General features: G+C 44.1%; 5 protein-coding genes across 8 annotated transcripts; 4 read left to right on the forward strand and 1 right to left on the reverse strand.

Moving 5' to 3' along the window:
• Positions 1 to 7,556: 7,556 nt before the first annotated feature.
• Positions 7,557 to 9,246, forward strand: LOC144707634 (postsynaptic protein-like protein). Its single transcript, XM_078580842.1, has 4 exons — positions 7,557 to 7,636; positions 7,804 to 7,921; positions 8,691 to 8,782; positions 8,937 to 9,246. Exons 1-4 carry the CDS (start codon positions 7,621 to 7,623, stop codon positions 8,999 to 9,001), a joined length of 291 nt encoding a protein of 96 aa, XP_078436968.1. The 5' UTR covers positions 7,557 to 7,620; the 3' UTR covers positions 9,002 to 9,246.
• Positions 9,247 to 10,749: 1,503 nt separating this feature from the next.
• MSH5 (MUTS-homolog 5) lies at positions 10,750 to 97,426 on the reverse strand. Its single transcript, XM_078581329.1, has 33 exons — positions 97,321 to 97,426; positions 94,200 to 94,231; positions 85,067 to 85,161; positions 84,883 to 84,963; positions 84,738 to 84,807; positions 70,577 to 70,640; positions 61,708 to 61,862; positions 61,509 to 61,610; positions 61,412 to 61,439; positions 61,318 to 61,349; positions 61,001 to 61,238; positions 55,541 to 55,597; positions 49,224 to 49,325; positions 49,085 to 49,129; positions 45,236 to 45,313; positions 33,008 to 33,058; positions 32,869 to 32,947; positions 27,105 to 27,178; positions 26,943 to 27,042; positions 26,666 to 26,762; positions 26,468 to 26,557; positions 26,299 to 26,363; positions 26,162 to 26,220; positions 19,074 to 19,150; positions 18,904 to 18,990; positions 18,759 to 18,820; positions 18,614 to 18,675; positions 12,911 to 12,964; positions 12,755 to 12,834; positions 12,594 to 12,625; positions 12,465 to 12,488; positions 11,579 to 11,694; positions 10,750 to 10,945 (listed from the first exon to the last, which is right to left on the reverse strand). Exons 1-33 carry the CDS (start codon positions 97,357 to 97,359, stop codon positions 10,865 to 10,867), a joined length of 2,508 nt encoding a protein of 835 aa, XP_078437455.1. The 5' UTR covers positions 97,360 to 97,426; the 3' UTR covers positions 10,750 to 10,864.
• Positions 97,427 to 108,951: 11,525 nt separating this feature from the next.
• LOC144708059 (zinc finger MYND domain protein) lies at positions 108,952 to 112,204 on the forward strand. Of its 4 annotated transcripts, none has more exons than XM_078581353.1 (3): positions 108,952 to 110,039; positions 110,103 to 111,951; positions 112,062 to 112,204. In XM_078581353.1, exon 2 carries the CDS (start codon positions 110,300 to 110,302, stop codon positions 111,944 to 111,946), a length of 1,647 nt encoding a protein of 548 aa, XP_078437479.1. In that variant the 5' UTR covers positions 108,952 to 110,039; positions 110,103 to 110,299; the 3' UTR covers positions 111,947 to 111,951; positions 112,062 to 112,204. The 4 variants fall into 4 exon arrangements, with proteins under 4 accessions (XP_078437479.1, XP_078437480.1, XP_078437478.1 ...); XM_078581354.1 differs by having other exon boundaries at positions 110,255 to 111,951; XM_078581352.1 differs by having other exon boundaries at positions 108,952 to 109,687; positions 109,784 to 111,951.
• On the forward strand, positions 112,093 to 113,226 carry LOC144707412 (HSP20-like chaperones superfamily protein). Its single transcript, XM_078580514.1, has 2 exons — positions 112,093 to 112,204; positions 112,940 to 113,226. Exons 1-2 carry the CDS (start codon positions 112,093 to 112,095, stop codon positions 113,224 to 113,226), a joined length of 399 nt encoding a protein of 132 aa, XP_078436640.1.
• Positions 113,227 to 128,661: 15,435 nt separating this feature from the next.
• On the forward strand, positions 128,662 to 130,752 carry LOC144707413 (uncharacterized). Its single transcript, XM_078580515.1, has 2 exons — positions 128,662 to 129,257; positions 130,704 to 130,752. The coding sequence occupies exons 1-2, from the start codon at positions 128,662 to 128,664 to the stop codon at positions 130,750 to 130,752; spliced, it is 645 nt and encodes a 214-aa protein (XP_078436641.1).
• Positions 130,753 to 139,766: the final 9,014 nt, after the last annotated feature.

A 139,766-nucleotide genomic window follows, 5' to 3' on the forward strand; every position in this document is an offset into this window, starting at 1 on the left:
AGTAATTCTTGAAATGCAATTCTTCCTCTTTTTGTCCTCTGGGTCATCCCTTTGATAGTTTTCAAATTTTTTTTCCGGAGTCCTCAATGTGATCAGCTGGCAATCCTTGATCAGATGACAGCTGCAAAAACTTCTCAAGATTCTTGTATAGAATTTTCACATGATTCAGTGGCCAGGAATCTTACAAGAGGAATTGTTAAAGGTGTCGAGTTACTACAACTTATTGAAAAAAGTGATTTCAGAATCTAATGATAATCTTACAAGAGGAAAATAGTTGACAGAAATTTTCAAAAGTCTTCCCCCAAAAGTTTCATTAAACGATTATGTTCATGCAAAAAGTGACAGTTTAGGCTTTTGATAACTGAATAAGAAAGGGTGACTTGGTCTCGGATATCACAGGGTTCCACATTGCACCCTATTAGTCCTAACTCCATCACTACTATAGAAATCATTGATGGTCGTAGTCCTTCTCTAATCATAATCTTTTGTTCTTTGTCCCTGGCATGCCTTCCATCTGTCCTCTGCTTATAATGTATAACTTATGAATTGATAATTCGAACAATTTCTCATTTCAAAATAGGGAAACTCATCGAACAATGATTCAATAGCAAAAGAAACTGTCTTTTTTACCACGAAAAGCAATCATTTGAATCCCAAACATGAACTTCCCATCCCTGGAAGAGTACATTATGATTGGGGTCGGCCTAGTTCAACCTTGCTCCACAGCATATAGATTGTTCCCCAGTAAAAAATGAAGATAACTCAGAAGGATTTGACCAATGTCTTCTATTTGTTCATCTAATTTAGTATGATAGATGATAAATCAGAAATTCAGTTTAAATGTTATTTAAACCTGTGATTTATGCAACAATATTTATATGATTTTCCTTAATACAAAGTAAGTATGGTTGAATGAATAGGAAACATGTAATGACAGAGTAAATTTTGGTTAAAGAAATGTTTCTAGAGTTTTGAGGTTTTTTGGATATTTTCTGCAAAGAAATTTCACTAAAATGAAGGAAAACCAGTTAAAAGTATGTTAAATACATGAAATAAATATTTTTTTGACTATAATAAATTCTATTAATTGTATGTATTTTAAGAAAAAAATTGGAATTTTTTAGAGCACAGAAGTAATTGAAATAAATTCAGAAGCCTTGGTTGGTGGCCCAATGGAAGAGTTTATTGGCAGTTGCACAGGGGGGGGGGGTGAATTTGGGGCGATGGAATGGGGCAGCTGTGCGTGGTAGACAAAAAATGCTGTACCATTTGCTACATTAGGACTTTTCTAGTGTGATTTGATCCATTGAAAAGCTTGCCATCTATGATATCGAGTGGAATTCTTTAATTAGAATATTTTTTTGAATTTACTTAAATATTTTTTAGTTTTACTATATTTTTATAAAGATATTCTGAGTTTTCTTGATTTTCAAATATTTGAATGGAAATTTACTATATCAAATTCATAAAGAAAATACTTTTAATAATATATAATTTATTTAAAAAATTTAAGTGCATTTTGAATTCTTTCTATCTCGATAAAATTTCATGCCACTTCGGCAGTTTTCCACATGGATCGAGGAGGAGATAGAAAATTAGATGATTAATTTATTTTAAAAATCCAATAGGAGTTTGGAGCTCAAAATTTGAGGGTACCTTCACTTTTCTCTCATTAATGAGTTCGACATCTCACTTCTAATAGACATCCCTATTCCTGTAAAAGGTACGGTTGGATTCTGCTCTAAATTATGATTAGCTGAGTGATTTGCTCAATCAAAATGTTGTTTGGGTCTGTTCTTGCCTTCCAAGAGAGATGGATTGGAGAAAGGTTCTGATCAAGATTTGTGAAGAGAAAGCACCACTCAGTTCACTGGGGACATGACAACAAGGTCAATGGGATATTCATCCTTTTTAGACTCAAGTCTTTATTCATTTTCTGAGGTTACCATATTGATATCCTTGACTTTCACCTTCATGCATGCTACCACCAAGTACACTGCTCATAATGGTGTATCCACACCAACTCTATGACAATCATCAGCACAACATCTCCATCGCATCTGCTCTGCTTCATTCATGCCACAAGTATCAGCTTTCATCTAGTGCTAACAAAGTGCAGGACAAGGTTTTTCATATAATTAACAAATATTTTTCCTAATTTTTATAAGTATTTATACATATTTTAAACAGATTGCTTTGATTAAAATTACATTTAATTTCCTTCAAATAAATATCAAATCCTAATAATAGAATTAAAGACAAAATTACTTTCTACTTTCTGCGTGTGGATTTTACCCTTGATATTTGTTCATGGGTAACTTACAAATTTTTTCGTATAAATCAGAAGCCTTAAATGGAAAAACTTAACCACAATTTCTGGTTCATCAGTTACAGGTTGTGATACATTTAATGTTGTGATTGTATGAACAAAAAAACACATTGATGAAAGATGAAGCAAAATGAGGGGCATAAACTAATCATTGTAATTAGTTTTTTTCAAATCAAATATTTTTATTATTATTTTAATCTCACTCAGAGATGTATTGTAGAGAGCGAGGTCATCTCCGCAGAGACTGACCTCTAGAGATAGAATCAATTAAAGAGTTACAGGAAGGGAAAAGAGGTATTAAAATAATATTACAACTGAAGGATTTTATTAGTAGAGAGAGTATAGGTAGATACATGTAGAAACATGTGACAAATGAAAGGGTATATAGATAGGTGGAATAGTCAGAGAGATGAAGATTTATCACACAAGGGAAAAAGTCAAAAATGAAGTGAAGAGAGAAAATTAAGTGTTTGTAGAAATGTCAAAATGAGGGAGAGAGTGTTCTATTTGGATTCTTATAATAACATAGGGTTATTTTGTAATTATGAGCTAAAAAATGGTAGAATAAGGTGATTCCTAGATCTGAGAGTTTAACTAATTTTTCAATATTTATTCAGTTAAAATATGTTGAAAAATGAGGAAAAATACATGGAAATTGAGATAAACAGTACATTTGATGAAATGACTGAAATTGAGAAAATATTTTATATGATTTTATTTTGAGTGAATTTTTTATGTTTCATTTATAGGTATTTATTTAAGTCTTGTATGAAATGTATTTGAGATGTCTTACTGGATTTTGCCACCAATAAGGGCTCGCCGTCGGTTTCAGACCTTTGTCACTGGCAACATTCTCCTTCAGGTTGATGTAAGATGAAGAAAAAAAACACGTTGATGTAAGATGAAGCAAAATGAGGGCATCAACTTTCCAGACATGAAATTACCTTTAAAAGTGTAAAATACAAGAATTTATATTTATATATGTCAACGTGGTTCTCAAATTCATGCTTTCAATAGCTGGTTTGGCTGTACATATGTGATTCTGGAAACCTATGCTATCCTAGATGTTGATAACCTAGGAAAAATGTTGAAGACATCGGTTTGAAAAGAATGAAGGTTACACTTAACTTTACTTTCATTTTACCAATGGAATGAGTAGATCTTTATCTTCGTAAGTCTAATTTCAAATCAATGGAAAGTAACTCTAATTTTAAGGAGAGAGAAACTTTTTGTTAAACCAATGGATCAGATTTATCCAACTTCAAGAATTATTCCTTCTTCCCTCTTTCCACCCATAGCATCAGATCTATAAGATGATGTGCTGATTACTATAAAAACAATCTTTCAACTCACTTTCTACGTTGGTAGGCTAATTGAAATAGAGGAAGGTTTGGGACATATCAAATGCTTCTTGGTGTGTTGGCTGATTGATTGAGGCTTTCTTCAATCAACAAATTTCCATGTTCCAGGTGGAATCTAAGAACTAGGGTAAGCTTTCTCCTTGTCTCGTCATCACTTGATGCTATATTCTATCATTCATATTTATAATTTTAGAAATTTTAAATACTAAATATCACCTTTTCGTTCACCACACACATCATCTCATTATCTCATATGTATACTTATTTTATGTGTTGATAGACATCACCTATGGTCATCACTAGCTAGATTTATTTCATGGTCACATGTTTTTATAAATTCATTGATAAAAATAAAATCAACAATGATCTAAACTTAAACCGTAAGTTTGTTTTTAAAAGTAACCAATGACAATAATGTTCCATGAGAGAGTCAATATACACCTTTACATCTTATGGAAGCACATATGATGCGATATAAAATCACCTTGAATCAGTTGGCACATTCCTTGATTTCATTTAAAAGTTTGTTAACTTTATTGCCATTGGATATTAAATCACCTCTAATAAATTGTTGAATAATTTATAGGTTGATACATAAATATAATTAGGTCGTCCATAAAGAGGGTAATGGGACACTAGAGTTGTGAACTAGACTTACACATGGACTGGAGGATAATAAAAAAATGTTCTTTTAGATGTCAAAAGACATACTTAAAGTTTAAGGGTTTTATGAAAAAATAATATTATGTATACATTGGAGAAAGCCTTGAATGAAATTCACCTTGGATATATTATTTAGTGCACATCCTTATTCTCCCTTTTCCCGTTGTCTCCACTCCACTCTTGATGTGATCAAAACTGTGTGATAAGGATGGTGGATCGATAACAGGGATCACCCAGATGAAGATTTGACATATTGGAGATTGAGTGGATATATGGGGATGAGGGAGATTCAACATCCTGGGGAAGTTCATAGTGGGAAGCTATTATAAAAATGATATAATACTGATGGGTGTATCTCTAAACTTTAAGAATTTCCAACTTGTACAATGAAAAACACTTTCATGAAAAGAATTTTCCATTTGTATAAGAAAGATAGATTGAGGGGGAAGCAAAATACAAGTTTCTGAGTTAAGAGAGAACAAAATGAATAGGAGAGGATGATGAAAGCTCTTTGATGAAAGGGCTGTTCCTAATGATCCAAATTTGAGGGCAGAATTTAAATTATTAATGTATAGGTGTAGGGCGTCACAATTTCATATACTTTTCATGAAAATGATAAATATAATAGATAAATACTAACTAAACATGTTATTATGAGGCTTGACTTTCCGTCCTTTGGGTGTTGACCATAATGGTCTGCATCACCAAAACTAATGTGGACGATGATACTGATACTGAAGCGCATGTGATTTTCCATTTTTTTTAAAGTTTCTCTTTATATTTTCTAAAAAATTATCCAGAATATTTTCTTAAGCCTCATAAATATTAATATTTATTTTCCTCAAAATTATCGATTTGTACCTGATTAGATCAGACAGAAATATTGAAATCCACCTTGATTTATGGGTTATATAACCCTTCAGCAGAGTGCTTTGGTTTCACTCATCTTCTCAAAAAACAACAAATTCTTGGATTTCATGTATTAGTTTAATTTTATTCATCAACATATTAAAAAATATTGAGGAGCATGGATTTCTGAAAAGAGTCAAATTCTTGTATCAATATTTTTTGAATGGATATGGGATGCAAAAGGCCCGTTTTTAAAAACAAACACATTCCTTGTTAAAGAATTATCATAGGTATCAAAAGTTGAATATTTATTTTAAGTTATATCCAATGAACCTTATTCTCACTTTTATCGCAGATTCTGATGATACCTCTATGTATTCTACTGCAAGTCACAAATGTAGTTTTGGTTTATTTATGTTATACATAAAATATACAATAAGACATAAATATATCTTAACTATTATATCAAATAAAAAAAATAAAAAAGAATTACTTTTGAATTTTAACTTTCATATTTTTTCAGGCATATTTCTGGCGCTAATAATATGTTAGATAAAATCTTCATGTGTTACTTAAATTCAAAGTTCACATGTAAGAACAAAATATGAATTTGAGTCAATTTAGTTTCAAAAGTTAGCTTCCAAACATGTTCATAGTAATGCCATGAATACAAATAATACCCTTAGAAGAAATTATATCTTCACAAAGTGGAAGTCCCATTCTTTATTGTGAATCTTTCACCTGAATGACACTGAAGATATACAATGTGATATTTCCATAAAAAAACATATCTCCCAATGAGTATATATTTTTTTTTCTAAGGAAAGTCTCAATTAATTTTTGGGTATTATAAGTCATCATAAATATGAAATTAAATTTAAGAATGTTTTAAAATCCTTAAATCATGAATTACATTGATAGTGATGGATGGAAACAGGAAAATAAGATGGTCAAATGAACTCACACCTTCACAAAGCTAAAGTTGCATTCAGTTGTTATTTTACCAGAATGACTCCAATGATTAAAAAGTTGAGATTTATTTCACTTCATAAAAACCATTCGACCTGAATTATCATTAAAAGTTTTTTGTGTAAATGTTTGTTGAATCATTGCTTTCAATGATATCTTTCAACATATAGGATGGCCTATACTAATTATATTGCTTTCTGATTTTTCACTCATAATAGTACAACTGAATCATTGCTGTTATGAATGAGGTAGAAAGAAGCTTGGGCTACGGTGGAAATTCAGGTGTTGACATACCAATATTCCAATATTTATGTAACATATATAGTCTGTTATATTTGTATTGCATTGATAATGGGACCATTAACTAGGAAATGGAAATATTCGAGTTTTCTTGAAAGTTATTTTATTAATAAAGTATTTAAATATCAACTAATCACAAAAAGTACAGGCTAAAGAAATTTTACTAAAAATTGAAGAGCACAAATGAAATCATGGTAGCGATTTTTGTTACACCAATGGTTGATATTTACCAGATCAAACTAGGGGTGGTCTATTACATAAAATATAGGATCTAGACAGCTTATTGTTGTGAAATATAATATTAAATGGAGAATGTAATATTTATTACCTCAATTTGTCAACTACTACAAATTCTGAAAAAAATTTAAATTTGACTCTTTACCATCAAGGCAAAGCCCCAGATGAGGGAATAAATTTATTTCGCATTGGTAATCTAAGGTAGAATTTAATTATCATAAATTTATTCTTCATGTGCATTTAGGGCGATCAAATCATAATATCTCTACTGTGGAAGACTATATATAATTATGGTCATTAATGGTCCTATCTCACAGAGCTCTCAATTTGAGAATTCGATTATTCTAACATTTGCACGAACATTGATTTTCATGAATGTACATACCGACATAGTAATATTTGTGCTTCATTGATGGGAAGGTATAATGAGATCAATTTAACTGGGCTAGAGGGCAGACCTTAGTTTAGTGATCATCCAATGAAATTACTATGTCTAATTATTCTTTTCCATGGAAAAAAATATAGTTCTAAAATGCTAAATGTAATATAAAAATGTCTGATGAGGCTACTTGGCACATAAGAGACGGACCGGTCTATTTAACTCACACCCAAAAATTAAAAATTCAAAATTTTAATCCAAAACTCTCACTTTCTGTCTCCGTTCTAGGATTCAAAATTACCTCTTGTTTCTATTATTATATATTGTATCAAGTACTAAAATGACATAATAACTTTGAAGAAGATAGTCAAATGATTATGCGAGTAATGTGGCAGATCAGCCCATTAATCAGACGACCCAATAAGTGCCAAATCCAGTGTTGGCTACAAATACTCCCGTTGGGCTCTCTCTCTCTCTCTCTCTCTCTCTCTCTCTCTCTCTCTCTCTCTCTCTCTCTCTCCTGCAAGGCTGCAATGGTCTGCGAAAAGTGTAAGTTCCATCGTTAACGTCAACCCTTTTGATCTTGGTTTCTAGTTTGAAATTCTGACTCGGATTTGCTGTTGTTCTTCCGTCCAATAGGTTTTCCTCTTTATTTTTGGCTTCAATCCCACTTGGGTTTTCTCTTGTTTATCGCCTTTAATTGGGTGGGTTTCCAGGCGAGAAGAAGCTGGGCAAGGTGATCGTTCCCGACAAATGGAAAGAAGGCGCCAGCAACACCACCGAGAGTGGCGGCCGAAAGATCAATGAGAATAAGCTCCTCTCCAAAAAAAACAGGTCCTTTTTCTCCCATTTTTTGCCATTCTCTCTCTCTCTCCTCCAACTGAAAACCCTAAATTTTATTTATTTCTCTTTTTCTCTCTGTCAATCATTCGTTGTTGAGAAAGATTGTGGAGGGATGAATCAACGTTTGAATTCTGGATAATTTTCTGGGAAAAGCCTGTTGTTTCAAAGATTTTTTTCCTAATTCTCTGTTGGATTGAGTTCATTATAACTAGAAACTTTTTATTTCTATAATGTGGAGGGATTAATCAACATTTGACTTCTGGATAAGTTTTCCGGAAGAAAACTGTTGTCTCAAAGACCTTTTTCCTAATTGTTAGTTGGTTTGAATTCATTATTATTAGAAAATTATGGTTTCTATAATATTTATAATTTTTTTACAAGTATTGTTTTTATGTACGTCTTTTTCTGTATTCTTAATTTATCTATTTATCTGCTCTAGTGGACTCTAGTTTCTCTGTATTCTTAATTCTTTCTTAATTTATCCCTTTCTCTTTCTGTCTAACTCACTAGGGAGAAAAGGTGCGTGGGTAATACTTGCTATGGCTCCATTTTTAGAGGGATAAACCAAAATTTTATTTTAATTAAGTTCCGTTTGAAGGAAGTTGTGATTTCTAGAAAAAAAACTTTCCTCTTACTTAGTTGATATAAAATTTTAAGTTTAGTATGACTATAATCTATTATTTTTGGGATATTTTCAGAAATGTAATTATTCAGGTGTTTCTTTGGTGGAATTTATTTATTAATTTATTATTCTGTTCAGATGGACCCCCTACGGCAGCACAAAATGCATAATTTGTAAGCAGCAAGTCCATCAGGATGGAAAATACTGCCATACTTGTGCCTACTCCAAAGGTATGATGTGGCCGTCTTTCCACCGTTGGATTCATCTCCTGCGGATTTCTGGCACTAGATATGATTAAAAACAAAATTTCCATTTAATTTTTTATTTTCAAATATGATATTCATGAAGTGAATTTCGGTGAATTAAATTTATGGCAAATTGCAGGAGTTTGTGCCATGTGCGGGAAGCAGGTATTGGACACCAAGTTGTACAAGCAGAGTAACGTGTGACAGTTGGGAAGCAATTTTAAGAAGAAAAAATGAGGAAAATCTCCACAAGATGTATACTTTTGTTTCTATTTTTGCATAGAAATCCTGCAAAAGATGCTGTTCCACTAACTGGAAATTCTAACTGGAGCACCACCACACACGTTTCTATTTGAAGGGGGGTATTATTGCAAATTATTTTCATAGGATTCCAATCCCTATGTAAATTAGGAACCCTCTAGTTTAATTGAATTAGATTTTGTTGTCTACTCCCAAGGCCCTCCTCTATCCTCTCTTTCTTCTTTCAACTTTGTCCTCTCTCTCTCTCTCTCTCCCTCTCTCTTTCTCTCTCCCTCTATCTTTCTCTCTCTCTCTCTCGCTCTCAGTCTTGCACTCTCTCTCTCGCTCTCGGTCTTGCACTCTCTGTCTTGCTCTCGCTTTTGGTCTTGCACTCTCTCTCTCTCTCTTTCTCTCTCTCTCTTTCTCTCGCTCCCGGTCTTGCACTCTCTCTCTCTCTGTCTTGCACTTTCTCTCACTCGCTCTTGCTCTCTCTCTCTCTCTCTCTCTCTCTCTCTCTCTCGTTCTTGGTCTTGCACTCTCTCTCGCTCTCGCTCTCGGTCTTGCACTCTTTCTCTCTCTCTTGCTCTCAGTCTTGCACTCTCTCTCTCTCTCTCTAGCTCTCACTCTTGCTCTCTCTCTCTCTCTTTCTTGCTCTCAGTCTTGCACTCTCTCTCTCTCTCTCTCTCTCTCTCTCTCTTCGCCCCTGCTGTGATCTCCGCAGCCCGAGGAGTATTTTCCAACAAAGTTTGGCGAGTAGCCGAGTAAGGTGCAAATGCAACAACTTGAGAGCCAGCATATGGCAGTGCTGTCAGTAAGAAGGGGGCCTCAGAGCAAGAGTGTGGCTCAGGGGGAGGACAAAAGAAAATGATAGAGAGAGAGAGAGGAGAGACTGAGAGAGAGGAGAGAGAGAGAGAGAGAGAGGAGAGGAGAGAGGAGAGAGAGAGAGAGAGAGGAGAGAGAGAGGAGAGGAGAGAGAGAGGGAGGAGAGAGAGAGGAGGGAGAGAGAGAGAGAGAGAGGAGAGAGAGAGAGGAGAGAGAGAGGAGGGGGAGAGAGGGGGAGAGAGGGGGAGAGAGAGAGAGGGAGGGAGAGAGAGGGAGAGAGAGAGAGAGGGGGGGAGAGGAGGGAGAGAGAGGGGGAGAGAGAGAGGGAGGGAGAGAGAGAGAGGGAGAGAGGGAGGGAGAGAGAGAGAGAGAGAGGGAGAGAGGGAGGGAGAGAGAGAGGGAGGGAGAGAGAGAGGGAGGGAGGGAGAGAGAGAGAGAGGGAGAGAGAGAGAGAGGGAGGGAGAGAGAGAGAGAGGGAGAGAGGGAGGGAGAGAGGGAGAGAGAGAGAGAGTGGTGGTTTCCAGCTTATTCTTCAAATATAAATAAAAGTTGAGGTAATATCTTACAGCTTCCCAGGAATTATAATGTGCATGATTTAAATATAATTTTAAAAAGCATCACAGTTCAAAATTGCTTCTGTCAAAGAAAACTAGAAAAGTTAAGGGACTCTTCCGTTTAAGGATCTATTTGAACCTTAACCATTTCTTATCACATTAAATTTGCATCTCACCGTCTATTCTCTCCTCGTGCTTTGTTTTCTGTTTCGTAGACATCCCTCTCAGATAATTTTTTCCCAAGGCAAGGGGGAAAAAAACATAGATCTGAGTCGCGCAGATCGACGGTTCACCGAATGTTTCAAATTAGCTAGACAGAGGATCTAAACATAGAAGATCTCTAAAACAAACGATATTTTCAAGTATATAAGAATCAAGAGACACTTGTTTTCTTTCTTATGTAAATGCAATTATAAAAACTCACCGGCACTCCAAGAAAGATGTAGAAGAATCAGTCAGGCAGAATATCTTCAAAGAATGACTGCAGATCCCCTTTCTCCGCATCGAAAGCCATCATCTTTGCCACACAATCCTGTCTCGCATTATGGAATAAAAAACCACCTTTGGTTATTAAGTTGCCTCGGTAAAGTTAGTGACATGACTTGACACGTTATATCCAGAGAGAGACAGAGAGGTGTGAGGCTTGACATGGGAGGGAGATTTAGAGGGAGGGGGGGAGATAGATATAAACAGAGAGGGGGAAGAGATAGAGATGGAGAGAGAGAGTGGGAGGGGAAAATGTAGAGAGAAAAATGGAGAGATATCGAAAGGTAGAGAGAGATAGATTAATAGATAGATGGTTCGATAGATAGACAGATAGATGGATGGACAGAGAGACAGATAAAAAGATAGAAATATAGATGGACGGACGGACGGACGGATGGATGGATAGATAGATAGATAGATAGATAGATAGATAGATACATAGTTACATAGATACATAGATAGATAGATAGATAGATAGATAGATACATAGATAGATAGATAGATACATAGATACAAAGATACATAGATAGATACAAAGATACATAGATAGATACATAGATACATAGATACATCCATAGATAGATAGATACATAGATACATAGATAGATAGACAGATACATAGATACACAGATAGATAGATAGATACATAAATAGATAGATAGATAGATTTTGATGTCACCTTGAAGCGGCAATCCATGTCTGATATGCTCTCACTGCCCAGCCGTTCAATAGTTTTGTTATGCTTGGTCGCCTCTAACACGTATGCTGCTCTTTGAACAAGGTCGTCTGGGACTCCTAATCACATATATAAATATATATATATATGTATGTAGAAAGAGTGAGGTCATGTATTTTTTTGAAGATTAAGCCTTGTTTTCCTCTGTTTGGTTGATGAAAAGTTAAGAGCTCAGAATCAAAATTTCCCTAGAAAGTCTTTTTGCACATCAAGCTTGCCATTCATGAATGATTTATTTATAAAGGAGGTACTCCGGAGGTGAAAATAGTGACATGCATAGAGTTACCGAAACTCAATGCATAAACAAAAAAGAAGCATACTTTAGAATACTGATAAAAAAGGAAAATAACAGGAAATTTCAATCGTTTGAGGTGTGGAATAAAAGTCGACAGAGTAATGAATATTATAAATTTGGTTTGGAAACTTAATGTTTTTATGGTGTGCCCGCATCATTTAATCTTTTTCGAGTATTTTTTGTTCAATTCTGATTAAAATTTGGGAACATCTGATTTAACTGCTCATTCTTGAGCGATTTATACCATTTGGTAGAAATTTAAAATATTCTAGTAAAAAACCACTTTATTCAGAGCGGCAGAGGAGCAGCTATAACCAAGAATATCAAAAAAGTAACAGCTTTAAATACAAGTAATTATTTCCTCTCTAAATAAATGCCAACCATGTAAGGTGTTGCATTAAGTTTTCCAGTAGAGATTAGAGTTAAGATCACCCCAAATTATTGCATTCATTGGGAATAAAATATTAAGGTCAACCAAATTTCCCAAATTTCTGAGAAAAAAAAATACTTAAATTGCAAAAGTTGAAGCCATACCAGCAAGTAGGGCGCAATGCAATCCTGAAATACGTAAATTAAATGTTAAGCATTCATGACTTGGTTTAGTAAAAGATCTCAGCAGATAATAAAACATTACTGTTTTTTTTAGAGATAATAGAACATTACCGTAGCTTGAAACAACATTCCCCGGAACAAGTCTGCAATCCCAAAAAGAAAAATATTGCATAAAATAATAATTAAACCCATTTTTTATCAAATTAAAAAAGACTTTTTTGAGGACTAGAAAATAAAAGATCTCTTCAAAAAAAAAAGAAAGTAAAAGATACCTGTACAGAAAGGTGATGTCCTCTGTATCTGAGTTCTCAGGCCTCAGAATACTCATCGTGTGGAAACTAATACTCTCAGACTGAACCATACACAAGCTTTTTTATATCAGGATAATTGAAACATAAATCATGTTTGTGACATCGTAAGTTTCAGACCTTGGACATGTAACCGTCCGTTAATATCTCTGATAAATGAGTGCACAGAAAAACCTGTAAGCAAAACAGCATAATTTTCGTCAATGGAGACAGGTGTCTCTTGGTGACTTTGATAGAAACCCTTGAAAAGATAGAAACTAAGGTTAGAACAACAACACATCATTTTTTTGATACACGAGCCTTGTTTTGAATACCAAGTCATGAAATACACGTATTGGGATAATAGGTAGGCCCATTAGTCCAAAAAGGAAATAATTGACGAATAAGAAGCCTAAGAAAAAAGAAATGATGGAAATAGGATATAGAAAGAAATAGGGAATGGGAGTAGTCAGGCTGACAAGCTGCCAAGCTGGTAAGTGTATGTTCTGCATTCCCAGCTTGGAATACAGCCGATGGAATACTTCTCATGTAACTCCTTTTGTTAGTAGATCCATCACCTGCTCAGTTTACTGTTTGTATTTCATTTGAATCACTTTGGGGTCCATCTTTTCTTGAATAAAATGATGGTCTATCTCGACCATCATTTTATGTTCAATTGGATTGTGCGCAATACCAATGGCTAATTTACTGTCACAGTACATTACTGCGGGGCCATCTTGTGATATGGCGATATCCTGTAGAATACCTCTGATCAATAGAACTTCACCGATTCCCTTGGCTACAGCTCTAATTCTGCTTCAGTACTGGATCGTGCCAATTCCCTTATGTCCATGCTCCATCTTCCTCCTAAGAGGAGGGCTGTCCTTGTGATCTCGTCTCTACCTCGTCACACCTTCAGGCGGCTCGTCCCCAGTCGATCACTGCCTCATCCGTTCGACCATTCCTCAGATCCTTCCCATTTCTCCTCTCTACCCTGAGAACCTCTCCTCCCTCTCGTCTATTTCCTTCCCTGACACATGCATACATTAAGGATCTTATCAAATCCCAAGGATTGATATCAAAGGTTTGGGAAAGTTTTTGACCCAAAATGGAAATATTCGTCTTCGTCATTGCCAATGACCATGATATCATCTACAGATACTAGAAGGGCAGCCACTTTTCCATTCACACCTATCTTTACAAACAGAGAATGATCTCCATTACTGGGTTTATATCCCATACTTCTCATAGCCAGCGAGAACTTCCCAAACCACTCTGTTGGCAACAGTTTTAATCCAGACAGTGCTTTCTTCAGCCTGAACTCTTGAGCTTTGCACCAAGATTGATAATATCCAGGGGGAAGAACCATATAGATTTCCTCACTTATATCTCCATGGAGAAATGCATTTTTTACATCACATTGGTATAGCTTCCAATTCAAGTTGGCTGCCACTGCAATCAGGAAATGGATCACGTTCAACTTTGTGATGGGAGCTAATATTTCACTAAAGTCAATGCCATATGTCTGAGTATATCCCTTTGCCACCAATCTCTCTTTATATCTTTCCAATGTACCATCGGCTCTGTGTTTGGTCCTATATACCCATTGCATCCTGCGGCTTCTTCCCAGGAGGTAAAGTCATAATGTGTTATTCTTGATCAGCACATTCATCTCCATATCCATAGCTTCCTTCCAATATGGATTCCACAAGGCCTCTTCCACTGTCTTTAGAGTAGGACTTGCACCAATTCCAGCAAGAAATGCTTGGTATCCTGGGGAGAGATGTGAATACTGTACAAAATGTGACATCAGATATAATGGAAACTGTGTACACCTTCTCTTCCCTTTTCTTAAGGCAATTGGCCAACCCTGATCAGCTTCGGGAAGGATTTGGTCGGCCAGTGCATTTCAGTTTGCAACAGGGGCCTGTCGTTATCATTCTCTGTACTCCCTACATAATTATTACTCGCATTTGGCTGCACAGTTATTGGGCTCCCTTCTTCAATCATGTGCACTTGGGCCCCAGGTGGGTCTATGACAACTTTCTCTTTATCATAAGTAATTGTTACTGGTGGTAATGCCACAGTTGGCAATTCAATTCTCCTTTCAACTTGTACTCTGGTTTCAACTGTATCATTGGATCTTTCATAGTATTTTTCCAACTCGTTAAACATAACATCGATGAAGATAAATATTTTCCTGGATGGTGGATGGTACCACCTATACCCCTTATGCGTCAACATATTACCGACAAAGACACACTTGACAAAAACTAAGCTTATGGAGGTGGACAAAAACTGTGCACCCAAAGATTCTTGGTTTCAGGCCTGTTCTCAATTTGACAAAAGGAAAAAAATGAGCCGTAAAATCTAATGGACTCGTGTAGCCTAAAATTTTGGATGGTAGACGATTGATCAGATGTACGGCTGTCAATACAGCTTTTCCCCAAAGAAATTGGGCACACCTTGATGAATAAACAAAGTTTTGGTTGTCTCAACAATATGTCCAATCTTCCTTTCTGCTACACTGTTCTGTTGGGGAATATAGACGCAAGAGGACTCACGAATACTGCCTTGAGTTAGAAAATATGTCATTAATATAGCATTGAAGTAATCTTTGGCATTATTGGATCTGAATTTTTTTACCAGTAAACCATACTGTGTCTTCACCAGAGTAACAAAGTACTTAATAATGTAAGCTACGTCAGACTTGTGTCTTAGAAGATAAACCCATGTGAGGAGAGTGCAATTATCAATAAGTATGAAGAACCATTGAGCACCATTTAACAACGGGATAGTACACAGTCCCCACACGGCACTATGCACAAGATCAAAGGGACTGATACTTCCTTCACTCTTGCTTTTAAATGAAGACCTTTTATGCTTAGCCAACTGACATGCATCACATATGAGCTTGGATAAATCCACATTAGGAGAAAAAATAAGAAACATTCTTCCCAAGAGTTCAAACGACGGATGTCCCAAACGTGAATGAAACACTTTAATTTGTTGTACTACTTGGAGATTGTCTTCTTCAAAAGTTTTCCTTCCATCTACCATTTCCACCATACCGGCACCATCGTTCATGTTCAGCAACCCATAATGCTCTTCAATTGCTCCAGTCCTTTGGTTTCAGCTTCTTGTTATATTCAAAATAGCCACAAGAATCAAGAGTGAAGAATCTTTAACTAATTTTTGAGGAGAGATCAGTTTTGCTTTATGCGTAGGAACATGCAAGACATTCTTCAATAATCACAGATTCCTTATTTTAACAGTCCTAATGCCTGGGTGTTAATACATGCCAGCAGCCAGGCCATGACACTAGATATTACCAGACAGATAGTGGGGAGTATCCTCATCAAATATGGCATCCTCGGTGGGACAACAACATTTTACAGTAGGATCATAGCAGTGGTATTCTTTCTGGATTGTTGTGTACCCTACAAAGAAACATTTCAATGCTCTGCGGAAAATTTACAGGAAGACGATATATGAACAGGTGCAGTATTCCTTAAAACCTTTAGTGGAAGAGTAGATCTCCAATGACGTATGGGCAAATGGGATTCCATCTCCTCTACTGGTCTTTTCCCTGCTAAAGTGCTGGTGGTTCGCTGGTTGATCAAATGAATACCAGTTAGGAATGTGTCTCCCCAGAGATAAGTTGGGACATTACTCTGGAAGAGTAGTGCTCGAGTAACTTCTAACAGGTGCCAATTCTTGCATTCGGCGACTCCGCTATGCTGGGGGGTATTGACGCAACATGTTTCATGGATTGTGCTTTGTATAGTAAAGAACAGCTCTAATTTGTTGTTGATGAAGTCTTTGGAGTTATCAGACCGTAAGTGTTTAATTAATATAAGTGGTTCATTGGGTGTGCCACCATTTAGTAAAATCCATGCTTCTCCACAGTGAGAAGCCCAATCCATAATCCCGTCACCTTGTTGATAATAATACAGCCATTTTCAGTGAAAAATAGATCGTGTATGAAAAATTGCGTTACCAACAAACAGAAATAATATTGGCAAATACATATGGAACAAGAAATACTGGCTCAAATTTGCTAATGCCAGGACTGCTGATAACCCCATAGCCGACCATAGGAATTAACTGGTCATTAGCTGTGAGAGCCTTCTTATCCACAGAGTACTTCGTATATTGAATGAAAAAACTTTTATTTGGTGCCATATGATCAGTTGCCCCCAAGTCTAGAATCCACACTTCTCCGATTTTCTGATGTATGCCTGCAGGAAAGGAGCCATATTTACAATGTGACTGCTTGTCTGAAGTTACACAAGTATATAGCTGTGAGTACCTGAGGTGTTGGCGGATAATATTGCCGAAGGAGATGATGAGGCATTGGGCCATAGTCGATGCATCTGCTCCAGTTCGTGCCTCAGTTTTTAATCCTATTCTGAAGATGCAAAGGTAGAGGAGCCAAGCATTGAAGGGGACTTACCAATAGATGGTTTGGGAAGTGGTGGGTTGCGCCAAGATGGTCCATTCCTATCTTGGCAAAAGAAGGCCTTCTGTTGTGTGGATTGGGGCTTACCATGTAGCTTCCTGAAAATATCTCTAGTATGATGAGGACGCCTGCAGTGTGAAAACCATAAGTTGGCTTTGGGATCAACGTTGACAGATGCATCAGGCAGGTTCTTGGGCTTAGGGTGTGGAAGTAGGGGTGGCCAATCAGAATACCCCATTGGCCAAGTAATGCGCTTGGAACTGAAGGCAGAGGTATTCATAATCGCATGGGGAGGTTTGATTATTGATTTCAGCCAGCTTTCTTGCTGAGTGTCATACTGACAGCTTGTTCGAACATAGGGACACTGTCTCGGTTGATACGGAGAGTCTTCAGAGCGTCAAATTGAGGGCTCAACCCAGATACAAACCTTTATATGCGGGCCTCCAGCATGAGCTCGTGTTCTGCTGAGTCATGATTTTGAACGGGGTGATAGCGGTCTAATTTTTTCCGCATTCAAACACAGTAATTTTTTCCATATAGCTTCTAACACAGACACATATTCAAACACAGTTAGCTCTCCCTGCACCAGGGTAAATGATTTAATAACTAGGATGGAGAAATGGGACTTTTTGTTTCACTCAGAGAGCATCTGGTGGACCCTTTGAAACTTCGATCAGAAATGTAGCAGGTACTAAAAATATACTCTCTTTTTACTTTGATTTCAAGCAAATAGATAGCGGGCACTAAAAAGATATCCTTTTTCCCCTGGGACAATTAGCAAACTCGTAGCGGACACTCCCTGCCAAGGTTCACGGCCGCAAGTTTCAGTTCCACAATTGGACGTGGTGTGTAATTGTTGACAGGATAATTTCGCCCAGAAGGAGATATAAGGAAAGAGCAGAAGAAAATGACCCACCAGGCTTTCATAATCAGCTAGATGGTGTACAAGTTCTAGACGCAGGTGCCAAATAAAAATGCTCAAATACACCTGTCTTGGCTCTGATACCATGTTGGAAATGTAGAGAATGTAGGGATAAATTGTAGACACAGCAGGTATTCTTCTCTCATGCAATACAAAAGTAACAGTCTTAGAGAACAGCAGAAACACTTCTCAGTCAGCAGATGATCAGAGATGCAGGGCAAGAGTGGTGTCGAGAGGAGGAAGAGAGAAGAGATGAAGAAAGAAAAAACATCACGGGATGGTGATTCTTCTTGACTCTCAACACTCTCCTTTCTCTCTATCTCAAATTTCTCATTCCAAGTTCTTCTATGATATACATCATACGACACAATAGTAAAATAAATGACACAAAAAATATAAATCATGAGATACAGTCTCAAAAAAGGATACAGTCATTGGAACGACATTTAAGATACACAACCTTTGGTGGATTGTCACATTGGGAAAACAGATTTATGATTCCCACAAGAAGACCAATGCCATCTACAAACGTAGAAGTGATTACTGTTAAGACATGTTTAGTAAAAGGAAACAAATTTTCAAAGCAGGCTGGGTTAGAGACCAACCTTCAGTCAGAGTACCTTTTCCGAATTCATCTAACAAGCATAAAGAATGAGGAGTGGCATGCCTAAGGCATTTAGATTTAAAAATTTTAAGCAAAAAAATAAGTATGATTTATATTCTTTTCAGAGTGAATGATATCTGAAGTACCTTGCCATTGTTCCAACTTGATGAAGATCTACCATGAAGGTTGATTGCTCAGCAGAGGCAAGTTTGCTTCCGGTTGCACAAAATATTCTATTCGTGACAATTTCGTCAGAAATGTGTTATGGTAAAATCTGTAAAAAAAATACAAGGAATCCTTTTAAAATCTATGCAACCTGTCAGTCAGCCCAACTCTTGCTTTATCAGCTGGAACAAAACTCCCAATATGTGAAAGAAAAACCACCAATGCTATCTTAAAAAGAAAGCAGTTGTGAGCTGAGAGGATAAAAATTACAAAGATATGAAAAGCTTAATTCATAGAAGCTATAAAGATATATGAAATTCAATAATTTCTTCTACAAAATGAAAACCAATTTTTTTTGATATTTTATTGGTATAGGTATCATACCAACATAATCCGAATTCATAAATTATTGTACAGAAGCTTTATGAATTCTTCTGTTCAGATGGACTTCAAGAGGTTTTGTCCTTGTTTTTGTTCCATATGGTTTTCTTTTCCTTCATGTCTCTTGAAACGCAATTTCTTTCTTCTTGTTGATTGAAATTTCTCATATTGTCCATCAACCTGCTTGATTTCCAAATTTATTGCACACACAAGTTGGGTTGTAGAAAAGAATAGAAAAGACGACAAGGCATGCTTCACAGGAAAAAAAATGATTACATCAAACATGTGGTGAGCATCATAATCTCCCAAATTCAAAAAGTTAATCAATGGTGGTCGACAATCTTTTATATTCTATTTTATGTACCAATGGGCCACATGTTATAAGTAGCTCATTTTTTTTAAGTGACATGGGCCCACCTGATAAGGAACTAATAAGAACACTTTTCTATTACTGCAACAAGAAGAGATCCACGTCTCTAGGACTTCGTCAATGCCTTGAGACGAGTTACCAGTCCAGAGCACAGCAGAACATGGAAGACATCAGTCTTAGGGAAGGGGGAAACAGAAGAATAGAACTTCGGGGTGAACGGAAGGATCCTCGGTCAAGGATGAGACCTGCTGCCTCTGCCGCAGGGAAGAACATCTGCATGTAGAGGAAGATGAGGGATGGCCAAGAAGAGAATGAGTGAGGTCACCAGGAAGAAGCAAGGGTTTACTCACATCTGAATTGCCTCCCGTTCTTTCCTTCTTCCGACCCTTAAGTTAGGGCTGCCGTTGGCTTGTAGGCTGCTGCTGTTTCATGGGCCGCTGGCGCTCGTAAATATGGCCCGATATCATATCACCACCCCTCTCACTCTGAAAGGCCTTTTAAGGCCCTATCCCATTCAATAGAGATTAAGCTGTTTTTTGGCCAAACCCCCATCCAACAGAGCTTCACAACAGGGAGCAACAGGAGAGGAAGAAGATGGCTGATGCACGTTTAACATAATATCAGAACTAACGTGATGAGGACATTGCTCCTTTTACTAGAGGCTTTGTTGTTGTGTGAAGATGCATTTTGAAATCTGGAATGGAATACCAGAACAAGATCGAGAAAGGGCCATGACAGTGATCCCTGATATCAAGATAAAGTTTAATGGGCGGAAGCTAGTGGAATTATCTTTGGTGGCTAGATACCTTGAAAACCACCTTGTGGAGGATCCTGTTACTCCTGGAGATTCAAGATATAAAGTATGGAAGTTAGAGGAGTCCCCTATCCATCAATTGTTTTTTGGGAACTATAGCCCTTGATATGCTGGACAATCATCTCTATGTGGAATCCATTAAGCAGATGTGGGAAGAGATTATCAAGAGTTGCTCCGAGCAGCAGATGGTTTGTAGAATTTATGAGCTTAATGCACAGGCTATTCATGGAAAGCAACCGTAAGCAACCATCATTGTTTATGCTAGCCAACTGACCGTTACTGACCAATTGAGAATCCCAAGTCCAGGGATAGAAAATACACTCTCATGCAGAGACTCTTTACCTTTATCATGGGTCATAATCCAGAATATGAAAGTGTCTGAAGTCAGATCCTTCATCGTGAGCAGATTCCAGACCTTGGTCTGAGAATTGCAAAATCCAACTTTGAGCTCCCCAAACCCACAACAACCGGTTTGGAGTCTGGTGAGGCTGTTGGAATGCTCTTCGAAAAATAGAAGAGATTGAAGCTAACTCCAGATGCACCAGGGGAAGATGGGACACCCTGAACATTCTCCACTATGAAAAGAGATCCCAAGACTATCCTTGGAGACCTGACTGGGATATCTCAGCATGGTGAAAACTCAAAACCAAAAATAGAAGCAGAAGGGCTACACAAGGGACACTCCCTTATGTGTTTATTGCAAGAAGCGGAATCACACTTAGGAGAATTTCTGGAAACTAGCCAACAAGAACCATCAGCAGCAACAGCAGCTGCCTTGTCAGTACAGGAAAGCATACATAGTGACCCTTGAGACTCAAAAAATGGCAGAGACTTCCTTGGGAAAAGATTGGGTGGGCAAATAAGAACAAGACACGTGAGAAAATGTTCATGCACCGAAGGCAGAGGTGAATCACCTTAACAGAGTTTTGGGTTCTACATCCTTAGATCAATGAGGTAAAACTTTGTCACTTCTGGGTGCGACTCCTTTTATAAACCCTAATGAAAGCACCAGGATTCTAGATATTGGACAACTGATCATATGACCCCCAGACTGGAATCGGTTTGCTTCATATCTACCAGTCAGTGAACCCCACAAGATACTCTTGGCTGGTGGCAGGGTTTTACTATTGGTGGAATTAGAGTATAAACCTCAATATTGGTGTACTATGAGGGTCCATATTGTGGAACTTCCTTTGACCAAACCCTAGGTCGAGGAAGAGGGAAAAGAGAGAAAGGAGAAGAGAATGAAAAACGAGATTCACTTTTTTTAGGGTTTTTTCCTGTGTACCCTTTATAACATGGGTCCATGGGAAGGCAACATACATTGGGCTTATGGGCCCACAGTGGGGCCCATTACATAGATAGACAAATACAAGAGAATTTAAACAAAAGGTCCTCCCATTGACACACATACCTGGTCTCAGGGCAAGACTGATTTCATTGCAGAAGATGACAGCAGATGAAGATTTTTTCTTAATAATAAAGGGTGTTTTCTCTGTGACTAGGTAACGAGGAAGAAGACTTCATCATGTTGAAGGGAAGACGGCTTGCTGCTCATTGAATGCTTCCCCATCACCTGTCTCACCTCCATTAATCTTCCTCAGGGCGTGGATGGGGTCCTGCTGCTGCATAGGCGCATGGCCTGTCCCTCTCTGAGTCAAAACTATATTTTCCATTTTTTTTTGTAGGACTTGACATTAGTACTCTTTTTTGTGATGCTTGCCAACTGGCAAAGCACTAAGGGTATATTTAAAAAGTCTAAATGATAGAAGTTTGACTCCATTTGATTGTGTTCATAGTGATGTGTGGGGCCATGCCCAATAACCAGTCTTTTAGGGCATAAATGGTTTGTAATCTTTGTGGGTGAATGTACCCTATTGACCTGGTTGTATTTGCTGAAGTCTAAGGCAGCAGTATCTTTTGTGGTTGTAAAATTTTGTGAGCTAATGAATAATCAATTCAGTGCAATGATCAAACGACTCCAATCAGATAATGCTATTCAACTTCACAGATACTACCTACTGTAATCAGAGAGGTATTGTTCATTAATCTTCATTTTTCAACGTCCATCAACAGAATAAGCTGACTGAAAGGAGAATTGGACATGTATTTGCAACAGCGAAGTCCCTACTCTTCCAAGCAAACATGCCCAAGTCATACTGGGAATTATCAACTGCAATCTATCTCACTAAGATAACTCCAGCAAAGGCAATTGGGTACAATGATTCCTATTGAATTGATGTCTTCCATCTATCCTCAAGTAACATTGAGGGCTGGATTGAGGTGAAGGGTATTTGGGTCTGTTGTGTATGCTCACATGGATGCAGGAACGCTTGATCCAAGGGCAATCAAGAGTGTGTTTATGGGTAGTCTAATACTCAAAAGTGTTACAAATGCTATCACCAAGGGTGCAGAAGATTTTTTGTCACAGCAGATGTGACATTCAATGAGAAGCAGACATTCTTTGCCAATAAGGAGGGGGACACAATTGTAGCTTCTGTAGTATTGCAGCAAGAATTCCAGTTCCTAACGTTGCCCACAGAGATTTGAAGTATGGGTGAAGCCACTCTGCATGAAGGTGGCCAACGAGAGTTATATGGTACAAGATATGATGAATTAGATGCAATGTTTCCACCGGTCACAGAATAGATGTTGGAGATACAGGAGACAATGAAGGAACCGATTGAGTCTAGTGAAGTTGAAAGTGATGATGTCTCAATAAGCGATGAAGAGCTAAGAATTGAACCACCAGTTGAGTCTCCTAGAACTGATGCAGTCGTTGACCAGGGAGAAGAAGACCTGGGAAGGCTAATTACATTGAGAAAGGGTGTGAGGAGCTGTCAAAGTAAACCCAGATATCCGTTGGGGAATTACATTTCTAATGCCAGATTGAGTCCACGGTGCCAAGCATTCCTAAATGCTTTCGGAGGAATCTCAGTTCCCAGAAATGCAGAAGGGGCCTTGAAAATTAGAGCGGAAGACTGTTCTGGACGAGGAGATGGAGTCATTTAAGAAGAATCATACTAGGGATTTGGATTTCTTACCTCCTAGAAGAAAAGTTTTTGGGTGTAGGTGATTTTATACACCAAAGTTAAATGCTAATGGGACTTTGGAAATGTAGGAGGCAAGGCTGGTAGCAAAGGGTTATACCCAATCATATGGCATAGATTATCTTGAAACTTTTGCACCTGTAGCCAAGTTCAATACTGTCAGAATCTTGATTTCTCTTTCTGCAAAGTTGGGATGGAATCTGCTCCAGTTTGGAGAAAAAAATGCTTTTCTGCAAGGTAATTTAGAGGAAGTGTATATGACTACTCCCCCTAGCCAATTAGTTGATAGGCCATATGTGGAGTGTAAATTTGATAAGCCTCTGCCGAGGACTTATCACAACAAGAAGAGGCGCAAGAGAAGCTCCACACATGAGAATTGATGTTGCACGCGTGAGCCATTTGAATAAGAGCCACGTATAAAGGGGTTTTTTCCATTTGAAGTACTCGCCATCCAGAGAAGACGGAGATCCTTCACCGCGTGGAGGTACAAGAAGACAGATCCGGCCTTCCTGCATCAAGTATTGGACTGGGAAGCTGATCCAGTACATATTATGTGTTTTTTGTGTTTGTCCATCCTGATCTTCTTCGTCAAGCTTGGATCTCAAGTCCGTAAGCATTCCACAACGTTTTCTGCATGTATGCTTGAATTTACCGTAAGATCTCATGTTAAGGTACCTTTACAAGTTTGGATCTACTAAAGTTGATCTTATTCAAAATGAGATCTTTACAAAATTGCGGAAGGCACTTTGTGGCCTGAAACAGTCGCCAATGGCCTGATTTGGAAAATTCTCCTCAGCCATGAGAAGTCTGGGATATCAGCAAAGTAATGGTGATCATAAGCTGGATATAAAGCATAGCCCTCCTGCTCCAAGCCAATCCTCAGTGTAAATGTGGATGATATAATATCACAGAAAATAATGAGAAGGAAATTTGACAACTGAGCCAGAAGCTCTCTGAAAAGTTTGATATTAAAGCATTGGGCGCCTTGACATATTTCCAGGGTATAGAGGTCACAAACTCCAAAGGCGGTATATTCATTTCACAACTTAAGTACATACTAGATCTGCTCCAGGAGACAGGGAACCACAGTTGAAATCAATGACAAACTAGATAGGGAGAACGATAGCCTCTACAAATAGGGGCTCACTTCAGAGTTTGATTGATAAATGATAGGATCCTTGAGAGGATCCTAAACCTATCTCTGAGTAGTTTTGTCATTTAACCCACAGGGGCATTTTAGTCATTTGCTATTATGCATTTCCCTTTAAATAGGGATGCCCTCCCGTTAGGAGGGCAGCCAAAAAAAAAAAAAAAGAAGAAGTCTCTTGTCTCCCCTCTCCAAGTCTAGGTCTGGCCTCCCCTCTCCCTCCACGATCCCCGTCCCTCCAATCATCTCTTCTTCACCGCATCTCCAGGCGGCTCATCCCCGGCCGATCCAACCCCCTCTGCTCGGCCTCCTCTCCGATCCTTCCCGTTTCTCCTCTCTACCCTGGGAATCTCTACCTTACCTCATCCTCTACTCTCCCTCCAATACGAGCCTAGATCAAGGACCGTTTCAGTAAGGTTATTCATCTGAATCATAATTGGCCTGATATTTTGTATGCTGTCATTACTTCACATGGATTAATCCATGTGAAGCTCATTTTCAGGCAGCAGAGTATTGCAGTATCATAAGGCAACAGTGGGACAATATATATTGTTCACAAGAGATGGTGATGTGTCCATAAAGATTTATTATGATCCTGACTTTCTTGGTTTGATAATAGACAGAAGGTCGACCTCTGACTATTGTGCTACTAGTGGCAATAGTATAGTGACATGGTGGAGTAAGAAGCAGAAAGTAGTTACTCTCTCAAGTGCCAAAGCAGAATTCAGAGTCTTTACACATGGGGTATGTGAGGCACTTTGGACCAAGGGTGTCATGGAAAACCTTAAATTATTCTCCCAAGGTGATATTAAACTGTACTGAGATAACCAAACAGCTATTGCAATCGCTCAAAATCCCAGTTCAGCATGAGAAGAGGACGCACATTGAGATTAATCGACCTTTCATGAAAGAAAAAATTATGAAGGGGTTATCAAACCTCAGTTTGTGAGGTCATCAGAGCAAGTTTGTGAGGTCATCAGTCCCCAGTTCGAGACACTTATCTCCAAATTGGGCATGACCAGCATTCACATCCAACTTGCAGGGGGGTGTTAGACAGTCCTTTATTTATGATTTATTCTCTCATTCATGTCCTACTGGGTCACATGTTTTAAGTGCCCAATTTCAATTAAGTGATATGGGGCCCACCCCTCACACTGTGTATGGCCTTTTAAGGTCCTCTACCCTTCAATAGAGATTGAACTGTTTTTTAGCCCAAACCCTAGCCGACAGAGCTTGAAGACAGGGAGCAGCAGAAGAGGAAGAAGAAGGCTAATGCAAGCCTAAAACATGGAAAATGAACACCCAGGAAATGTTTTCTTTAAAAATATTTTGTTGGGGTAACACTTTGTTCTTTAGGGAAAATGTAACCTATTATCAAACCCCATACCAGACATTGGCCCCACATCTAGAATTTGACAAGACTTATAGAATGCAAGGAATAAAAAAGGATTCGTAAGCTATGGATAAGTTTGATGACCTGCTTGACATAAATACTCTTTCCAGAATAGTTTGGGCCTGTGATTATATTGACCCTACCTGCAAATAAAGAGATTCATCAGAAGCCTAGCTGTTGACAACAATGGTTGCATCTTGGTAACAAAAAAAATGGTTTACCTTCAAAAAAAATCCTCGTATCATTCGGGACAAAAGTGTCAACTGCCATCTCTTGCAACACATGCCTGATTTTAAGAATTTAAATAATTTTCTGAGTTAGGCATATTGTATTCCCTCAGTAGTATGATGTAAGTTACAGATATATACAAAAAAGTTGAGAACAAAAAACCTTCCATTTCTTATATCAAGCACGTTTTCTTCTGTCAGGATTGGCTTAACATACTTGTTCTGACGAGCAAGTAATGCAAAAGACAAAATACTAACCATTGGGAAAAATCAGTTGTAGGGGTATGGATCAAATGAAATTTTCACTTAATCAGGAAAAAGATAATGAAAAAATAAAATAAAACCAAACACTTCCACTTACCAGTCAAGCTCTGCAGCAAAATTTGTTGCAGTAATGAGAGGCGATGAAAATTGGAGGACACGAGAAATCAGATCCCTGATAATTGCTCTTTCCATATCTGAAGAAATAAAAGGATAGAATTCACATTCTTCATCAAATACTGATAATGAAATATAGTTGAGGCCATTTATTTAATGAGTCTGCCGGACAGCACTTCAATTAAAGGTTCAATGTGGAATCATTTTATACAGTCTTGGAGTAAATACAAATAACTGAAAAAATAAAATGGGAGGTGTACCTAGAATTTTATGATAAATGTCACCAAGAAGATTATCCAGTTCCCTTGTCTTTGAGGTATGATAATAGAATCTTTTCTCACTATCATCTCCTTCTGAAAACTGGTCCATTTCTCAAATTAATATTTTTCAATGGAGCATAACAGGGACTGGGGAAAGGATACCGCAAATTCAAAATCTGGAAGCTTTTGTAATGTCGCTTTGTCAATGTTCTCTTCGAAAATGCACATCAGATATCCTGAAATCAAAAGAAATATTCATGGATATCATTGAAGCAATCTTAAGGAAAAAAATTCAACCTTTTACTTTTTTCAATACAATTAGAAAAAACCAATATCAATACAGAATAACATAAATGATCAATGAGAATAAAGGACTGCGGCTCATGAGAATTTTAGATATGCCTCTTTTATCATGGGTGCCTGAAAGATATCTGGAAGCAACCACATTTTTTGTTTTTAGTTTGAGAAATATCTAAACCTTTTTTCAGCGATACAATAATTCTTGTTGAATATCCTCTCTCCATGTGGTACATACATGGCCCATGTAGAGTGGCCTAGACTTCTGAACCACTCACTCATCACATTATTTGTTTAGTAGTTTCCCTCTCTCTCTTCCTTATTTTACTTCACATGAATGTAATCTGATCCGACATAGAGTGAGCTCTTTCTCTCTCGTTCTCTCTATCTAGCTCTCTCTCTCTCTGCCTCTCTGTCTCTAATATATATATATTATTTCTCTCACCATCGCAGTCCTCATCTGGCGATATCTTATGGGCAACTTTCTCTTCTCCATTGAACATTGTATTTCTTAATGATTATTTTTTTAAACAATAAGGAAGACCATCCGAAACCGGTGGCCTACCTGCTAGCATTAATGGTAAAGATTTTGTACAAACAATATACAATCAAGCCAAAAATAGGCTATCCTCCCCCTCCACCCCAAAATCTCCATCAAAGCCGTCCTTCCTTTAAACACCACTTCGTTTCGTTACAGCCATATCACCCAGAGCACCGCAAGTAAGCTCCCCCATTCCTGTCGGTTCTTGTGTCTCCCGTCTAAAACTAAAGCCCAAAAGGCCTCATCTGAGGGGATATTGACCACCCGTAACTGCTGTGATGCCCAGATGCCTTGTGCGAACTAACACATGAAGAACAGGTGGGAGCAGTCTTCCTCTCCCCGGCGCACATAGGACAGTCAATGGGAGCCGTGGAGTCCCATCCCCGTGGATAGACCTGCGTGACCAGCCTTCGTCGCCTCAGTAACCAACTGAAAAGCCGCACTTTAAGGGGGACTTTGTGTGTCATCAACATGTGGCAGGCCTTACTGGTTGTCTCGTCATCCATTGCTTCCCCTCGGATTTTCAGATATGCGTCTTTCACCAAGAAAGACGGCTGTCGCCACATCCAACCATCGGAAGAATCATTTGACAGGCTGAGTGGTAAAAGTGTCTCTTCTAGCCCCAACAGCTCCTAGAGCTGTAGCTCTAATAAAGCTCCTGTCAGCATTGGGACCCAACCCTCATCCCAACATTCCTTGGCCGTGGCCTCTGGGTTCTCGCTAGAGAAAATAGCCTTGGGAACATCAAATTCATGGAGCCTTGATTGGACCAGTTGTCAGTCCAAAAACGAAACGTTGCCCCATCTCCCAATCTGGGCTCAAAGAACTCACAGATGCGAGGTATGGCTTGACACAGACTGCTCCAGAAGGGGGACTCTCCCTTGGCTCTAGCCTAGAGTCTCTCCCAATCAATCTCGGAGCCATATCTGTATCTCAGAACGTTGAAAACCAGCCCCTCCACTGAAGTCGCAATCCTTTCCACCCATTTGGTCATCAGTGCCAAATTCATTGATTCCAGATGAAGGATCCCCAGCCCTCCTTGCTTCACTGGTCTGCATAGTATCTCCCTTCCATTCTTCCTCTCCATTGCCTTCTTAGAACAACCCTCTCATCGCCCCCTCCAGTTGGCTTACCACTCCTGATGGTATTTTAAATACCGACAAGTAGAATATCGGGATCGTGGAAAGCACCGACCTTAGAAGCACCAGCCTAACCCTTTTGAAAGTACTTTGTTCTGCCAGCCCTCCAGCCTCCTTTCTACTTTCTCTACCACTGGTTGCCATTTGGCAGCTAGAATACGCCACCCTGTCAGCAAGAGACCCAGGCATCACTCAGGAGCGAGCCTCGAGGTGTGCTTAAAGCTCTGGCACATTGTGCCTCTTCCTCCGAAGAAAGTCCGAAGCCCAAGAAAGCGAACTTTGCTCGATTAGGTTGCAGTCCTGAGAAGTCTACAAATAGATCAAGCAATGCCGAAAGAATACGAGCTTTTGTCATCGAGCCTTCAATGAAAAACATATTGTCATCTGCATACTGCAGAAGCGGGATGCCCTCAAGGTAGCTCGCTATCTGAAAGCCCCTGAGCAGGCCTTGTTCGCAGGCTTTGAGTGTGCAGGTGGCCAGGGTATGCACCGCAAGTAGAAACAGCAGTGGTGCTAATGGGCAGCCCTGTCGGACTCCCCTTTGTGGGCGGATCCATCCTCCCTCAGCTTGACCATTGATCAGGATCGAGAATGAATGAGACATGACACACCGGGGTCACCCATTCATCGGGGAACCCGCGTTTGCACATAACAGACCATAGGAATCTCCACTCGAACGAGTCATGTGCTTTATTGAAGTCGACCTTCCACATGAAACCCTTACTCTTGTTCGTCTTCCATGCTGAAATGATCCCCCTGACATCACCGCGCTGTCCACCAATTGTTTGCAGGGATGAAAGCTGATTGAAATGGTCCGATTAGGTCCCCAATTACCACCCTTAGCCGGTTCGTCGACACATAGATGATGATAAGATATATAAAATTTGAAAGTGCAATAGGACTAAAATCTCCCACATTGATGGCACCAGAGCACTTGTGCAGCAGAAATAAGTTTGATCGGTTTAGTCGCTCCACGCCATAGTTATGACGCCAGAACTCTTCCAGTGTAGTCATCACCTCTGGTCCCAACACCTCCCATAATTCACTAAAGAAAAACATTGGGAATCCATTGGGGCCCGGTGCACCCACTTCATTTAAACCTTTGATCGCTTTCCACACTTCTTCCACGAGGAATGGATTCACCAGCTCAGCTTGTTGGACTTGCGTCAGCTTAGATGCACTTCTAGCGCTCCATCTCCACTGCTTCCGAGCCCCTCATTTAGTCACCTCTCTGAAATGGTTTGCCAACGCTTCTCCAACCGCTTGTGTCCCGATACATTCTTGCTCCCCACTTTCAACCGTAGTACTTGATTCGAGCGATGTCTTCCATTCGTTGCTAAATGAAAAAATCGAATATTGGCCTTCCCTTCATAAAACTGCTTTTGGACCAATACATTCAGATTACTCTTAAAGGCATATTAATGAAGCAACTCTTCAAACCTGAGCTGTCACCAACTGATCCTGTATGCGATTGCTGTTAGAGGCAAGTGATCTTATTTCTTAAATTGTAATTCTGTAGGGAAATATTTGGAGGCAACCCAAGAAAATCTCGCAAAGAAGAAGATCGACTCCTTGTGAGCATCTTTTGGACTAGTTACTTAAGACTATCATCTTAAGTTATCATTCAATCATGGAGTATAATTGTGAATTGAACACTACATTGAATAAGATGTATCATTAGATGCCGCCAATCTTGGCTCGATCCATAGACACTATGTGTTGAAGCTCTAAGAGTTTAAATACCTCACAGGACTAAACACAGAATATGAATCTCTCTGCAGTCAAGTCCTACACAAGGAGAAAAACTTGTTCTCAAAGAAGGTATTATCATTGTGCTGTCCAATGAAAGCTGCAGTATGATGTGTCAGCAGGTTAACGTAAGGAAGCTGGCCCAACAATGACCCAACCCCAAAGCACTAGGCCACCCTACAAAGGCATCTAGTGAAGCTCTACCTTGATGGAGGTGGGGGCAGGAAAGTGCATAATGAGATATTTACTCTCTTGAGCAATTCCCCCATCTCTATGGCCTGGTCGTGACTCTCCCTCTTTGTCCTCACAGGTCAATGATGTCTTCCTTTGCCGAGCTGCAACTGCTCGTCGGTGATCCTTTGCTATCTCCCTGTCATTCCCGTTCTCTTCCTCTCTACCCCGGGAACCTCTCCTCTGTCTCGCCTCTACCCCCTCTTGTGATACACTGAATATTATTGGTTATTGAAAGTATTTCTTGGTTGAATTCAAGATTACAAGCAAGACATCGATCACGTCCACCACTTGGGAACGTATAAATTTGGTATCAGAGCCAAACCTGCCTTGCCTTCTGCCATGGAAACTAAGTCTGAGCACTCATCCTCGACACATGGAGATGATGCATCAGTGAAGGTTGTTGCCAACACTTTGGAGAGACACCTCAAGCCACTCACTAAGCAGGTGAAGGTGTTGATGTTGTCTGACAATCAGGAACTCAACGGGGCAGCGGCACTGCCTCACCCGGGATTACCTTTGGCCACCACCATAACAACCAGGTCCTCCTGATCTCAGCAGAGCCATCTCCGAAAAGACCTTGTCACGTTAGAGACCTTGTCACGTTAGGTTCCATCTCCGAAAAGGACAAGGCTGGGCTCCTTCCGCCACTTCTACGCTCGACATGCCACTGCTGCCTTGCCATTGGAGCCTTGATCCCTACCCTCCCCCCTAGGCTTCCAAGTTGCCACCCCAGCCCACATCGCAGCTGTGGGGTGGGCCTAGTAATTACCTAAGCGAACCAAGCCAGACTGCACCAAAGTCCCATGGGCCAGGTGGAGCTCCTTATCCCATGGAGGGCGACAGATCCACACAAGGGGGGGCTATTGGCAGAACCATCCAGAACAACACCCCCCCCCCAGGATGGACTGTGTCCCTCACCTCCAACAGCCGGATATTTTGGGATCCACTGTGCCCACATGGCATCTGGATCCAGCTGTTTCATCTCTCATGATCTGTCGCCATGTAATCCCACATTCACCACTACTTCCCCAGAAGATATCATGGTCTTTGGTGTCATAGAAATCTCAGACTTAAGGAAACAAACTCGGTTAGTTATATGGTCGCCTATATATTATCCATAATACTCAAGCTCTTGCAGACGTGGACACCTCCACTTTCATTGTAGATGTGGTCGCCTATATATCATCTCCCTTGATAGCATTGTAGCGCAGTTTTGGCTTCTCTATCATAATCTCACAACCTCTCTTCTATTGTGCAAGGGTGGAAGCGGAGCCCACTGTGTATAAGCATTGGCAGCTTTTGGCAGTTAACTTGCCACTGGCAACAAAGGGCATATGCTTGGTGAATATGCTCAGATGCCTTTATGGGCTGCTTCCTTTTGACACCCATGGAGATCTCCTTCTCCACTAGTTTATGCCTTGTGAGTATGGACTCTCAATTATGTTGGTGGTGAGTTTGTCCGCTATGCATTGGAAATGAGAGCAAAGTCTGATGGCAATGCAACTAAACTTAGTGGAATACCAATCTTGACATAATGTATTTATAAAATGATTAAATAGAAAAATAGGTATTCCAAGTTTCTCGAAGAACAATATAAAAGGAAAGCAAGGGAGAGGAAGAGAAAGATAGAGAAAAATAATGACAGAGAACTCATCTGGCCACCATAGTCTGCCAAATTACCCATGTATCCTTGGTCATGATAAGCTAGTGAGCAAAGATGAAGAGTGAAAGTACGAAACAAGATAGAGATAAAAAGAAGGCATTCCAATTGATGAGAGAGATAAAACTAAGGGCATCTAATGTCGTGAACATTTTTTTGCGAACACAGCAATGCCACTATTAATTTATGTGTATAATGGAAGCATTCTAATTGATATGACTGCTCAAAACTATTTTCACATTGAATGCCAGCTTTCGGTTTATGTTTGGATGCATTTCCATTATGGAATGAGAAGAAATCACCGACCTATCTGATGAATATATATAATGCTTGGAGGTTTCTTGTACTGCTTCTGAGGAAGAAATGCAGTCTCAAATGACGATGCCTGAAAGTGTACGGTGATTTTAATTATTAAAAAATTGAGAAGGAAAGTTTTGGATGTTACCTGCTGGAGAAAATTAGGCAATTCCTCATAAATTTTCCTTAATTCATCCAACTATATTCATAAACCAAAGAAAAAATTGAGTTAAGAGCATTATGAAATCAAAATATACTGACAAACAATAATATCATTTAGGCAATGAAAAATCAGCGGGAAATGACTTGGAAAGTAATTCATAACAAGTGTGAAGCACAACAAAAAAAATCATATGTAAAACTGTTACATTGGATTAATAGACTGTTAATGAAACTAATCCCCTGTTGAAGCCTGATCATTCCTGGACAAGTTTTTTCTCTGAATATAATAAGGAAAGTAATTAGTTGAAATAAAAGAGGAGGAAGATGAAGCCCACATCAATGAATGTAATAAAACTAATCAATAATCCAATGCAAATACTGAAATATCAGAAAGGAGTAACAAAGGTCAAGAAAAAGGCATCCCTACCCATCATGATATCTGTTGAGCATTATTTGGCCCTCTCTATGTTTGGCCCTCTCTATATTTGGCCCCTTCTATCTTTGGCCCATTAGGGCCCCCTATATAAACCCTTGTAATCACTATTCTCAAAGTGAATAGAATCATTTTCTTGTTTACATGGTATCAGAGCCCTAACCCTAACCCTAATCTGGGTTCTTGGGACTCTCCTCTTCCTGCGCTCAGATCTCAGGCAGCTCTCCGGCCGGCCTGATCTCGCGCATCGCCGTTGCCCTCTGCGCTCAGCCGTCGCCCTCGCACTGCCGCAGCTGCCGCACACCGCGCGCAGCATTCTTCGGCCGCGCGCAGAGCTTTTACGGCCGCGCACAGCCGCGACAGCCACGCACGACCGCGCTCCGCCACGCACGGCTGCACACAGCCGCGCACGGCCGCCCACCGCCGCGCACGGTTGTCTTTGCTTGTCTTTGGCTGTCCTTAGCCTCCTGCACGCTTGTCCGGCCTGCCGTCCGTGAGCTTTGCTTCGACTGTGGGCGTTGCTTTGACTGGGCCTTCATCTGCCGTTTGTGCTGTCCAAGCCATCTCAGCACCTCTCCTTTGGCCAAATCTCAGCAATGACGAATCCTATTGCTGCTGCTGAGTCACCTGAAGCTCCGACCTCCTTGGTTACGCCAAACTCGACGCCGGCTTCGACGCCACATGCACCTGCGGCGCCTATTGAGTCGGGAAACTGGTCTTCCTCCCCAGGACCTTTCTCTTTGCCTCGGATGCCGCCAGATGGCATGTTCACTGGCTTTAATCTGTTGCAATGGCGCCAGTACGTCCAAATTACCCTAAAGGGGTGTCTCATGCGCCACCTTCTCGAAGATGTTTTTATCGTGATAAGGTGTCGGGGAGGAAGATTTCCATTGCTGAGGAGCATGAGGGGCTCTATCTTGTTCGACCTTCTTCGCCTTCTTTTGCTGTTGCTGCTACGGCAGTCTCTCTTTCGGCTTCTCACGAGCGTTTGTGGCTTCTTCATCGACGTCTCGGCCATCCTTCCTTTGCTACCCTTTATCGTCTCTTTCCAAAACTTTTCCAAGGCCATTCTGTGGACTGATTTGTTTGTAATGCTTGTCGAATTGCGAAACATCATCGCACTTCTTATCCTATCTCGTCTTCTCATTCTTCCACTCCTTTTTCTCTTATTCACACCGACGTGTGGGGACCTTCCCCTATTCACAGCACTTCCGGATCTCGATGGTTATGCATCTTCATTGACGACGCAACTCGTTTCACGTGGGCCTATTTCTTAAAGAATAAATCGGAGATATCCCGTGTTATTCCCACCCTACTCACTTGTTCAAACTCAATTCTCTCGTCCATCCGCTTCGCTCCGACAATGCTAAAGACTATGTTAATACCTCGTTAAGCACCTTCTTTCAAGACAAAGGCATTATCCATGAAACCTCTTGCCCATATACACCCCAACAAAATGGCGTTGCCGAACGTAAATTCCGTCACATCTTTGAAATGACTCGGAGCCTTCTCTTCCATATGCATGTACCCAAGTATCTTTGGGGGGAAGCCGTCTCCACCGCCATCCATCTCCTTAACCGCCTTCCGTCTAGAGTGCTTGATTTTTCCACACCTATTGACCGTCTTCAGCATGCCTTTCCCTCCCTCTCTCTCCGAACTAATCTTACCCCTCGTGTATTCGGATGTGTTTGTTATGCGCCTAACCATCGCCTTGGTCGTGATAAACTTGACCCTCGTGCTGTGAAATGCGTGTTCGTTGGCTATTCCTCCACGCAAAAAGGTTATGTATGCTATCATCCACCCTCTCATCGGTTCGTCGTCACTAAAGATGCCACTTTCGATGAATTTCTCCCTTACTATTCTTCCTCTTCTCCAGAGCCACCTTCATCACCACCCTCATCCGATCCACTTGAATTCCTAATTCTCCCTCAACCATCTCCTCCGTTATCCGTCTCTCGTCCATCCTCTCCGGCCCCGCCAGTCGTGTCTCCTCCAGAAGTTGTGCCTCCCGACTCGCCTCCAGAAATTGTGCCTCCCGACATCTCTCCGGCCCCCATCTCCGTCCCTCATGTGGAGCTTCCTCCTGTCCCGGCTGCTGAATTCTCCTCTTCGGCAGAACCTTCTTTGCCTCCACCACTTCCTATCCGCCGATGCCCGCCTGAAAAACGCTATGGTATTACTCTCGCTCGTCGAAGACCTCGGGTTGTTACGTCCTCTTCCGATGCCCCGCCTCAGTCGTCCTCCCCACCTCTAGAATCCTCATTAGCCGTGCTGCCCTCTTCACGTTCTTCTCCTCTCTATCCCTTAGAGGCATCCATTTAAATCTCACCGTCTCTCACCACCCTATCATGCACTTACCTCACTTGATGCCACTTCCCTTCCGAAGACGGTGGACATTGCACTTTCATTTTCGCATTGGCGTCAGGCTATGGAGGAGGAGCTTCGTGCTCTTGCTCAAAATGAGACGTGGGATTTGGTTCCTCTACCGGCCGGGAAGCATCTAGTGGGTAGCCGTTGGGTTTATGCTGTGAAGCATTATTCCGACGGTTCTATTGAGAGGCACAAAGCTCGGGTTGTGGCGCAGGGGTTTACTCAGAAGCATGGCATTGATTATCAGGCGACATTTGCCCCCGTTGCCAAGCTGAATACGGTGCGGATCCTCTTGGCTCTTGCTGCGGATCGTGGCTGGACTTTGCAGCAATATGATGTGAAGAATGCTTTTCTGCATGGCGATTTGACTGAGGAGATCTACATGGCATTACCTCCAGGCTATACTTCTTTAGTGCCGTCGTCTCCGAAGTCTGTTGTCTGTCGCCTGAAGAAAGCACTATATGGCTTGAAGCAATCTCCTCGAGCGTGGTTTGGTCGTTTCACGACAGCCATGAAGCGCCGTGGCTATCGTCAGTGTAATGGAGATCACACCCTCTTCTACCGCCATTCCACGTCAGGGGGAGTAGCTATTCTGCTTGTGTACATGGATGACATCATTATTACGGGTGATGATACGGCGACCATTACTGAGCTGGCCATGTATCTCTCGTCAGAGTTTGCTATTCGCCATCTTGGCCCGTTGAGGTATTTTCTTGGCATAGAGGTGGCATATTCTTCGAGCGGGATTTTTATTTGTCAGAGAAAGTATACGGTGGATCTTCTCTGCGAGCTTGGAAAGGAGGATTCCAAGCCTATTTCGACACCGATTGATGCGAACCATCGACTCGGTGCCGACGAGAATGAGGAGCTTGCTGAGCCCGGACAATATAGAAGACTTGTGGGCAAACTGATTTATCTCACCCACACTCGTCCAGACATTGCTTACTCAGTGGGTGTTCTGAGTCAGTTTATGCAGACTCCTCGCAAGAGTCATCTTCATGCTGCTCATCGTCTCCTCCGGTTTCTGAAGGGCACCATTGGTCGTGGACTACTGTTTCGTCGTCATACAGGCATGCGTCTAGAAGTCTACACTGATGCTGATTATGCAGGCTCTGTCGTCGACCGACGGTCCACATCGGGCTATTGCACCTTCTTGGGCGGCAACTTGATTACGTGGAGGAGTAAGAAGCAGAAGGTGGTCTCCCGCTCGAGTGCTGAAGCGGAGTTCCGTGCTCTGGCGCATGGTCTTTGCGAAGCACTTTGGATTACCAAGCTCCTCCGGGAACTACGGTGTCCAGTTAGCTCTCCTGTCCAGCTGTTCTGCGACAACAAATCGGCGATTAGCATTGCTCATGATCCCGTTCAGCATGACCGTACAAAGCACATCGAGATTGATCGTCATTTCATCAAAGAGAAGCTTGAATCGGGAAATTTTTGCACGCCATATGTTCCGTCCGCTGAACAGCTAGCAGATATCTTCACCAAAGGGCTTCATGCTCCTCGGTTTGAAGAGCTCTGTTCCAAGCTGGGTGTGGAAAACATCCACGCTCCAGCTTGAGGGGGAGTGTTGAGCATTATTTGGCCCTCTCTATGTTTGGCCCTCTCTATATTTGGCCCCTTCTATCTTTGGCCCATTAGGGCCCCCTATATAAACCCTTGTAATCACTATTCTCAAAGTGAATAGAATCATTTTCTTGTTTACAATATCTCAACCCTTCAAAACTGGCCAGTTTCACCAGGAAATAGGTCAGGGCCCAAATTCTGCATGGTTGCCATGTCTGTCAGCAATGGCATTCTTAGTGGCTTTCCCGCAGTCCAGATTCTGGCAATAAGCTTTAGGGGGTTTCCTTGGTCTCAAAGCATAGTAATCAGGTTACAAGTGGGTCAGGGCTTAAACCCGTAATGGAGGAGAGTTGTCAGTTCACGATCGTAGACAACTTGGAAAGGCACAATCTTGATGTCCAAATGATACTTTCATCGAAACTTGGTGTGGATCAGTGAAACCCCACACTTTCAGCGCCTCAGTTTCCCCCCTGAAAAATAACAAAGAGAGGCCTCCAGGCTGCAAATGACCACCTCCGTCCGTCCATCTGATTCGGGGCATAGGTAAAGCTGTGGTACAACCGTGTGCCCTACAGAACATATAACTCCTTTCATACATGGAATACCGCTTGAGTCGTGACTGGCTGGATTTTAAGAGGCAGCTCAACAGCCATTTCGGCATCAACCCTCTTGTGGCCTATCGTTGTCTCCAACAGAATGGAATAGTGGACGAACTGGTGGCCTCTTTCATGGAACTAGTGTACCTGCCAACGCTTGCCAATGACATGGCCATGCACACGCTCCACGCCACACTCCGTCCCGCTCTATGAGCCGAGGTCAATCCTCTTCAACCCAGCACTACTAACGAGCTGATTGCTTGTGCGTTTGAAGCTGAGGGAACCTTCGATGAGCTGCAAGACCCTGGGGATCGCCGAGTAGCGCAGCCCTTTCGGACTCCAGAAGGGGCAGCCTCCCGACTACCAGCCGTCGCACCAGAGGTTCCAAATGGGGGGCGAGATAAGCCTCCTCCAGTACGTCGCCTGAACCTTACAGAGGAAGAATTCCTTCGCCGCCGAGTGCAGGGACTTTGTTTCCAGTGCAACGAACGGTTCACACCAGGGCATCGTTGCTGGAAGGACCTCCGCATGCACATTGTCACCTACCATCCAGAAAATCCAGTCGAGGACCTAACCGAAAACGACAATTTCGGGCAGGGATGTCCGGTTACTCATTAACACCTGCGCTACGGCAAACTTCATCTGATGTCGCCTTGTCACTAGTTGGGTCTCTCTTTCAGCCGCACTCCACCATATCAAATCCGCTATAGTAATAGCACGATCACCACAGGCGCAAAACAGATTGTGGACGTTCCGGTGGGTCTTCAAGGGTACACGCGGTGGTTACATTGTTGTTGGTCCCTTACCTCAGCATGGATGTCATCTTGGGGTACACCTGGCTGCAAACCCTCGATGGACACCAGCACACTGGGACCTTTTCCTCTTGAAATTTTAAGTGGACGTGGTGTGGCATACCTTGGTGGGCGACCCCGATACAAGTCGCACGAGCGTTGCAAGGCGCAACCAAGAACATGCTCCGGGCACTTTAAGTGTCATGTACACTTCACCAACAACTCTGACTCCATCTTCCCATGAGTCCATGCAAGCACAAGCGCACACATGGCACAAAGGTTTCCCAGGGTTTTTGCCTCCCCTGAAGGGCTTCCACCTAGACGCGATCTCGACCACCAGATTATTATCCTCCCAGTTACGGGTCCTGGCAATTCTCGCCCATACTTTTATTCTCATTGCAGAAGAACGATTTGGAGCAGCTCGTGTGGGAACAACTGGAGGCTGGCCTTATCCATCCTTCGCGCAGCCCGTACTCAAGTCCCCCACTCTTGGTTAGCAAGAAGGATAATACATGGCGGTTTTGCGTTGACTATCGAGCCCTGAACATGGATACTGTTCCCAACCGGTTTCTGATCCCTGTAGTAGAAAAGCTCCTCGAAGAACTTCATGGAATGGCTTACTTCTCCAAGCTTGACCTCAAGTAGGGATACTACCAGATCTGGATGCATGACCAAGACATCAAAAAGACGGCTTCTCGCACACATCGGGGCCACTATGAGTATGTTGTCATGTCTTTTGGCCTGTCTAACTGACCAGAAACCTTCTAAGCCCGGATGAACATTGTCTTCTAGCCATTTCTCCGGAGGTTTGTTCTAGTTTTCTTTGACGATATTTTGATTTACAGCCGCACCCAAGATGAGCACCTGGCAGACCACTTACTCCACGTCAATGCCAAGAAGTGCTTCTTCCTCCGATCCCAACTGGAGTATTTAGGACACTGGGTTTTGTCTGAGGGAGTCCCCACGGACGCGGAAAGGTGCGCGCCGCCCAGGAATAGCCGACACCCCTCACTCTGCGGCAACTTTGAGGATTTCTCAGACTAGCAGGTTACTACAGGCGGTTCCCTGCCTTCCAACACCTGGCCTCTTACCCCTCTCCTCAAGAAGGGAATGTTCGTATGGTTGACCGAAGCTCAAGTCGCATTCGATCGCCTCAAGCACGCTCTCGCCACAGCACCAGCGCTCATCCTTCCGGACTTTTCTCAGGCATTTGAGCTGGAGACCGATGCTTCAGATGAAGGTGTGGGGCAGTACTCATGCAATGTGGTCGTCTGGTGGCGTATTTCAGCCAGACTCTTTGGCCCTCCGTTCGCCGGTGTTCAGCATATGAGTGCGAACTGATGGCCATCGTCCTTGCCGTCCGCAAGTGGCGCCACTATTTGTTGCTCCAACCCTTCATCATCCACACAGACCAAAAGAGCCTCAAGCATCTCTTGGAGCAACGTGAGGTTCAGGGAGATTACAACAAATGGCAAGCTCCTCGGGTATCGCTTTACCATCACTACAAGGCCGGGCGCACGAATGTCGTGGCAGACGCTCTCTCGCGCCTTCCTTCTCACGAGCCCCTTACTCTCAACCCCATTTCATGGTCTCACTGGGATGACTTGACGGGCATCTGTCAGGAGGTGTCAAAAGATCCAGAACTGTCAACCATCATCCACGCCATTGAAGCAGGCCAGTCTCCTCCACCACATTTTGCTCTCACTAACAGCACCCTACTCTATGATGCCAGGGTAGTCTTACCCAAATCTTCACCATTTGTACATGTTATCCTTGACGAATTCCATACCCAAGTACAAGGGGGTCATGGTGGATTTATAAAGACATACAAGCGCATTTCCTCGCAATTTTTCTGGACAGGAATGAAGCATGACATCAAAGCCTTTGTCAATGCATGTCACATCTGCCAACAGAACAGATCGTTCACACTTTCCCCTTCGGGTTTACTCCAACCCCTTCCGACACCCATGCGGGTTTTGGAGAACATTTCCATGGACTTTATCAAACTGCTTACCAAATCACAAGGAATGGACACCATTCTTGTCATGATGGATTGCCTCAGAAAGTACGACCACTTCCTTGGCGTACGGCTTCCTTTCACGGCTAAGGACATCGCCGAGCTCTTCACCCACAACATCGTCAAACTGCATGGCACACCTAGCTCCATCATATTTGATCGGGGTTCCATCTTCATGAGAGAATTTTGGCAAGAATTACACTCCCTCCAGGGCACCCAACTCTGACACAGCTCGGCGTACCACCCTGAGACGGATGGACAGACTGAGGTGCTCAACCGCAGTTTGGAAGCTTATCTTCATTGTTTTGCAGGCGATCAACCTAAGCGCTGGAGTCAGTGGTTACACTAGGCTGAGCTCAGCTATAACATGCCTTTCCATTCAACCATCAAGATGACTCCCTTCGAAGCCGTGTATGGTTGTGCTCCACCCACTCTACTATGCTATGGTGCCGCCCGATCCATGGACTATGCCATTGGTGACTTGAACTACATCAAGCTTCATCCTTTTCGCCAACAATCGCCTGTAACAAGGCTTTTCGAGAAGCTTGGTCCTTGCTACTCAAGCGTGCCGCACCTACAAACATTTCCCCACAACCACTACCTTCGGTGCTCACCGTAGACCAGATCTGGAAAGTAGTACCCGACCCGAGAAGATAACTGCTTTCAGGCCCTCTCTGGTGAGTCGCCAAGTCATCACTCATTGGCAGGGTTACCTGCGTCCGAACTACCTGGGAACTCACTGGCACCATCTGAGATCATTTTCCCAATCGTGGCATGGCTTAAGTAGGAGCCGTGTGGGCCAGGCAGGTTCGTGCTTAATGGGTTGCTGTCAGGGCCTCAGTAAATTCGGCTAACAGATCATATCAGGCTGTGAGAGGTTCCCGGCTGAAGAGGGGAGAAAATGGGATTGAGGAGAGGATGGTGAAGTATCCCCAACGAACAGTCGTCACTCGACAAGGGAGAACAACACCAACCTGCGACCACCAAAGAGGGAGAATCACGATCGAGTCTGGGAAAGGAGAGATATATCGGAGATAAAGTGAGAGTATTCACTATGTGGTTTTCTGCCCTAACCTCCATCGAGCTGGGGCTTCAGTACATGGCAGCTTAAACTAGACCTATTGCTCTAGGTTGGGTGGCTTTCTTGCTTAAATAGACCCCCGGACGTATCATATGAGTTGGTCACTGAAGATCACAAAGGGTTGAAAATGTAGGTAGTGCCGTCACTTGTGTATGGTGATGACAATTGACATTTTCTCGTGCTGGTATGCAGATCTGGTCTGAGCTGTTGTCTGAGGGAACAACTGGCTCAAAGAAGCGACCAGCCAATTCTGGTGCATCAAGAAGGCTCCCACGCCTGGCCTCAAAGCATGAGAAGTTAATAAGTATGACTATGATAAGATCCCCTGTCTGCGTGAAGGGCATTATCGTCATTTCACTATGTTTCCTTTCCCTCTATGTTCCCTTTAAATAGCACAGCCCTCCTTGGAGAAGGGCAGACAGAATTTATTTGCTTAAGTGAATGTTGGTCCTCTCTCCCCTCTCGTCTCTTCTTACATCCATGCTCCGTCTCCCTCTACGATCCCCTTCCTCATGATCGTCTCTGCTTCACTGCGTCTTCATGCGGCTCGTCCCTCGCCCGATCCCTATCTCCCCTGCTCGGCCTCCTCCCCTACCCTTCCCGTTTCACCTCTCCACCCGGGGAATTCCATTGTTACTGAATAAGTTGAAACATCCTGTTGAATTCCTTGATAAATTCATTGACCAGCAGGATCAAAAAACTGTTTGGACCTATACTTTTGTTGAGGGCTCAAATTTCAATGCGTACTGCTGCAATTGTCTTTTTTTCACTCCAAGAGAATGGCACTGGAGCAAGGATTGTACGACGGCCTGATTACTTCCGCTTTTATTTTTTTCTGCACTTGCCACTCATGCTCGTCCTTCGGCAAATTAGGATAAGGGTAAGGTCTATAGTTAATGGGCCTCATAACCCCCCTTGATGATGGAAGACCCGTGAAAACTTGCGCTCAAGGAGCGAGAGTTTCTTGGCTAACTCCAAGGAGGGAGGCAAAGGGGTCAAAGGTGAAATGTACATTGCTTTCAGGGGCGGGGGTGATGCTAGTTCCCGGGGCAGCTAGTATCGAGGTTCCCTCAAAGGTGTGCCACACTCTGTCATAACAAAGCGGGCCCGTGTAGCCTGAGGATGTGTCAGCTCGGAATAGCTTCGATGGGCATCTTGATGACCTGGAGAGGCGGCGCCAGTGGAAGATCCAAGGGTTGTGATAGTGGAGGCCGTGGAGGTTCTAATGGCAGGGGAGTTTGCACTGGCGAGCACTCCAATGGTAGGGGGGAGGCAGCCACAGTGACTGCAGGAAGAGGGATATTGGGGGAGGTGAATGAAGTGTAGCGGCGGCATCATATTGTAATGTCATTTATCAAAACGAAAGTTGTATGATGTTGGTCAAAAGTGAGACTGTCTCTCACTATTGGCGGAGGCAGTCTCAGTGGCTGTTAAGCCTTCCATGCTCAGAGTTGGAATTTCTGAGGCATGGGTGGGGAAGGTGGCAATGTCTTGGGCACTGAAGTCAAATGTGATGCCACTTTGCGTGGTGGGGCATGCAGTGAGACATAGATTGTATCTACTGATATGAACTGACATGGGTTGGAACATGAAAAGAGAGGAGAAGAGGGTTGGTGGGATAGATTTCACCAATGGGGTGGACTTTGTCGAGCAAGACAAACTAACCAAAATATTATGTTCCTGCCCTAGGTAAGGAAAAGGATAAAAGACAAAAATGCCCTAGTGGGCTTAGAGGTATGGTAGAACATGTCATAATGTTTTGAATGATGTGAAACCCATTTCATAGTTCCTACTGTCTTGATTCCGAGTGTGCTGATTGTCAGATTATCATTAAATTTCCTCATCATCAACCACAGTCATAATGCTCAATTCCAGCTTGCAACAATGGGGAAGACCAATTTAGTCATTGCAGCCATTGCAGAGTCTTTTTCTCTGTGGGCTAGGTATTCAAGAGTTAAGAATTTTGCCGGCGCAAGTTATGAAATGTGAAGGAGGTGAAAACCTTCCTCCCAATGTTTTATGCACCTTGCATGATTTGCATGGCTGATATTCACTCCCAAGCAGGGCTGACATTTTTGATGTTGACTAGTCCAATTTCCTTCATGTGGGAGTTAACGCTGTCACAACGAATGAATTTTCTGTGAGATATCTCTTCTTCCAAAGACGTCATAATCATCTTGATGAAATCCAGAAGGCCAGCATGTTTAAACTCCACCTACATGTCAGCTTTCACGATGTTGAAGGAGACAAGTGCCAAGATGTCATCTGCGATGTGCAGAAGGTAAGCTGCCAGGCATTCAAATCTGTCTCAAAAAAACTCCAACACTGAGTATTCCAATTAGAAATTGTGAAGCCATCAACCGAAATCCTGAGAAAAAAACCAAAAACATGTTTTTGAAGAACCCCAGAAATCACTCTAGTCTCAAAAAGAAATCTATTGTCAACCAAGAGAAACCAGTCAAGTGTGGGTCTATCCAAGTGTAGGAAGACCATATCCAGGAATTCATGTGCAGGGATTGAGACCAAAAACAATCAGCCCAATGTAGCATGTCTTTGACTTTTTTGCTAAAAACATCGAAAAGCTGCTCCTTTTTGTGGATGCATCCAGAGGTTGTACAAGTGCTGGTGATGACGCCAACAGCAAAGCTGCTCCAAATTGGGAATGCCCCAGAGGACAACTCTAGAGCGAAAACTTGTTCCCATTTTTTTTCTAAGCGAATCCAAGTCAAAATCTTATCTTCTGCCACTGCTTTAAATTCCAGCACCGCACAGTATTTTACTACAGGTCAGGAGCATGTGATTGAGGCATCTGAAGTGCCATAATATCGCTCTGATAGTATTAAGTGGGACTCATTATACTTGTCCATTAGATCCTATGGGCCACTTGTTAGTGTTTCTCCCCATGTGTCTCAGCCTGTCATTTTCCAGTCTTTGTTGCAAAAGGTTTCATTCCTCACCACCTCAAGCTAATGTGAAAAATGCGTCTTGAATTCAAACAATAAATTTAAATTAATTTGGATTGAATTTCAGAAACCAAGTCAAATAAGTCGAGATTCATAGAAAGAGAAGAAAAACCGAGGTAAATTCTAGTTTACATGACATTCCTTGATATTTATTTCTACCCAATATAGGCAAATACAAGTCATGGAATAAGTGTTTTCGAATATCTGTTTGGTCGATTATAAAACCCACTCCAATAATATAAAGGTATAACTTTTCAAGAAAGGACATTGTTACTTCACATATAATACTTTTTTAGAAATAGCAAAGGGATTACAATTCTGAGTGTGATAATTAATTTCTATGTATATCAAGAACAGAGTACATTTTTAAATTTCAAAAAGAAGACTGAAGAGGACTGACCTCCTCGCAGAATCCCTCTTTTACCAATGTTTCATATCCCTTTTCACTACATCTCTGTACATCAAGCACACCCGTGACCTGCAAATACATTATCAGTCCATAGATCTTTCTTTTGATTATATATATCTCACCATTAAAATCTAACTGTGCTATCATGTCTACAGAAAATAATGTCCCACATCTAGTGTAAAATGACTTACTAGGCATCTAATGATAACAACATGAAATGATAGCAAAATCAAAAGTACGGCAAAATGCAAGTCCTATACAAGCTGCATAGAAAAATCCAAGTGATTCTGATAAGCTCCTCGTACGCTCACACGATATTCAATAGAATCCCAAATTTGCAACAAGTATCTCCGTGAACAGTAGGGAAGGAAATGGAAGTTCAAGAGAAGGGAAAGATAAGATAGGGTGTGGCTAGGGTGTGAGACGCCCGAGAGAGAGGGAGTGGAAGCCTCCTTTCCGGTTTGTCCGACTGGAGCTCATGGGAAAGGCAAGGAAGGGGAAGGGTTAGGGAGGCAAGGGAGAGAAAAGGGAGTGTAGGGAAGGGAGAGGCTTACTAGGGTTGCTCTGTTTGTCCTCTTCCTCGGCCCCCCCTCCCTTATGACTCACGGGGCTCCGTGAGTCATAACCCTTCTTGGGTTTGGGCCTGTTCGGCCCCCCTTTCGTGGGTCGAAAAGACAGGGGGTCGTCTGGGCCCCTGCTGACGTTGGTATTTCTGGATCGGGGTCTTAACAGATTCTCTGAGCCTTCCAAACAAGGATATAACAGTTATCATGAGGAATATTTTTTTCAAAATAATAATTATCTGATTTAGCCCTTGAAAAATTATTGAGTGGATCTAATTCAGGTTGAGTGGCTCCGATCCGTATAATAAAACCTATTCTTAGAAAAATGTTTCATACTTCAATGGGACACTGGTTTAATAGTTTTTCTTGTCTTGGCACTTCCTTCCTTTAGGTAAGGGTAGCTGTAAGGAAGCAACTCCAGGAAATGGGAGCTGGTCTGATCCGAGGCTCTGTATAAGTTACACAAGTTTCAGGGAGTCAGCTTTGGCTTGGAAAGACTCAATCGGTCATATCTACTTGCTGCCCATGCGGCTGGGAGCAACCAACACGGGGGATTTCAGACCCCCATTGCACTGTCGAAATCAATCTATCTCCTAAGTGTTGGTCAACCAGTTGAGGAAGGTAATTGGAGACCTAGTAGGACCTTTTCAATCAAAATTCATTCTAAGCAAGCAAGTAATGGACGGGGCAGTGGTAGCAGGAGTGAATTTATCAGCACGGAGGAGAAACGGGACAAAAGGCTTCCGACAAAGAGTCGACTTTGTGAAAGCTTATGATTCTCTCAATTGGAGATTTCTTGGTCTGTTATGAGAAAACGAGGTTTTCCCATTGAATAGGTGGCTTGGGTGTGGCTGTCTTAAGATCCACTCACTCTCGGACCTGGTGAATGGCAGTGCAAAAGAAGGTTGGATCCACTCACAAAGGGGAGTTAAACAGGGCTGCCTGTTAGCACCACTACTTTTTGTCCAAGCAGTGTATACCTTGGCTTCCTGCACCCTTACACGGCCTCTTAAGGGGCTTCCAGACGGCATGTTATCCAGAGGGCATTCCCTTTAGTTTGCACACAACACAAAGTTCTTCATGGAAGGATCACCAGAGCAAGCTCGTACTCTGTCTACAATGTTATCCAGGGGGATTGAGGGGGGTCACGTTCATTGTGCTAAGCTAAAGGAGGGAGCTCACAAGTTCATGTAACGCAGCGGTTCTCAAAAGCACTGGAAGTTCGGGAGTTTTGGAGTTCCGGTGTTTACAAGTTCAAGTCCCTACAGCGAAGCGGATCTCAAGGCCGCCTGGCCGAGGACACAACAAGCGAAGCGATCCTCGAGGCCTCCGCGCCTAGGGCACCTGGAGTCTTCAGTTTAAAGAAAAGAAACCCCAAACTCTGCTCTTTTAAAAGCAAGCAAGTCCTCACCCTCCGAAAAGCAAGTAAACAAGCGTCTTAACCCTGACTTGCGAAACATAACTCGAAGCCTCCAGGCCGTCAAATGAGGCACAACGTGCTATTGGAGGGCTTGAGAGCTATGGATGTTTTTTCTTAAAAAAAAAGAGCTATGGAGGTTTGGCTCAGTGAGGGCCAGGCCGTCAGCCCCCTGTTTGGGCTGGAAAACATAGTCATATATGCACTTCCGAATTACATCAGATACTAATGGCTTTATGTTTGATCCTGCTCCAGGGTTATCCTCTTCTGCACCTTTACCCCCTCTACAGAGTAAGCTTTAGAACCCAACTAAAAGATCTTATCTATTACGATTTTTTGGGAGACTTAAATATCCCACTATACTTTTCGGGTGCACGCCCATTAAAGCATCTAAAAAAAGAAAGGTCTGACATGAAAAAACTTATGTCTGACAATAATGTCTAACAGAAAATACAACAGGAACAACTTATGGGAAAGTCAGACATGGACCACTAACAGATGAGAGAGAATAAAAGGTGAGAAGAACAATAGAAAAGGAGGTAGATGACAATTCTGGCTAGAAATTTATGTTGGCCAAGAGCCCTAGTCCTAAGTAGTTTTTTCTAATATCAAAGGCCAGACAAATAAAGTTCCATCCATTGCGATCCCATCAACGAAATAATCAATGAAATCAAGGAAGAAACTTAAAGAATCTTCCCATTGGAGAGTTGCTTTCCAAGAATGTAGTCCAAACCAGAACCAAAGGCAAAATACAGGGAACCAGAACCAAAGGCAAAATACAGGAAACAAGAAATGCAGGTGACAGCCGGGCCAAAATTCCTCCAGATCAACTTCTCTCCAGTCGCACCAGATAAGGGTGATCTCCCTAGTCTGCCCAGAAGTTCATCCATCTATCTTGGAAATCAAGAAAGTGGTTTGATGCCAATGTCAGCCCCCCACCATCTTTATTTTTTTGGCAACTCTCTCCCTCCCTTTTCATGAGTTCGAACCTACATGTGCCTGGGTGGTGGAAAGTGTTGAATGGTGACTCCTTTTCCTTTCATGGTAGGTTCTGAGAAGAACCTTATCATTATCACAGCTGTGAATCCTGCAAAATAGGAACTGAAGTGGGAAATAAGATAGTTATTTGACAATGAAAAAACCTTGACTTGAAAGAGGTTCCTCTAAAATACTTCTCAAATGGCGGTGTGCAGATTATTGAATCTCCTCTAAACAAATGGGTGAAAAACACTGGAAGACCCCATGCAAACTTCCGAATGGCTTTCTCAAGCTTCAAGTGCATCTCAGAGCATTTCCATCCAGCCGCTGATAGCAACTACCCCAGCACCCTCTTTCAACTGACTCCAAAGCTACCACCTGAGGCACCCTCCAATCATTCTCAAGCCATAGTTGACTCCAATGCATTGACCTTTTCTTCTGATAAGCTCACAACCATAACTTGAGCCATACTAGCTGGGGATGTTGCACTTCAAATGTAAAACACTAGCTTAGTATTTGTTTCCGAGGATCCCTTACCATTTGACGTTAGAGTCACTACTCTTTATCTGGAACTGATGGAAGTTATGATGAAAACGCAAGAAATAGATGTGTGGAGAAATCCAAGTAAAATAAGGGTGGAAGCAATATCATTTGTAATTGATGGTTAGAACCCAATCAAATACATTTGTTAGCTTTTTTGCGCTGGTTTCTCTCCTCTTTTTTAGCAGCTCAGCCTGAACAGATGAATGAGAAAACCCCCTCTCTACAACAATAAATCCCAGTGTATTTCGACCAAAAATAAAAATAGATAACATAATGTAAATGAATTAATGATGATAAGCCACGGCAGTTTTTCCTTAGAGGAAAATAATTAATACAGACCAGATCGATGACATAAACAAGCTCCAAGCTGATGCTTGATGTTGCCTGTAGTAAACAAAAAATTAGTGAGAATATATAACAATGGTCAACAAAAGACCTAGAGATATTTCAAAATAGATCTTCAACAAAATATCCATAACTTATCAAGAATGTACAGATTCTTCTGGCACGTTTCCTCATGAAGATGTTCCGAGACACCCACTTCAAATATTTTCTTTAAATGGAGCAACGAGCTGACGCACTGAAACAAGAAATCGAATGAGACATTTTTTCAATCCATAAATATTAATCCGAAAACAAAAGGCAAAACGCATAATATTTATGATTAGAGACAGCTAGGTTTCGAACCTTGAACGAATAACTATGTGAACCTTGCATTATAAAAAAACCAATAAACCAAAGAAACACCTAAATTTCATATTAAAATGCTAAAATTTTCTACATAGCCTCGAATTCGGAATTTTAATTAAAGATGTAAAAATAATAGCATTTCTTCAGAATATTGCCTACCCTTCAGATTCTTAATGTCTTCCATGTTGAATAACTATAAAGAAATAATTAAGCTATAAGGAAATAATTGAAAGTAATTATCCCCATAATAGGCACACTTTTTTATTTCTTGCTTCAAAAAAGTTAAAGCACAAAAAAAGTCGCTCATAGGTTTGAGGTGAACCCATCAAACATCAAGACTGATTATATGATTAGTATGAAACGTCAACCGCATTCTGCCTCTTTTTAATTTAAGTCATTCCTATTATCCCCTGGTTCCCTCCCTAATTCACTATTCCAGGGAGACTATGGAACACAATAATACTAGTTTCCCTCTCTCCTCTCAATCTCCTATCTACTCTCTTTGGCAGATTTGGAGGGACTTAAGGCAGCCTGGTTTTCTCGGGTCATGGATGGAGATTAGAGGGTTTGAACATGTGTGCATAGACTGAGATTGGACTCTAATGCTCTACTGGGAGGGTGATATCCTCTCTTCACTCCGCGAGAATATCCAGCTAGAAATCTAATCTTCCCCAAAACCACAGTGCAGTTCGTGGATACAACCAAGACTGTCGGAGACTGAGAGAAGAGTAGGGTTCTCAGAAGAAGAAGATAGAAGATAGAAGATAAAAGGGTAGTGGATGCAAGAACCCTCGAGCAAGAGCTCTCCTCTGGTCGCGGCCTGCTCCTCTCCGGCCTTCAGTTGCAGCCGCAACTGCCTTTCTGCCAAAAAATGCTGACGTCCCTCCTTTGTGTCCCCCGCTTCATTTTATAAGCTGTTTTGCACATGCAGGGTTTCCGTCCGCACGTGCGACCCTTCACGCTTGATGTTTCCTCTTCTTCCTTTGATCTTTTTTGGAGAAGAACCGGCTTGTATCAATACTCCCCCCATGGAGACAAAGCTTGTCCTCAAGCTTGAATTGAGGGAAGGCACGCTGCAACCTAGCGACTTGCTGCCATGTAGTTTCAGCGTGGGAGATGCTGCCATTTGATCAGCACCTCGGGGCCTTGAGAAGAACCTCATAGCTGAAGGATGTCTTCCGGAGTAACCTGTCATTCCTGATCCGATGTTAGAAAATTCGGACGCGGTTGTGGTTTGTCATTTGTGCCAATAGCTCTTTTGAGGAGAGAAACACGGAAAACAGGGTGAAAGGATCAATGCCAGGGAAGATCCAAACAATAGGCGACTGGACCAATTTTTAGTACAGTGAAAGGTCCAAAATACTTGGGTCCAAGCTTTTCAAATGGTCGCTTTGCCAAGGATTTCATACGATAGGGTCGAATCTTGAGACAAACACGGTCTCCTTCATCAAACGTTTCCTCTTGACGGTGTTTGTCAGCTTGTCGGTTCATTCTGAATTGTGTGCAGGCCAAGTGATTTTTGAGGGTAGTGAGCATGATGTCCCTTTCTTGCATTAATCTGTCAATTGAGTCAAAAGGTGAAAGTGGTGAACCGTAGCGTAACAGGGAGGTGGGATCTCGGCCGTAAACTGCCCTAAAAGGTGAAGTGTTGATGGAACAATGGAAGGAAGTGTTGTAATGGTATTATAGCCATTGGTTCCATTTGGTGAGGTTTTTGGATGAATGGAAGAGGTAACCCTCTGTTGGTAACCTCTGATTGACCAGCAGTTTTCGGATGAAATAAAGAACTAAATTTTAAGTGGGTTCCTTGTAGTTTGTGCAGTTCTCTTCAAAACTGGCTTGTCAAGATGCTGCCTCTGTCGGATATAATTGAATTCAGCACTCCGTGTAGCTTGACCACCTCTTTAACAAATAATGCTGCATTGGTTGATATGAGCCTTTATCCTCTTCTTCATACCTTTCCACAAAAATTGTTGAGAGACACGGTTGTACGTTCATTGGAAACCCCCATGACCCCGAATGGTGGAGCCGTGGAATTCTTGAATAACCCTTGGGATGAGGCTGGAAGTGGCAGTCAACACAACGCGCCTTTTGTGACATAGCATTCCTTGCTAGATGGAGGAATTAGGATGTGATGATGGATCAAGAGCTATTGAATCTTTGATCTTTTGCAAGGTAGGATCTTCTAAAACTTCTCTAGCAATGGTGGTCCGATCGAGGCAGTGGATACTGGTCAATGAATTATAGCTGTCTGATAATAGATCCGATTCTGATCTTGAGAGAGCGTCAGCCGCCACATTTCTCTTTCCTGCCTTGTAATGAATTTCAAAATCAAAACCCAGGAGTTTAGTCAGCCATTTGTGATAATGCAATGGTATTTCTTTTTGATCGGTAAGGAACCTCAGACTGAGCTGATCTGTGTAGATGAAAATTTTCTGGAACATCAAGTAGTGTTTCTGATTCTAAACTGCTCAGACTACTGCAATCGATTCTCATTCATATGAAGATGATACACTCTATATGAAATTGGTAAAAGAAATCTGTAAATTGACTTACAGACAGCCCTCGCTTATGCTCCTCGCCGTGCAAGAAAAACCGACGTCGTCTCCAAGCTTCACTCCAGCCATGACCCATGGGCAGAAACCCTAGCCGAATGCAGCTCCCGGCTTCTCCCAGAATACATGCTCCAGAAAAGCTCAAAACCTCCGTGTCTTTCCCCATCCTCTTCATCTTTATTTATAACCCCCTTTCCTATATTCCTTTCTAAGCTAACTTTCATGAAACACTACGTTAGTTGGCCAGCTCAGTGCCAGCTGGCCCACTAACTTTCTGCCCATTCCTCTTTCTCATTTAATATGTTCTTATATGGATGGTACCAGAAGATTTCTCTTTCTTATGATCTGAAAATGTTCTGCTAAAATAAGCAATTGGGTGTTTCGATTGATCCACTACTGCTTCCATGGCCTGTCCTGCAGCGTCTGTCTCAATTGAGAAGGGTAAGGAAAAATCTGGTGGTTGCAATACAGGAGTCATAATTAAAGCCCCCTTCAGCTTATGCAAAGCTGTTTCAGCCTCTGGGGTCCATTGGAATGAGTTCTTCTTGAGTAGAGTTGTTAGAGGATAAGCCAGTGTGGCATATCCATCCACAAATCTTCAATACCCAGTTAATCCCAAGAACCCTCGAAGTTGCTTAATATCTGTTGGCGATTTCCACTGTGTGATAGCTTCAATCTTGGAGGGATCAGTTGCTATCCCCTCAGCCGAGATTCGATGTCCCAAATAGTGGATTGAGGGCTTGCCCATGTGAGACTTCTCTTGATTTATATGCAGATCATTGTTATTCAATATTTTAAATACCTTCTTCAAATACTCTTCATGTTGCGCGGCGTTCTGACTGTATATTAAAATATCATCAAAAAACACCAGTAAGAAACGTCCAAGATGTAATTTGACTATTTCGTTCATCAAGGACTGGAAGGTGGCTGGGGCATTAGATAGTCCGAACGGTATCACATTGAATTCATAATGACCTTGGTGTGTTTTAAAAGCAGTTTTGTAAACATCAGCTGAATGCATCGCACTTGATAGTAGCCCGACTTGAGATCCAATTTGAAAAAGACTGACATGCCATTTAATTCTTGTAACAGCTCATCTACAATTGGTAATGGGAACCTATTTGGAACTGTCAACTTACTGAGAGCTCGAAAGTCAAAACAAAGTCGACGACCTCCATTTTTTCTTTACTAAAAGTGCTGGACTGGAAAAACAGCTGTTGGACGCTCGAATAATATACTGTTCTAGTAACCCTTGCATGAGATTTTCCAAAATATTCTTATGAATATGGGGGGTATCGGTAGGGTCCGATATTGATAGGTTCGGAAACAGGAAATAAATGAATTCAACGATCACATTCTCTAGGGAGTGAAAGCATGTTGGGTTTGGCAAAGACCTTGGGATAAAGATATCCAATCTTTTGTAGATATGAGGTGGAAGTTAAGGCATATAACTCTTCGCCTCTTTGTTGTGGTTGTTGGTTGAGTCGGTCTGTTCTTTCAATAGAATTCACCCGATTCTTATGTGCCTGGTCGTCCTCAAATGAAGAATATGTGATGACTTCATCATGTTGCACTATCTTGAGCATAAGATGGTTGTAGTTACAGTGAAACCAGCCCAGAGTTCTCCACCATGGAACTCCAAGGACCACTTCAACCTTTCCCAAGGGAAGAGGCATGAGATTCTGCTCAAAAGTGTAGCCCTGTAACTTTATGGGACATTTGTGCAAAGTCCTGTTGTGTAACTGCAAGATCCATCTCCCAACACGATTACAACGGTGTGATATGGCAGAACTTTTATGCCCTTGCTCTCGATAAATCTTGGACAGACGAAATTGCTGGTAGCTCCCCCGTCAATCAATACTCTCGCCTTGTGCTGATGTACCATTCCCCATAATCGGATAGACCCATGGGTTCTTGCCGGTTGTGTAGGAGTACTCATCTGCATTGTCATTAAAGCTCCCCCGTATAAGGGACTTTCATCCAGCTGCACGTAGTCCTCTTCTGTTAAGGGTTGAGATTCTTCCTCTTCCTCTTCCTGGAGCATGTATATACTGACCTTCTTCAGGCATTTATGTCCCGGAGTAAACAACTCGTTACAATTGTAGCACAGGCCCTTTTCTTGTCTTTGTAAGAACTCTTCAGGAGAGAGCCAAGTTAATCTTCCTTTGCCAGGCCTAGGCACTTGCTCTACCTTGTTAGGCTGCACCAGGGTGCGATGGTTGTAGCCGTTGTTGGGTCCCTTGCCTGTTTGGGCGAGATGTAAGCCCCCTATATGTCAGAGTGGAATACTGGAATTAGCAAGGACTATTACTGTTCTTGACGCCCTTGCATCTTGCATTTGTAAGTTGCTTTCAGCCTCTAGGGAGAAATCCATGATCTCTTGTATGCCATACGGTCTATACTTATTCAACTCTGAACGTATGTCGGGTTGAAGACCCCTCAGATAAGCTGTTTCATGTACATCTGGTGATAAATGAGACAATAAGGCCACTAGATCTTCGAATTCAGCTCTATAATCCGAGACGGAACCAGTCTGTTGGAGATTCATAAACCTCTCGCATAAGGATTAGGAAGATAGCTTGTACCTCTTTTCAAAGTGCTCTCTGAACACCACCCAGTGCTTCATTCCAAAATTTTCTTCAACATATAAAAACCACCCTTGGGCGAACCTTCCATGTGTAAGGAAACAAGATGAAGCTTTCAGGATCTTGAAAAATCGCTCCACGCAGTTTAGCCAGCCCTGGGCACTGGTCCCATTGATATATGGTAAGTCTCCCTTTCTGAACTCCATTTTGTGATCTGCTTGAGATATCGGAATACGCGCGTATCTTTTGTCCGCTTGTGTTGTTGGCCTCGTTGGTACTGGACCCTCGCTTTCCAGCTTCGAGTTCATTTTTTGCCATTGTACCAAAATGCTTGCAACGATCTCCGCTGTGTCCGGAGACTCTTTCATGAGTCCCTTTGCTCTGTCCACTATTTCTTCCATCTTGGCGGTTACTCCCTTTGAGGACAATGCTGTTCTCCTTGAGAAGGATCGTTGGAGGATCATAAAGCTCTGATACCAGTTGATATCCTCTCTTCACTCCTTGAGAATATCCAGCAAGAAATAGTTCTAATCTTCCCCAAAACCACAGTGCAGTTCATGGATACAACCAAGACTGTCGGAGACTGAGAGAAGAGCCCTCGAGCGAGAGCTCCCTCTGGTCGCGGCCTGCTCCTCTCCCAGCCTTCAGTTGCAGCTGCAACTGCCTTTTTGCCAAAAAATGCTGGTGTCCCTCCTTCGTGTCCCCCGCTTCAACTTATAAGCTGTTTCGCACATGCAGGGTTTGTGTCTGCACGTGCGACCCTTCACGCTTGATGTTTCCTCTTCTTCCTTTGATATTTTTTGGAGAAGCACCGGCTTGTATCAGAGGGTCATCGACTCAACGGGTGATCGTCCCATTTAATGTTTAAAAAAGCACTCTGTTTTGCAAGATTAAATTCAAACATAGAAAATTAAATCAAGGTTTTTGATTTTATAAAATAACTAAAGATATAAAGTTGGTTTTACCTTCAAGAGAGACGTCCAATCACTTATGGAGTAGGCAAAGCTGGGAGAGTTCAATTTCTGCATGAAAATAAGTAACATTGAAAAGAAAATTATGTTCGGCAAGATGAAAAAAAATATTTCTTATTCATCTTTCAAAAATGTTTCCGGTTATCCGTCTTTGAGTGTTTCATCATAAAAAGTTAAGTAGAAGTAGTATTTTTAATTTTATTTTGTTCAATAAAAATATATGTTGAATACAATATTTTTTAGTTACATTAGTTTATTGGAGCAATGACTCTCAAAAAGAGAGCGGACTAAGAAAGAAATAGGTTGAGAGAAATTTTGTGACATTATTTTTCTATGATGCATTCCTGAAGAAAAAGGAGGCCTTTAGTGACTATGAATCTGATACAAACCTAGTGCCAGGTTCGTATCGGAAGGGGAGGAGGACGAGTCGAGGTAGGGAATTACCGGGGTAGAGAGGTGAAACGGGACGGGTAGGAGAAGATGCCGAGCTGAGGGTGAAGGGATCGGCGGAGGACGAGCCGCCTGATGACACGATGATGCAGAGACGATCGCGAGGATGGGGGATCGTGGAGGGAGGCAGGGCGTGGATATTGAAGAGACGAGAGAGAACGGAAACCAACTACTACTTAAACTCCAACATTCAGTCTGCCCTACTCAAAGGAGGGCTGTGCTATTTAAAGGCAACACAGATAGAAAGGAAGCATAGCAGCATGACAATAATGCCCCCGACGCATCCGGGGAAACCTATCAATACTCCCCCATTCGACGACCAGCTTGTCCTCAAGCTGGGTAATACACTGCTCATGGGCCTGGAAAGTCCTCGTCCGACATGGCTGCCGGATCATTGCCAGGTGGTCCTGGGTCATCCGGTGGGTAGGTGACGATGTGGATACAGAGGTCCTTCCTGCAGCGATGCCCCGGCGTGAACCGGTCATTGCATAGGAAGCAAAGACCTTGTGCCTGGCAGCAAAGAAACTCATCCTCCATGAGTTGTAGGCGGCGTGTTGGAGGGGCCTATTCTCGCCTGGCGCGAGGGTCATCTGGATGGCTGGCGGTACTGGAGGAGGCGCCTCTTCATGTATAAGCTGCAGCAGTTGGTCTCCTTGATCTTGCAACTCGGCGAGGGTGGACTCCGCTTCAAAGGCACATGCAATCAACTCGTCAGTAGTTCGGAGCGGAGTCGGTTTACCTCGGTGCGCATAGCAGGGCTGAGGGCGGCGTGTAAGGCATGCATTGCGGTGTTGTCAGCAAGAGTGGGTAGGTAACCCACAAGCTCCATGAAAGAAGCGACTAGTTCGTCCACAGTCCCAGTCTGCTGAAGACGAACAAGGCGACGATAGGCCACATGAGGTTGGAGACCGAAGCGTCTGGTGAACTGACATTTGAAGTCAGCCCAATTCTCGAACCCCGTGCAGTCGTCGATGTAGCAGAACCAAGATGACGCTTTCCCCTCCAAGTATGAAGAGGCGATATGCAGGCGTTCCACATCATTGACCGGGGTAGCCCTGAAGTATCGCTCGACGCGCCTCAACCAACAGTCTGGATCCCCCTCCGGGAAAAGTGGAGGCTCAGCAATGCGGTGGCGAGGACGTCCCTGATCATGGTTGATGTCCCAGCGTGGAGGGTGACCCCCCAGAAACCCCCGAGGCGGTGCACGCCATGGGGAGTTTGACCGAAGGTCCCACTCATCATCCCCCTCACCCAAACCAGGTCCTGCATCGTGGCGGGGAACGACGGCAGGTAGACGGCGAGGTGGAGGGCAACCCCTAGGAAACCCCCGAGGCAGTGTGCGCCACGGGGAGTTCGACCGAAGATCCCATTCGTCATCCTCCTCAACCCGACCAGGTTCTGCTTCGTGTCGCGGAAGGACGGCAGGCAGACGACGAGGGCCGGGGTGAGGACGTAGCCCCTCGTCCCAGTTGTCATGAACAGTGCGCGGTGGCAGGGGTCGACTGAGTCCGTGCTGCCATGGGGCATCCTCCTGTCCTCCCAGGGGTAGGACGGGCCCGTTACCTCTGGAATAGGGCCCTGAATGAATAGGCCCATCTTTCCTCTAAGGAGGAGGGGATCTGGGCCCTTCGCAGATCCAGTCTGGCCCGTCACCAACGGGGGTGCGCCTGGGTCGTGACGGCCCTCCCCCTGGGGGGTGAGTGAACTCGGGCCCGTCCATGTCGTGGATGAGACCATGGGGCGAACTGGGCCTGGGGCGAACTGGGCCTCGCCCTTCCCAGGGAAGGGAGGGGTCCACGGCCGTCACCCTGGGCCAGGGATCGACGGCCCCCTTGCCCCATGTCGGCGGCCCGTTAGGAGTTGCCGGCGCGGGGTGCTCCCGTGCGTGCGGATCGCGCAAGAGCAGCAGGCGGCCCATCGGAAGGGGCGGAGCCTCGGCGGCGGTCGAAACCCCTGTGGTGGCTGCCGCAGTCACGAGGGCGGCGGTGGTAGTTGTTGAGGCCGTAACGACCGTGGCGGCTGAGGCCACGGCGGCGGGTCCCGCGGAATGAGGATCCATGACCGGCCGGTGGCACAGCGGCGAACGGGTAGGTAGCGGAAGGAGACCCTCATCTGCGGCGTCAACTCCTGACTCCGTTGGTGCGGCGACAGTCTTCGATTCCCAATTGGGGACTGAGAGCGCCGGCATCCCTGGCGCGGTCTGTCGTTGCTCATGCGCAAGCATGAGCACCTTTACCTGCTCGGCGATGGGGGCGAGGTGGAGCTCCAAGGCATCAGCTATGGCTTTCGCTAACGTGTCGACACCCCCCGTAGAGGACGAGCGCTCAGATTTCGTCTCCATGGTGATGAAGACAGCAGCAGAGGCGAGGTGGAGACTGGCTCTGACAGCAATGATACAAACCCAGTGCCAGGTTCATATCGGAAGTGGAAGAGGACGAGTTGAGGTAGGGAATTCCCCGGGTAGAGAGGTGAAACGAGAAGGGTAGGAGAAGATGCCGAGCTGAGGGGGTAGGGATCGGTGGAGGACGAGCTGCCTGATGACACGATGATGCAGAGACGATCGCGAGGATGGGGGATCGTGGAGGGAGGCGGAACATGGATATTGAAGAGACGAGAGAGAACGGAAACCAACTACTACTTAAACTCCAACATTCAGTCTGCCCTCCTCAAAGGAGGGCTGTGCTATTTAAAGGCAACACAGATAGAAAGGAAGCATAGCAGCATGACGATAATGCCCCCAACGCATCCGGGGAAACCTATCAGAATCAACAACCTGAGAAACGTGATTCCCAGAAGTCTCCGGCCGCTGAAAGAGTGAAGCCTACATTCCTGGCCCAGACTGGTGAGTTGGAGAAGATAGAGGACCTCGAAAAACTGAAGAGAATGCTGAGCTCCAATTCTCCCATCTAGTCGGGTGAGGATAAGGCCTATTTTTGTGGTGTGAGTTTCCTAAATGAAAAGGCGTATTGTGGGTTGTTGACAATGGGGCAACTGATCACAAGGCCTTTGATAATTCTAAATGGGCATTCAGGCAGGTTAACCTGATGACAGGGCTGACGCCTAGAATTTTTGGGTCTCTGACATATCTCCATGTCCATAAAGTTTGCGCTATAGTTGGTTACTCTTTCGCTCAGAAGGGGTAAAAATGCTTCAAACTTTATCTGATAAATTCGTTATCTCAGCAGATGTAACCTTTAATGAGATGGACTTTTTTCCAGAATAGCACTTCAAAGCTACCATGAGATTCATCGGATGATCGTCCCTTCTGCGTTTAAAAAGAAAGGTTACCATGAGATGACAGCATGCTGTCAAAGTGGGCCTCCTGAACTGTTGAAGTAGAAGGTCCCCAACCAAGCACAGAAACGTCAAAGAAGGATAGCCTTTCCAAAGAAAGAAGTGTGGAAGAGGTTAAACCTGAGATCAATCTAAGTGAACCTACTAAGTTACCATCAGTGAAAGAAGGGGATCAAGAAGGTGAAGATGGTCACCAAGAAAGGGCAAGAGAAGCTGAAGATGAACATGTAACTTCAGCCCAAGAATGCATGTGATTGAACCACTCAGACAGATCAGTTTTACTAGCCTATAGCCTTGCAAAAAAGTATCAGAGCCGTACAAATAGGGCTCCCTATCCAATGTCCAATTACTAAGCCTACAGCAGATTGTCACCTCACTATCAGGCTTTCCTCACCAACCTGATGGATGTGGTCATCCATACTGTCACCTCACGGTCAGTAAAAGCCCTGTTTTTGCAGGAATGGAGAGTAGCCATGGTTATGGAGAGCAGCCATAGCAAGTGCCAAGTCCATATATTTCTACTCTATTTTTTTTCCCTTCGTGTATTTTGAAATCCCGTAAGTTTCTGGGCCTGGCCCATTACTGATGTAACTTGTATTTAAACAGGTCCCACGAGTGAATATTATTCGATGTTTCATTTATTTCTTTCTCAAGCCCCAGTTACCAGGTGCTATTGGAGAATATGATAGGACTTGTCAAGAATCCTAAAAGTCATTATTTATTTTTTTATGGTCATTCCATTACTTTGTATCACAAAATTAGAATAAAAGATGATATCATCAAGCACTGATTGTTCCACGAGGATCACCAATCTTGGGTGATCTTCCTATTTTTTCAAACTGTATCCCATGTGCAGCAGAAGGCTTATATAATCTGATATTTTGGCATGCAATATTAACCCAAAGTGTCTTCCTAAAGAGTCACCATGAATAAATGACACAGCGAAAGAACTATCACATTGATTGACAACAATCCTAAATCCAAATTAAGACCAAATTATGGAGGGCAAGATGGTTGGGTATGGACAAATGGCCCCTTCTCGGTCCAGAAGGCCAACGCAAAGATCCGGGAGGGGCACGAGGACGATAGGTTGCTAATCTGAGCATGCGAATTCATATGGGGACAAAGAGTCCCACTGAAGGTGAGGATCTTTGGTTAGCTGGTAGCATGAATAAGACTAATGACAAGAGGCTTTTGCAAAGGGCTCTATCCGGACACATCGTCACAATGCCTGCTATCATCTCTTCTTTGAGTCTTCATTTGCTCGCACAATTTGGGCCAGCCAGGTATTATCATGGTAGAAGGTGACATCTGAAGAGAATTTCTGGGACTCGGTCTAGAATTGCAGTAGCAGGGAAAATGAAGAAGGTGGCCAATAATTGACAGTATTGTGGGCCATCTGGTTGCATCGAAGCAAGGTGTTGTTTTGGGGAAGAATTGCTTCTAGAGATGGATTCATACAATAAGAGAGGGTTTAAAGGTGACATGGCTCTGGCGGGTGACCAATGGAGAAGGGAGGATTTGAATATGATTGGATTGTTGGTGAAAGAACTGTAAGATCCTGATGCGGGGTTCATCGATTCATCGATTCATCTGGTGTTCACACCTTTTTTATATTAAAAGAAAAGCAATGCCACCTACTTGTGAAAAGGTTCCTTAGATATGATTAAAGTATTAGAACTGAATATGGCTCTTTCGAATTCAGCGCACCTTTAACAAACGAGTCACATCTGTCACCGATTTCAGTGTGCCCCTTAAAGCGGATGTTAGTTCCTCGCTGCGCAAGAAAAAAGTGACCCAACATGCACTAAGGAATCCCAAAGGAATGTGATAATGAAAGGAATTTTTTTGGATAAATTTACTCTGTGTTCCTTCACAGAAAAAAGATACAGTATCCAGTCGATTATTCAGCGTATCAATATCTAGAATGGGCCTCAAAAACCAGGTCCTATAATTAAGAATAAAACAGTTAAAAATAAAATTATGTTATTTTTGGCTGAAACACATTCATTAATCTCATTGTTTACCTCAAAAGACGTCTACCCATTGGGGTGACACACTGCTTAAAAAGATAAAGTCAATCCCAGACAGATGAAATTTATAAAATAAATAATAGACGACCTTGTTGAACATTCCAAACACTGAAAACCTGCAGTCACAAATTACCTTATTGATTTAGATTCAACTACTGGATAATGTGCAAAAATATTTCATGTACCCTTCTTTTGCCCTGCCGATTCCCATGTGACTGGGATGCTTGTCAATTTGAAATATCTGAAGTGACTCATATGCCGCTGCATCAAGTTTGAGAAATTTGTTTCTGTTTTCTGATGTAAGGTAGACATTTTCAAGGTATTTGACTCCTACTTAAGATAAATAATTTTGTGTCGAAAAAATAAAAAACCATATAAGGATAAAAGGAAATTTCTACAACTTGATCAATGGTTATTGATGTGTTTCCACACTCCGTTTTCTCAAAAGTATCAACAAGTCTTTCACCCTCTAATATAGCTAGAAGACCCCCTGCCACACGAACTTGGATGTCGCTCCCCATGTTCATCATTGAATTAAGCTGAAAATATCATTATCTCTGTCTCAGAAAAATCATAAAATGCAACAAGGATCATTACAGGAGAAATCTCTGTAGTCATACAAATCGTATGGATTTAAAAATCTCTGAACAAATGTGTGACTCCTTTAGTAAAGTGTAAAGTAACTATAAATAAAAATAACAGAAGACTAATCGGGGTATGTTTGGAAATGAAAAAGTCATTCATGTTGGAGCAGGAGCAGAGGTCTTCCAGCTCAAGGAGGAGTTAGCATCCAATCCAGCCAGCTCTCTCTCTCTTTATCACTCTCAGTTCTTATTCTCTTTCCATTGTTACTGACATCGAGATCCAAACAATATATTGCACCATATATTGGAACTCTGTTGATCTTGATTTGATAATCTGTTATCAATTTTGGTTTTCTGAATTCAGATCTTCTCAAAATAGAAGATCTTATCAGTTTGTAGGAAGAGGCAAGTGAGGGAAGTTCGAAGGTTTTGTAGCAACATAAGAGCTCTCATTCATCGACGGATCCTTACAAACTGAAGATATGAATGAAGAATATTTAAGCCCTAATAATTTTCATTAGATCTGATCTACCAGGTCCCTATGACACAGATCCTCTTGTTGGTCCTGCACTTTTTTCTGCTAGTATTCTTTGATGATATATTCATTTACAGCCCGAAAGATAATGACGTAACCTTAACAAGTTTTTACGACCGTATGGGATTACCAGATTTAGGTCAATACCCAGAAGTGCCCCTTCCTCTGGACACGCACATGGAGTTCCTGGGTCTACACCAACGCTGTCAAAGTGATGGCCATCCTTCATTGGCCTACTGTTATAACTGTTACTGAGCTGCACAGTTCTTTTCAGACTCACTGGGTACGACAAGCATTTTATTGCTCTGCGCACCTCCCTCACCCGTGCTTAGATACAGCTCTTAAAAGGCGACCAGTTCTGGTGGTCCCCAACGACAAATGACTATTTCTCCCACGAGAAGCAAGTCATGTGATTTGCACCTGAGTCTTCCCAATTGCACCAAGGTTTTAGATTGACAGTGGATGCCTCCAACATCATTTTGAGCTCTGTGCTCATGCGTACTAGCCATCCAACTGCCTTTTCTAGTTGTAATTTTCCAGAAATCACCACAAGGCCATCTCTGACTAGAAACTCCAGGTGATTTCCCTACGGCCCAATGTTACTGTTATTTCCTTCGTGTCCAGCACTTCCTCATCTACACTTACTGTTGAATATATATGTAAAACATAGTATTCGTACAAGTCCAGTCATGTATCGGGCTACATAGCTCATTACCTGATTGGGTCGCCTAGCTGTATTGGGTAGGCCCAATAAAGGATAAGTAATGGCTAGTTTAAACTAGCCGTTAATAACCGTTAACCTCCAACAAGTTTGACAAGCTGACGGATGTCAATCTGTTCAATTATGTACTGCCTCCTTGATGGTACACAAGAGTTTCCCCCTTCTCATCGCACAGTTGGCTCAGCAAACAAAAACTGCATTTGATTCTCGCTTCCACTTTCCTACTCATTCCTCCTGTGCTGGCCAAATGTCACATTCCTTGGGTAGACATTTCAGCTTCTTGAAGATTTACAAGCACATCTACATTGATTTAATTGAGGATACCATGAAGCATATCATTCAGGCTTATGTTTAACCATGTTGGATTTACCAACAGCACATGGTGGCTCTATCTCCCCTTCTGGACTTCTATACCAAAATATGGTGTCCTATGATATCATGATGGACTTTACCAAAGAATTCAAGATTTTTCATAGTGGTGGACGCATGATAAAATGCTCTCATTTCATCCCCTATCGCCACCACTTCATGGCCTCAGACATGGCTGTAGTCTTTATAAAGGAAATCATTTCCCTTTAAGAGATTCCCTACTTCAGAGTCCATGATCACACCAGGGTTTTGTTGAGACTCTTCTGGCAAGAGTATTGGAACCTGCACGACATTCAACTGCAATGCAGTATTACTCTCAATCCCACGAACTAAGACCAATCTGAATGCATCAACCAGTGCCTGGTACATGCTTTCAGTGCTTCTTGTCAGCTTTCAGCTGATCTTAAAGAAAAGCAGTCATGAGACTTCTGATACGGGTCTTGTACATTGAATACAAGAGAAGACGAAAGAAGAGAAGTCAGCGCGAGACACAGACCAAAGATCGGGTCAACACTGGATCAGAAGATGTACATAAAATCATCATGTGAGTAACACGTGATATATTAGAAATAAACAGGCTATGACCAGGCCATTAATAATGGTGGGGAGATAATCCCACAAAGGAATATGATAAGACCCTCATTGTGCTTGCCTAAGACTCAGAAGAATTCAAATATTCCAACAATGTTCTCAATGACAATAGAGGAGACAGAGGTTCGAACGATAAGAAAGGGATTGTATAGAGGGTGGCGAGCTAGAGAGAGAGAGACATCGTCTAAGGAAGTGAGGAGCAGTGATCCCCCCTCGCTGGTGCGCCTGAGATCTGGCCGCCTGGCGTTCCTGGAAGCAGAAAAGCAAGGACGGAGAAGGGTTAGGGTTGTCGAGAAAGAGAAAGGGGTAGAGACCGGGGAGAAGGAGGCTTACTAGGGTTCATCGATGACTCCTTCCTCCTCTGTCTTCTCTTATGACTAGCGGGGCTCCGTGAGTCAAAACCCTTAGTGGGTTTAGGCTTGTTCGGGCCCCCTTTCGTGGGCCGAAAATGCAGGGGGTCATTGGTACTTCTGGATCGGGGTCTTAACAATTCTCCCCCCTTGAAGGATCAGCTTGTCCTCAAGTTGAAATTCTGGGAAACGATCAGCAATTCTTGCTGCATCCTCCCAAGTGGCTTCAAAGTCTGGTAATTGTTGCCATTCAATCAGCACCTGTGTTCCATTGCCGGTGTACCTGTAGTCTTTGAGAGCCCGCGGTGAGACCTTCCAAACCAGGTCCTTCGTCAAGACCGGGGGAATCTCCAAAGATGCCACGTTGGGCCCAACGACCTGTCGCAGCTGGGAAAAATGAAAGACCAGGGTGCAAGAAACATTGGTGGGCAATTCCAGCTCGTAAGCCGTGGGACCAATACGCTGGCAGATGTGGTATGGTTCAAAATACCGGGGACCCAGTTTCTCGTTTGGGCGCCACGCCAGAGATTGCATGCCGTATGGCCATAGCTTGATGTAAACCATGTCTCCGACCTTGAAGGTGACCTCGCGCCGATGCTTGTCTGCCGATCTCTTCATCTGGGCCTGAGAATTCTGGAGGTCGTGTTTCAGCACATCCAACATCTGGTCTCGAATGTTTGACGGGCACATAATGAATATATTTGCTGAGACGATCTACCACCACCATGATTGTGTCAAATCCGCCCGAGCGGGGCAACCCTCCATGAAATCCAAAGATATATCTTCCCAAATTTGCGATGGAATCGGAAGTGGTTGCAGGAGCCCAGCAGGTGCCAAGTGAGACGTCTTGAACTGTAGACATACCTGGCAGTGATTGACATGCCTTTTTATGTCGCTCTTCATGCCCCCCCAATAAAACTGTTCATTGATTCGGTGATACGTCTTCAGAAATCCCATATGTCCCCCGATTGTCTTGTCATGAATGATCGTAGATTGGCTGGGGAGGACAAGCCGCTTCTTGTATAGCAGTAGATCCCCTCGAATAGTAAATCTTTCGTCTCGATTGGTACCTTGGCGGATATCTGTCATCACCTTGTGCCATTTGGGGTCAGCCTCGAGTTCCCAGCACACGGTCTCCACATCTTGCCATACATGCAAGGACATAGAGCATAAAGCAGCCTCCTCTAGCTTGGGTGAACGCGAAAGTGCGTCTGCCACCCGATTGGCGCGGCCTTCCTTGTAGTGGATATCAAATGAAAAGCCCATCAGTTTGGAGACCCACTTGTGGTACGGGCCTTGCACCTCTCGTTGGTCGAAGAGGTACTTCAGACTATACTGATCTGTACGAATTACAAACTTCTGAACGGGAGGTAGTGCCGCCATCTTTGGACTGCCCACACGATGGCGATGAGTTCCCTTTCATAGGTAGAACGCACCTTCGCGGTGGGCGGAAAAGCTCGGCTGAAGTAGGCCACAGGTCGCCCCTCTTGCATCAAAACAGCGCCCACTCCCAGCCCTGAGGCATCCGTTTCTATGCAGAACTCCTGGGAAAAGTCTTGAAGGCGCAGCACCGGTGCAGTGGACATCGCAACCTTCAACCTCTCAAATGCGAGTTGAGCTGCCTCTGTCCACCTGAATGCATCCTTCTTTAACAGCTGAGTAAGGGGCCAAGCTATGGCCGAATAATGAGCCAAGAATCTGCGGTAATAACCTGTTCGGCCCACAAATCCGCGCAGGTGTCTCACTGTGCCGGGAAAATGGCCATCCCACCATATCAGCAATCTTCCGTTTGTCCGTTGCCACCCCTTCACTCGAGATCACGTGTTCCAAGTATTCCAACTGCCCTTGCAAGAACACACACTTCTTCATATTCACACATAGAGGATTTGAAACACCTCTTGAAGATGATGCACGTGGGCTTCTTCACGAGGCTGTAGATTAAGATATCAAAAAAAAACCAGCACAAATTTTCGCAGAAAAGGTTGAAAGATCTGATTCATTAGTCAAGGTGCATTAGTCAAGCCAAACGCCATTACTAAGAATTCATAATGGCCATGATGAGTCCGGGATGCCGTTTTAGAAATATCCTCTGCATGCATCCGAATCTGATAATATCCCGATTTGAGGTCTAACTTAGAAAAAACAGTCATACCATTCAGTTATTCTAACAACTCATCCACCACCGGAATGGGAAACTTGACAGGTACGGTAATGCGGTTGAGGGCCCGGTAGTCGACGCACCATCGCAAAGTACCATCTTTCTTGGGCACAAGCAAAGCTGGGCTCGAGTAAGGCCTGGTCGAGTGGCAAATAACTCCCTGGGTTAATTGTTCCTGCACCACGCGCTCCAACTCATATTTTTGGGCGGGTGAGTAACAGTAGGGTGCACGCTGACTGCAAGTGCTCTGGGTCAAAGCCGTATGCAGTGGTCAATCCTGCATATCGGTGGAAGTCCCTTGGGGCTCTCAAACGCTTGAGGAAATGTCTCCTGCAGTTGCGCCAAAAGACCCTCCACCCCTGAAGCCGGTATTATCTGGGACATTCCTTAGATGTAATGGAGCTCTGAGCCGTGATATTGTTCATCCCGCCTGCTGTGTTCCCTCCGATTTGGTCGATGAGCAGAAGGGTCACCCCGGAGAGTGTGAGGCACTCCATTCATAATGAAACTGAGCACCAACAGGTCATAATTGGTCTTGACCCATCCCAGGCTTCGCAACCACTGCACCCCGAGAATCACCTCAATGCCAATGTACTCAACGGTAGGAAATCTTGAAAGATGGTGAGACCTTGTACCGATAACTCCAGATTACAGCACAGCTGGTGGCCCTGCAGGACATTGACCATCCCCCAGCAGTGTAATGTCATAGGGAGTAATGTCAACGAATGGAATTTCCAGATCACCCAACAAGCGTCTGCAGATAAAATTGTGTGTTGCCCCGCTGTCAATGAGAATGGAGATCTGACGTCCCCGGAGCTCACCCGTCATCTTCAGAATTCCCTGCGAAGTGAGACCCAGCATTGTATGCAGCGTTACTTGAGCGGTGTCCGGGGCCTCGTCCTCGGGCAGTAGTGGAAGGTCCCCTTCTTCGTCCGATGAGTCGCCGTAATCCATGTCGCCTTGGACTAAGTAGAGCCGTAGCTCGCGCTTGCAATGATGCCCAGGGGTGAATTTCTCATCACAATGAAAGCATAGGTCCTTCGCCTTTCGTGACCATCATTCTTCCTCTGTCAGCCCTATATAAGTGCGTCTACCTTTCCGATCTGAACCCGCCGCAGGATGACCCACCTTGGGTGATGCTGGAGATTGTGAACCGGTTGGGGCCTTGGGCGCCCTTGCTCTAAAAGATTGCGCCGTGGCGATCTTCGTCTGGACTCCCTGCAGCACTTGGGATAGCAGATGCTTGGCTTCTAGAGCATATTCTTGTAACTTGTCCAATGATCGTGGTCTATTCCTCCGGACTTCGGCACAAATATCTGGTTGCAGAGCAGAGGGAAAAGCCTTCGCCAAAATATCTGATGGAATAGAGAAGGCATATCCCGCAAGTTGATCAAATTCGGCGATGAGCTCTTCCACGGTGCCCTATTGCTGAAGCTTGAATATACGGTGGTACGCTTCAAATGATGAATAGCCAAATCGCTTGGAGAGCCGTTTCCAAAAGTCATCCCAATCAGCAAATCCAAAGTGGTCATCCCGGTAGCAGAACCAATCTAGGGCCTTCCCCTCCAGGTGCATGGCAACCAGTTGACCGCGTTCATTGGTTGCTGCCGGATGCAGGCGGAAATATTGGTCAATCCGACGTAACCACCCCTCAGAGTTGTCTCCCGCGAATGCCAGCAGATCTCCCTTTCTGTAAACCCAGGTAGTCCCCCTGACGCCCAAAGCCCGCTTGATTGTTGTCACCCAGCCCGGTCCCCTTCAGGTGAGAATGCCCTCGGTAACTCCCGATATGCCGGCAGAATTGGTGGAGGTCGACCCGAATGGCGATTGGGTTGCCTCCCGTCGCTGATGGGTGCTCCGTCCCTGGGCTCATCCTACTCCTCCCGGCGGTCGAACGGTGCTGGGTAATCCAGGATCCCACGCAGGGAAGCTCCGATCCGGTTCATCATGGTCAACATGTTCTAAGTAGGATTGCGGGTGGCCCTGTGGCCCGTGGATCAGCGGCCTGTTCCATTGGTCTGGATGCCACTGGGTGCGTAATCGCTGGTGGGGCGGCAGAGGGGCTAGCCGCGGTGTATGTTGTGCAGTCAAGCTCGGAGGGCCGCAGTCCACAGCACATGACAGTGCTGGGGCTGCCGGGACCTCTGGGGCCTGGGTGGGATTTCTTCCCGCACCGTCCAATCCCTGGGGCGGCCGGGGTGAGTGGCCGCTCGGGGATGCTCCCGGGTCGAGCTCATTACTCGTGCCCTTGTTTGCCAACATACGAAGAATTCGATCCAGAATCTCGGCAGTCGACTTCTGGTTTAGTCTATTCGTGCGGCTAACGCACACAGTGCCTCTGCAGTGCCTTGGTGGGACACAGTCAGCTGTTCCATTCTCCTCTCCAGTTCTTCCATGCGACCCAAGGTGAGGCCCTTCGGCATGCGCAGGAGGTGGCTCTGATACCAAATGATAAGACCCTCGTTGGGCTTGTCTAAGACTCAGAAGAATTCAAATATTCCAACAATGTTCTCAATGACAATAGAGGAGACAGAGGTTACACTGATTTGGTCTCTAAAGACCCGATATGATGGATCCGGTCTAACTGGATTCCATAATGGGTCCTTATGATGGACCTGATGTGAGTCGTAGACTACCATAGAGTGAGTTATGGTACATTACTGTCTTTTCTAGCCAGACTTTGGGCTGAGTTATTCTGCTCCTGTCCCACCACCCGTCATTCACATTAATTCGTAACATCTTCCATGCCAGAGATTATATAACAGTTAGCTTTTCTGGATGCTATCCTCAATACCCTCTAAGAAAATCTACACCAAGCCCAGAACTAGAGGAAGCAACACACTGACCTTCATCAACTTAACTACATCTCACTCGAACCCAGATGTATGGTACTACCTTAACCCTGCTCTTTAAACCTTGTCCAAACCCACATAATTGATGAGGACGAATTTTCGCTTCACATGAATATCGGCAAGTATTAAGAGGAGATGATGTCCTCCTTCAATCCTGAATGCTACACTCATCTCACCCAGTTTGAGATAACTCGATTCTAAGGTACTCTGATGTGTGTTTGGTTGCTTCTTGCATGTCTCCTGCACCCACTCCTTTGCATATCTGTGGCACGACCTACACTCATCGTCTTCTGCCTCCTCCTATGCTTGTCTTTGACCTGACTTATAGTCGACAATTTTTGACCACCCATTCCGGTGCATGTCTATGGCCTGACCTATACTCATCAGCGTCCAGTCCCTCTTGTCAACTTTGTGCTTTTTGCACATTGGGAGATCTTAGTCACCTGATGATAAATCAGATCATCCTCCTCAACTGGAGAGCTCAAATATTCCTGATCCTGAACATGATCTCTTGGGACTTGACCTTCCTACTGCCCTCCGTAAGCCCTGACATTCTTGCACCTCTTTCCTTCTCCTTCCTCTTATTGTAACCTGATGTTGATACCACATTGACTTATGGATGATTGGAGGGAGGGGAGGCAAACAAAAGGAGGAGTCTGGCTCCTTGAAAGCTCAAAAATATCAATAGAATAGCTGACATATTAATGCTCTGTATCTGGCTTAAATAATAAGATATAAACAAACAGTTTTAAAACAAACTTTATATTAAAGTAGGGAGTGACATTTTCACCCTACTTCCTGGTAAAAACATTTATACATATTAATGCACGAATCTCTTATTCGCAATTATGGCAATGACTTAGCTTAATCTCTGGAGGGTCCCAGCCTTAAGAGTCAATAAACAGTATCATTTTCTTTATTGTGGTTGGTCGCTCACAAGTGAGTTATTTTAAATCTGGGGTATTTATAAAAAAGGTCAAGGGAATAAGAATAAGAGTATGCAAGGGAAAACATAGTGTACATAAAATAATGTCATAGAAAGAGAAAATCAAGAAAGGATGTCCCAGTTGAGATTGCTCCGTTCATAACTTACAAAAAAAACTCTTTCCCTCATGCTTAGACCATCCTCCATCCCCGTAACTCTTAGATATACTAGTCTGGAAAATCATATATAATGGTATCAAAAATTAGTCAAATAATCATTTTAAGAGATATTCAAACAGATTTACAGAGCAAAGAGAGGATGGTGCCACAAACTTATTTATTTGTTTGGTTATTGTAATTCTTCTTGGAACATTTAAATGCATAAAATAAAGAAACAAACGTAGCACAGTGATATGTCCCTCGTGTACTCAAAAATAACCTTGATGAACTTGTAACAATGTCTCGAAGTTGCAAGAAAAAGGAGAGTGAAGAGAGAAGGAGATAGAGAAGGGAGGTAGAGAGGAGATGAGGAAAGTCTGGCAAGCTGGACAACGCCGTCAAGTAGGCGGGATGGACAATGCCAAAGCTCGGGTGCCCCGAGCTCCGTCGCAGGTCTGGACATCTGCGAAGAAGACCGGTTAGGAGAGGAAGGGATTAAGACAAGAAGTGTCCAAGCACTTACTACATTGAAAGCCAGCTTCTCTATTCTGATAGCCAGCTCAAGTAAGCCCGGTTATTGGGCTATTGGGCCTTCGTCTTCGGCCAGGGACGACGCTCATAGATGTGATGATGGATCCTATCACACAGAAACCGAGGAAGCTAGACTACATTGTTTTGGACTGAGAGTAAAAGATATTGAAGTGAAGGGTATAAGATGCATTTGCATTGGGGGATTCATTTTCCTATGTAAGTGGCAGTAGGGACCTCCAGTCCCCATCTCTCTCTACTTTCATCTCGCACTTCTTCACTGTTTCTCCATACACGTAGAATTCTTCAAAAGTTGGAGGGAATAAGGAAGATCTCTTAAAGACTTGATGAAGTCTCCTCATCAAAGCTTAATATCTCCTTCTGGGGAATTAAGAGAATTAAGAGGAGGCCGTCTCATTGCCAAACTACAATTGCCTAATGGGGAACTACTTCTTGCCCAGGAAAAATAATGACAATCAGAATCATATCAAGCCTTGTGATTAATTTTCATATGGTGTCTCAAGTCTGATAGGATTTCCTCAGAATAGAGCAATTGATCATTCTTTTACTTGACCTGATATTCCCACAGGTCATTTCAGGCCACTCTCCATTCACGCATTCAAAAGGATGAAACTGAGAATTCTACACAGGACTTATCAGAAGCAGGGTCGAACAGACCATGTGGTACCCTTATGCCAATCCTTGTTAGCGATAAGGTAAGATGATTTTAGAATGGTGAATAAGGAAACTTTCCAAAAGACCACGACGGTGGTGCCCTGGCTGCTCAAGGAGGAGGTGTTGATTCCAGCTGATGATGAGGTGTTGGTCATTGCTTACCGACATGGTTTCTGAGCCAGTCAAGGTGCAGTCATTCTAAGCCTTTTAAACCCCACTTCATGCAATTTTACCAAGCATAGGTTCAACTGTGATTAATGAGGAGATCTCCTGCATAGAGCTGTATCCCCACTAATTCATCAGGTATTTCCTGCATCGAGCTCACATTTCCAATATTTCTGGCAGGGAGAGCTCCTGTATAGAGACATGGTCCTGCTGTATCCCTTGTATTATTTAAATAGAAGTAATTTAACTTTATGTTGTCTAGATATCCCCAGTACTGTTAGGTTACCCGTGGTCCCAATAGAACGATGTGTTGAGCATGGCAAAAACGTGCTTGATCTTCCCAAGATCACTAATCCATATTGATTGGAAGACCTTTCCCTTTCTAGAGTGGGTGGAATATTTGACTATTTAGCTGGGTGTAGGAAGCTCAAATATTTGACCGATGTTTTGCGTGGAGTGAGCAGTCCCTTGCACAATGCTTGGTGCAGAGTTGATTCTCTTTATCAAGGGATGGCAACTTGATATAATTAACCCAGGCATTAAATACGATCTGCTGCAGTCCCCTCAGCTAAAAATCTTTGGGATCGCGTGCATTGACTGCACTCAAAGCACCATGAAATGCCCCATTGCTGTCTTACTATTAAAACTATTGAATTTAGCTCAGGGTGATATGCCATTTTTTAAATATGCCTCTACCTGTGCATAGTCACTAAATATTTTGATATATTATACAAAGAAGATCAACTGATTAAGGGTACTTATGCATTATATTACAATGGGTACTCCTCAAATTGTTATCAGTTGTACACTTCCAAAGCATATTCACCGGACATTCATGGAGTTTATTCACATAAGGGGAGAATACATTTATAATCTGAGACACAGAAATGTTCAAAATGATTTATCCTATCACTGATGCCCAAAACAATACTAGCCCAAGAAGGTAGACAGACCATAAGAACCAAACTACGTAAGAAGTTAACCTAGAGCAGGGCACATTCAAAGGGGTCATTGAGTCACGCATGCTTCCCTCCTCAGGTGCTTCTTATTCTTAATCAACTAGTGTCTTGGGAGGTCTGTATCAGCTACATTGCGTCAGTTTCCGTGGGATTTCCACCGAGATATTCAAGAAATCTGCCTGGGGCTGTGGGGAACTCAGAAGCCAGTGGGAGGAATGCCATAATGGGGGAGTCTAAGAAGGCCCACACAAGAGGAAGATACCTTGCAGATAAGCAGGAGTCATCAGAGTGGCATGAGAGCCACCAAAGCATTGGGCGTAGTGGGAAAACCGAAGGAGACCCAGGAGCCCTCTATAGAACCACCACGGTAGGCAATAACCCTGAGACCACCATGAGAGCAGGGAGATCCAATGAAGTGGTGAGAGCCATGAAAACTTGGGAGATACCCAGGAGACCACAGAAGTTGTGGAAGATCTGTGGGAGACCCAGGAGACCCATAGAGATCTGTCAGAGCAGTGAACCTGAGTAGACTTATACGAGGTTTGGAAGACCCACGGGAAACCCTGGCGTAGCCGGAGACCAGCTGAATCTGCTAAGAGCCCTGGAACTGCAAGAGACCTGCAAGAGATCTCTGAGAGCCTGAGAGAGTCTATGAGACCCACAAGAGACCGGGGAGACTCCCATGAACTTCAAGCGATACCCCAGAGCTGGGGAAAACATGCCAGAGAGGTGGGAGGCATGGCGAGGATCTGGGATAGCTGCCTAAGTGGTGAGAGACCTTTGAATTTTCTTTCATAATTTGTATCTTTCCTTTTTATCCTTGTCTTTTTTTTTCCTTTTGCTTCTTATATCTTTTTGCCTTAATGGGCCCAATGACAGACCCCACTTGTAGCTCTAGGGAAGACTGTTCACATTCAAGGTGAGTTTTCCACTTTATTGTTAGACTCCATCTCTCTATAACCCTATCAGGTTCCAAGGGTCGTCATGGCTGGAGTCTCACATCCGGAGCTTTACCTCTGGATGTCCTAGTAACACGGTTACCAATGGCAGAGTTCAGTTCAATAGTTCTCATCACAATTCAGCTGGCATTTTGAGCAGTATCGGGGAGAGATCCTTTAACCATAATTAGTTACAGATCTCCTGCCTCTCCCATTGACTCGCTATACAGATACTACAAGCCAGAAACGAAATATTTATCCAGCCCAAAGGCTAAAGTATATATTATCAACACAACTAATCAAAAGCATCTTGATATTGAATTTCAAGAAGGTGATAATGTTTGCTTAAAGATCAAACCATACGGATTGACATCTGGAACAGAAATGAAAGACATGCGAACCTTAATGCCATTGGTGACAGCTAGTAGGCAAGATAGAGGAGTTTTTGGAAAGATGATCCTCTGTCAATGGAACTCGTGAACTTAGATGCTGCTCTACAATTGCTGGGCGTGTTCCTCAAGTCATAGATGCATCACATCTTGCAACATTTTGTCTTCAACATCATCTGGCAAAAGCCTGGTCAAAGTCTGAAGATGGCATGGTTTTTTTTTTGAAAATTCATGAGGCGGTCAGCCAACTAATCGGTAACCACCCGTCAAGTACATGCCTTGAGCCCTGCGGCTCTATTACATCTATGTTTGTCCTATTCCCTCTACAGCCTCACCTCGAGGGAACCATGACGCCATGAGGCCTTCTACCTCATGGGCTAGCCCGTCCGTTGAAGCCTTCCCCCCTCTGAAGATCACCTCGTTTCTATGGATCCATATACCCTAGAGCAATGTCATTGCTTGTCCCCCCACTTTTCTTTGTTGCGGCCGATCCTTTGGAGGGATTCCCGAAAGGCCTCCTCTGATGACACATTCACCGCTAATTTTGCTTGGGTAGCCCAAACCGTGCGGGCGAACGGGAACCAAAAAACAGGTGATTACAGTCCTCGTTGCCACTTGTACACAGCACACATACTGACGGGGCATCTGGATACATCCTTTTGCGGAAGGCACGGGTCACCAGCCTCTTTCTGAGCAAGAGCCACCCAAAGATCTTTACCTTAAGCGGAACCTTTAGGTGCCAGATGACTCAACATGCCCGAGTTGTTACTTGGTCTTCCTCGTTCGGTTCCGAGCGTAGGCTTCCCGCACTGAAAATGGAGTGCCTGTCCACTCCCACCATCTTTTTCCTTCGCGTGAGGGTGAATCTGACTCATAGCTTGTTGTGTACCCAAGAAATCGGTCAGTCTTTGGTCTGATAAGGCATTGTCTACCCTTGGGGTCCATGTGCTGTCCCAGCACTCTCTCACTGTAGCCTCAGGGCATCGGGCGAGTGCAAATAGCCGTGGGAAGGATTCGCATAGGGGTCCATACGGCGACCAGTGGTCTACCCAAAATTGGAAAAGAGAGCTGTCACCTAAGAAGGCAGAGTAGAAGTCTTGAACTCTGGAAGACTTGTCTGAGGCCCGCCCAGAATGCTGACGCCCCCTTTATTGGGGCTATTTTCTTGTCCCAATTCGATCCCCGACCATAGCTGTCTCTCAAAATTTGTTAGGTCCTTCCATGGTTGCATGATCCATGTAACCCATTTAGATAATAATGTTCTATTCATGCTTTAGATATGCAATACCCCTAGGCCTCCCAGTTTGGTGGGCCTGCATACCATATCCCACGCCACCAGTGCCAGCCCTCGGTTTTGGTCATTTCCAGTGCCTTTCCAAAAGAAGCGTCTCATCAGGCCTTCTATTCTCTGACAGATTCCAGTAGGAATCATGAACATAGAGAGATAAATTATGGGGATTGCTGATAGGACTGCCTTCAGTAACACCAGCCTGCCACCGCTGGACAGCACTTTGGCTTGCCATCCTTCCAGCCGCCTTTCGACCTTCTCAATGACCGACTGCCAATCTCCCTTAGTCATCCGCCCTTTGACTAATGGAAGGCCTAAGTATCTCATAGGAAGGTTATTGGTCGGTGTTCTCAGCTCCTCTATGCGTTGTGTCTCCTCTTCTTGGGAGAGACTGCAACTTACGAGTGCTGACTTGGCCCGATCGATACATAAGCCTGAGAATTCCGCGAACAAGTCGAGTAATGTGGACAAATTTTTTGCCTCTTCCAGGGAGCCTTCTACGAAGAAAGCAGTGTCGTCCACTTACTGCAGTAGCGGGATACCCTCCGGTACACTAGCGGTTTGGTAGCCCTTCAGATGGCCATGTGAACTTGTAAGATTAGTGCATGCTGCAAGTGTGTCTACCGCTAGTACAAATAGTAGGGGTGCCAGCGGGGCACCCTTGCCTCACTCCCCTTTGCGGCTATATATGTCCGCCTTCTGTTCATCAACACTGAGGAGTGTGTTGTGATGCATCTCTTCATCCACTTTACCCATTCCTTAGGGAAGCCTCTCTTTTCCATTGACACCTAGAGGAAACCCCAGTCTAGCGTATCATATGCCTTTGCAAAATCGACCTTCCACATAAGACCTTTTGTTCCTTGCCGTTTCCATGACGCTAGGCTCTTGCCAGCTGCAACGGCGCTGTCCACCAGCAAACGGCCGGTATGAAGGCAGATTGAGAGGGTCCTACGAGTTCCCCGATTACCTCTCTCAGCCTGTTTGCCAAAACCTTTGCGATGATTAGGTACATGGAGTTGGACAAGGAGATTGGTCTGAAATCCTCAATCCGTTCAGCGTCTTGCTGCTTGGGGATTAGAACCAAGTAAGCCCTGTTTAGTCACTCCATGCTGCATGTCCCTTGTCAGAACTCTTCAAGCGTGGCCATCACATTTGGTCTCACCAATTCCCAGAATTCCTGATAGAAAATAATTGGCAATCCGTATGGGCCTGGCGCCCCTTCGCCATTCTGATAAGGTCCCCTGGCGGCGTGAAGGGCATTATCGTCATTCGCTATGTTTCCTTTCCCCTATGTTCCCTTTAAATAGCACAGCTCTCCTTGTAGGAGGGCAGACTTGAATTTGGTTATTAAGGATCAGTGGTTTCTCTTCCTCACTCGTCTCTCCTACGTCCACGCGCCTCCTCCCTCCACGATCCCCGTCCTCGCAATCGTCTTCACTTCACCGCGTCTTCAGGCGGCTCGTCCTCGGCCGATCTCTACCTCCTCCACTCGGCCCGTCCTCTACCATTCCTGTTTCACCTCTCTACCCCGGGAACTTCTACCCTACCTCGTCCCCAATCCTCCTCCCGATACGAGCCTAGGTCAAGGTTAGTATCACATTCAGGCTTTTGATTGCCTCCTTAACCTCTTCCTCCAATAACGGTCGAATCAATTCCTGTTTGGATGAGGGTTCCAAGGCCCCAGCACCCTTCCCGCACCACAACCAGGTATTGCATCTGCCTTTCTTGTAAAAAGTACAGAAGTGGTCTGCAACCGCACGGCCCACCGGTTGGGAGCCAACATATTCTTGGGCTCCCACCGTCAGTTTCCAGATGCTATTGATCCGACGTCTCCCATTTGCTACTAGATGGATAAAACTTGTGTTCGCATCACCTGCCTGGAGCCACAGCTGTCGAGACCGCTGCCTCCTGTCCATCTCAAGTTTTTTGTCTTCCTCGGCTACCACGCCCCTCCACTTTTTTCGTTCGACTGATTCTTCCTCATTCAAGAACCGTGTATCCTCTAGGTCGTCCAAATGTTTGATTCTGCACAAAGCCCACCAAATGCTGTTGGGCTTTTCTTTTCTTCTTCTTTTCATTTCTTCTTTTTGTGTTCATGCATTCGCTCGAGGAACTCCACCAAATGCTGTTGCAGCCCATGTATTTCGATGGCTAGCGTTTCTGTCTCGGAATGCACTCTTGGTTATGATAGCCACGTTGCCTTCACCTCTTATTTGAAGCCAGTCTCTTGTAGTCACGATTTGTCTAGCTTGAAGTATGTTGGTCTTCTGGGCGTCTCATTTGCGACCCATGCGATCGGTGTATGGTCTGAAATAGAACGCCCGAGTGATCTCACGTCCGCTAGGGGAAAGCGCTCTGCGAGCTCAACTGAGCAAAGGAAACGGTCCAAACGCCACCTCCTATTGCGTCCCATTGTGCTCCTCCACGTATATATGCAGTCGGATGGCCCCATTTCTTGTAATGATGTCTCTGCGATGAAAGCCCAAAAGGCTTCTGAGTCTGCATCTCTCCCTCGAGTATCATTCGGTTGATCTCTTGCCTCTAGTGTCCCGTTGAAGTCTCCACCTAACAACATGGGGCATCTACAGAATTGTTTGTTAACTCGGCTAGCTTCGTCCATAACTCCATTCTGCGTTGGATGTTGGTTTGGCCGTATATCGAGGCTACGACCAGTTCAAGATTGTCGCTCGGTCACTTCAATTTGGCTGTTGCGGCAAACTGTTTTGTCCACGTAGCCACTTTTGAGAACATGGCCTCATTCCATTCTACCACCACTCCCCCAGACCGTCCGACCGCATTGACCATTATAAAACCCTCAGGAAATCCTCTAGATACTGTATTCCACTCCCTTGGCTCACAGTGCTCCAAAATGGTCTCCTGTAAGCATGCCACTGAAGCCCCCCACTCTCTGAGGTAGCCTCCCACCACTCGACGTCTTCCTTCGTCTCAAAGACCACAGACGTTCCATGAGATGCACTTCATGGTAAACGTTCTTCACCCCCTTTGCTGCCCAGTGACAGCTTCAGTCCTACTATTGCCGCCATCGCTTTAGCTCAAGAAGTCTTAAGAGGGTCTTCTACCATTTCATGTTGTAGCATGCCAGGCTCTGTGGTCTCATTACTGAACATGCACATGATCTCCTTGCCTTTCCCCGGGGGCTCAGCTTCCCCCTTCTTACCACGCTCTGCTTTGGGATTGCTTTTTCATCCCACTCTCTGCCACTAGTAGCATTCGCCCGCTTCTACCCGCCTTTGCCCGTGCAACAATTTTTCTCTCATGGTAGATACCAAGTGTTTTGTGTTTGTATACAAAACTTGCAACTTGTTCTCCCTTTTTCCTCTGCTGGAGGGCCTGCCCGTTGCTCTGTTACTTTCCGTGGCTGGAGTCGTCCATCCATACATACTATCCCCCGGGAGATGCACCGAGCTCGGGTTCGCGGGGTCTCCTTCTTCCCTTCCGACCAATGCCTCTCCCATTTGTGTGCCCGCGCTGGGGCTCCTAGATCCCTTTGTCTCCCTTGCTTTAGTTTGTTGTGCCTCCTCAATATCCTGAAGGTTCCCTTCCATTGTGTCATTTTCCATAACTCTGGAGCCGGCGGTTTTGGGATGCTGTATGGCGATCTCAGCCTCCTTCCGACCTGACATCGACCCCCCCGTCTGCGAAGGAGGTCTTGTGATGCGCTATCTCATTCCTGCCTGATTGCTGCTTTGTCGACGGCGTATGCGGTAGCAGTGGCTGCGGCGGAGGCGACAGCAGCGGCAGCAACGACGACAGCAGCCGCGGCAGTGGCGGCGACAGCAGCTGCGGCGGCGGCGGCGGTGGTGACAGCGGCTGCGGCGGCGGCGACAGCAACTGTGGCGGCGACAGTGGCTGCGGCGGCGGTGGCAACAGCGGCGGCCGCAGCAGCATCGGCGGCGGCGGTGTTGGCGATACTGGTTATATTCTGATTTCAAAAGTGCCATCCAGGCCCCTGAGATTGAGGATAGGCGGCAGAGTGGTTGCGTGGGCCCCTTCCACCTCCAGTATAATCTTGTTTGGGTCTCCCGACTCTAGCCCATCAGGTATGACCCTTCTAAGGATTCTCAAGGGTCGAACAAGCGCCTCCAGTGCCCGTCCTATCCGGTGGCCCATAGGGATGCCTCGGGCTTTAATAATGAATGTGGAGGTAAGTCTCCTTGCTGCTCCGTCATTTGGAAGAACACGACGCCATTTCACATGTGCCCTCTGCTGACTTCTTGCACCCATCGCGCTTATATACGTTGTCAGTGAGGCCCCCCGGAGGAAGAAGTGCCCGCACACTTTGTCAAGGGCTGGAAATTTTTCTAGGAGTCCCCTTTGTACTTCATTTATTGTGAGGGCTCCCTGCACGACCTCTCCCACCAGGCAGCCCATGTGTGCCCCTGGCTGGCTTTTCATCGCTTTGATTGGTAGGGGAGCTTCGCTCGCTGGATGGTGGGCCATCCTGCCCTTGGTTGCGATTCTGGCGGTTGAATTCCTGGCCCCTACTCCTGCTTTTTTTGGACATTCTGTTTGTCGGTGACCTGTCCCCTTGCATTTGCAGCATACCAAGTTCCCCCGACACTCCCTTACTCTGTGTCCTTTCTTGAGGCATCTATGCTTCTATTTCTTGAGCAGTATGCTTCTATTTCTTCCCTTCTTATAATTGCAAAACGATTAGGATTTCTGCGCCGCAGTGGTCCAACATTCACCCATCCAGCCTCCGCTTCCGATGGTTGAGCTTCCCCTCTTCTGTGAGCGGCTGTGGGCGACAGGTCTGTCTGTCTCATGCCGTTCTGGTGGTCTACTGCATGTGTCATGTAAGTCCTCTTGTCTTGGGAGACGGGCTTCGTGTACGGCCGGTGTGGGTAGTTATTGCATCTTGCCCCCGTTGCCGTCACGCCCCTATCTTCAGCTTTACTGATCTTCTTGTCCCTTTGTGTCCCGACACCCTCTTCTATCCCCCCCTTTGGCCTCCATCTTCTGTCATACATGATCTTCCCATCTTCTCGTTGACGTTGAGCTCGGAGTATCATTGCTGCTTTTGAGTATGGGGCCTGCCGATGAAGTGTTTGCCGCCAAGCTTGTTCAGCTCTTTCGGCCCTTTGAAGAAATTGCGGCAATCCCAGCATCCTTGTACAGCTTCTTTCAGGGGCATCTCTTTCGCTTCTCCCCACATGACTTTCATCCTGGCCGCTGCCTGTGCACGCCACTGGCATTGTGCTCGCGGGGAGCATCAACTTCAGGTCGAGTATTGACACAACCTCAGCTCCCTCGTGTATTTTGCACTGGACCTCTCGTTGAGCATTCTCCTGTGCTCCATCCTTTCCTTAGAGGTCTCCTTCGTCCCCACCCTCAACTCATTCGGCCGCCTCCTAACCACGGCCCTCAGCCTAGCCACTTCCTCTTTAGCAAAATCCCCCTCCCCCAATCACCTCCTCCGTCTCCTCTAAATTGGACTTGCCCATTTTTATGTTGCGCATTTCGGCGCAAGCAGTTCCCTCCGCAATCGACAGGCCGGGAGCAATTACATTCCTACGCGTCGTTGTCACCTTCTTTTTGATCGGACCTGCTGCGGGATGAAACTCCAAATCGGAGCCATGTTACCTCTACACATCTTCTGGATCACCTCTGGTCATGGCAACCGGCCATGTTACCTCTACACGCCCATCTGACGCCGTCACGACATCACTTGCTTCCCCACCTTCCGCAGTCCACTCGACATTGCTTCGCCACCCCCATTACCTTGTGCCATCTCACTAATCTTGCAGGACTCGACTTCGCCATATGGGAGAGATTGATGAGGAACGGCTACCATAACAGAACAGCTGGCATAAAGTAACAGCTGGCATATCAGAATGGTGTCACAGATATTTTAATTTGTTTTTGTAATATTTCCTTTCGAATTACCTTCAAAAATGTCAGAGGAAAGATTATAAAAGGCCCTTCCCTTGACATAGACAGTAGTGAATTCTGAATTAAAAGTTTTCTTCATCTTTCACCCTGCAGAGGTGCCTCTGGATCACCGCCACCACTGTACCAAGACAGCCAGTCACACGCCACGTGTAACGGGCTCGTGTCCATCCAGCACACCACCTGCCTACAGTGAGCACATTCCCCCATCTCCACCTGCATGCTGCTCAGCTGTAGCAAGCGCACTAGCCCACATCTACCCTTAGCCTGCAGCAAGTGTGGCACTCACCATCCACCATTGCATCATCAATCTGACTCACAACTGTGCCACATTCTCCTAGTTCTGCAACTGTTGTTGCTGTCTTTGCCATCACTGTCACATTTACTGTCACCCTCCTTTATGCCTTCAGCCTCATCGTCAGCATCTCCGTCCTTGTCATCACCGTCATCATCATAATCATCATCGAATGATTCCATCCTGCACCATTAGGATTGCTGATGTGGAAAGGATTGTTGCATCATCCTAATTACTGTCCAAGGGTGTGCATGTGCGGAGCCCACAGGTTCACATGGTCGACACTAGGGTGTGACAGAATTCGTTGCCCAATCACCAACAATAGAATTCGTAGCCCAATTTTCCACACTGACAGAATGAGAACGAGAACAATAGTTCTAGAGCAGATGGAAAAGACGAGAAGATGAGAAGATGACAAGATTAAAATGAAGAGTGTGATCTAGCTCCCTCTCTCCCCACTCTGGTCGCGGAGAGTCTCCCACCCCAGCATCAGCTCCACTGCCTCTTGCACATAATCATAACTGCCTTTCTTGCCAGGGATCTGGCTTATTATAGTGGGTCGCACGTACGACCTGCCATAACGCTGCCTCTTGGGGCCATGCCTCTGGTACATTCATGAAAAGAATGTATCAGGGTGCTACTAACGGCATCTGTATCTGATATCTGTTATCAGATATTGTGATATCCGCTATCTGGAAAAGTCCGATAACGATAGTGATAACAGTTTCAAAGTAGAAAATGGAAAACGCTAACGGATATTATTAAGAAGGTAATGATATTGGATACCGATATCGTTAAGCTGGACAGTAATGTCGATTACGAAACGATAAAGTTTTTGATTACCGAATTCCTCATTCATGGCGGGTGCCATAACCCAGATGCCCTTCAAGCATGGTCTTCTCCAAGAAAGTGCCAGAGAACCGGTGGGCTCTGCATATCCTGTCACCCTCAATACAGGCATCTCCTCAGTACGAGCCTGCATCCATGTGCAAGCACTTTTGTCCAGCTGTACCCTAGCTTTGAGGCCAGCCGTGTCACAGTTCATCAGCAAGCCTCTGCTAAGACACCCACCGCCTATTCAATCAAATCCTGCAAAGTGACAGCAGGTTCATCTTCCCCCCCCCCCAAGTTCAAGTTCGCCTCTCACGACAATGGCATTCAGTTCACTAGAAGCTACGGCGATGTCATGACTCTTGAGGTGATGACCACCATTTCTCTCCAACTGGCAATAGGTGGCACATATTGTCACTTCTAGAGATGACGGTGGCAGCTGTTTTGGCTTTCAAGGCAAGGGTGGCTGTATTTATGACATTTACATCATCAACAACATTTTGGTTCGCCTGACAATGTTCTCTGGCCCTAGAGACAATGGGGTCTGCACATCTCAAGCGAGATTCAGCAGTCCTTCGCACTTCAATGTGTGTGTGTCCCTGTCAGCATCCTACATACATCAGCGGCTTCACGTCCACATCAGTATTTGCATTTTCATCAGCATCAGAAGTTTTGTGTCTCGCCAGCATATTTCACCTCCTTATATTCTGAATTGCCATCTACGGTGATTCAGGGCAGATTTCACCATTGAATTGGGCGTCATCAGCCCCTTCATTCTTGCTGGCGAATTGGCTTCTTCAGCGGATTCCATTTGCAGCTTACACCCAACCCCAATGGTCCTTGGCAGTGCTTTGATAGCAGTGGGATTTTGGTGTATCTCGAGGCATAAGTTCTTCATCATCAACAGCATCCTCCAGTGATTGCCGTTGGTCACTAATCAAAAACTTTCCATCAGCCATCTAGAATTTCTTTCTTCTGCAATCATATGCCTTTATCTCTGGCCGATCTCCAAGTTTACATTGGGAAATCCATTTTTCAGCTTGAAATGGATAGTTGAATAGAGGCATTTGGGTCTCCAACTAAGGTGTGGGGAGCTGATACGTTTGTGTATCAAATTGGTAGAACTTCTGGAAATATAATGAGTCACTTACAATGAGGGTTTCGCTCTACTACGCCTTTTCAAGCGAAGTGCCCGTAGTCGTTGTCCCCGTCTCCAACCTTCTTGATTGCTCCGCCGGACTCGGATTCCTTCAGCCGAATGCAGCCCAAACCCCAGCTCCCGTGTGCTCCAAGAAAGACTCAAGCCGAATGTACCTCTCTCTTCCTTCTCCTTTATTTACAGTCTTCTTTATTTCCTAACTACCAGTAAGTAACTGGCTATTATTATGCCAGGTCAGCTCGACCTGGACCAGTGACCATTTCTAGTCTCCCTTTTTCTCCTTTACGCTTCCTTCTCTCATACTTTTATTGTAATCGTATCGGAACCTTTCATTGTAAAATTGAGTTTGGCATTTTATATCTTCCATGAGTCCAACACCCACGTGGGCAAGAGGGACTCTGCCTTCCTGCTTTACCATCTTTCATGCTTCTGTCATCCCTCTTCACTTGCTCTCCCACTCTCTCTCTAATGCTTCATTCTTCTACCAGATCTACAAGTGACCTCCCTTCAAGGGGCATTGGCCTCTTGTTTTCAAAAAAATGTGTGGTAATAAGTTTTGATTAATATGCCAATCTTTAGAGAGCTTTACACACACGCCTGCATAGAGAAGAAAGAAATTGGAGAAGAGGGACAAATATACTTAAGGAAAGGTTTTTATTCCAAAATTGTAAATTCACGCCCAGAATCAATTTTTGACAATAAAAGTATTAGAAACTTCAGTTATTGATGATTTCGTTACTTTTCGATCATAACTTACTGACAAGAGCAAGATTTTGAAAAAATATTGAATAGGAATAGGTTGAGAATTCTGGCACAAAAAAGCTCTGAAAGGTGGACTCAGAAAAGGCCGGAATATTACAGATAAGTGATGATCATTGGTATGCCTAGAATTCCAACACAAATGCACAATTCGATAAATCATATTAGATCATTAAGTAAATTAATGTGAAGAAAAATACTGTAGAAACCTGACTCTGTTATACCAAAGTTAAGTCACAAGAGAATATGAAACTTTCGTTTGAGTAAGCATGCACCTGTGCCACGCCTGTTCATAGCTGAATATTGAGGCTTTCACTAGTTTCACTTCTGGGGATTTATTTCCTTCTGTCCAGCTCTCATAAGTCAATTACAATCAAATTTTTACCTCTAAAAAAGACTTGGGAATGGATGATGACAAACCACTCTGTATAAGAGCAGCTAAAATGGAATCTTCAGTTTTGCTGCTGGCATATATAACCACCGGTTTGGCTTGATACTTAACTGAGAAATAAAATGATTAATGTACAGGGAAAGATCACATTTTTATTAAAAAATAAATTTCATTGTTAATTATAGAGAATACTGTGAAAGGATAGAAAGAAACCAATGTTCAGGAGAGGGTAATCCCCAGTTCCATCTTCCCAGACATCCAGGACATAGAGTTTGTTGACTGAACTGTCATAATATGCAACTCCGATTCTGATTTAATGGAACCATAAAGAAAGTTCAGTGGTCTCGCAGTGATGTTTCTCAGAGATCCAAAAATACTTACTGATTTTAGCATTTATTTCGTTCATTACTTCTCCAAGAATATTATATGACGTTCTTGAATAATTAGGATACGCTGAACAAAGTGTGCCTTTGTTCATTTCCAAATTATTGAACTGAAAATGATGGTAACTAATGGAAAACTTTAATCTGCTTTGTTCATGTTCAAAAAAAAATTCTACCAAGATATTCTCTCAAGGTGACTCCCCAATTTGTACTGTTCCACTATCTTCAGGACGTTGTTTCATTCAAATGCTCTGTAGGTGTAGTGATGGTTTTTGTTTGAAGAAAAAGAGGCAAGAACATCCGAATTCGGTGATCAATCAAAAATTAATAATAACATGTATGATATGAGAAATACATGAACGACCAGCCTGGCTTCTTTCCATCCTTTACTTCCTACTGAACCAGTAGGATTTACAATTCTGCACATCATGTAGTACTTCATCCAGCAATACATCCCTTACCTTAAAAGACTACCTCATTGCTTTGCAGCCGTATTGTCTAGAGGATCGCGAGGATCCTTCCCCACCCCGAGCATCCTATCCATGCATCCCCCGATCTCCAGCATGCCTCAACCGGCATCAAATCCACCCCAATGAGCTTCTGCGATCTCCAAATTGCCAGCCCAAAAGAACAATCAAAACAAGGTGAGAGCAGTCTTCCACTCCTTGGACATACATGGGACACAATGCCGATGTGTCTGGGATCATGCTCATTTGGAGAACACGTGTCATAATTCATCTCTGAATAAGCAGCCATCCAAAATCTGCACTTCCATAAACATCGGCATGTACGGATGATGGTCTCAGCTTCTGCCGTTCCCCCCAACTGATCATCTTGTAAACCTCTGGAACTGAAATCTGTGGGCCCCTCCATACCTAACTGTGTCGTGTTCCAATGGTGGGCCACAGATGGATTATGGTCCGTTGCATGATCATTAGGTCTTCCAATCTCTGATCAGACAGTGCATCCTCCATGAGTGAATTCCATGTGTCATCCTAAACTCTTGCACTGATGCTTGAGGACTCGACACTATCGAAAAGAGAGGAGAAAGCTTCTTGATGTTTTTCTTTGGCGGACCAATCATCTATCCAATATCTATAGCAAGTTCCGCCCCCAAGTTTGGGATCAAAAAACCCTTGAATATGCAGGAAATCTATTTCTAGCGTTACCAAAAACTGGATGCCACTCTGATTGGGGTCGATTGCAGTTCCCATCTCAGCTCTGCACCGTGCATGTCTCCCATGACCTTCATGACCATGTTTTCTTATGGTCCCATAATCTTGCAAACCCATTTTGTCAACAATGTCGTGTTCATGGCTGCAGAAGTGGTACTCTCAATTCGCCGTGCTCCATTGGTCGGCAAAACACCTACCATGAAATCATAGCAGCTACACCATCGTGTGTCAGCCCTGGCCTGTTCTAGAAGAAGCGCCTCAGCAAGGCTTCCAATCGGCTGTCCATCCCCTTGGGCATCTTGAAGATAGAAAGGTAAAATATCAGTATTGCAGGGTGTACTGATCTCAGTAATACCAGTCAACCAGCTCGTGACAGCACGCAGCTCAATCACCAGAGCCCAAACCGCGCTTGACGCCTCTTTCTTCAAGGGCAATCCCATGTAGCGCAGGGGCAACGTCTTGATAGGAGTCCGTTAAGACCCCGTTTCCGCCTTCAGAAGGAGTAGAGAGTTCAGGGCTGAATCAACTAAAAACAGTGTGTTGCCACCAGCAAGGTTCAGGACAAAGGGGAGGAGAGAAAGAGATGTTCGGAGAAGGGAGGGAGTGAAGCAGGGAGTGACGACCGTGGTTCAGAAGTCTTTCTTCTGTGTAGCTAGCCTTTTGGGTGCTAAAATGCCTTGAGGAGGAGAAAGGAAACAAGGGAGAATAGAGAGGTAGGTTAGGGCACAGAGGATCATTTCAGGTGGGAAGGAGAAGGGAAGGAGTACCGTTTCTTTGCTTCTGCCTTCCTCCTCGATCCCTCCTCTTAAGGTAGGTCTCGCTCCCATAACCTCCACCCTAGTGGGCTTTGCTGCAGGTCGTGGGCCCAGATGTGGCCCACGGGGGTTCCTCTGGGAGACTCGTAGTGGAGTCCTAACAGTACTTCCCCCTTGAAGAGCCAACTTCTCTGCAAGTTGGAAATGTGGGAAGCGTTCATCAATCTTGATCCCATCCTCCCCTTGTAGCAAATCAAAGCTCCGGGTGTGAGCTGGCACTCCAGAACTATGGAAACCCCGCATGTCACCCTTCCGCCTGAGAATGAAGTGCCACCAAGATTGCTGGGATGAGCTCGGATGAAGACGATAGGACAATATGTCCCTTGAATAGCAGTAATCCATCTTTGATGTTTTAGCCTTGAGTGGTGTGACTCCCGTCATTGATATTGGCCATAAGTTTCTTAAGAGAAGTATGTCTCTCTAGCTTGCTGCGAATGTTGCCGACATCTTGCCAAATAGGTGTTGATATTGAACACGGGGTAGCTTCTTCCATGGCGGGAGAACGTGACAATGCATCGGCCACCTTGTTCAATCTGCCTTCCTTGTAAAGGATATCAAATGAAAAACCCATCAACCTTAAAACCCACTTATGAAAAAGACCTGGTACCTCTTGTTGCTCAAATAGGTACTTTAAGCTGTATTGATCAGTGTGGATGGTAAAATGCCGAAACAGAAGATAATGCCGCCACTTCTGTACTGCTCACACAATGGCAATAAGCACTCTCTCGTACGTGGAGCGAGCCTGTACGGTGATGGGAAATGCCTTGCTGAAGTAGGCGATTGGACGTCCCTGCTGCATGAGTACTGAATCCAACCCGAGCCCTGAATCATTGGTTTCAATGCAGAAGTTCTGGGAAAAGTCAGGCAAGATCAAGACGTGGTCGACGAGAGTGCTGCTTTGGGGTGTGACGAAAGCATGTTGTCTCTCCTCATCCCACTTGAAGGCGTCTTTCTTTAGCAGTTATGAGAGAGGCCACGCAAGGGATGCATAATTAGCCTCAAACCGCAGATAATAGCCGGTTAAGCCCAAGAAGCCCCGCAACTAGCGCACATTGCGGGGAGTTGGCCATTCTAGAATAGCCGCGGTCTTGCTGGGATTGGTAGCGACCCCTTAAGCGGATACCACCTGACCCAAATATTCCAGCTGGCCTTGGGAAATGTGACATTTCTTTGCGTTCACATGGAGTTGGTGGTCCGATAGGACCTTGAAGACAGTGTGGAGGTGGTACCTGTGAGAAGCGATATCCCTTCTGTACACCAAAATGTCATAAAAAAAACCAGTAAGAACCTGTGCAGGAAGGGTTGGATGGTGTGGTTCATGACCGCTCGGAAGATGGCAGGTGCATTAGTGAGGCCGAAGGGCATTAAGAGGAACTCAAAATGGCCATGGTGGGGGCGGAAAGCCGTCTTGGGAATGTCATCCTCTTGCATGTGTATTTGATGACAGTGATTTTAAATCCAGTTTGGAGAAAACAGCCATCCCATGCAACTCCGCCAACAGCTCTTCCACCACCGGAATCAGAAGCTTGTCAAGGGTGGTGAATTTGTTCAGGGCCAGATAATCCACACAACAACATCACTGGCCATCCTTCTTCAGAACCAACAGCATCGGGCTGGAGTAAGGGCTGGTTGAGTGGAGGATTATCCCCTGAAAGACGCCAGGAAATGTGCCTCTTAGTGCAAGCTTGATGGCATCCTGTGTGGGTGGCAGACCCTTCCCCTTGCAACTCTTCCATTCATCTTCAGTGAGTCCCACATATGACTTGCGGATTCTCCCGGTGTGTCCCGTCGTTGCAGCGGATGGGAGGGTGCGATACCCGTGGCTGGTCTATGGGTGTCATTCCCGTAAGCCACCCTTCTGGGCCATAGGTAGCTTCTTTTGGATGCTCTTCATAACCGTTGCCAGTTGTTGTTCTGCATCTAGGGCCAAATACTCCAATTCATCCAAGTTCTGTGATTTTGCATGCTGCACCTCTGTGGGGATCTCGAGGAGGAGGGCCGACACAAATGCCTTGGAGAGGATATCTTGGGGTATTATTAAGTGTGGATAGCCAACTAGTTGCTCAAATTCTGCAATAAGCTCTTCCACCGAGCCCATCTGCTGAAGTTTGAACAGACGGTGATAAGCCTTGTCCGATGAGTAACCAAAACGCTTGGTGAGGCGGAGACGAAAATCGGCCCAACTGCAAAATCCAAACTTGTCATCCCGATAACAAAACCAGTCGAGAGCCTTACCTTCCAGATGCATCCCGATACTACCGCATTCATTCTCTGTTGGGAAGGGATGCAGATGAGCCATTTTGGGAAATTCTGGTTACCAGTCCAAGTTTTTGGGGTCCCCCGCCAGCGGTTCTTGGTCCGGTTCTCTCCTTGCCAGACCCATGGGACGCTCCTCTTGATCCCCATGACCAAGCGCAGGTAAGCGCAGACGAGGATGCGGAGGTAATCGCGCCAACGAGGCAATGCGCTCAGATTGCCCTGCCGGATTGGAGGAGATGCCCAAGTTTGCCCCCGTGTCCCCCAGGCATCATCTCACTACGAGGGCTGGGCGAAGAGGGCAAGGGCCAGCCACTGGCCGCCCCTGTTATGGCGGGATCGGAGGACACTGGTTGGGCCAATGGTGGCAGATCCCTGATCCAGGAGAAACCTCCTGGAGATGACCTGGGGCCTGGGATCAAGGAGAAAGACCTTTTGATTTGCGGAATTGAAGCTCACCCCCAGTCCATTCCAAGTTGTGGTGTTTATTCAATCAATCTTGTTGGGGGTAATTGAGAAGCTTGAGTCATCAGAGCTGGTGGTGGATTTCCAGTTCTTTGAGGTGAAATTTGGCAGCTGGTATAAGGGAATTCCGATGGTGTTGTGGGACGCTCCATCAGATGTTCAAGGATGTTTGTTGTTCTTTGCTAAAGTTCCGAGTGGGTGTGGTCATTTTCCAATTTTGATCCATCCTTCGTCTTGGCCAAAAATCATTCATTTCTGACACTAGTAGATACAAAACCAATCTAGATCTTCAAGAACTGTGAACAAGAAAACACTACTTCTTGATTAAGAAATGAAAGAGATTACAGGGTTTTATAGGAAGCCCTAATGGGCTGACTAGAGATAGGGCCCTTAATGGGTTAACAAGAGAGAGAAAAAATACAGAAACGATAATAATCATATCAACACTCCCCCTCAAGCTAGAGCGTGGATGTTTTCCACACCCAGCTTGGAACAAAGCTCCTCAAACCTAGGGGCATGAAGCCCTTTGGTGAAGATATCTGCAAGTTGTTCAGCGGACTGAACATATGGCGTGCAAAAATCTCCCGATTCAAGCTTCTCTTTGATGAAATGGCGATCGATCTCAATGTGCTTTGTACGATCATGCTGAACGGGGTCATGAGCAATGCTAATCGCCGATTTGTTGTCGCAGAACAGCTGGACAGGGGAGATAACTGAACACCGTAGCTCACGGAGAAGCTGGGTAATCCAAAGTGCTTCACACAGACCATGCGCAAGGGCACGGAACTCCGCTTCAGCACTCGATCGGGAGACCACCTTCTGCTTCTTGCTCCTCCAAGTAATCAAATTGCCGCCCAAGAAGGTGCAATACCCAGATGTGGACCGACGATCAACCACAGAACCGGCATAATCGGCGTCGGTGTAGACTTCAAGACGCAGGCCGGTATGGCAACGAAAGAATAGTCCACGGCCAATGGTGCCCTTCAGAAAACGGAGGAGACGATGAGCAGCATAGAGATGGCTCCTGCGAGGAGTCTGCATAAACTGACTCAGAACACCCACTGAATATGCAATGTCCGGACGAGTGTGGGTGAGATAAATCAGTTTGCCCACAAGTCTTCTATATGGTCTAGGCTCAGCAAGCTAATCATCCGCATCGGCACCAAGTCGATGATTCGCATCAATCGGTGTCGAAATAGGCTTGGAGTCCTCCTTTCCAAGCTCACAGAGAAGATCCACCGTATATTTTCTCTGACAAATGAAGATCCCGCCTGAAGAATAGGCCACCTCGATACCAAGAAAATACCTCAACGGGCCAAGGTGGCGAATAGCAAACTCGGACGAGAGATACATAGCCAGCTGAGTAATGGTCTCCGTATCATCACCCGTGATAATAATGTCATCCACGTACACAAGAAGAATAGCGACTCCCCCTGACGTGGAATGGCGGTAGAAGAGGGTATGATCTCCATTACACTGGCGGTAGCCCCGGTGCTTCATGGCCATTGTGAAACGGCCAAACCACGCACGAGGAGATTGCTTCAAGCCATATAAAGCTTTCTTCAGGCGACAGACAACTGACTTTGGAGTCGACGGCACTAAGGAAGTATAGCCAGGAGGTAGTGCCATGTAGATCTCCTCAGTCAAATCACCATGCAGAAAAGCATTTTTAACATCATATTGCTGCAAAAGCCAGCTACGATCTGCAGCAAGAGCCAAGAGAATCCGGACAGTATTCATCTTGGCGACAGGAGCAAACGTTTCCTGATAATCAATGCCATGCTTCTGTGTGAACCCACGACAGGAGCATGAGCCCACGACTGGAGGATCAAGCAATCGGCGTAGACGTTCCATTTCCTCCGGAGTAAAACTGGCGGGCGAGGCACTTGTCGGGAGAAGACCATACGGCAGCGGTACTTGACCCGGAATAGGCACGTGACTCACAAACAGTGCGACAGTAGCAAGATTGCTCTGTTGCATGCGTTTCCGTTGAAGCTTGTAGCACGTCTCTTTGGAGTGACCTCGCTTCTTGCAGTAGTTGCAAAAGAGCGAAGGATCACCCTTAGGAGACTCCTCGGTCCGAGCAGTCGGACTACGCGGCAAAGTGCCGGGTGGTGTAGTAGTTGATGGGCGCGCTGACGAAGAGGACTGTGCTACAAGTGCCGAAGCCGAGTTCTGGGTCTGCTGAAAGCGAGATTCTTCAACCCTCACACTGCGGAGTGCATCCTTGAAGGTAAGACCAGTCTCCCGATGTATAAGCTGAGCCCGTACCGCTTCATATTCCGGGTTCAGTCCCATAAGAAACTGGAAAACCCGAAGTTGAAGAGTATATTTGCGGTCCACCGAATGAGGGTCTGGCGGCATGTAGTGGTCAATCTCATTCCACAACGAAATGAGCTCCGTACTGTACTCCATGATAGACCGGTCCACTTGACGCAGGTTGGCGGCCCGATGCACCAATTCGTACAGAGTCGCAATGTTGTGCTTCTTGGAGTGGCTCTCGAGTGCCGCTTCCCAGACCGCCCGAGCCGACTCTAGAGACAGGAATTCACCCTTAACATTGGGTGAAATACTGTCCAAGAGCCAGCGATGAACCACCCCCTCAATGTCCAGCCAGTCATAATACTTGAGATCGGTCCGGGGAGGTCCGTCTTCTAGAAGATGGCGCATGAGACGCCTTTAAAGTGATCTGACGTGGCGCCATTGCAGAAGATTAAATCCAGTAAACATGCCATCCGGAGGCATCCTAGGTAGAGAGAATGGTCCAGGGGAGGATGACCAATTCCCGGACTCAAGAGGCACCGCAGATGCATGTGGCGTCGATACCGGCGTCGAGTCTGGCGTAACAGTAGAGGTCTTGGCTTCTGGCGAATCAGCAGCAACCGGATTCGTCATTGTAGGATCCGGAGACTCAATCAGAGTAGACCACGGTCAGAAGGTGCTGCACCGAGCAGTGGGATCGGCAAGAGCTGATGGCTCGACTGAGGCAGATACACGGCGCAGTGGATGACGCGGCCGAAGCAGGCAGATACACGGCGCGGCTGACTGCTGCGCGCGGCACGCGGCTGGGCGTGGCTGGCTGCTGCGCGCACTGGGCGGCTGCGCGCGGCGAGCGGCTGCGTGCGGCTGGTTGCTGCGCGCGCCGAGAGGCTGCGCGCGGCTGGCGGCTGCGCACGGCTGGCGGCTGCTTGCGGCGGGCGGCTGCTCGCGGCGAGCGACGGAAGATGGCGCGCAGTACTGCTGCACGCGACCCCAGATGCAGGATACGGCGGACGGCAATGGACTGGAGCGCGAGATCAGGGGGACGTGAGAATCGCCAGAGATCGGAGCGCAAGGTCAAGCCCAGGAAACCCAGATTAGGGTTAGGGTTATGGCTCTGATACCATGTGAACAAGAAAACACTACTTCTTGATTAAGAAATGAAAGAGATTATAGGGTTTTATAGGAAGCCCTAATGGGCTGACTAGAGATAGGGCCCTTAATGGGCTAACAAGAGAGAGAAAAAATACAGAAACGATAATAATCATATCAACAAGAACAATCAAAGAAAATATAAGAATTTTGTACAACTCAACAGATCTGATGGTCCATATCAGAAAATATAAGAATGTCCTGCCCTAGTGGGCTTATGATAAGAGAGGGATCATATCAGAGAGTAATTGCCTTTCTTGCAGGTTGGGGATATTATTTAGTGTTATCCCCTTTCCCTATTTGAACTTTCCTTTTAAAATAAGGGTATTTGTCTAACATTTCCTCTCTGGAACGTTTTTTGAGTTTCTTGCATCTCTTAGGAAGATCCGTAACAGAAACTCGCTGCCCTAGGAGTGAGGCGGATGAAGAGATGAAACAAAAGCAAACTCAATAAACTCGAAAATGTCCGCAGCTGCACCTTCTGGTAACAGAATCTTGAAAATGTCTGCTCCCCCCCCCCTCTTTTCTGCCCTCGGTTAATTATAGGATCACCATTGCTGTGCTCCCGCGAGTGATATCCAGAAAGTGGCCCAACTTATCGAGCTCTCTTATAGGAGCATCGCCGATATGCCGTAGAAAAAACATCTCACCTTTCTAGGGTTAAGAACCCAATGAAAAGGGAATCACAATAATACCCCTACTTCTAACAAAAAAGAATGGCAACTTTATCTCATCACAAAAAATGGTCATAAATTTCGAGGAAAAGGTTTAAGTTATATTTCTATCGATATTTTCCTTATCACATTTGAACAATAAAATAAGGAAGAGTATGAAGACGTACCTATGATTATGCAGCAAGCATGCCATATATACCTTGCAAGAGCATTGGAAATAAAAATTTAGCCAAAAGTGCTCAGCATAATTAATGGTTTCATTATGAATATTTTCTAAAAGGAATACTTTATATAATTGGAACTCTGAAAAAGATGGGTGAAAAATAGAAACCGTTATGATGAAGTTTCGGCGAAAAATCACAACAAGCCTCCAAGGATCCCATGCCCAGATTTCAGAAAAACTCGTGGCAATAGGAGCATCCAATTCATCAGGATGATACAGCATCAGTAAATAATGAGAGTAATCAGTTACGATGCCAATATTGAATTATATAGGAAAAAGACAGATACAAGGCTCAAGATGAGAGAAGGGTCCAGTACATGCAGTCGTGCATGCTAGCAGCAGGAATATATGCCAAGTTTTCTGGCAGGAAGAGAGGTTTTTCAAATAATCCTACAGATAAGGAAGGAAGGGAGAGAGTGGGGGCACCAAGTGATTGCGGATTATCCGGGAGAGGGAATTGGTGGCTGATGGGGGATCTTGGAGCAGGCAAAGTTCTTGTATGAGAGACTGTATTCAGCCAGTTCGCAAGCACGAGCGACCTTATATTTGGAGAACTACATCGGCAGTCAAATTTATTACCACATTGTCACAAAATAGCATCTCGTACTTGCAGATGTACATGGTGAGTGTTCTCTTTTCATTCAGATTCTTTATTCCTCTAACGACTCTATTGGGAAAGTCAAATCACCATCCTCCCCAATAAACAAGTAGACCAAATGGTCATGTGAGAATGATATTTTGACTCATAACCACTGGCAGCTAGAAAAATTTTAAAAATGGATTAGCCTATAATAACCAATTTTCAACGAGAATTCTGATAAGTCTCTGGTGAAGACTTATCAAAGCAAACAAAGACGCAAGGCTTCAGTCGCATGTGCCAGTTGATGCAGCACGTGCGAGTATTTGAATTAAGCGCGGGAATCTCTATATAAAGTGGAGGATGTGTTTTCAATCGGGCATCAAGAAGTAGCAGACTACGTCGGAAGAGTGGAAGGAGATCCTCCTCCGCATGGAGCTGTTGAAGCCGATTCGGTCATCAGCTACTCCGATCTACCAGGGAGAATTGCTAGCGTCTATCTCCATTCTTTAGTTTGTGGTTCTCGTCCTTCGCTTGCATCTACTATTCGTTTTCTATTGAACATTAGGAGACATTATAAACTCTCGTAGTGTGGTGATAGTCAAGATCTATGCATTGTAATTGACACAATCACGAGGATCTTCACCACATTGTTATTACAGGGTATAATTTCGTCAGTGTCTTAAGAAATTCCCTTTGTCCTGAGTAGCAAATATAAACTGTTGAAGATTTTGTTAGTTATTTAGAATTTAAACGAACTTTGAGAAGATTCAAATTCTTGATGCATAATGAAGCATTATAATCTCATCTTTTTTTTACAAAGTACTTTATTTCTCAAGCTTAAAGGCAAACAAATCAAGGTTTCTCGAAATAAATCCATCAATCTGTAGGAATTCTGAAACCCACAGAGAGCTATTATATGCTTCACGACTAAAGCATACTATACTGCATCGATCGGTATCTTTAAATGGTAATAAAACTGAAACCAGATTTCAGATGGGGATGAACAGGTAATTTATATTTTCAAAGAAGATAAGAAAGACGATTATTTCTCATGAATCAGCTATCTCAACTGTAGATCTATCTTTAGGGAGAACTGTGAGAGGTGATCTGATATGTTCCACTAGAGATGTACTGTTTTCAGTGTAATTCTGACGATGAAAAAGTTCCCATGAATGGTCAAGGGAGAGATCGAATGGAGGGGAATGGCCAAGGGAGAGGACAAATGAAGGGGTTGGGGATCGAATGTGGATGAGCTGCCTGAAGGCACTGTGAAGAGGAGATGATCACAAGGGACGGGGATCACAGGCGGAGAGATGAGGTTCAGACGTAGAGGGGAGAAGGGACGAGTTCTTCCAGTAACAAGATACTTCTCTGGTAATTCTCCTAAAGGGAAAGGGCCCTATTTAAAGGGAAACATGGAATAGGGAAAAGTCATGACTACCCCTAAGAGGGGGATTAGGGGTCGTATCATGATCCATGGAAGATTGATTATATAGTTTCAATAAAACGCTGGAAGAAAATGTTGACTATCGTGTGCACAACGTCAGGCAACATTTCAATAGTTTATTCCTCGGGCGTCACGTCTGGTCAAGTGCAAACACCCCAGTTTCTCGTCATGACCTAAAGCTACCATAAATCCCATGAAGGGAGTTCACATTTAAAAATAATCAAATTAAACCAACAAAGAATCCTTATTATTTCCTACTAGAACCGAAAAAGAACAAGGAAATGTGTATGGTGTTATCAAAAGACAATGAAACACCCCAAAAACAAGATGAACAGGTCGACCTCTTGCTGTATCCTCTAAATTTTGCAGTTTGAAATAGGCTACCTCTGATAAAGTACTCAAAAACGGAAACCATCAGAAGACATTACAACTGGAAACTCATCGTGTTCTGAAGTTGAATCATCAGAATACGTGATGCAGGCCATTCAAAACAAGTGCCAATTGCATTGTCAGACTAGGTTCCCACTAGAACCTCGAAGCGAAACAAGAAATCCAATGGAACACCACGACTGGATAAATGGACCAACCTCTTGATCCTCCCTAGTCCAGTCCTCTAAATGGACAATTTAAAATAGGCAGAATCACATGAAGTACAGCAAGACGGAAATCATCGTCAGAAGGCATTACAACCGGAAATACTTCGTGAAAATTGAATGATCAGACTACGAAACGCCGGCGATTTTCAGACTAAACTACGAATGGAACCTTGAAGATAAAACAGGAAAGACGGATCCAATGAAACAGCACAACGACTGGATAAATGGACCAACCCCTTGATCCTCCCTAGTCCAGTCCTCTAAATTGACAATTTAAAATAGCCTAAATCTGTTTAAGTAGGCCAAGACGGAAATCATCTTCAGAAGACATTAGAACTGAAAATATGAACGATCAGACTACGAAACTCCGGCGATTATCAGACCAAACTACAAATGGAACCTTGAAGATAAAACAGGAAAAGAATTAGCGTCGAGAAGTTACCTGTGATTCTTCCGTTTCCGCGATCTCCTCCATTTCCATCCGGCTGGTTCGATCTTCGAGAGCGGTGGAGAGATTGAGAAGTTTTGCGCGCGAATTCAAATGTAGCTTTAGTTCGCTCATCGCTTTAAATAACGGCCTTCGGCGATGTCTTCATAAGGCCGTACAGTAACACCCCGCTCAACAAAATTACGAGTTTATCCTTCCTCCATCTTAATAATTTCAGATAGGGAACCGAACGTTACGGGACGGGACGGGACGGGACGGGACGGGACGGGACGGGACGGGACGGGACGGGACGGGACGGGACGGGATATGAAGGTGACGGACGAAAGTGTGACTTATAATTCGTCCGTCCCCTTTCTGTCTACAGAACAGGGATGCGGAAGGGACGGTTTTTTCATCCCAAGACGAAAAATTCATCCTGCCGGAGGGCACAGACAAATTCCAGGACAAAAATTTGTCCGAGGGACGGCTAGACGGGACGTTTCTCGTCCCATAGGACAAAATAACCGTCTTTCTGGAAGACTCGGAGGTGAACGGACAGAAAGTAGACGAATTATTAATTAATATTTGTATCAAATTCTCAAAACATTATTTGTTTTAATTTGAAAATGCGAAAAATTCAATATTTAATCCCTCATTACTTGAGAATAAAATTTACTTTCATACATGACGTTATCATTGCATTATACTAATTAATTGCGATAAATGAGTACTTTAACAGATAATTAGGGTAAAATCTTATTTTTAACTAAATATTATATCCTTTGATTAATTTCCTGAAGAATGAAATAAATCTTTCAAGAGATGTAAAAATTTCATTATTTAAACCCCACCATAACATAATTATTTTTGTTACATTGGTGTCTCTTTTCAAGTTAGTTATTGAAATCTTTGTAAAAGTTATTTCCGAAAAATTCAATTGATATTTACATAATAGAAAGTTCGAGTTAAAATTCATTATTTAAATTCCAGATGAATGTAGATATTGATGGAAATATATGTGGTTGGCAAGCCAATCACAAATTCTACATCTTGTTCCATGTTCATTAATAGAACATATTCATTATAATGCACATGTGATGCTTATAATGAAAGTCCATGAATACATGAGTGGATTTAATGAATTATGATATAACCATAATATGGAGATCACTAGTCTTTAAGCATGTGTTTAAAACATTCCTATTCGAAGGACACGCGAGATGGGCATCGGGGTATCTAGATAGAATAGCACAATCTAGCATCACTCACATGATGAGTATGGTTGGTCTCGTAGCCATTAGTGTGGAGAAACTATGGATAGATAGTAGGTGTTCTTTAACAGAAAGAGTTCACTGAATTGATCTGTACGAATCCTTGAATGGAATTATATTGAACTATCAAACAGGTGGATTCACATCATAGTTGTGTAAGTGGTCCTTAGACCTGAGACACTAAAGACGTCTTGTGGAGAGACGATTGTACTTTGACTATGGCCAACGAGTCTCTAATCATGGGATTCTAAACATTGTTAGTTCGGGTACATCAAAATGTTCATGAAAACATTCATGAACAGGTTCCATGAATTGAGTTGATACACACTCTTTTATATCTTCTAGAACCCGAGGTGTAGCTTGGCACCCCACGTGTTGGAGACTCGACCTATCGGTAGGGTTAAATCGATCCGACATCCATTAATCTATATGATGATATAGTTAATTAGTTTAGAAGGCCAATAAAGGTTATTGGGCTGCTGGAGTTGTTAACTAGACTGATACATGGGTCTAGAGAGTCACACGCAAATGGTCTTTTGGACGTCGAAAGATATACTTAAATTTTGGGGTTTTTATGAAAAATACCCACTTAGTATAAATAGGGGAAGGCCCTGAACGAAATTCACCCAAGCAATAATTTTTTAGGGGCCTTCCCCTACTTTTCCACTCTCCTAACATCCCTCTCCATGGCTGATGAGATCGAAACGACGTAACGACGACGGTGGAAGTAGAACGAGGGTCGTAAACGAGAAGGAGGAGATTCGGCGTGTCGAGGATCGCGTGGATACGTCTAGAGGATGCACACAAGCAGCTCGACTCCTCTCATTGCGGGATCCATGAAATCACGGATGCAATCCATGCAAAGATACATCGTTACATGATTTTACAGATGTTGTTCGATTTGCAAATGCCTTTCACTGCGTATCATTTTGATATGTTCATCCAGATCAAGGCCTCTAGAACCAACAGTGGTATCAGAGCCAGGTTCTACCTTGATTTGGATGAAGAATGGCATCAAAATCGTCCAAAACGGAGTGCAAAAAGATGTTTTCACATTGCTTTTTGTAAATCCCCTTGGGAGTAACACTCTGTTCCGTTCTGAGCTCTCTAGAGCTTAAACGAACCCCGTTCAGTCACTGAGCGGGTCCCTGTTCAGCTTGAACGGCACCGTGGCATCCCCACGGCAGAACAGGGCCTGTTCCGCTTGAACGAGGCCTGGCCTTACCAGAACAGGGCCTCGTTTAGCCTAAATGGGGGCTCCTTAGGGCGGAACAGGGCCCCTTTCAGACTGGACAGGGGCCATTCCACCGTAGCGGCCCAAGCAGCTCACTGGCAGTCCAGAAGCGGGCCAACGTTGGTTGACTCTGGCAAGGCCGGCACAAGCCTTGTGGGGCCCGCCCGAGGCGCCACTAAGCGCAGATGGGCCGAACCCGATCCGTTCAAGGGGGACCACACGCGTGGTGGGCGCCACCTAGGCGGGGCGCCCGCATAGCGGGCGCCAGCGAGCCCGCTCCACATAGGCGCGCGAGTCTCGCGTGGCGGGCCAACTAGGGAGCACAAGAATATTATCATAATTTGGCCCCATTGGATTTAGAACCCAAGAATTACCCTAAGGGAGGGAAACCCTTAACCAAATGGTCCACTCTAGGATTTTGAAATAATATGTAGTAAGACTGTATTTACTTCCTTAAAAAAATGGAAAATTTATTTAACCTTGAATAATTTAGAAATAAATTATTTAGGCGTGTAATAAATTCTGAAAAATTTTGGAAAAATCAGGAAAATTATATTATTGATTTCTTGACACGAATAAAATTAAAATTTTAAATTTTAATGTCAAATAAATCATAAATATAAATTGAAAATGTCGATTTCCCTTTATTTGAGTTGAATAATTTAAAAGCTAAATTATTTAATGTCAAATAAATTACAGAAAAATTAAGAATAATATGTATTCGATTTTATTCTTCAAAATAAATTAAATTTTAAATTATTTGATGTTCATAAAATTTCTTAACTTATACAATACATATATATTTAGAATAATTGAATGGAATAATTTAAGAATTGAATTATTAAGTTCAATAAAATTCCTATAACCATTTTAAATTGATTAAATGGTTGTTTCTTGATTTATTTTTCATGATTGTCATGAGTTCAAAATTTAGTGATGATTTAATGTGATTAAATTATGCTTTAATATTGTATTTATTTATTTGATTTATTATTTTCAATATTATGTTGTGGAATGTTGAATGGAATGAGTTACTAGAAAATTTAGATGGACCTAATGTAAGATCTCTAGGTTTTGGTTATCCAATATAGAGAGATATTGGGCTTAAAGTTTTGACTATGATTGATAGTTAAGATACATTCACATCCTTGTCCCATTAATGAGACATGTATAATTCATATGCCCTTGATGAAGACACATGTGATGAACTCAAGCGCGGTCCTCCTTTATTTTAGTCCTGGGATCTAAATCCCTTTAATTTGGGTTGGTGGAGTCGACTCCAGGCTCACTTATTCAGGAGGCGGGACTAAGTACTAGTATCAACTCCAGGTCGCATGAGCGTTGGGGACCAAACTAGGATCGGATATGGCAATTGGTTGCAAGTCCCATGAGATAGGTGCTCAATGATATGTATTATGATTGGTGCGGGTATACTTTGGGTCATAGTATGTGTCTTGAGATTCTGATCCCTACTAGGAGAATGTTGGTTTCTCCGCATCCATACACGTGAGGGCTTTATGGATTGATAAATTTTAGTGGGAGCCCTTATTGATGAATAGGACATCTGCTAAAACTTTCTAGGTCTTTCATTGACCAAATATCATATAAAAACTCATCGTCAAGTAGCCCATTAGATTGCATGTTTGATGCAACGCATTGAAAAGTCAATAATTTATTATGTGCTCATGGACTCGATGAGAGTCGCCAAGTCTAGAAAGTTAGTTTATGTCCTTAGAAACGATGACGACGTTGGTGATGGGATACGAGTAAAAGGTTGAAGTAAAGAGTTCACCATGACATGGTTGAATGTTAACGCCCATCAATGAGCTGTTAGCTATTTAGGTGGCATAAATACATATAACACAAGACCATGTGACACTATATGATGGTTGTTTGAAGAGTATAATATGACTTATGGATGTGCAATCCCAAGAGTCTATTCAAACCTCACATGGTTGAGGAATCTTCTACATATGAGGATATGCTGAAGATGAATGAAATGACATTATCTTCAATGAAGATCAAAACACCGTAATTAAATGAGAAATTTAGAAAGAGAGGTAGGAGAGATGAGAGGAATAGAAGAACATGGGCCTCTTAATTGGCTTCTTTGATATAAAGAAAAGGGTCAAAGGGGTCAATTTGAGAGGTCGAGAGGAGAAAATTTTGATTTTTTTTTGGTTGGTTCTTTAGGCTTGATAATTCAAAATTAACTACTCTATTGGATAATAAAAAGGGAAATTTAATCTCCTAGAAATTGAAGTTTTTTATAGTTTTTTTTAATGTGCACTTGGAATTGCTATGTAAATCTCTCAATTTCTCCTCTCAATCCTAGTAAGGGCTTGTACATGCTGCTCAAGCCAAGCAATTTAGAAGTTCAGACCAGAATCAAGAAGAAGAATCAAGAAATTAAACTAGCATCATCCAAAATACACCAAAAATTCAAATACAAAGAAGGAAAACGTACCAAATATGTTGATTCAAGCTGGAGCTCCTCTCTGTCTTGCAACTGTGATATAGCACCATCAAGAATAACCCCCTCCTCTCAAAATTTGGCATTTATACTTAGGTTAAATGGTAAAAATTAGCATTTTACCCCTAATTAGTAATTAATTTTTATCCATTAATGTAGGCTTGATCTGAATGATCCAACAGATAGAAATAGGGGATCAAGACGAAAAAATCCATTAAAAAATCATTTCAATCAGACTTCATGATCAAACGTTATTAATAATGAACTTAAACAAATTTTAGCCATTGGATTTAAATTCATTCATTCATTAATTTCTTTCTTAATACGCCACGATGTGTCGAATGCGGATTGGCTGGAAAAATTTTAAATCTATTTTTCGCTTTGATCGCTGAGCGCCATGTACCCCTGGCGAAAAATAAAAACAAAGATAAAAGATTAAAAAATATTCAAATCGTACATATGATATGCATATATGCGTGCATTCTTCAACGCACGGGTGAGTACAAAGATGCCATGTCACTGCCCGTGTGTGCGCGTTGTATGCATCGCACAGGCAGTGAACTTACCTCCCGGTGGCCTCCCTCATCAAGCGCCGTCGAATTCTTATCCGACGGCCGAGATGAGGCTACGTCGATCGCCCAAATATCTCTCAAGTGGTTTTGCATTAAAGTCCATCTTAAAAATAGAAAATTTCTGCCAGACGCTGCCCAAAAATAATTATGTATATGCCCATTCCACATTCTCTCTCCTCTGAATTTTCCTGAAATCACAAAAATACCAAGCCAACTTTCAATTAAATCCCTGCCACTTTTACATAATGTGTCTATGCCACTACCGAGAACTGTTTTTAGGGATATAATTGCAACTCATAATTATGAAGAGCCCCTGGAAAAGTAAAAATTTCTTTAAAACTCATTTTCTCCTTATAAATGTATCTCTTTTCCTCTTTAAAAATTCATTTCTCACTTAAATAAATCCCCAAAAATTCAATTAAATCCTAAAAAAATCCCAGGAGATTCCCAAAAATTTCTAGAAAATTCAGTAATTCATCCCCATAATAATTAACCTCAATATTAAATTTTAAACTTGCCATTTTCATTTACAGATAATTATTTCAAGCTCAAATAAATGCCTTAAAATTCATAAAATTAGCAGAAAATTAGGGGAAAATCAGAAATCACTTGTAAACATTATTTTCATATAAATATATGATAACAACCCCTTTTAATCTTGTTAAATGCATAAAATTGTGCTATATTGCTTGAAATAAAGACTGAAATCAGGGCGTTATCACCAACCAATGATGTAATGACAGAAATTATATCCCTCGGACTGTTAATCCTATGTATACCTATCCAAACCCCAGCTGTGGAGACGTGCTCGGGAGGTACTTAGAGAAATAAATGAATGCGTAAAAGGGATGAGTTTGTCCAGGCCTTCATCTGGGTCAACGATAATGGGAGCTGGTCAATGACCTTTTGGTGACCTGGACAGTGTGCAGTGACAACGCGGATACAGCGCGACGCCGCAGAGGGTAATGCGGCAGCGCGACGGCACAGAGGTGCACAGCCAGCAACAAGGGCGGATGTGGGTGAGAGCGGCGGCGGGCGCGCACGAGCGAGAGCGGCGGGCGCGGGCATTCGGTGACGGCGGGCAAAGGTGAGCCGCAATGGCGAGCGTTGGCGAGCAATGGCAGCTAGGGTTTCCTAGGGAATCCCAAACTTTGGAAGGGCATTTTCATAAATAATGCAAAATAAAAAACACTAAAATAAAATAAAATGGTCTTTTTCTTTGCTTTTTTTCTCTCTCTACTCTAAGAGGGGGGACCCCATTTACATAGGGGTGAATATGGGTCTTCCCCTTTATGAAAAAAGAGATAAGGCCCACATGAGAGGGTCCTAAAGGTCCCTCTATAGATGGAGAGCTCCACACTTGGGCCTGAATGCGTCGGCCAGAATATGCAAACACGTGGGCCCTATCACATAGGCCCGACACACAAACGAGTACTTTGGCCCACATACGAGGCCTATAACAAACATAAATCATAAGAACACGAATGATGATAAGGTCAACCTTCCCGGGACCATTGATGAGGCCGAATACCCAAAGGTTGGGTCTCTCCTTCAACCATGAGGCCATGCACTGGCTGAGACCAGTCTTCGGTGCTACATGGTCCCCATCAGAAAGATAGCGAGAGCCGGAGGGAGGGAGAGAACAAGCAAGGGAGAGAGAGAGAGAGAGAGAGAGAGAGAGAGAGAGAGAGAGGGAGAGAGGGAGAGATCACAAGAGAGAGAGAGAGAAGGAGAGATCAAGAGAGAGTTTGCAAGTGACAGAGAACAAGAGATAGAGCAAGCAAGAGAGAGAGAAAGATATAGAGTGAGCAAGTGAGAGAGGAAGAGATAGAGCTAGCAAGTGAGAGAGAACAAAAGAGAGAAACCAAGGGAGAAAAAACGAGAGAGAGAGAGAGAGAGACCAAGTGAGAACAAGATAGAAAGAAAGAGTGTGAGCAAGTGAGAGAGACCAAGGTAGAGATAAAGAGAGACAGAGAGAGAGAAAGTGTGAGAGAACAAGAGAGAGTGTGAGCAAGTGAGAGAGAGAGAGACCAAGTGATAGAGAACGAGAGAGATCATGAGCAAGTGAGAGAGAACAAGATAGAGAGAAAGTGCATGAGCAAGTGTGAGAGAACAAGAGAGAGTGTGAGCAAGTGAGAGAGAGAGACCAAGTGATAGAGAACGAGAGATATCATGAGCAAGTGAGAGAGAACAAGATAGAGAGAAAGTGCATGAGCAAGTGTGAGAGAACAAGAGAGAGTGTGAGCAAGTGAGAGAGAGAGACCAAGTGATAGAGAACGAGAGATATCATGAGCAAGTGAGAGAGAACAAGATAGAGAGAAAGTGCATGAGCAAGTGAGAGAAACCAAGATAGAGAGAGAGAGAGAGCAAGTGAGAGAGAACGAGAGAGATATAGAGAGTGTGTGAGCAAGTGAGAGAGAACAAGATAGAGAGAAAGCGCATGAGCAAGTGAGAGAGACCAAGATAGAGAGAGATAGAGAGTGAGAGAGAACAAGAGAGAGATACAGAGTGTGTGAACAAGTGAGAGAGAACAAGAGAGAGAGCCCGAGCATGTGAGAGAGAACAAGAGAGAGAGAGATCGTGAGCAAGTGAGAGAGAAAAAGAGAGAGAGCCCGATCAAGTGAGAGAGAACAAGAGACAGAAAGAGAGCATGAGCAAGTGAGAGAGAACAAGAGAGAGAGCCCGAGCAAGTGAGTGAGAACAAGAGAGAGAAAGAGAGTGTGAGCAAGTGAGAGAAAACAAGAGAGAGCCCGAGAAAGTGAGAGAGAACAAGAGAGAGAGCGTGCGAGAAAGTGGGAGAGAACAAGAGAGAGAGCAAGCAAGTGAGAGAGAGAGAGAGCACGAGCACATGAGAGAGAACACAAGAGAGAGAGCATGAGTAAGTGAGAGGGAACAAGAGAGAGCGCGACAAGCGAGAGAGACAGAGAGCGTGAGCAATTAAGAGAGAACGAGAGAGAGAGAGAGAGAACAAGAGAGAAACAGAGAGCGGGAGCAAGTGAGAGAACAAGAAAGAGAGATAGAGTGAGAAAGTGATAGAGAACAAGATAGAGAGACATAGAGCGCGAGAAACTGAGAGAGAATGTGAGAGAGAGCGCGAGCAAGTGAGAGAGAACAAGAGAGATAGACAGAGAGCGCAAGCAACTGAGAGAGAGAGTGCAAGTGAGGGGGAATGAGAGAGAGAGAGCGCGAGCAAGTGAGAGAGAGAAAGAGTTGTCTTTCTCTCTGCAGTGTCTCTCTCTTTCAGCCTCTCTCTCTCGGTCTCTATCTCTTTCTCTCCTCTCTCTCGGTCTCTCTTTCTCTCCTCTCTCTTCCTTTTCTTCCTCGGTCCCCTTCCTCTCTCTCCCCCTTCTCTCTCTTAGTTTCTCTTTATATGTCTCTCCCACTTCTCTCTATGTTTACCTCTTTCTCTCTCGCCCTCTTCTCTCTGTTAGTCTCTATTTATATCTCTCCCACTTCTCTATATGTCCCAATAACATGTAATATAATTCCCAAACTTATAATATTAGTGTGAACCTCAGTAGTAAACTTGAACTTTATTGGCAAACCTTATTGCTCAACTATATGAACATTTTAGTTCATCAATCCCCCTCAAGGAGCCTTTACTGTCATTAGTTTCAAATTAGTTAAGCAATAAGGAACAACTTTCAAAATAGCCTTCATCCATGCGAGACTTTCAAATTAGTTAAGGAACAAGTTCTTTAATATTTTCTCTACTCTGGCTTGGTAGTTAATTTCATATTCTTCCTTGAGTCTATGGCCTCCAATATCAAGGAGAAACGATCCTATACTGACCACATAATCATATTCATTGACTTCATGCTGCTTATGAACTAAGAAAATTCAGAATCTTGTGATCATAAACTTATAGATCGCAATGAGAGCACAATTTTCAATATATAAGGCGTCTTGGTGCCACACGTCTAAGGATCACTTGCACTACCGTGACAACGATCCACATATTTACTGTTAAGTATAATAACATCCACGAATTCATATGGATTAATTTAGTGAACTCTTTTCGCATAGAGCACCCACTATCTGTCCTTAATGTCTTTGTTGTAATGGTGACAGGTCATACACACAATACAAGTAGAACGAGTCAGTGTCATTCTATTATATTATTTCATTGTAAATATCAAGTATTATGTGAATATGAATATTTAGATCATATGTTTAGAGACTAGTTTGATGTAATATAATCTCATCATAATTCAATTATTCATTGAATGTATTCATGGACTTGAATTATAATCAACATACTTTATTATAATAAATATAGTGTATCAATAAATATTGATATTCACATCAATAAATATTGATATAGTGTATCAATGTATTCATTGAACTTAGAGTGGAATATGAGATTGGCTTGCAAGATACATATATTTTGAACATACACAACATGAACGATTTGACTCTCTCCTTGGATCACGAGTATCACTGAAAAGTTGTCACACCTTTAAGCACGAGATGAATGTATAGTAGATAGTGTTGGGTTCTATGGGCTTTGATTGATTGAATGAAGTTGAAATCCATTCAATTCATAATTCTGTCAATAAATATTGGCCACAAATTCATATGATTATAAAATAATTGATAGTCACATTACCTTGTGGGAAACTAATTCCACCTTTGACTTTCTCCTTAGGAAAGTTTCTTCGAGCTGTTCATATGTTTGGCCTTTAGATGCATGCATGAGATCAATCCAATGATGGAACTATTCTTCTTCTTCTTCTTTTCTTACTCTTATTGAAGATCTACTTAATCTTCTCGCCATCAAATATCCGCAGTAGATTAAGTGGAATAAGTAGAAAGGGAATAAAGGGGGTGGACAAGATTACCTAGAAGGGCTACCTAAAATGGGTGTCCCGCTAAATTCATACTCATGTAAAAAATTCTAATAAAAGTCATTATAGTATGAGTATAACAACAACTTAGCCGTTACAACTCATATGTTTGATGGAACACATCTAAACCCAAATTAACATAATAACTTGCAATGGTCATAACCTAATAAATTTGGGGATCTCATTGGCTTGCCACCGACCTGACAAGAGACATATAACTAGGTGTAATAATATGCATACGAACATGTATTTATTCATCTAATTTTACATGACCATAAATAAATACCTCTACATACATGAAATGTATGTATACATATTTTTTTCTACGTTAAAATACTAATGTAAATCAACCTCACTATAGTGCACGGACGTTGTTTGTGGACAAAAAATCCTCCCATCTGGGAGTTCGGATGCATGGCAGTACAAAGACTAATCCGCTGGTCTCTGGACAGGACTATTTTTTTGTCCATGGACTAAATTACCGTCCCATCTGGAGCCTTGGACAGCGGACAAGACGGTTTCTGCATCATGCGATAGTTAAGTATCCGCCTGAGAGCTGCAGCTGGAATTAAACATGTGCTGTGCGATGTGTCAGATTCCGAGTGGCCTAATGCTGACACACGATTGGCGTACGCACTGCTTCGAACCAGATGTGGGACAGGATAAGAATGTCTTGGAGGGGACGGGATGTGGACGGAATTTTTTGGAAGATGGGGCAAACTCTGGACGGGACGATTCAGACGGACATCTAAAATTTTGGACATAGTACGGGATGATCTTCGTCCAGTTCCATCCTTCGTCCCCGTCCTGGACGATCGTGAACTATAATCGTCACGTCCATAAAGCTGGTCTTATAACGTCCACCGATTCAGTCCGTCAACTGTCATGAACGCAGAACAGCTGACAGACAGACGACTCGTCATCCACTCACAAACCTAGAGCTGGAGGACGAAAACGGATGACATTTTTGAATGAACGGAACGGAACGGACTTCCGTTCCGATATCCGTCCGGCAAAGTTTTTTCGTCATTTTCATCATTTGTCACCTATTCGTCATCGTTACGAGACCGTCATTCGTCCGTTCCATCACTCGTCCATTCAAAAAACAGAATGGAACTGATGTTCCGGTGACGGAACGTACGTCCTTGACTCCCTGTGACGGAACTCCAGCTTAGCCAATAAAATCAGTCCACGTGTAAAATACTCCACGTGTAAACATGGAGTGATATAAAATGTTGCTCTAAACACCTTGGGCAAAGCTGACAGCGGCAGAAGAACCTATCCGTTGGACACGATCATCTCCTACTCCCCCGTTTACTTCTCTTTCTGGATAGCAACTTTTGCTGCTGAAACTGCAATTTCTCCGCCGAACTTCCATTCTAGGTTTTCCGATCGCGATCGGGATCTGGATCTGTGATCTCTGAGCTATCGATCTCTCTCGTTCTCGGGATCTGGCGTTCTAGGTTTGTTGTTCTTGTTCGGAATCCAGATCTTCTCCGTCGGATCTGCTATTCTAGGTCTTCCGATCTCGTTCGGGATCCAGAACTTTTTTTTCAGCTCGGGATCTTGATCTTATCTTATTGTTCTGGCACTCTAAGGCCGCCGATCTCGCTCGGAATCTGGAATCTTATCCGTCGATCCGGGTATTCCGCACTCGCTAAGTTCTCTCGCTCAGGATCTGGATCATCTTTGGCGAAACTGTTACTTTGCACTTCGATTAGAATCTGGTTCTTTATCAGCTGAAACTGTTATTCCACGTTTTTCAATCTCTCTCGCTCAAATTCTGGATCTTCGTCGGCAAATCTGTCCTTCCTCATCGGCGAATCACGCAAGCACCGAATCCAGATTTTCGTCGGGGAAACTGTTCTTCCACGTTTGCTAATCTCTTTCGCTGGTCATCTGGATCCTAATCAGCAGAAACTGTTACTCCACAGCTGCTTGCCTCTCTCACTCAGGACTTGGATTTTCCAGTCCTCTTGAACAAGGTACCGCGTTATTCCACATTTTCTAATCTCTCACGCTCAGGATCTGGATCTTCATCAGCGCAGTACTGCCTTATTCCACATTTTCTAATATCTCAGCTCAGGATCTGGATCTCCATCAGTGCAGAACCGCGTTATCCCAGATTTTCTAATCTCTGAGCTCAGGAACTGGATCTTCATCACTGCAGAACTGCGTTACACCACATTTTCTAATCTCTCCGCTCAGGATCTGGATCTTCATCAGTTCCATATTTTCTAATCTCTTCGCTCAGTATCCGGATCTCCTTCTCCGCAGTGCTGAGATATTCCACATTTTCGAGTCTCTCCGCTCAGGATCTGGATCTCCATTAGCGAGGTACTGAATTATTCCACATTTTTCTATTCTCTCCGCTCAGGATCTGGATCTTCATCAGTGCAGAGCTTCGTTACTCCACATTTCCCAATCTAGTCGCACAGGATCTTGATCTTCATCCGCAGAACAATCAATCAACCGAGGGCTGTTGATATCGCCATGGATCTGGATCCTCTTCCCTTGATCTGACATTCCCGCGATCTTGCCGATCTCTCCAGCTCGAAGATCCGTCGCTCCAGAGTTCCCGATCCAGCGCGGCGGCCATGGACGTGCACCTCAAGGAGCTATTCTGCAAGTTCGAGCACCAGTTCGGCACGGGCCCGGGCCTGGGCCCGACCCACGGCACGTGCCTGCTCAAGGTCGACGGCGCCTCTCCCGCCTTCATCGTCTCCCTCTACCGCGCCGCCGCCGCCCTCTTCCGCTCTGACCCCTGGAAGCGCCTCCGCCCCTGCCACGTCATCGGCGTCCGCGTCGGCAAAGACTCCGACTGGCCCGCGGCGCAATTCCTCGGCGGCGACGGCGGCGACCTCGCCGTCCACCTCCTCCGCCCCAACGGCGACCTCCTCCGCCTCGTCTTCCTCCCCGAGCCCGTCCTCTCCCCGGCCACCAAGAAGATGATCAGATCCCTCGCTCTGGAGCCGTCCGACTCCCGCTCCCGCCTCTTCCCCGCCGTCGATCTCGCCCCCCCCGCCGCCCCCTTCCGCAACCCCTCCCTGGAGGACCTCCGCCACCTCTTCGCCTTCCTCCGCGCCGCCGCCCTCCTACACCCGCTCCTCCGCGCCCCCGGCGGCCGGCCCTTCATCGAGACCGTCGACGTGGACTGGCCCGCCGAGCTGGCCCCCCGGTGGGCCCCCCACGCCGCCGTCGCCGTCACCCTCTCCCACCCCCCCGCCGCCGCCGCCGACGACCGCCGCCCCGCCGCCCAGTCCTGCGCCTTCTGCGCCGCCGACGCGCCGCCGGACTCCGCCCTCCCGTGCAGCGGCTGCGCCGCCGTGGTCTACTGCGCCGCCGCCTGCCAACGCCAGCACTGGAAACAAGCCCACCGCGCCGTCTGCGGGCTGTACAAGTCCATGATGGACAAGGAAGAGGAGCTCGCCATGGACGCGCTCTTCCTCTTCCCCTGCGACGCCCCCGACCCCTGCCTCTGGCTCGACTCCCTCGGGCTGCACCACAAGGGCATGTGGCGCCGGCTATGCGGCTGCTCCGCCGCCCGCCGCCCGAACGGCGACCGCGACCCGTGGGGGAGCGCCGGCCCCCCCGACGAGCCGGCCCCGGGGGCGGGGCTGGTGCTGCTCACCGGCTGGGCGGAGTACTACAACCTCCGCGGGCTGCCCATGGCGAGCCCGGCCGCGGCGATTCTGTCCCACCCGCTGACGGTCTACCACGCCGTGACGGCCGTGGCGGTGGGGTGCAAGCGGCGGCTGGCCAAGGGGAAGGAGGTGGCGGTGCACTACCTGGGCCCGGAGGCGGAGCTGGACTGGGTCCCGGCCTGGGCCGAGATCGGGCATCTGCTGGCGGGGTCCGGGGGGCGGGTGGTGGTGTACATGGCGGGGGGCGCGGGGGGGGCGGTGGAGATGGCGGGGGGGCGGGTGCGGGTGGAGTTCGTGGGGGCGGAGAAGGAGCTGCCGAGGGCGGACGCGGCGGTGGCGTTGAATTGCGGGGGGGAGGAAGAGGGGGAGTGGTGGGGGGAAGCCGTGGAGCGGGTCAGGGCGGCGGGGGTGGCGGCGCTGGTCGTCACGGGCCGGAGCGAGATGGCTTGCGCGGCGGCGAAGCAGGCCGTGCGCGCCGCCGGGCTGCATATCACGCACCCGGTCGCTCCGAACCCGTTCCGGTCGCCCGTCCGCGACCGGCCCAGCGCCCACGCCCTCCCCAGCTTCAGCAACGGGTTCATCTTCTGCGCCGGCGCCTGACCTCAGTACATTTTTCTCTCTTTTTCTTGTTTTTTTTTTTTTTTCTTTTTTTTTTCCATGGTTTTTGGTTATGGGTGGGAGATTGAGCGGTGGTGGTGGGTATTTATTTGTGCAGGGGGTTGCTTGCGGCGGTGGGGGAATCGGGGATGGAGATTCAGTATTCCGGGGGATGGCCGTTCGCGCGCCTGCGCGTCCCCCAGAATCACGTCCGTTGGGTGGAAACTGCGGAATCTCACCTTTTCAGCGTGGATTTCCCTGGTATCATCTCTCTCTCTTCATCATCTCTTTACCAGTCTGTCTCTCACCCTACTTCCAGACTTCAAATCTATGTATCTTCATAAATCTTTTTGCTTAGTTACCTCCCCAACTCTCTGTTTATCGAATCTCCCTTCCAGTATATATCTCTTTGTATTTACTTCATCCGTCTAACCACCGATCTAGCTCCCGTTTATCTCTCTTCATAGTCTCTTTACCAATCCGTCTCTCTCTAGAGTTCCCAATCTGTATATCTTCATTAATCTTTTTAGTTTTTTTCCTCTATATATCTTTTGTAATCTCTCTTCTGATTTATATCGCATGTATACTTTAAACCAATCCGTCTACCAGTCTGTCCTTCTCTATCATCAATCTCTTGACTCATGCTTTTCCAAAAAAAACCAATCTTTCTACTAATCTAATCTCCCCATCTTTCTCTTCATCAATCTCTTTTCTTATCTAGTCTATCCATCCATCTCTAGACTAATCTAATCTCCCTATCGTCCTCATCAATCTTTCTGCTGATCTATCTAATTTCTCTTTCCATTTCTCTATCAATCTCCAGACTTATCTAATCTCTCTCTCTTATCGCCCATCTATCTCTTCATCATTCTATCTAAAAATACCTCTTTATCTCTCTCTTCAAAAACTAATCTCTTAATATGTTCGTCGATCTTATCATCGCTCGATCTGTACAATTTATCGTACAGATTTTACAGTAATTTTCTTATATTGTAGGGATGCGGATGGAGGATATGAGAGTGGAGGTGGAAGACGCGAGATACTTGATAATTAGGACGGAGATCGAGGAGGGGCAAGATGGCGAGGCAGGCACACGTGCGAGGGAGTTTATGAGGAAATTCCGTCTCCCCGAGAGAGTCGACGTGGAACGAATCTCTGCGACATACGAGGACGGTGTGCTCACCGTCACCGTCCCCAGGCTCCATTCGGTGTGGTCACCGCTCTTGGTTCGACCCTCGGACGGTGACGAGACCGGTCGCAAAGTCCTCGCACGTGCCGCCTGATTGTGCTCCTTGTCGCCGAAAGTGTCGGTTGGTTGTTTTATCTTTTAGACCGTTTAGTCCCTTTCTCTATCTTCGATGTTGCTTCTCTTTTAAGGCCATTCCGTCGCCGACTTCTCTCTTCTCTCTCTCTTTTTCAGGTTCTCTTCTTCTCTCCTTTCTTTCTTTTTCCGTTTCTTCCTCTTTCTCTCCCCTCTCTTCCTCTCTCCTCTCTTTGTTCTTCTCTCTCTCTCCTCTTTCTTTTTCTCGTTTTCTCCCTTCTCTCTCCCTCTCTCCTCTCTTTGTTTTTCTCTCTGTCCTCTATCTTTTTGTCTTGCTCTCCCCTTTCTACCTCTCTCCTCTCTTTGTTCTTCTCTCTCTCTCCTCTTTCTTTTTCTCTTTTTCTCCCTTCTCTCTCCCTCTCTCCTCTCTTTGTTTTTCGCTCTGTCCTCTAGTGTTCGCCCAACCAATATCCATCCTTCATCTGGTATCGGACAACCGATATCCGATATCCGGGAAAAAATGGGACGGTGCTGGATATCAGATATCGGTTGATATCCGTCTATAAGGAGTTAGACGGATATCGGATATCGGTCGATATCTGTCTATAAGGGGTTAGATGGATATCGGTATCGGATACTGAAGGTGGAGGGACGAGGCGGATATCGGATGCCGGATATCGATTTTCAATATCCAGATGTCGGAGACGGATACCGGATGATGGATATCGGTTTTCAATATCCGGATATCGGTACTGATATCGATAAGCTATCTATCTCACTCATTTGTTTATTTGAATCTAACGACTTAAGTTTTTTTATGTTATCAACCTTTATTAATATGTACAATGTAATATTTTTATTTTCTTCCATACGGGATAACCGGATTCGCAGTTTACATTAAAATTCGAATCGTCTTATCCCATATGGAAGATATTTTAAATACTGCGTTGTATATATTAGACAATTACATATATTAAATGAATTAATATTATATTGATAAATTTCCTTAATATTATTATCGACTTATATATTATATATATTTACTATATAATTTCTTCGCGCAATAAATACAGGCTGAAATTTCTTTTATCTTCCATATGGGATAAAGTCTTCAGAGATTTTTAATCTCGGAATCCTGCTGTTATCCCATATGGAAGAAAAAATAAAGTTCCACTTGTATATATTACAGTGCCAATAAACAAACTAAAAGCTCTAAATACCCTCTACCGCAAGTTGATACGCCTAATCACTTGTTAAAAATTAATGAAATATATGTTTACAAAAATATCGGTGTTGGATATCGAAAACTAATATCCACACCTGATATCCGATGTCGTCATCCTTCCCCCTGAGACGGGACGGATCTCGACATTGAACGGATATCGGTATCGGATATCGGCACTGTAACAACCGATATCCGATATCAAGATATCGGAATGAACAGATACTGGAAAATTGCCTTTTCGGTATCCGATACAGCATCCGTCCCGATACTGGCATCTGGTACCGGTATCGGGACGGGCGGACACTAGTGTCCTCTATCTTTTTGTCTTGCTCTCCCCTCTCTACCTCTCCCCTCTCTTTTTTTTCTCTCTGTCCTCTATCTTTTTCTCTTGCTCTCCCCTCTCTCTAGGGTTCGCTGTCCCGATAAGGGTATTGGATTACGGTATTGGGACGGATGCTGTACCGGATAACAAAAATCAAATTTTCGTATCCGTTTTTTTGACATCCAGATATCGGATATCGGTTGCTACGGTATTGATATCCGATATCGGTATCCGTCTTGATGTCGTAATCTGCCTCCGTCTCTCGGGGAGGATGACGATATCGGGTATCGAGAGTGGATATCGGATTTTGATATCCAAGTTAGAGAGGATATCTAAAAATAATATTAACCCATAATTGATCAGCGGTTAGAACGGATCAACAAGGGCAAGAGGGTAATTGGGGAGCTTTTTGATTGATTAAGTGGGTCGTTTAATATATACAGCTGAATCTTTTCAATTTCTTCCATATGGGATAACAGGATTCAGAGTTTAACATTAAACTCCGAATCCTTTTATCCCATATAGAAGAAAATAGAAATTTTCAGCTCTATTTATTGGACGATGTGTTAACATATTAAATAACCAACATATATATGGTGCTTTAAATATAGCGATGGTAGAATAAAATATTATTTTATCATTTAATGTATAGCCTAACTCATTTAATATATACAAAGCAAAATTCTAATTTCTTCCATGTGGGATAAAAATCTTGTACTCTATATATTAACTGAGGTTGAAAATACATAAGAAATGTACGACATGGATGCATATTAGTCATTGAATGTGATTGATGCAGGACGACGTCGGGGACAGGGTCCTGCCGTCACCGAGGAATGAGACTCGGTGTCAAGGGCGTTGGTGCCCGACGTCTACTCAAGGGTCGTCGTCCAGCACGGGTTTCCTACAGGGAAGACCTACGATGAAATGCACCGGGTAGGGGTTTCGTACGTGTAGTCGCCGACAAGCAAATGGGTGTCAACCTCCGGGTATCGACGGGGTCGCCCAGAAGGCGGGGGAATAGACCTCCTGACCCCCGTCCGGGCGGACCAGGTTGCTACGGCGCCGAACGGGATGTCTCCCGCCGGAGGGTGCTCGCACGTGACGGGCGAACCCGACTCGTACCAAACCAGATAAGACGCTCAATTTCACGTAATTTTCACTCAACCTGTCACACTCACCTCTGTCTAACCCGAGCGCGGTGGAGGCAACCAAAAATATACTGCAAGAAATAAAAGACGGTTCGGGACGATGTACCTTCGGGCTTGTTCCAGGGATGATCGTCTCCGTCCCAGGAAGTAGAGTATGCCGGAGTCATTGGCGAGGAGCATTATGGCAGACGACGATCCGGGTCGTGTGGGGCACCTGTGCGTAGTAGTGGGGGAACCCAGAAGCGGGTGAGATAACCGTCGGATGCGACGTAGAGTTGGAGGCACGGCGCCGTAGGGCGGTGCAGAGCGGGCGGCGCTGTTGACGCAGGGCGGCCGGGCTACGGGCACAGCGCGGTGTGAGACGCTACACGGCAGGCACGAGCGAGTCTTGAGGGCGCAGCGTGGCAGCAGCGTCCACGATCTAACGACCGAGACCGGGCAGGGGAAAGCATCATAGGGTGCCGAGTACAGGCATAGCGGCGGGCGTAGAGGTCTGATGCCTGGCCGAAGGGGCAGAGCGCGCGCAAGCGCGACGAGGGCAGCGGCGGTGATGATTTGGGCGACGCCGAAAGGGTCACCGCACGAGTAACGACAGGCCAACCCCTAGGGTCCTCCGCTGGGAACTAGCGGGGCTGGTAAGCACGCTGGGGACGGTCCGTCGAGGTACGTCCGGGGGCTCGATAGCAGCAGGTTGCACTCGGGCTCGGGCAGTGCACGAGGGCGTCCAAAGGGGTAGTTGGTTGGGCAGGTTGAGGCGAGGGCAGTGACTGCGAGCAGCCACCAGGTGCAGCGGCGCGCCGGTGCAATGCCAACGGACGCGGGGTCCGGCTGCAACTCGGCAGGAGTGAGCAGTGGTGCAGTTGGCGCGGGAGGTGACGACGAGAGCCCTGAGGCTTGGAGGCGTCTCCATTGGCGGGGCCACGGTCAGGGTCGACGGGAAGGCCGATCGGAGTGCCCACGACTGTGGCGCGGGCGACTGGCGCAATGTGGCGCCGCGACCGTGCGAGAAGTACGGCGGACGCTCAGCGCGGCTGCGGGAGTTCCTGCGACAGCGGCCGGTGGTAGCAACGGCGCGAGCTCCTTCCTCTTCTCCTTGCGTCTTCTTCGCCCTCTGCTACTCTTCCCCTTCTTCTCCTTCTTCCTCCCTTCTCCTCTAAGGTCGAAACCCTAATTATTCAACGAGAACTGTTCTTCTTCAAAATTCAACGAGAGATTGTTTTCCTTAGGGCATCCCTCCTTCCCTTATATAGGGGGGGAGAGGGGTGGCCCATGGATCAAAAGACAAAGAAGACCCAAAAGGAAAAGCGATAAGACCTATGATCAAGGACATGAAAACGAAGGAGAAGAACGAGGAAAACCAAGACGAAAGGGGAGGGGGAGATCCTTATAAGGACGAACCTCCCTCCTTACACATGAGCATGACGTGTAGGAAAATGACTAATGACAAAGACCAAAACCAAAATGACGAACGAAACAAAAAAACATAAAGATGATGATAAGGTGTGCATCACCCGGGATATTTGAATCCCGATGTGCGTACCGTCGCCTTGTCTTGCTGAGCGGGCTGAACACGTATGGCTGGTGCTGTCGAAGAGGACGGTGACGTCTCCACAGACGTTTCCGAGGCTGCTTCTGGTGCTGCGCAATCAGTGATGACAAAATTTATTTTTTCTAACGATACCGGATATCGATATCTGGATACCGGTTCTAATACCCAGATATCAAAATCCGATATCCGGTATGCGATACCCATTTCGTCCTTACCCCCCGATATCCGTCATCGATATCTGTCTAGACCTAAAGGACGGATGTCGACAGCTGTCCCGATTTTTTCTGAATATCGGATATCGGTTGTTCGATATTGGATATCGGACGGATATCGATTGGACAATCACTACCTCTCTCTTCCTCTCTCCTCTTTCTTTTTCTCTTTATCTCCCTTCTCTCTTCCTCTCCCCTCTCTTTGTTTTTCTCTCTGTCCTAAATCTTTTTCTCTTGTTCTCCCCTCTCTTTGTTTTTCTCTCTGTCCTCAATCTTTTTCTCTTGCTCTCCCCTCTCTTCCTCTCCTCTCTTTGTTTTTCTCGGTCCTCTATCTTTTCTCTCGCTCTCCCCTCTCTTCCTCTCTCCTCTCTTTGTTTTTTTGTCTCTCTCTTCTTTATTTTTCTCTTGCTATCCCCTCTCTCTCTCCCTTTTTCCTCTTAGTTTTTTTCTCTCTCCTCTTTCTTTTTCTCTTGTTGTTCCATCTATCTTCCTTTATCCTCTTTCTTTTTCTCATTCTCTCCCCCCTCTCTTCCTCTCTCCTCTTTTATTTTTCTCTTGCTCTCCCCCTTCTTTTCCTCTCTCCTCTTTTCTTTTTAACTTGCTCCCCCCCTCTCTTCCTCTATCCTCTTTCTTTTTCTGTCGCTCTCCCCCCTCTTCCTCTATCCTCTTTCCTTTTCTCTTGGTCTCCCTGTAACTCACAAATTATAATGTTTATTTGATGAATATTACATTATATTTATGTGTTTTTATGGCCATATTTGCATGTTATCATATATAAATGGAGATAAATAACTTACACTTTGATTTTATTATTGTTTATAATTTTTTATTATTTTTTACATGGCATTTGACCTCTTTGCATTGAATTAATATTTTTTACAGGGCTTAGAATACTTTGCTAAAGGTTGGTAAGGGTTTTACTAATTTTCTGGAAATTTTCCATATTTTGTTTATAATTTTCTGACTAGGATTTAGCCAAGAAATGATTTTACGAATTTAAAGAATACATATTTTATTTATTTGGCATTTATAATATATCTTTATATTAGACGTACCATCCACGTCATTCGCCCAAAATTTGGGCAAATAAGTGGATGCATTTTTTTAATAATAATGAGAGAGAGGGAACATTATTGGTTCATTATGGCATCGCAAATCGCGATGCCATAATGAGCAAATCATTAGATTGCATGGAACTACGTGGCACGGAAGGCGAGAAGAAGAAAAATGTACATTTTTTTTATTCTTTTCATGCAATAAATGCACACGGAGAGTCGATATCTGTGTGCATTTATTAAAGTAGAATCCTCGTACGTAGTCGATTAGCCACATGCATTGATTGCACGCGACTAACCGACACATGTGCATTTATACTAATAAAAGGACATCCATTGTATTTAATACATGCAGCGTTGATTCGCCGCGTGTGTTAAGTGCACATGGAAATTGAGGATGCGTGTAATAAAAAAGCGGTAAGCTCACCGCTTTATTAATTTTTATTAAAAAGGGGCTAACAAGGGTGACGTGGCATTTTCTTAGCCATTTAAAAACAGAATTATTGAGCAATGATTGCGCCCTTTTGAAGCACACAAAAATGTGGCAGCGCACGACCCGAGGATGGAGAGAACGATGAAAAGCATTAACCAACCAGAAGATGCCATTTCATGAGATATTTGGAAGAGAGATAAAAGATCCAATGGTTGAGATTAAACGCCAATAAAATGGCGATATCTTGAGATCTAGCCGTCCAATTGAGCTGAAATCGTCTTTTCCCCCTCTACGATCCATACAGTTGGATTTTTAAATTGAGGTCGGGAAGAAGGCGAAATTCACTTATGGGAGCTCTCTCCAAGGATTTGGCCAGGAAGGACGCAGGAGGTTCTTTGGAAGTCGACAGATCTTGGTTCATCATTGAAAATTGTAAGTTTCTAATTTGATTTTTGAACTTCTTCTTGAACAATTCTAAAACGCCTAGGCATGGGCGAAATGTACATGCCCTTGAAGTTGTTTTGAAATAAATTTAGCATTCCATTTTGATTTTGATTCGAGATCTGATTTTTAATCTTTAGTTCTACATTGATTTGGAACATTTCTGCATTTTTAGATTTTCAGATTTGGGTCGAATTTCAACTTTTCCCCAAACTCTTTTGCTTTCTCTCTCTAGGTTAGATCTCCTAGTTTCTCTCTCCATATTTCGAAATTGATTGTTTTTAAATTCAATTAAATGGATGCCATTTTTTAATGCCATTTTTGAGATATTTAAATGTTTGGCGTTGGAAGCGTCGCTGCCAACGCCAAGCGCCGTCTACTTCGTTGCATACCGTTCTACACTACCGAACGCTGCTCACCACCGCCAGCACTGCTTGTTGCACCGCTAATGCCGCATTCAACATTGCCATCGTTGATGCCATGCAAATCATGGCCGCTTTGCCGTGACGCCATAGTTATCGCCCTGTGCGCACCGTTGCTATGCCCCGTGCTGGTGTCCTGCTCATGCCCACAACGCAACCCGCACTGTGCACCTTGTTGCTTCATCTTCACTAGCCCTGACTCCGACCTGCTACCCACGCTCCAATGCAGTGCATATGCCACCTGTTGAGGAAAGTCGCACCTATCTCCGGCACGCCTCCACCTACTCGATCGCACCTCTGGCACTCTCTCAGCTTGCCTGCCCGCACTGGTCTCCTAGCACTGATGAAGACGTCGACGACGCCACCACCACCAACAAGGTACATCATTCCCCTTTGCTCGTCAGTTATATTACTTTCTACAATATATTTTGGGCTGTACTCCACCGCGCTTGGGTTAGTTTTAGGCGAGAGAATTCATCCATAAAACTATAAATCGAGTGATTTCTTGGTTACGGGTCCAGCCCATCCGTTACGTGCGAGTCCCCATGGAATTATTCCGTGCGGCACCATAGTTATCGTCGTCGCTCCGACGAGGGTCAGAAGGTCACCGACATCGTCATCGGTTGCCCACCCCGGAGCTCAGAACTTGGCGAATTCCCTCAAGTCAGACCTGCACGTATACTACGCTTAGGCCATTTGCACTCATGTAGTTACATTATCCGTCAGTGAATTACTCGTCGAACGACGCCGTTGACGACATCCGACATCAAAATGTAAGCTTATATTAGATGATTGGTGTAGGACAATGGGAATCAAGGATTTTTTGTTTCTTGGATGAGCTTGTAGCGGCATATAAATTACTACATGATGGTAGCCCTAGATCATTGAATGGAGTGCAATCCTATGGGAGATGATGGAAGACAAAATGACGGGCATGTAATTTTTCAATGATGATACCGAATGAGGATTTACACATTTTCACATTTGTGACTACGGATGATGCGATTACAAAAGATTAGATTGATAATCAAGAATAACAGAAATAAATAAGAACATGAGTAGAGAAATGCAAAGATAGGAAAAGTTCAAGCACATCATGTAGGAGATGGAATGCTTTTGGAGGCACAAGTTGGAAAAATATGAGGATTTGGTAGGAGTTAACGAGAGGGAAATAAATATATATGGGAAACTGGAACATGAATGTCGGATTGGAGGTATTGAGGGAATCGGGGTGGGAGTCCCAGAGGTGATAATAGAGCGGAAGCATGGTATCTACTTTTAGTTTATTAGTGGTGTCTCATGGTATCTTGCGTGTTTGTGATTCGACTAATCAGTTGGGTTAAATCAATATAAACGAGAAGCTAGGCTACATGGCTAAGTTTTTTAACACCTAAATTGTAAATTAGATGACCTGCGAGTGGGGATTTATGAATAAAATTATGACACTTGACGTCGGAAGTGTTGTTCCCGGAATCTAGATAAAAGGCTGTGTCATAGATCGAGAATTATAGATAAATAAATATAGGTTGAAATTAAAGGGTATGTGCAAATTAGACTGCCTAATTCAATCCTCCTCCTACGCAATCCTTGTCCATTTTAACTATTTTTTGTCACACAACTCTAGTAGTGCATTCAAATGTAAGCCATTATCTATGATCCTCCCCATTTCTAGAGATTGTGACACATATTTTTTCTCTATAAATTAAATTATAAATCAATGAATGAATAAAATATAGTGCTGAAACATTATTGCATCTTATTGAATAAGTGAAACTGAAGAAAAAATTAAAACATATTACAAGTTTTAATTAAGAATATGTATGAATAGTAATTATATTAAGATATTTGTAAATGTATTTAATATAGTATGCTCTCTATTAAAAAATATCATCATTTTTGTTGGAAACACATATGGAAACATATTTTTAGGGCATGAAAAGGATTATGTATGAGTGTGTTGCCATCAGACACTTTAAGCATCATTTGATAAAAAACCTTCCTCAAATCGGATAATTTATAGAGTTGTCAATTGGAGGATGATCCCACTTGGATAAGGGGAAAGTCTAAACTTCTGCCAAAAGACCTTGGAAAAGCATATAAGGGCTATGTTATAATTCTGTCAATCGGGGAGTACCCCAATTCAACATGGGAAGGTCTAAATATCTGATTGTAGAACTGGGAAAGACTCTTCTTTATCTCTTTTAACCTCCAACTTTGACCCTCTCACTTGCTAGTCAAATGGTGGGTTATTGAGTGCCAAAATAGTAGGAGGCAACCATATTCAAGGCAACAAGTGTATGCTATAAAGTCATGCGTGTTTCTTCCATTTAAATCTTTTAAATGAGTGTATGTTTTAAAGTCAACACTATGACTTCTTAAAGCATGTTTATCTATTGATGCAGGTAAAATATGAACCTCGGTTGATGCTTTCCTAAGCCAGCCAAACCTCCTTAGAGATGTCACGTGCTCTTGTTTGATTAGACAAGTCCTGCATTGCACTGCACTGGGTCTAGGCAAGAAAATGTAAATTAAGGGGCCATTGAGCAGTTTTTTAGGCCTAGGATGTGATGTCGGATGTCGTCAAGACGTCGTCCGGTTGACACCGAGGGTAGCGGCTCGGTATCGAATCAGGATATCAATCGGACGACGACGGTCAGTGTTGTCTGAGAATGCTGACGGTCGGGTATAAATGATGACGATGAATGTGTGAAAGCCCTACTAAGGTACGTGCGCGCGTCGAAGAGCGGTGTTGCCGTTCCAGAGAATGACGGGATCGCTATGGGTGAGGTCAAACGGACCTCCCGAACCTCGCCCGAGAGGGTCGAGGGCGAGTACGTCGCCGAACGGGGAAACCCCGCTGAGATGCTCACACGCGTCGGGAGAACCTGACTCGTACCGGGCAGGTAAGACTCTCGCAAGATGCGTCGTTTTCTCAACCTGTCTCGCTCTCACCTATCTAACCCGAGCGCGGAGGAGGCAAATCGAAAGAGCACTGAAGAAAGTAAGAGACTTAAAGGGCAGGGATGATGGGTACCTTCGTCGCGTTGGCGACGGTTATGTCGTAGCAGTGAGATCCGGAGCAAGAGGTAAGTTCGCGGGCGCTGGCGTGTCCGTTAGTTGGTCGGGGCGGCGTGTGGCGGTGGGCGAGAACGGAGCATTCGGGCATGGTACGGACGTAGGTGGAGGCGGCGGTGGGCAGTGCGTAGGCCAGCCGATGCGCGGGGCACGGTGCGGCTTAGGGCGAGAGCACGGTGCTGGAGGCAGCACGTCGTGCTCGGTGCGCCCGAAACCACGACGCGAGCGCTGCGCAACTCTGCGCTAGCGCGCGACACGGGTAGGTCGGCGTCGCGCGGAGTTCACGCTCGGGCGCGGGGCGACGGGAGTCGGCACCGCGAGAATTGTCACGTGCGGCGGGCACAGCACGACCGCTCGAGGGACGGAGGGGGCAGCGGTCCGCGGCGTTCTAGCTGTCCCCGGCGGAGGTGTCCCGAGCGGCGGCGAGGAGCAGGGTGGCAGCGACCTGACGGTGAGCAGAGGTGGGGAAAAAATGGTGGACGGGAGAGGCGGCGATGAGGATCGTTCTGGGTAGCGAGGAAGAATCGGGAGCTGTTGCAATCGGCGATGATGGCAGTGTGCGCGGCTGCGGGGAGGGAGTAAAACGACGGGCGGCAGCGGCGGCGGTGGCGGCGTCCTGACGAGAGGAGTGGCGGTGGCGGCAATCTACTCTCTTCCTCTCTATTCTCTTCCTTTTCTCCTCCTTTCTTCTTCTTCTCTTCTTCTTCTTCTTCTTCTCTCCTCTCACAAACATGAGTGACTCTCTGTATTCTCAGAAGTTATAACCTTTCAAGAAAAATCAAGAGTGTCTTTTGGGGGGTGCGCCCCCCCTCGTTATATAGGAAGGATGACATGGGCCCCCCCTTAAACAAAACAAAACAAAGGAAAATAAAATAAAACAAAAGGCCTGTCAAGGCCCACTAGGATGCTGGGAGGGGAAGGAATCCTCATATGGGTTCTTCCCCTCCTTACAAAGGCAGAATGAAAAAAGATGAAAAAGATGACGAGAAGAGTAAGCAATCCGGAGGTGGTGTGTCGTCATGCCGTATATCTGAATCCAGGGTGGCGCGTCGACGCTGCGGCTTGTCGTGTCGGTGGACACGTGACGGTGGTGGGCTCGATGATGATGCTGGCTCCTCGCGTGATGATCCTGCGGTGTCGGACGGTGCCGCGCCATCAATCCTCCCGGGGTGGAAAGGACTCGACTCCGGCGAGTCAGGGTGGATGGACGACAGCGGTGGAAGTAAATCTGGTGAAGAAGCTCCAGAGAAAGGCAAGGCCGCTACTGATATAAATGTTCCACTCGAGAGAGAAGAAGGATGGGTAGAACTGAGATCACATCTAGCCAGAAAATCATGGCCGGAACTAGATGGGCCTCACAGGATAACTGTTTGAAGGGAGACTATGTGCTTTAGATGCTTTGGGGGCCTCCATCTTCAATTTGGCTTCCAGCAGGGAGAAGCCAAGGCATCGTCATATTCCACCAAAGACATCACCTCGACTTTTCACCGGGGAATTTGATACGAGCCAAATTAGGCAATCTAAACGGAAAAAGGCAGAGGGGAAGCAATATATAGCAATGCTTCCGAAATTCGGGGCAGGTTCTTTGAAGTTAAATAAAGGGGGGAGGCACCCTCAAGAGGGAGTAAGAAGATGGGAGATTTTGGCAGTAGAGGAGATCCTCTAAAGCTGTAGAAAGAGGCCGATCCGGCCGACCTCTGGTAGGCGACCAGCTGATCCAGCCTCGCCAAAGTTATTTTATTCTTTTCTTTTCCTTTTTGTCTTGTCAAATCAGTTCTTTGTCCTCGGGTATTTCCAGTGATCTCCATTGTCCCCTCTGTTGGGAGCTAGTCGTTCGGAACTATAAGTAGAGTCAGTCAATTGTCCTTTGGATCTTACGAATTGTTTTCTCTATCGGACATTGCGTACGGAGGTGATACAAGGGAGAGGAATGTATCAGAATTCATCTACCTAAACATAGTACTAAGGTCCATCATCTCCACATCCTTCAATTGAAAGGGCTATGATTCTATTCTCATCAATGTTGAGTGACTGTCCAAGTAAAGTCGCTTCACTGACTTATCTTATCAATAATAGTAATCAATGATTTCTTATACAGCAAGAACTCCCTTCAATGATTGCAGAAACTAATTTCTTAAGAATCAATCATATAGACGTGATAGCATCGTCGTTACCTGGAATGGAAATATCTGTAAGACATGGGTCACAAATTCCCACAAACGTTGATAGTCTTCCAAGGACATCACCTTGGCTTTCACCAGGGAAGTCATCCGCCTGCGCAAATTACCAAGGTCCGCTGAGTCTAACCAGGACCTTAGCTTCATTAAAAAAATTTACCAGCTGTCAGCTACTGTCATCTTATATATATTTTTTTTGATTATGTTTTTTTAGTAAGCAGGATATCAAGGAGGAACAAGCATAAAACACAAGCATTCACAGAGAAAATTTTCAATTCATAAGCTGAAGGAGCAGAAGGAATCGAGGTTTGCATATATTTTATACTGTTGCACTAGGTACAATGCACGATTTAAATTGGGGGCGAGGAAACAACATTACATGAGATTGAAAGTTTTTAATTCTGTACATCAATTCAAAGTTGGGAGGGGAAGTAATTGGTGTAAAAGATTGAATTGTTTCAAAATTTTCCTTCAGTTTTTTTTTAAAATAATTTCCTTCACAAATTTAATCATACCCCCCCACCTTGGAGAGTTCGTTTACTTAATGTCTTACAACCATGTGTATAGAAGTTAGGCTCTTGCAGCGGATCATATACACCTCCTGATGGTATGAGCCATGGATCTAGACTCACGTGAAGATATCTGGTAGGGTGAGGAACATACATGAAAATCAAAGGGTTGAAGTACTCTTCTGTTGGCAAGCCTACTTAGTTGTTTTGGATCTCCATTAAGTGGAATCTTACTTGGGGTAAGGTTGGTCATTTCTTCAAGTCTTGAGCACAGAATCACTTTTCCTTGAGCAACCTAATGCCAAAAATTGAATCACATCCTTACCATTTCCATCTCACCCCTGACTACCCACATGTACCATCATAAATTGTATAGGAACCCATCTTGAACCCATTTCCCTATTACTTAAGATATGCCCAACTCCCAAGCATTTCTCTCCTCCCTCTCTGTTATTATCTTTTCCTTCTTTTCCTCTTTCTTCTATTCATTTCCATCATTCATTTTCTGCACTTATCACCAGCTATTCTGGCTTTGAATTGGGATGAGCTGTTATCACTTTTTAGCTATCTATCATCCCTTGTTATTTTGGGAGACATGTCCTTCACGTTAGGGATATTATTTGTGTGATGTTTACTTTGTTTTAGTAGGATTGATTGATCTTTTATTTTTCATTCGACCCCTTTAAAAAAAAAGCAAAAGGCAAAAAAAAAGCAAAAAAAAGCAAAAAAAGCAAGCGAGCAAAAAAAGCAAGCAAGCAAGCAAAAAAAGGGGAAAAAAGTAAGAAAAAAATAAAGTATGGGAGTCCTCAATAGCAAAAAATCCGAGGAACAAAAGAAAAAAATCATTGGGGCTTGTTGTAGGTTTTTAATTATTGCTCCAAAGACATCGACATGATTTGTTCATCAACATCTTCCCCTGTCAGATGTTGTACACATCTTCATTGCTCACTCTGAAAAGATTTCTGCATCATTGATAGTGCAATATCATCTTCACCTCCTTCTTTACCTCTTCTTTGCATTATCCTATCTTGGGAGTAGGCTATCTTAAGTAATATGTGCCCTTTGTTCACCTTTCATTTCTTGTTATCCACCTATCACCCCTCTCTTGTGCCATTCCACCTTTCTCTTCCCTCTTTACCCATAGAGACCTGCTATTGTATCCTCACCACCCTATTTTGTTGACACACATTTGATATTTTGTGCTTGAAAAAGAGGAGAAGGATGGCCATCCTTTACTTTCAGGTAGGAGGAAGGTTAGTGGGGAACCCCAAGCACTAATTAGCCACCATGTGTGAGAGAGTGCCTGAGAAAGGGAGAAATGTTTGATCACCTCCTGGATTATAGTATCATACCCTGCGAGAAGTAGGCTTCACTCCTCATGACCACCAGCTCTTTCTAAAACCTCAAGGGAGTTGATCATAGGTGTTCTAGTATCTCATGGGGATATTCATACTTGGAGGTGTTGTTGGTACTACTAACACTTCGTACCATGCCTTTAGGTTCCAAAGGTAAGTGGATGATCCAAGGAAAATTCAAGGGCATTGCTAAGGGAATAGCAATGACTAAGCTGATGGGCCTGAAAACACACTAAATAATACATTTATCTCATTTTTTTATACAATGAATAAGGAACATGAAGCTCAAAATTGTCGTCCGGCCACAGCCTCTCATTGTCGGGAATTGATTAATGATTTATTTGCATATCATGTTGTTATATTTTTCTGAAGAAAGTAACCTGACATCATCAACAGTTCAGTGTGTAAAAAATCTCAGATATTGGGCCAAAAATGAGAAGAGATGGAAGCCATTGAGAGGTATCATTCAATGTCAAAAGTTCTTACTTTCCAAAAGATTTTTCCTTGTAATGCTGGATGTCACTGTAAATGACGTGGAGTATGATAGAGTGAAAAAATAGAGTAAGAGTGGAAGGGTGGGGGGGGGAGAGGGGGAAATGAGGGAAGTGTAGGTGAAGAAGTGGAAGGAGAGAAGAAGAGGGAGAGAAAGATGGAAAAAGAGGATGGGATAGGGCCCAGGGCAGCTTCTCAGCTCCAAGATGGGTTTCACTCTTGTGCCTAGTTCTGGTGTGTCCTCCATGAAGCGTCTTAAGTTTAGGCTTCCCATAATTTTATGTTTCAAGTTTTCAATCTCTCTCTCTCTCTCTCTCTCTCTCTCTCTCTCTCTCTCTCTCTCTCTCTCTCTCTCTCTCTCTCTCTCTCTCTCTCTCTCTCTCTCTCTCTCTCTCTCTCTCTCTCTCTCTCTCTCTCTCTCTCTCTCTCTCGCTTTCTCTCTCTCTCTCTCTCTCTCTCTCTCTCTCTCTCTCTCTCTCTCTCTCTCTCTCTCTCTCTCTCTCTCTCTCTCTCTCTCTCTCTCTCTCTCTCTCTCTCTCTCTCTCTCTCTCGTGCTTTCTCTCTCTCCCTCTCTCTCGCTTTCTCGCTTTCTCTCTCTCTCTCTCTCTCTCTATCTCGACAAGGAAGATGGAGCACAGAAATTCTATCTAACACGTATTGTTGTCTCTTTCAAGTTTATAGTGATAGAGCTTCACGATTTGGCGATATAATGCTCATGCTTGTACTTGCCTCATGCTTTTGAGTCTGCGAGTATTTTTTGAAAATTCAGGTGTGACATGCCTCTGCAGCTGGGGACCATGGGTTACCATCGCCGAGCGCGACCATCGCCGCGAGCATCGCCGAGTCCGGCACTAGCAGAGCGCGACCATCGCCGCGGGTTGCTAATCCCGCTAGGACACCTCCGGCTGCACCACCGCCGGCACCTTTCGTTGATGCGGCCCTCCGCACCTCGATCTTCTATATGTACGTCAAGATCAATGGCACAGCGTGCAAGGTGATCGTGGACAGTGGTAGTTGCATCAACGCCATCTCTGACACGATGGTCACCGGACTAGGGTTGGCTGCGATCGAGAACCCCACTCCCTATGACGTCTCGTGGATCGACGCTTCTTCACTACCCGTGAAGCGTCAATGCCGCGTTCCGTTGAAGGTGAGTACTTACGCCGAGGACATCCTCTGCGACGTACTCCCCATGAAAGTGGGGAGCATCATCTTAGGTCGACCTTGGTTGTATGACCACGATGTCACCTTTGCCGGGCATGCTAACACCTGCTCGTTCATGTACCAGGGACGGCGGGTTACATGGCACCCATATGCCATGAAGCCGGTAGACAAGCCGGCTGCGACCAAACCCGTAGGGTTAATGGTCGTCAGAGGGCCCTTGTTCGCCCGTGACCTAGGTTGCGAGGGTGACGACACACCACTGTGTCTCGCCGTCACCCTCGACGTCCCCGCCGACCCTCCAGTTACACCTCGTTCACCAAAGGTCAAGGCTCTCATATCGGAGTTGAGAGATGTCTTCCCGGACGAGTTACCAGGTGGATTGCCCCCGATGCGGAACATACAGCACGAAATCGACCTAGTACCCGGCGCGTCACTACCGAACTTACCACATTACCGCATGGAGCCGTCCAAGTACGAGGAGTTACTACGGCAGGTCAGGGAGCTCTTGGAGAAGGGCCTTATCCAGGAGAGCAGTAGCCCATGTGCGGTTCTGGCCCTCTTAGCTCCGAAGAAGGATGGCAGGTGGCGCAGCACGTGGATGGGGATCATTGGAGAATGCCTTCTCTAATATCCTTACTACGTTGGGCAGAATTTAGCTGCATGGTCTTCTTTGAGTCAATCTCCTCCATTACCAAGGGTGGATGGTTCCGTCTGGCTCACTCAATCATGTCATGGTTATAGACTTGTACACCGTAGTCAAAATATAGTCATCCATCCATAATATATTATTGGTTTCAGATTACTTAAACAACTGTGACATTAATCAATCTTTTTGATATTTAAATAGAATATTATTCTGGGATTCATACATATCAATTCAGTGAAGTCTTTCTCCAAAGAGCACCCATCGTATATCCTTGTCTCCACACTAACAACTATTGAATCAGCTATACTTATCATATAAGTATGATCATATAGTGATATTCTATTTGAGTAATTGAATGTTGATCTCAACTATCCATTTAATATGAATATTTAGAATGTGTTTAAAGAATAATGATCAATGTTTTTAAAGAATAATGATCGATGCAAATGTGATTTTTAAAAATTTTCTATTTTTTTAGTCTATCGATTATATGCTAAGCAATGGAGTTTGGATTGAGTTGACTAAGGCCCATACATCCCCACAAATACTCGTCTATTAATTGTCACAATGACATGATATATAATAAATTACTAAGATGGCTATGATGTGACAGATGACAGAAGTGTTCATAAAGTGAGGTTTCAATGAGGTGATGTGATGTCTCAAGGAGATGATAACAACGCCTATAGATGAACCCAAAATTCAGAGTGTTATTTCTGTATCATTTTACTCATGCTATCTTGATTTTGATATAAATTCTAATTTTATTCATTAATTTCACCTATTGATTAAAATACTTTTTACTATAATTTTTGTATATTTTCACGCCCATTAATTCTCATTGAAAATAGGTTTAAAACTTCTTAACTTTTATTGGTGTAACTATTCTCTGAAATATGTTAGTTGATATTCTGAAAGGCTAAAGTAAGATTTAAAGACATAATTAATAAAAAGGGAGAGGAAGACGAAGAAGAAAATAAAACAAAATGGTTAATAACAGTAGTGGAGCCGCTAAGGTGCAACACTCAAGTTGGCCAAAGGCAGATGAACACCAAGAAATCAAGCCACCCATGGCTGGTGAGCACCAATGCACAAGTAGCTGCGCCATATGGACACACACAAGGTTCCAACTAAGTGAGTCAGTGGTCAGGCAAGCGTATAAGAGAGAAGGAAAATTTTGTTCATCATTTAAGCATATGTAGAATGTATATAGTAGAAATTTACTTTCAAGTCTCTGATATGGGATTAACTGTCTTCAACCTTTGTTTCAGCTCTCACGGGCCAAGCCAACAAAGGAAAAAATGGATTGTGGCCCTATGAGCCGAATCCTAAGAAATTTAGAAACAAAGATGACCGATCTTTGAGCTAATCCAGCCCAAAGCTTGCGTCATAACTAGGAAACGGAGAACATCATCCATCATATCATTTGTTCCGGTAACGGATCCCTGCCGGATGATGTGACAGTGACAGATGATGATTTTTAACCCGTGATGGTGATAATGACAAACGACATGACAAAAAACTCATGACAGGTGAATGTGATGGTGATGGAGGGTCTTGAACATACGACGTGATGTGACAATTGCCATGGATGACGATGCTGACAAAAAATTGAAAGCATGAAAAAGGGGGGAAAAATAAAAATAGATGTTAAAACTGTGGTATATTTTCAAGAAAATGAGAGATACCGAGAGAGAGAGATTGACTGAGAGAGAGGGAGATTGAAAGAGGGAGAGAGAGGAGGTTTAAATAGGTCGAGTGAGAGAAAGATTGACTGAGAGAGAAGGAGAGGGAGTTGTAAAGATTGAGAGAGAGAGAGAGGGAGATCAAAAGAGGGAGAGGAAGAGGTGATTGGCTGAGAGAGGAGAGGGAGCTCAAAAGAGTGAGTGAGAGAGGGGAAAGGGAGGGTTTATGGAGAGAGAGAGATTGACCAAGAGAGACAGGAAGAGGGAGAGGGAGAGGGAGAGCAAGAGAGAGGGAAATTGAAAGATGGAGAGAGAGAGAGGCAAAGGGAGAGTGAGAGTGAGAGGGAGGGAGATATTGATCGAAAGGGAGAGAAAAAGGCAGAGTGAGGATGCAAGAGAGAGGGAGATTGAAAGAGGGAGAGAGACCAAAGGAAGGAGAGTGGGTCCAAAAGAGAGAGAGAGAGTGAGAGAGGGAGGGAGGGAGACCGAAGGAGGGAGAGGGGGGATCTGGAGACAGAAAGAGAGAGAGAGAGAGAGAGAGAGAGAGAGAGAGAGAGAGAGAGAGAGGGAGGGAGAGAGAGAGAGAGAGAGAGAGAGAGAGAGAGAGAGAGAGAGAGAGAGAGAGAGAGAGAGAGAGAGAGAGAGACGGAGATTGGAAGAGGGAGAGGGAGTCCATGAGAGAGAGAAAGGGAGAGAGTAAGAGAGAGAGATATGGAGTCTAAGGGAGAGGAAGTTTGCAAGAGAGAGAGGGGGCTATGAGAGAGATAGAGGGGGTACGAGAGAGATAGAACAAGCTGGAGAGAGAGGTGGGTATGAGAGAGAGAGGAATTTGAAACAAGAGAGAGAGAAGGAGGGAAAGAGAGAGAGAAAGAGAGAGAGAAAGAGAGAGAAAAGGAGACAGATAGAGAGGGAGTATGAGAGAGGGATACAAAGACAGATAGAGGGTCTCAAAGAGGGAGGGAGGCGAATACCGAGAGGGAGTCTGAGAGAGAGGTAGGTGGATAGAGAGAGGGAGTCAGAGAGAGATATGCAAAATGTTAAAAAATTAAAAAAGTGAAAATTTTAATTTTCGAGACATCATTTTTGTCACCTGTGATGGGGCTGACAGTTGGTGATGGGACGAGGATGGGATGACAGCTCCAGCGATGGGGACGGAAATGTGATGAAAATTTTAAAAATCGTATGACGTGTGACAGGTCAGGAGACGTGACAAACTCCACCTCACACTCTCATCCATCACCACTCATCATCCATCTTGTCACATCTAGGACTGACGTTCCCTAGTCATAGTATGCTGTTTTATGTTGCTGATATAGTCTTGGTTGTCTGATCTTCTTAATGAAGATTAGGCAGTGATGTCTAAAAAACACAATAAAAATGTTTATTTTATTTATTTTATTTTATTTTTATGTTTCAGATTTCCCCCCCCCCTGTGGCGCAGACCACGAGGCCGTGCTATCGATGGATCACAGTTGAGGGATACACAAAACTTATTTATTTATCTCTTCACCTTATTTCATATGTGCCCCTGGCTGTTGTCCTCCTCTGACTGGAAGGTGGGTCACAGTTGAGGGACTTTCACATGCTATCGAATGGCCCGAGAGGACCACCATTGCCAGTCCATGCTATCTACGGCCATGGTAGGTCCCTCTCAAGCATTAGAGAATTGCTCATGAGGGCTTAATTGATCGCATAAATCGAACGACAGAGACCCTTTCAGCTCCATCTTAACACATCCCAGGTCATGACAGCCTTGGAGGAGTATTGGAGTTGCACACACCATAGATGGATAACTTTCTAAAAATTACAAGGGGGGTGTGATTGGTGTCCCTATCGCCGACTCTTTGAATCAGGGTGGAATCGATAACTTTTTTAGTTGATCTGGATGAGAAATAGCTTTGGAACTTCCATTCCTTCAAAGATTTTGATTCAATTTTGGAATTCGTTCAAATTTTAGCAGAGTTAATCATCGCAACCTCGTTGAGGCATTATTACATACACCTACTGAGCATTGAGTGCTTCCCCCAATTTATCCTATTTCCTCGATCAATTTTCCATAAAATACTTTAAAAAAATTCTAATTGAATACTCTCTATATAAATCTGCTTTCAAATAGTATAATCTACCTATGAATTATAAAATACTATGATTATTCACCACTTAATTACTCTTAATTCGTCCTATGATCTTCTATTGCTCTTTCTTCCTCTCTATCAAATTAATTAAACTGCTCTAAAATTAAATAATATGTATTAAACCCCTATATGTATCAATATTCAATTCTTATTCTATATATATCTTGCTTTATCTATTTCATTAACCTACTCTTAATTAAATAATATCTCTTCCCTGTGTATCCTAATTCTTTTCACCTTCCTATTTCTTCCTTATCTTACATCTCAAAAAAACACAAATCATATTCACTACTTCCCTGAATCTAATATCTCTATACTTACCATATCTATCTCTTCTACCTTACATATCACCCAATAATCATATTAGACTTAATCTCTCTGTTCACCTTATTTATATCTCATCGTAATTACAGCTCTAAATATAACTCTCATATCGGTGAAATTATTATTTCCCCTAAAAGTAAGATAAATGATATTTTATATCTTTCCCTATAACCTAGTCTCCCTAACACTATCTGCTATTACTTATTATCAAATATTACCTTAACTTCTCTCTTCTTTTATTTACTTTATCCCACTTACTAATTACTTAATTTCTACCCTTTCACTCTATTTATTATTACTCATCTCTTAAATTATTTTATAGTATACTCAATTCCTCTAATCACTCTTCGTGTCATCTTATTATCCCTAATCCAAACTAAATCATTATATTCATTTCCAAAGGCTATTTTTTGTGGAGATTGATGTTTTATGTGACCGCCAAGCCAAATCACACCACTTTGTTTTATTTAATTTCATGGACTAATATTGCTTGCATTATGATGTTTATAAAGAAGTCCGTGAATATGTGCAATGCCATAGTGAATTCTAATGAGATCATAATACAATTGTCTTTACACATATGTCTTTAAACATGCATTATACACATTTCTATTCGATGGATAGTCGAGAAGACAATTGAATTATCTGACTAGAACAACACTTACTGATAATACTTATAGGATACGTATAACTGATCCTTTGGCTATTAGTGTGGCGACACTACGAACAAATAGTGTGTGCTCTTTAGAGAAAGTGTCGACTGAATTGATCAAAAGAATCCCTAAATGGTATTATACTTAAATGCCAATTAGGTTGATTCATATCACGGTTGTATAAGTATCAATTGACCTGAGACACCAACAACATCTCGTGGATGGATAGCTACATTTGACTATGACTTATGATCCTCTAATCATTGGCTTCAAACACGTCATAGCTTGGAGGCAATAAGAAGTTCACGAAGATGATTATGTGAAAGGGACAGAAATATTTTGTGTATTATTTTGTGTGATGTGACCACGTCCCCTTACATAGAGAGAGAGAGAGAGAGAGAGAGAGAGAGAGAGAGAGAGAGAGAGAGAGAGAGAGAGCGAGAGAGAGAGAGAGAGAGAGAGAGAGAGAGAGAGAGAGAGAGAGAGAGAGAGAGAGAGAGAGAGAGAGAGAGAGAGAGAGAGAGAGAGAGAGAGAGAGAGAGAGAGAGAGAGGGAGAGAGAGAGAGAGAGAGAGAGAGAGAGAGAGAGGGAGAGAGAGAGAGAGAGAGAGAGAGAGAGAGAGAGAGAGAGAGAGAGAGAGAGAGAGAGAGAGAGAGAGAGAGGGTGAGAGAGAGAGAGAGAGAGAGAGAGAGAGAGAGAGAGAGAGAGAGAGAGAGAGAGAGAGAGAGAGAGAGAGAGAGAGAGAGAGAGAGAGAGAGAGAGAGAGAGAGAGAGAGAGAGAGAGAGAGAGAGAGAGAGAGAGAGAGAGAGAGAGAGAGAGAGAGAGAGAGAGACGGACAGACAGAGAGACAGAGAGACAGATAAATCAAACATATAAATCAAACATACCCAGCTTGTTGTTGATCCCGTCATAGGAGATGCCCGGCAAGCTCTTGGTGAAGACATCCACAAGTTGCTAGGACGATGTGGCAAATGGAGTTGATATGATCCTTGCCATTACTTTGTCGCGAATATAATGGAAGTCTCCCTCATGGAACACTTCATTTTTAGCGATGAAGAAAGCAACTTGGTTGTCACAATACATCGGCATAGGTGTCGGTTCCTCTACGCAGAGATCTTGTAACAAAGAATGAAGCCATACCATCTCTCGCGCTGTGGAGGCCATGGCTTGATACTCGGATTCCGCACTAGAGCAGGTAACCACCTTTTGCTTCCTAGATCTCCATGTAACCAGATTACCTCTTTGATAATGGCATGCGAGGGTGAGGGACTAAGATTAGCACTTTGATAATGGACTTCAAGATCCATGGCGGCTTTCCATGCAGGTACCTATGCGGCTTCATCATACGTCATGGGTAATGACTTAGAGGCCACGACCAGGGCAAAGGTGCAAAAGGAGGGGGAAAGGCGATCGCATGCAACAAAATTAGAGATGGGGTGATGAGTGCATGTACGTGTACCTTTGCGTAGGGAAATGGGGAGGTGAAGGTCATTGACAAGAGGAGATGGTTCTGAGTCTGTAGAGGCAGGTGCTGGGCCTGAAGAGGCCATGGTTGAGTCACCATCGGAGGCAGGAGGACTTACATCTGGCGCCATTGAAGGGGGCTGAGTCGAGGATGGACAAGAGGAAGCCAATGAAGGGGCACCTGGGCAAATGAGAAGAGAAGGAGAGGTATCCGTAACATCGAGCAGAGGAGAGAAACCTGTTGAAGGTGTTAACGGGGATATAAGGGAGATCCATTTTTGGAGAAGAGAAGGGAGACTCCTCAAGAAATGTCACACCGGATGAAATGACTGAAGTCCGAGTATTTGGAAAGAGAACCCAATACCCTTTTTGCGTCCGGGAGTAGCCGATGAAAATCCCTTTTTTGCATGAGGGGCAAGTTTAGAAGAGAGGGTGAGTGATCTTGGACAAAGGCAACACATTCAAACACTCGCAGAGGTACAGGGAAAAGAGTGGCAGTGGGATGAAGACGACGAAGTGGAATGTCGCCATTGAGTGCTTAAGAGGGAAGACAATTCTGAAGATATGTGGCTGTGAGGATGATGATAACTTGCAAATTAACATGATTAATTAATGAATATTACATTATATTTATGTATTTTAATTACTATATTTGCATGTTATCATATTAAAATAAAGATAAATCACTTACACTTTCATTTTACTATTATTTCTGATTTTTTATCATTGTTTACATGGAATTTAACCTCATTTCAGTGAAGAAATATTTTTTACAGGGCCTTAAATATTCAGCTAAAGGTTGGTAAGGGCTATTCAAAATTTTCTGGATTTTTTCCATATTTTATGTAATTTTTGGACCTCTATATAGCCAAGAAATGATTTTTATATATTTAAATAATACAAATTTAATTTATTGGGCATTTTTATATATACTAAAGGGCATCCACATCATTCGCCCAAAATTCAGTCGAATGATTGGATGATTATTGTCAAATAATAAGGAGAGAGAGAGAGATTATTTTTTTAAAATACGCCCACCGACATGCACGCGCGCAGCGCGTGCATGTGGCGTCGAGTTGCCACGTGCATTTAACGCACGCGACAACCGACAAGCACGTGCAAATGTTTTTTTATTTATTATTAATGTATGCGGCGTCGATTCGCGGCGTGCATTCGGGGAAATCAACGCCGCGTTTTTTTTAAAAGAAAAAGACCCCGGTAAGCTTACCTCCATATTTGTTTATTATCTTTTTAGAGAGACGCGGTCAAAAATTGTGGCGGGAAGAATTAAAAAATTATTATATAAAAGGAACCTTTTGTCCTTTTCATTTTTTTATTATTTCAGGTGACGTGGCGTCTTCTCAGCCATTCAAAAGGAGCTTCGATCTCCAATCATTGGGGGCAGCCGATGCGGACAACGATGTGTCAGATCGCGATCCAAGAAGGGGGAAAACGAGGTTAAAATGTGGCAGCCATTCAGGAAGCACCATTTCCTAGCTCATTGGAGGAGAGATAAATTAATCCAACGGCTAGGATTAATCCTCAATAAAACTGCGATATCTTGAGATCTAACCGTTCGATTGGGCTGAAATTTTGAGCGCATGTTCCTCTTTTTTCCCTCTACAGTCTAGATGGTTGGATCTTTAAATGGAGGTCTGGAAATGGGCGAAAATTACTTTTGGAGGTCTCCCCAATCATTTGGCCAGGAAGGACACAGGAGGGGCTCTTGAAGTCGATAGATCTTGCTTTTGCACTCAAATTTGTAAGTCTCTGATTTATATTTCAATCATCTTCTTGAACAATTCTAAAATCCCAAGGCATGGGCGAAATGTACATGCCCTAGAATTTTGTTTTGAATGAAATTAGCACTTGATTTTGATTCTGATTCAAGATCTGATTTTTTATCCTTAATTCTACATCAATTTAGAACATTTCTGCTTCATTATATTTTTAATTTAGGGTTGGATTTCATCTTTTCCCCAAATTCTTCACTTTCTCTCTCTAGATCAAATTTTCTATTTTCTCTTTCTAGATTTCGATTTTTATTGTTTAGGAATTTAATTTAATATATTAAAAACCTAAAAATAAAATTTGATTTGAAAATTCATGCATCTTGAAGTCCAATTTAAAAAATCTCTTTTTTGATTATTTAATTCCCAATTTTAGTTCATAAAAATTGTCTTAAAATTTTATAATAATTGGGAAATTAATAATCTAAATTAATCTGATTTTAAAATTGAAATACTCCTAACTTGAGCTTTCTGACCGAAATATTTAAAATCAAAATTAAGTTTTACTTGATTTCGATTAATTTAAAAGGTTATTAAGCATAATTAAGAATTATTCGTTGCAAAATTAATTCATCTTTGAATTAATACATTGAAATTGGATAAAATTCTCACTTGGTGCCTCCCTGTGGTTCAACCCATTACTTGCTCTATATTCCATATTTAGTCATTAAGGGAAATTATAAATTTTATTGTATAAGTCTAAATCCAAAATCAACGACACATTTACGTGCATTTTTAGGCTTATCAGATGACATCTTGATGGAGCATGAGATCCCACTCCATCAAGGACAACGCCGAAGCCCACGCCGTCGCCAGCGACACCCGTCACCTCGAGCCCAGCCAGATCGGCCCGCCAAGGCGAAGGCGAAGGCTAAGGTACCCTAGTAACTCTGATTTTGGGCCATATCTTTGCAACGGCCCTTTTTCGTTTCATTTAGAACCACTTCATTATGTATTTTATTTGTGTTTCAAGTGGGGGCCCTTATGTTAATGGGCCCGCCTTTTGTAGACCTCTCTTAAGGGCCCATCATCATCCTTATTTAAGGGATGGAGGGGCGCCCTAAGTCCTTATTCAAGACTAAGAAGTCAAGTAAATTTTTGGAAGACTCCCGATCCGGAAGGGGAACAAAAAAAACAAAAAGAGAGAGAGGAGGAATCGGGCGGGGAAAAGGCCGATGCGGTGAAGATTCACCCGTCGCCCGCACAGACCATCGCACTTCCCGGCCGTTGCCAGGCTGCCGCCCTGGCTGCCGTTTGCGCCCGGGGATGCCTAGGTCATCTGGTTGCCATTCCCCCTGGCCAGACGACCGCCATCTGATCGCTCCAGGCCGACCGACCTGGCCTGACAGCCGATCTACGACTTTTTTTCACCTGAAAACTTGCCCGACCGTCACCCCAGACTACACGACCGCCGTCTAACCTGCCCGTTGCCCTTCCAGGCCGACCGACACTACGCCCGACCCGCCCGCTAGCATTGAGATTGCGTCGTCCACCGTGACGGTCCCCGTCTGACCTCAATGACCCGCAACACTGACCATGGCTCCGTCTGCCTAGGCCAGTCCATCTGACCCGCCGTTTGACTCACACGACCCGTAGCATGTCCGTGGCTCCATCCACCTGCGCCAGCCCGTCCGGCCCGTCGTCCGATGGCGACGACCCGCAGCACTGTCCATGGCCTATCCATTCGCATCACCTTATTTGACCGTCGACCAATGCTGTCCGGCCCGTGCGCCGTCCGCGACTCTGTCTGCTCGTGCCAGCCAGTCCGGCTCACCGTACGTGGCACGGCCCGCGGCCCAGTCCATCTGCATTCATTCGGGCGGCCGCCATCAGATACCACTAGGCCTGCCATGCCATCCAGCCCACTACGCCGACTACGCCCCATCGGTCGCGTCAGCCTACTCGGCTCACTGTCCAATATCACTCGATCTGCTGCACCGTTCGTGGCCCTTTCATCTGCATCGCCAATTTGACTGCTGACCTATGCAACCCGGCCCACTGCACCATCCGTGGTCACATCTGGTTCACCATCCAGCGCACGCCCGCGCCTTGTGATTGTGCCATACCGCCTCGCCCCTTCCGTCTCCACTCCTGTAACCAGCTCTTGAGCCGCGTCCCGTCGCCAGTTGAGCAGCACCATGCCTGTCTCCGGCACAACTCCACCATCTCCATCTGCCGGCATCCTACATCGACAAGTGCGATGACGTCCGCGTTAAACCTGGTATCTAAGCATCAACTCGGTATCCTCGGGATGACATCACCGACATCGTATTGTATCACAT

Source organism: Wolffia australiana, chromosome 9 (genome assembly GCF_029677425.1).
Source record: "Wolffia australiana isolate 7733 chromosome 9, ASM2967742v1".
Classification (NCBI taxonomy): domain Eukaryota; kingdom Viridiplantae; phylum Streptophyta; class Magnoliopsida; order Alismatales; family Araceae; genus Wolffia; species Wolffia australiana.

Excerpts from the sequence above, each read along its gene's own strand:
- LOC144707413 (XM_078580515.1), top strand. The coding sequence starts at position 128,662 with ATGGTCACCGGACTAGGGTTGGCTGCGATCGAGAACCCCACTCCCTAT. Across the intron at positions 129,258-130,703 it reads TACCGCATGGAGCCGTCCAA|CTCTCACGGGCCAAGCCAAC; the intron begins GTACGAGGAGTT and ends CCTTTGTTTCAG.
- MSH5 (XM_078581329.1), bottom strand. The coding sequence starts at position 97,359 with ATGGAAATGGAGGAGATCGCGGAAACGGAAGAATCACAG. Across the intron at positions 84,964-85,066 it reads TTACCCTCTCCTGAACATTG|TTAAGTATCAAGCCAAACCG; the intron begins GTTTCTTTCTAT and ends TTTATTTCTCAG. Across the intron at positions 26,763-26,942 it reads CATTTATCATAAAATTCTAG|ATATGGAAAGAGCAATTATC; the intron begins GTACACCTCCCA and ends TTATTTCTTCAG.
- LOC144707412 (XM_078580514.1), top strand. The coding sequence starts at position 112,093 with ATGGAGATTCAGTATTCCGGGGGATGGCCGTTCGCGCGCCTGCGCGTC. Across the intron at positions 112,205-112,939 it reads TTTCAGCGTGGATTTCCCTG|GGATGCGGATGGAGGATATG; the intron begins GTATCATCTCTC and ends CTTATATTGTAG.
- LOC144707634 (XM_078580842.1), top strand. Across the intron at positions 7,922-8,690 it reads CTCCTCTCCAAAAAAAACAG|ATGGACCCCCTACGGCAGCA; the intron begins GTCCTTTTTCTC and ends TATTCTGTTCAG. Across the intron at positions 8,783-8,936 it reads TACTTGTGCCTACTCCAAAG|GAGTTTGTGCCATGTGCGGG; the intron begins GTATGATGTGGC and ends GGCAAATTGCAG.
- LOC144708059 (XM_078581351.1), top strand. The coding sequence starts at position 110,300 with ATGGACGTGCACCTCAAGGAGCTATTCTGCAAGTTCGAGCACCAGTTC.